Raw genomic sequence first — 144,179 nt, 5'->3', positions numbered from 1 at the left:
TTTAAGAAGTTTTATTTTTGTTTTTGGCAATAAATACATATTGGGAGAGTGAAAATATTTTGGATTATTGTTTAGGTCTGAATTATTACACAATATTACAATAAAAAGTTATTCAAATGATAATGCAGTCTTTTAACACAGCATATGTAGTAATATTTTATTGCAAAATACCAATTTTCATTCATAAGTTTTATTGTGAATAATGGAAATACACAGATCCAAATTATCCTTTTTGCAGTCAAAGAGAAAATATGATTTGCTAAATCCCGTGCGTGCGACATGCATGTGTGGTGGGTGCGTATGTGTGTTTTGGGAGGCTGTGGTATGTTCGTGTTAAGTCTCCTTGTGATAGGCCGGAACTTTTGCCGATTTAAAATGCTATCTCACTGAAGCATACTGCCGAAGACACCCAACAGCACACCCACCCGGTCACATTATACTGACAACGTGCAAACCAGTCGTCCCACTCCAAATATGCTGAGCGCTAAGCAGGAGTAGAGGTGAAAATGTATTGGTATGATCACCTGACTGACCTCATGTGTTTTTGCAAAGTATTCTGATATTCTCCTGAAATAAAATCTTTTGAATGACTCATATGATCCGAGGCAATAGAAGTACAATATTTAAATAATTTAAAAAAAAAAGAATCAGGAAAATATAGTTGCTAAAAATATTCATTTTAATCCCAAGGTTGTAACTCTGTTTTTAGAAGAGACAATTGACCATTTGCAATTAAGGAACAAGCCATCACAAATATTCAACTGTGATGAGACAGGGTTTGTTGATAAGCAGGGAACCTCTAGGAAAGTTATTGAACAAAAGGGTCGCCCATGCATTCAACAGCAAGTACGATGCCCTTACGTTATGTATATATATACAATACTGGTATAAAATGTGTTTCTTTTATAAAAGTGTACAATATGTAACCTAAATATTACAGAGTTTTTTGTCGGGTGTGTATTATCTATATTCATGATACATGTATGTTCACAGATTATAATCGCAATGATATAACACTAGATCATTATGGGAAACAAGAATTTAGACAGCATCGTTAGCAAATATCAAATTTATGTTATACATGAATGAAAGACAACAAAATATAAGAGAAGATTAAATTGCTGGACTGTTTTCAAAAACGAATTAGTCAATTATTTTTATTGATATGAACTGATGAACACAAATTAATACCGAGGAGTTGCTTCAGTTTGACCTTTTTTAAATTGTGTACAGATTCACACAATAGATCACGTGACAGCCCATATGTGTATATATGGTGATAGCTCTGTCATGCCAACCTTTATAATGTACCAGAAGGCTCTTCCACACAGACCCTATAGGGAGGATGTAGCTAGAACCTGGATGTTTGGCGTGTCCGATTCGGGTACTTAATTTAAAATTTGCACACCGATATATATATGCAGGTATAAGCATATTTTCTATGATATGCCTCTATGCTTTTCTCCATTATTTTGTAACTCGTATTATTGGACTTAGAATATTTTCATATACTTTAGGATACATGGATAGTGATTTGTTCCTCATGTGGTTCAACAATGTTTTTGTGAAGCATTGTGGGCAAGAGAGGCCAGTATTATTGCTTTTGGATAACCATGACAGCCATATTGGGATATCAATCATTGAAATGACTAGAGTAGAACAGGTTCGTATTTTAAGGAGATCTAGCACTTTCAGAAAATAATGGACAGATTGTCATGAAAATTGACACGAGTGATCTTTGAGTCACTATTTTTCTTGGACATGAAAGAATCTTAATATTTAGGGCATTTGACGAGCCATATAACCATTCTTGCAGTGTTAGATTATCGAAGAATAATGATATCAAATTAGACTGAAAATAAAAACAATACAACGCATTATTGTGGATTTTCATTAATCACATATAAATGGTAGTTATCTCCTCTTTATAATTAATCACGTTATTCTGTCTTTCCCCCAAGTAATCACAGACCAACATTGTCACCAGTAAAGGAAAATGATAATTGTGTCGGTGAAATGATGATAAAACTGTATTTAAAGTTTTAAACCAATTCCGTAAATGAAAGTTTTCCGGATGGCTTTGTTTTAGATTGAAATTTTAGCATTTCCTGCCCACACACCACACCTTTTTACAGCCTTTAGATGTGAATGTGTTTGGACCTCTTAATGTAAAATATTTATCTAATCCCCAGTTATAATCACATAATGAAAAACAATAAAAAATAGTTCCACTTCCATAAATTATCAACATGGTATCCTTTGTAAACTGCAAAAACACCATGATCATCGATCATTCTAATGCAAGCATCATGTATGTACAGGCTTAGAGTAATTCATAATAAAAGCATTCCAAGTTTAACGCTATCATCTCTTATTTTCTTAATCTTCGATACATGCTTTTAATTGATGACGTCATTGTATCACGGTTAACTCGACTGTTGTGTTACTCTTTAAGGAAAAAATGAGATACCTGGCCACGTCTATGGCACTGATAAACAGCCAGATGCGTGTTAGCAAGGCAAATCTGCCACGCCTAATTTCATATGCCATTGACCAGATTTGCTCACCAGGAATGATCAAATCTGCATTTCGGTATGGAATTTTCTTTACAGCAACCAATATTTCAACAAGAACGATTGGAATTAGTGAATAACTCCATGTCATACAACCCCCTTCATAAAACCCCTTTCGAGTATATTTCTTTTTCCATATCTGATTTTGAATTGTTAAAAATTGATATGAGAGAGAGAGAGAGAGAGTTGGTTTGGTTTGGTTTATTTTGTTTTACGTCCTATTAACAGCCAAGGTCATTTAAGGACGGCCCCCCGTGCGTGCGACATGCATTCGTGTGTTGAATGCGTATGTGTGTTTTGGGAGGCTGCGGTATGTTCGTGTTAAGTCTCCTTGTGATAGGCCGGAACTTTTGCCGATTTATAGTGCTACCTCACTGGAGCATTCTGCCGAAGACACCCAGCAGCACACCCCACCCGGTCACAGGATTCGCATCAGAAAATAACCAATCGGTTCAACATCACATTAAGTAGTGTCGCTAGTGTAAAAGCCCATGTTATCGACGCTGTCATGGCTTTGATGAAAGAATTCATCGTCTGCCAAACTGGTAATAACCCTTCCACTCGGACAGTTCCATATACCTGCCCTGCTAAAGGCATGCATGCGTGTAGTGAGTGCGTATGTGTGTTTTGGGAGGCTGCGGTATGTTCGTGTTAAGTCTCCTTGTGATAGGCCGGATCTTTTGCCGTTTTAGAGTGCTAACTCACTGAAGCATACTGCCGAAGACACCCAGCAGCACACCCCACCCGGTCACATTATACTGACAATGGGCGAACCAGTCGTTCCACTCCTTTTTTGCTGAGCGCTAAGCAGGAGCAGCAAGTACCATTTTTAAAGACCCTGGTATGTCCCGGCCAGGGGAACAGAACCCAAAGCCTTCCTCACAGGGGCGGACGCTCAACTAAAGGCAAAAAGTGAGGCATTGCAAGGGAGACATTAGGAAGAAGAAAGTTGATCAGAAAGAAGAGAAAAGAAAAGAAAAGAAAAGATCTCAAGTTAAGTCGCCTCTTACGATCATGCAATGGGGGCAGCAGGTACAATTCTTACGCCCTACCTGCAGGGCAAAACATTATACTGACAACGGGCGAACCAGTCGTCCCACTCCTTGTAAGCAGGAGCAGCAACAACCACTGGTATGTCTCGGCCAGGGGATAGAACCCAAAGCCTTCCTCTCAGGAGCGAACGCTCAACTAAAGGCCAAAAGTGAGGCAGTGTTAAGGGAGACTTTAGGAAGAAGAAAGCGGAGGAGAAGAGAAAGGATAAGATAGCAAATTTAGTCGCCTCTTACGATTATGCAATGGGGGCACCAGGTACAATTCTTACGCCCTACCTGCAGGTCCAATTCAAGTTGTTCTGCGAACGCGAAATCCAACATGGCGGACACCAACACCTTTGCTACAGCGTTGTTTTCCCTTTAATCTTTTTTTTTTCTTTTTTTTTAAATTTTGACGATGAGCTGCTAGAAACTGCACTAGCAGCTGCTTTGTGTTGTATGACACGGGAACGAATCCGCGTTCCGCATTATGTTGAGAATATGGTTACGAAATATGACGAGCTTGAGTTCCGTTCGCATTTCGGAATGACCCGAAGGTCATTCAACTTATTACCAATTTGATGTATGCCAAAGACATAGTGCGTTTGTATCACGAGCAAGGTCGTAAACCCATTAAAATAGAGAAACAGGCTTTGGTAACCGTGTGGTACATGGCAAATAAGGATTCGCATCAGAAAATAGCCAATCGGTTCAACATCACATTAAGTAGTGTCGCTAGTGTAAAAGCCCATGTTATCGACGCTGTCATGGCTTTGATGAAAGAATTCATCGTCTGCCAAACTGGTAATAACCGCACATGATTCCTTTATGTATTGATGCTGTTATATTTTCTTAAGGACCCTTCCACTCGGACAGTTCCATATACCTGCCCTGCTAAAGGCATGCATGCGTGAAGTGAGTGCGTATGTGTGTTTTGGGAGGCCGCTGTATGTTCGTGTTAAGTCTCCTTGTGATAGGACGGAACTTTTGCCGATTTATAGTGCTACCTCACTGAAGCATACTGCCAAAGACACCTAGCAGGACACCCCAACCGATCATATTATACTGACAATGGGCGAACCAGTCGTCCCACTCTTAATATGCTAAGCAGGAGTAGCAACTACCATTTTCAAAGATTCTGGTATGTCTCGGCTAGGGGACAGAACCCAAAGCCTTCCTCACAGGGGCTTACGCTCAAGCAAAGGCCAAAAGTGAGGCTGTGTCAAGGGTGACGTTAGGAAGAATAAGAGAAATGATAAGATCCCAAATTAAGTCGCCTCTCGCGATCATGTAATGGGGAGCAGGTACAATTCTTATGAGTTTTTGGAAAATGATCTTTTCTCTACTTTTCCCTTCCTCTAAGTCTTACTTATCTGTGTAAATTCAGAAACAGCCTTCTAGTACAAACAAGGGATACCATATATAAAATTTAAGATTTAGTGATAGTGGCTGTCTGTCGGCCATGTTGTTTTCGGATTGGTCCCAAAATGCAATACCAGGGACCAAGGGGAACCTTGATATAAAATTTGAGAAAGATCCCTTCAGTACCTTCTGTAAAATAGCGAGAACTGCCCGTCAACCCTCCGCAAGAATTTCTAGAAAGAACTCTGCTGTTGGGAAGTTCAATATTGAAAGGAATAAACCCGAGAGGCATAAACAATTGTGATGTTGATACAAACAGGGGAGCAAGAATTAAAGATCTAATAAACAGAATCAATACCACACCGTGTGACTATGGATATTACTCTAACGTAGTTCTGTTTGTTGGTGGAAACGATGCTGCTGACGGAGAAAATATTTCTAAATTTCAAGAAAACTATGAAGAGCTCATCAGTACAACAAGGCGTGTCTTATCAGAAAATGTGTCCGTGTGTGGTCTATGCCCTAAAAAAGATGTAGATACTGAATTCTATAACAGAATTATAAAAGAAATGGCCGTCCGTAAAGGATGTAATTTTGTGGACTGTTCTCCATCTTTCCACGACGGAAATGGAGAGATTGTGGCAATGTATCTACACAAGGATAAGGTTCATTTAACCAATGCAGGTACGTCACAACTTTTAAAATGCATTCATAAAGTGATACCGATCCTCAAACCCACTGTAAACAATGTTGGCGGATCCGCGAGAAAAAGAGACTCCACACCGAGTCACGGAAACAAAAACAGAGTGTTAATCACTCCTCGGAGAAAACACTCTGCTGGATCACCATGGAGACAAAATCATGAAAGGGCTGTGGAATCTGGACCTATGTACCGCCGACACCGAAATCACAACTATTAGGGAAGAGCAGACAGTAGCAACGAAACGCGAGGCGTTTTCAGAAACTCTGATATTTTAAATAACTCATTTTATAATTATTACCAAGTTTTAGAGAAACTGTGATTGTGGATGTAATAAAACTAGTAAACTATTAGCTTGTGGTAACCATCATTGTAACCACACTTTTAAAAATTATTCTTGTCCAGAAAATACGAACCTCTGTTTAACTCAAAGGAAGGATAATGTAATTTTTGAGAAGAAAAATAGCTATTCCGAACAATTAGAAAAAGAAAAATCGCAATATTTATATGATGATATTGTACACCTGAAAAAATTAACGGATTATATCAAAACCAAACTTGAAAAATCAAATATCACGTCTACTCCAACAATTAATTCTGATTTTTGTCTTCCAAGTAAAGGTCTTCATATTGGTAGCTGGAACATTCAACATCTGTTACCAAAAATAGACGAAGTAATTTTACTTTTAAATCAAGAAAATACTCTTAATATACTTGGCTTATGTGAAACTTTCTTAAATGAGCAAGTGAGCGATAGTTTGGTTGCAATTGATGGTTTTAATGTTGAAAGAAGAGACAGATTTAATCAAAATGGTGGTGGTGTATTGGTTTATATAATAATGTTTTATTATACGGGAGAAGGGCGGATTTAGAGGTAACAGATATAGAATGCATTTGGATTTTGGTGGATATACCTCATCAAAAGAAATTCCTTGTTTGTTTTGTATATCGACCGCCTAGTTTCAATGTTGCATGGATAGAGACATTTGAAAAAATGGTTGAACAAGCGATGAATGAAAGTCTTGACATTATGTTAATGGGTGATTTTAACATTGACATATCAAGAGGAAATACAAACTCAAAATGGTCTGATTTCATAGCCTCTCAGTGTTTAACTCAATCAGTTACTAAACCAACAAGAGTCACTAGTACGTCATCAACCATTATTGATCATGTTTATGTGAATAATACTGATCTCATTTCTACTATCCATGTACCATGTATTACCATAAGTGATCATTATCCTGTATGTATAACAGTACATCATAGTTCTAATGGTGGAGAAAGAAAATGTAAGTCTCAACATGATTTTATCAAATATAGATGTTTTAAAAAGTTTGTAGAAGAAGACTTCATATCGGATGTTAAAAACTCTTATTTAGTAAATATATTGAACAAAACTGATCCAGATGAGGCACTAGCCTGCCTTTATGAAATAATGTTACATCTGTTAGATAAACATGCCCCATTTAAATCAAAGAGGGTAAAAAGAAGTAAACAACCTGAATGGTACAATGAAGAGATATCAAAAGCTCGAAGGTTAAGAGATAGTTATCATAAAGCAAAGAACTGGGAGAGTTATAAATATTGGAGAAACCGCACTAGTGCGCTGATTTTAAAATCCAAAAAAGAACTGTTTAAAAATGCAATCACTAAAAATAAGCCTAGTGCATTATTGTGGAATCATCTGAAAGATATGTCTAAATGTCAGAAGCATAACCATATTCCAAATCAACTGAAGTGCGATAATGGTGTGATAATTTCTGATCACCAAGAGATCATTGACAAAATAAATGCCCAATTTGTAAATGTCTCAAATCTAGTTGAAAAGAAGGAATTTGATTCTAATGATCATATAAAAATGGAAGAACATGCATCAGGGCTGATATCCACTCAGAATCCGTTCTGTATTCCTTACATAAAATTGGAGGAAGTTGAAACGTATATTAGGAAACTTGATGAAACAAAATCAACGGGTATTGATGGAATAGGTCCAAGGGTTATACAATTATGTAACCGTGTTATTTCCCCCTATTTAAGTCACATCATAAATTTAAGCATATCAAAATCTTGTTTTCCATCGTTTCTTAAAGAAGCAAGAGTGACGCCATTGCATAAAGGTGGTGAAAAAGACAATCTTGACAATTATAGGCCTATATCTATATTACCAACTTTCTCAAAAATATTTGAAAAGCATGTTATAACTCATCTTTATAGATATCTGGTAAAATACAAACTTTTACATGCTGCACAGTCAGGGTTCAGGGCAAAACATTCATGTCAGACAGCCCTAGCCTATTTGATCGATAGATGGATTGACTGCATAGATAAAAATGAAATGGTAGGAGCAATCTTTATAGATTTTAGGAAGGCTTTTGACTTGGTAGATCATAACATACTTCTTCACAAGTTAAAAAGCTTAAATATTTCTTCATCAAGTATTAGTTGGCTTGCATCATACTTATGTGATAGAGTTCAAAAAGTTCAGTTTAGGAATATCTCCTCAACACCTGAATTCATAAAATCAGGAGTTCCACAAGGATCTATACTTGGTCCTTTATTGTTTATAATTTATGTTAATGATATGCCGCTATATGTGAACAATTGTCAAATAGATATGTATGCAGATGACAGTACCATGCATGTAAAGGGCAATGACTATACTAGTGTTACCTGTCAACTTCAAGAAAATTTGAACCAAATTGTGAAATGGTGTACAAATAATAACATGAAACTAAATCAACGAAAAACTAAATCTATTTTAATTGCCAGTAAACAAAAGTTGGGTGGTCATATTCCCATGGTATTGTATGCAGATGATGAAGAAATACATTCTACATCCTGTCAAAAGCTTTTGGGTGTATACATAAATGAAAACCTTACTTGGGTAGATCAGGTAAAACAAGTGTTATCAAAGCTAGCCTCGGCAGTTGCTTTGCTTCGTAGGATGTCTACATATTTAAATACCGATGCCAAAAAAGTGTACTACAGTGCATATATATTCTCCCAATAATGGACTATGCTGCTGTTGTTTGGGGGAATGGCCTAACTCGGGAACAAATCACTGCAATTACTAAAATTCAAAAACGGGCACTTAGGATTATTTTTAAAAAGTCAACAATGACTCCAAGCAAAGAGCTGTTTTATGATACCGATACTCTTCCCTTTGAATATAGAATTATGTACCACACATGTGTGCTAGTGTATAGGTCATTAAATAATATGGCACCAGAATACTTGAAAACTTGTTTTACTTCTTGCAATGAAATGTATCATTATGGGTTAAGATCAACAACACAAAATAACTTAATCTTACCTAGAGCACACTCTGAGCTGTTCAAAAAGTCCCTTCATTATAATGGAGTTAAGCTATGGAACAACTTACCAACTAGTTTAAAAACTGTGACATCACTATTTGTCTTCAAAAAGAACGTTAAAAAACACTTTTTAACAATGTATCTAACAAATTGATTTTTAATTTATTTACATGATCAAACTAGGTATATTTTCAACATTCCACATGCTACTGTCGCTCTAGTATTTTTGTAAATGATTAACAAATAATTGTTAATATGTTTTGATTTTTAATTAGACGTGTTTGTGTGAGTGAGTGAATGTGTGAAGGAAATATTGACAAAAAAGTTACGATGTTTGTATTGCTGTCAAAATGAATGTTTTTGTTTTCTTCATGTTTTATGTGAGGGCCATATGTCAGATTAGTACTGTACTAAATATGTAACCCTCGTGAAATAAAGTTTTATTATTATTATTATTATTACAAGCTAACCGGTAATAAGTATTTATATATTAAAGTATTTAAAATGTTGCCGTATCCATCCACCTAACGAATATATAAAAAAAGACCAGTTGCATTGGGTTCTAATAGTTTTTTATCTAGGGAAAGCATGGTCCTTGATTGACATGTGCAGTGTTGTTCTATCTATAGTTACATTATCTTTAACATTTGTCTTTCAAACACATGTACATGTAGTATTCCAACCAACTGGTTTTCGTTTGACAGAAATAGTGACATTGACCTTTGACATCCGAGTCTGAAAGAGTACTTAAGGCATTGTGCAGCAACCAAACAAGAGGCCATATGGGCCTGCATTAGTCACCTTCTTCTCTGGACCTCTTTTTGATATTGATAAAAAAAAAGGTTTAAACATTTAAACATGTTTGACTGCTGTGACCTTGAATGTACATCACTGATGCTCGTTTTTAAACAAATTTTGTATCACTTCACCAGCATAGTACAGGCCCAATACCAGGTATCTTGGCCTCAATGTTATTCAGTCGAAGATTTTCAAGGTTTTTGCACGTCTGGCTCCAGTGGTCTTCAATGAAGGTAAAGATCATTTATTAAAACAAACCTTGTAGCATTCAAGATTTGGGACCATCACTACAGAATGCAAGTCCAAGTTTGAAAAGATCATCAATCTAGCTATACAGAAGAAAAACAATTGAACAGGGATGTTATTTTGGACTACTGTGCTGAATATGTGCTGATCTGACAGATCCGTCATTTTAAAATGTCCCACAACATTATAGGAAGTTTTAACCAAACTAAAGATTCTATTAAAATTATTGTTTAAAAGGAAGAAGAGCATTTTTATATATATGTTACAGAGACATGAAAATATTGATGTACATGTATTGCCAAACAAAAAGCAAATTTTGAAAATCAACCAATTCTCAAAAGCCACTAAATATGACAATTTGTTAACCAAAAGGATATACTAGAAACAGAAAGAAATAAGCAGAAACTTTTGAAGATATTTAATAGAAGTAAATGAAAAGACTCATGTGAGAGACTATAACAACAGAGATATTATCAAAAGAAAGGAAACTTATTTTAAGTATACAAATATCTGATTTGTATGAATATGTCCTCTGCCCCCAACAATGGAAAGTAAAACAACCATAACAATAAAATGTTAAAATCTTACCTACACGGAAACTAAAATGAATTTGTAAAGTTTCCCCTCTTTTGTAACTTCCAGATTTCTTGAACTGGATGAATTGGAGAAATGAAGTCAATGTGACTCAATACAATAACCTATTCCATTTTTCACCCACTTTCAAATATCATTAGATGTATATAATGAGGTGTAGAACAATTGGAAATAAATATGAATGGCAATCTGCTAGAATAAGATTCATAGGAAAGAAAACAAAGGGGCACAACTCTTCAAGTTGGTGGAAATCCAACTCTTAACTTAGCAAATGATCATCTGACTGTCATTTGAGAATGTGTTCCTAAACTAAAGTCAACAACTGTATGAGAGCTTGTCAGTGTCTAACTTCCGGTGGTGGGGCAAGAGGAAATTCTAAATACTCATTAATTAGTCTCATCAAAGGTCTTTGACCTGTTATAGGTGAGGTTGCCAGATCTATTGATTAATAAAATCTGACATTCTGTGTATTCAAATCAGACCAAAGTAATGCAGTATATGTTAACAAGTATTTTTGGATTGATACACCAAATATGTTAATATGAATGTTAAAAAAATATTTTCTTATTACTGCAAACACATACATGTATATTCTACAACTATTTCAATTACAGATTTGGGAAATGAAGGAAAAATTTCTATATTCGAGTGGATTCAAGTAATATATAACACAGTATTCTAATAAAGTAATGTAATAATTGTGAAAATGACACAGAAATATTTCAACAAACAATATGATGTGGAGCGCAATGGATTTTGAAAGCTAAAGTCTTACTGTAGTCAAGTTGTCAAGAATCATATTCTTTTATATATCTACATGACTTAAAAAGTCGTTGCAAGGATTTATAAAACAAAACCAAACAAAAAAATAACAAAAACAAAAAAAACTATACACAGATGAACTTAATTAAAAAAGATAGACAATCGATGCCGGTAATTGTGTAAAATGAACTTAATTTTATATCTTCATAACGTGTTTACACAGGCCATCAGAACGGACTCAGAAAAACCCAATTCCATTCTTTTTAGATTTGTTGTTGACAGTTCTCTGATCTTCAATAACCAAAGTTTTTTTTTTTTTTTTTTTTTTTTATTAATTTCACATTTTCATGACTTAGGCCTAATATGCTAAATACAGTAAAACTTTGTCTCTACTAACCCGACTGACTCTTAAAAAAAACTTGCAGGCTTTTTTTCTCCAAAAATTCAGTGTTTTTTGTAAGGCAAATATTTGATAAGAATGTGTAGTCCATTCTCGTTTAAACATCAATCATGGTCAGTAATACAAGGTATGTGTAAAGCGATTACGCTTAATATTTGGGGAAATATTCTGTTTTTATATGATCAAATAAAAGAGATTAAATTGATAAATATCTTCTTAATCTAAATGACAACCAAGGGAAAGACAGGTTGCCAGTGCTGGAACAATCATAATTAAAAAAAAAAAAAGTTTTCCAAATTACCAGTAATACCACAAGGAGACAAACACGAACATACCGCAGACTCCTGAAACATGTATTAGTGCACCAGCAACCAGGTAGCTCAGTGATAAAGTGTATGTCTAGAGTTTGCAGGGTCTCAGGTTCGAACCCCTGTCTGGCTACTATCTTTCTCCAGTTACATATTTAGCGAGCATGCAAATTCTTGTTTAAAGCATTGGGAGGATGCTAAAGCAACAGGATCCGAACCTGTTGTCTTTGGGGGATGAAGATTTGATAAAAGGAGGGAGGAACTTTGCGGAACTGGACTGGGTTGATCATCGGCGACCAGGTAGCTCAGTGTTAGAGTGTCTGTCTAGTATTTGGAGGGTCCTGGGTTTTAACCCCGGTCTCTCGCTACTAAGTTTTCTCTTTCTCCTGTTACATGTCTGTTTACCTATGACTTATAACCTGTGACACACTTGATAAATGTACATGTATGTCTGTTTACCCTTTAACTCATAACTCCATTAAACCTGTGACAGGTTATGAGTCATAGAGTACAAAGACAGGTTACAATAAATTGTATGAGCTAGAGTCATAGCCCCCCCCCCCCCTCCCCCCTTCGAATTCTGACCACTGGGGATGTCATTTTTGCCAAATTTTAATCTAGCCCCCCAAAACGTCTCAAAATGTGATATACACAAGGGGAGGTCCAAATACATGTAGACTGTAACTAATTATCAAGTCCCTGTGGGTAAACAGAAGTATGAAGTCAATACAAGGGGGTACCCCGTTGGAGACACATGTACAACGTCCTAGAAGCAGAGACGTGTATATCATATACACGTCTCTGCCAGTATGTAGAAATTTGTAGTAATACAGACGAATCTGCCGTAGATTTACAAAGGGATACGATAGTAACGTGACCCTGGGTCTGCTGAGGGTAGTCAGATCAGACCTGCAGACCAGTCAATTTTAAACAAAGATGCACTGTACATGAGAAGTACAAATATTCTTAATAGAAAAATCCCGTGGATAAGCAATTAGATCGAGTATGGTTGAGAAGATGAATTATGTATACGACCATATCTGTAAACTGTAAAACGAAAGTAAATCTAGCCCCACTAGGTGAAGCAAATGCTGCTATTTTCGCAATAACTGTTCGTTTTACTTGATACGAGAGCTATGAACAAAATCAGTGTTACCTGCCGTTGTATTTTAGCACATTGGTGTCTCAAAAAATGCGAAAATAATCCGGTATAATGTTCAATGATCTTCTGTTTTTATTATCGTCATGCATGTTTTCCGGGTCACTTTCTAATAGCATGTGGGCTTCCGGTTACGTCATAAAATTAATTTCCCGCGAATTTATTTGGAAATCTAAATCAACACTTGAAATGAAATGAAATGAAATGGAAGAAATAAAAAAGGTCTTAAAAATATTGTAATCAGTATTTAGTGCAACATTAAAGTTTCATCATAAATAATTGCTACGATTTCGCTAACCTAAAGCATAAGTAATTGAAATCAAATTATTCTATTTTAAGATCGTTTAAAAGCTTTGCAGTACTGACTATTTCAAACGCCCAGATGCTTTGATTTGAGCAAAGATGGCGACCCGAAGCTGTGTGGCGGTTTGGATTGGAATTAAATTGCGTATATTTCGGCAAGTAAACATCGTACAAGGTTCCCGTGTGGTCAGATCATCTAATTTTGTCAATATGTATTCAGAACAGTTGTTGTTTAGTCGCTACCGTCATTAACATAAAAATTCGGATTATTATATAAATACTTATTTAATTATTGGTGAATGGTGCGTTGTAAATTACGAAGGAAAAGTCTTTCCTGGTATCATTTTAGATGTTGATGAAAACGACGTAGAAGTGAAAGTGATGCATAGAATCGGAGTAAATAGATTCTTTTGGCCTCTCCTTGACGACGTCCTTTGGTACGAACATTGTGATGTCATCACAATGATTCCAGAGCCTTCAGCTGTTACCAAACGGCATGTTCAAATATCGCCCGATATTTGGAAAGAACTTACTAAAAAGTTTGAATAGATGTGTAGACTAGTAGTAGTATGGGTTTTTCGCCCTAAGCATTTTCGTTCAAGGTCATATTGCGTTTTGATTTTGTAAGTTGAAGTTTATAGTGTTAATTGTTCAGAGTGAGTTTGATCAAGATGGAAATTATCCAAGTTTTGTATTGTGTGTATTACTGAAAGTTTATTCATGTTGCAAATGAAATGTCGGTATTAGATTCGCTTTATGTTGCTGCAGAAATCAGTACTAACAGAGGACTTCAATATGTAACATCTCGTACACACAGTATTATGTTTGTATGATTGAATCCATAAATGAATGATTGCAGAACAGAAAAACGCCCATGAAATGTACTGTTCAAGATTTTTCACCAAATAAATTTATTACTTAATTTTCAGAACATTTTTGTAATTTTATCTGTGTAGTTATGTCTGTAAGTCCTTACCGTTACACATTCGTCTATACCGTTACGCACAAGTCCCTATCGTTACGGCCCACACTTCTTGGATTTCGGAAAATAATTCAAATAACTTTTTACTAAAATGATGTCTAAAGCAAACGTAAGCATGAGCAAGGCAACATGAAATACCTAAGTCGGTTTGAATTATCAATACAGACACAATCCAAACAAAAACGTCTGTCGTAATGCATGGCATTTAAGTCAACACTACAAAAAGCGACACAATTTTAGAAAAAAGAAGTATTTAAATGATATTTCCATCTATTCATATCCTTGTGAATGTAAAAGATATTTCATTCCTGTATATCTCTGCCCTGCAGGTAGGGCGTAAGAATTGTACCTGCTGCCCCCATTGCATGATCGTAAGAGGCGACTAAATTTGGGATCTTATCTTTTCTCTTCTTTCTTAACAACTTTCTTCTTCCTAATGTCTCCCTTGACAATGCCTCACTTTTGGCCTTTAGTTGAGCGTTCGCTCCTGTGAGGAAGGCTTTGGGTTCTGTCCCCTGGCCGAGACATACCAGAGTCTTTAAAAATGGTAGTTGCTACTCCTGCTTAGCGCTCAGCATATTTGGAGTGGGACGACTGGTTCGCCCGTTGTCAGTATAATGTGACCGGGTGGGGTGTGCTGCTGGGTGTCTTCGGCAGTATGCTTCAGTGAGGTAGCACTATAAATCGGTAAAAGTTCCGGCCTATCACAAGGAGACTTGACACGAACATACCGCTGCCTCCAAAAACACACATACGCACTCACCACACGCATGCATGTCGCACGCACGGGAGGCCGTCCTTAAATGACCATAGCTGTTAATAGGACGTTAAACAAAATAAACCAAACCAAACCAAATCCTGTATATCTAATTATCTACACCAGTTTCGTATTTCATTAATTTACGGCCACATATAAAAAATGTCCGTAACGGATTGGACATTTATCCGTTACGGATAGTATAATGACGTCACCATTATGACGTCAAATGACGCTATTTAGCAAACCCATAATTATTTATGGCTTTTATAAACATTAAGCTTTCAAATGATGGTGTACTTAGAATTTTCTATAGTTGCTTTCTTTTGTCAGTCCCCTTCTGCTAAAATGTGCTGTAGTTGTAGAATTACCCACCTGCAGGGCACTGTAATGAAGATTCGGGTAAGATTTGTTTTTCTCATTTATAATAGACATCTCAAAGAAAGACTGACCATGTGCTGTCCATCAATGAAGAACTTGTAATGACCCTGATGCGATGTCGGAGAGGTCTTGATTTGCAGGTGTTGGGAAATTTGTTTGCTGTTTCCCAAACAAGTGTCCAGAGTTTTTTCCACATATATCAACTTTCTGTTTCATCACTGTCAGTTTTTGATCAAATGACCAACAAAGGATCGGGTATTATCAAACCTTCCAAAATCTTTCAGACATTTTAAGAAAACTAAGAGTGATCATCGATTGCACAGAAATTTGTGTTCAATGACCCAGTTTGCTATCATCTCAACGCATTACATGGTCCAACTATAAACAGCACAATGCATTAAGGCATTAATTGGAGTCGCCCATACTGGATCGTTCAGTTTTGTGTCTAGGCTTTATACTGGTAGCATGTCTGACAGGAGGATTGTGATAGAAAGTGGTTTTGTTGATAAACTGGAGCCTGTGGACGGCATGATTGACAGGCTTTTTTTTATACGAGACTTGGTCACAATGAAATATGCTACAGTCAGTGGTCATAAGTATTGTCGCACAATGGCGACGTCATTGTGCAAAATAAATGAGGTATTTACGTTTTCGGTTGTAACTTCGATCCAAGACCATCCTTTTGCATAAGATTAAGGCCGGAACAAATTATAATGTCATGTATTCAGGTAGTCACGTAACTAGAGTTATTCCCCTTCCACTGTGTTATTGTCGTCTGCTCTGTCAATGGCTACCAGAGGCGGCGAATTGTCAAGCGTACAAAAAGAAGATATCGTAAAATTATTCCCGAGTGGTGTTTCCGGGAGAAAAGTTGCTGATTTGTTAAGTTTAAATCGGAGAACAGTTCAGCATTTTTTAAAGCGATTCCGTGAGAGGGGTGACATTGAAAATCGTCCTCGAAGTGGGAGGCCCCGGAAAACGTGTGGACGTTGTGAACGTCATCTAATTCGTGTTGTTAAAGAGAACAGAAGAGGGACTTTAAATGATATTACAGCAATATATAACAATGGTGCAGTAGCAAATCTTTCTTCCAGAAGTGTTAGAAGATTGTTTGAAAATTACCATAGGACCAGTGAATCGTGAGCGACGACTCCGGTTTTGTAGGACAAAACTTCAATGGACCGTGTCAAATCAATGGTCAACTGTGATATTCAGTGATGAGACCAAAATAGAAATAGGTGAAGATAGAAAAGTGTTTGTTTGGCGTCAAAACAACGAGCGGTTACACCCCGATTGTGTGGGAGTAGTTAAAAACCCAGCTAGAAATGTTCGGTTTTCTGTTATGTTTTGGGGCTGTATTACCTACTTTGGTGTTGGTACAATAATTCCCGTTGATGGAAACATAAATAGTCGGAAGTACATTTCTATTTTTGATGAAAATCTTTGGCCTGTGATTGTCCGACATTTTCCAAATACTCCTTGGATTTTACAAGAAGACAACGCCCCCTCTCATGTGTCACGGGAAACCACTGAGTGGAAGAATAACAATAACTTCAGCCTTGTCAAGGTATTTTTAAGTAGCAGGCTGTATTGAAATAGTAGAAGGCCAATGGAAGGGCCGTAGGCCCTTCGTGGTGGTGGCCTGGCGGCATGGGGGAGAGCACGAGAGGGGGGCGAGCAGCCCCCCTCTCGTAAGGGGGGCACGGGGGGTCTCCCCCGGAAAAATTTTGAAATGCTGAATGCCTGGAGATGACCTTTGAGACATTTCATTCACAAAAGTGTACTTCTTTTCATTACAAAGACATTAGAAATTTTATGAATTTTTCAAGAGCTGACACTTCAAAGAAGACCAAGAGTTTTTCATTTTTCAATTAATTTCAGTTACTGAAAAGTTATAATCAAGAGCACTTTGAAATCCTTCTATACTTTGAAAGCAAAAAAGATCAATAAAAAAAACCAACACTTCTTAAAATCACACTTCAGGTATGCATCTGTTTTAGTTGTTTGGTTATAACTAATTATTTTAAAAAGTATTTCAGATAGAACATACACAAATTTAAACATCTGAATTGTCTTTTAATTGACTGGAACAAATGGGAACAATGAAGTGAACACAGAATATGATAGAATGGGACTCTTGACATATTTCAACAATGGTTCAATGATGAACAATAATGAACAATGAAAAATGTAAAAAAGAAAAAAACAACATCTTCAGTATATATCAACACAATGTCAAAATATACATGTAGAGAGCATGGTAATTCAAGTATAACTTATAAAATGATAAATTAATTAAAAACAAATTAGCTATTGCAAAAGCAAATAGAAAAAAGTAAAACAAAATTTGTAAAATGAAATGTTTCAAAAATAAAAAAAAAATGTCTAAACTTAACAAATCAAATGATACTAAATAAATATAGCTAACAAGAAATTATTTTCATAACTAAAAACAAGACTAACAAAGTACGAGAACATTGATAAATGAAATCAAATATGAAACTTGAGTAAATTGAATAAAATACAATGTGTAAAGCAAGAAAGTCATGTTACAATACAAATATCATTAAAATGAAACTCTATGAAAGTAAAATAAGATCACAAAAGATGTAAAAATATAGTTCTAAAAAATATCAACTTATAATACTGATAATCATGAAATTCTTATAAAAGTTTTTAACCCAATGTCAATATAGAAAAAAAATGTATTTATGTCACTGGTAAGAGCTGACTATGTAGTCATTTTAACATGACCACCAGATCATCTAGCATCTCTTCATTGAAACACACGCTTTGAACAAATAATGGAACGTTGCTGCGCGAAATAAGTTCGGAAACAAAACTATAGCCTCATGCCATCATGCAGTGGTCTCTTTGGAACTAGACTAGAAAAAGTCAGTGTCACTACTGTAGTCACTGTCGCTGTCACACTCGTTCTCATCAGTCACATTGGCAGCCAACGCTGCAGCAGCAATATCATACTTCTCAAGATTAACGAGACGTGACATTCTAGCCTCTTCAGACTCCTCTTGTTCTGCTGGCACTGTCTCGTAGGCTATTTCCAGTGCTTGAAGTCTGGTTTTGTTGTTGAGGATCCTTGATGGTCGTCGTTTCTTTTGGCTGAACCAGTTCTGTACTGCACTGGTCAGGATCTTGGTACATTCCGGATCTGTCACATCTGGCCCATTAATGGAAATTGACAGCAAACTGTCAAGCATAGAATTGGTTAGGCGGGTTCGCAATCTTGTTTTCACCAATTTAACACGACTGGCACCTCTCTCTGGCCACGCATTTGACAATGGTAGGACCAAGGCGACTCTTGCAATGGCTACCAGGAGTGGGTATACAGGACCATAGGTGCTTTCCATGCCCATCACCGTTTCAAGGCACCACTGTGTTGCAGTCAGGCTTTGCAGGTCAACAGATTCAAGTTCTGTTTTAAAGACCATCACAAGATCATACTTGAACTTTCTCCCACTCGGCCATCAACTGGTCATACTTTTCGTCATCATTTGCGAAGAAATGATCAGCCAGAATCTGAACTTGGGCGACACCATAGGTCTTGAAATGATCAATCTTTGGAGGGAACAGCTGATGGGTCAAAAATGGCAAATGAGCTAATAACACCAACACTATCCTGAAACCTCGCATCAATGTTCCTCTGCAATGCTGTGATGTAGCAGGTGGATAGCTTCTTTAGCCGTTCACCATCTTTCTCTGCGAACTTGATTCCCGTGTGTCTTAGACGTCCATCCTCAGGATTCAATTCCTTCTCAAGTTCTTCACAGGCAACATTCTCATCACATAGAGACTGTATTCTATCTTTAACATACTGAATCTGAGGCTGAATTCTTGAGAAGTTCAGAATGTTTGCTTGGAATACCTTTGATAGACCTGCAAGGTGGGGCAGAACATTTCTAAGCAACATTACGGTTCCAAGGAAGTGGGTATTCCGCATCTTCTTCAAGAGACCAGTAGCAACAGCACACTTTTCAAATGCTGACAGAGTCTGCAGGATTGCCCAGTAATCCTCAAAGACAGCCTTCACTGCAGCGTCAAAACTCAGCCATCTGGTGTGACAGGCCTTCTTAAGTTTTCTACAAACTGTTTTCTCTGCTGAAGTTGTGGCTGGTGCGGCCACACCTTTCAAGGTCAACTGGGCCTTGAGAAACGCTGCTGTGCGTTGAGGAGAATATTCCATCCATTTCCAAAGATGCACGAGTGTGTCTTCCACGGCCTTCAGCTCACCAAGATTCGCACTTGTGTCACAGCAGGCCAATGCCAATCTATGACACACACAGTGCACGGAGATCATCTGATCACAACCAGGCTGACTCTTTAATTTGGCTGCAAATCCATTCTTGCGCCCAAGCATCACACTCGCCCCATCAGAACAGAGACCCTTCACATCTTCCACCTTAAGATTTTTGTCCTGAAGCAGCTGGAGAAATGTGTCTAATAAGGCTTGAGCATTAGCCGATTCATGGGATTCCAACACATCACGGATACCTATGTAAGCAATCTGAGGTTTTCCACAGTTCAGATACTGCGCAAAAGTAATCATCTGCTCCATTGCAGCGGCATCTGTGACGTCATCAATGAGCACACCAAATCCTTGTGATCGTCGTATATCCGAGCAAATCTTATCTTGGATGGTATCTCCAATGGTCATGAATACATCTCTGATGGATCCTTGGCTTCTGTGTTCAAAGTATGTAATATCGTCTAAACCAAGGTGTTCAACAAGTTTTAGAAAAGGAACAAATTTTCTGTTTGCTATGTGTTCCCTTCCAAGGAAGTATGCGGTGGTGAAGGCTTTCAAAACTGCATTGAAGTGGCTGCTCTGCTTTTTCTCTAGCTCTTTTTGGATCACAGAGCCTCTTCGCTGCTGTGTTTCGGCCTCTAGACTACGCGTATGCACATTTGCATTGGCATGACTGGTCACCGCAGACCTCTTGAGGCGGACAGATGGTTCCGACACAAATTTTTCGCTTTTGTTGTAGCTGTTGCGCTGAAAATGCTTTTTGCAAACCAAACAGTACATTCCCTGACCTTCTATGTAAACTAACCACCAAAGGTTCTGTTTATCAGCGAACGACGACCTCATGAATAACCATTCATGTTTAAATCGATCCGTTTTGGTAGACAATCTTTCGCTCTCTTCCTTTCCTAAGGTGGTGCAATCACTTTTGCGGCAAGAATAGTAACTATGAATTGTACCGGTACATGCAGGAAACAACTGATTAACCAACATCAAACCTTCCTCCAAGTCACGGTTAGTTGTGCTTTTCTGAGACTGCGTGGGTGGAGCCTGCATACAGCTTGGAGACGGAGTTATAACTCCTGAAAAGTGTCGAAATGGTTGGACTAAGCAATTGTTTGTTTGCTTTTTTTTTAATTCAGTGCCTAGTTGTTCAAAACCTGTTTACCTAATGAATTGTTAATGCAAAATTTCTCTCATCATTTTTTTTCAATGTTTCTAAGATATTAAATATGTATAGTCTTCTGTGTGAATATTTTAAATATTATAACTTTGCATGAAGTTGTCATTAATCCAATCAGCCTTTGAACAACTGGGCAAAAAATTACAGTCAGTGAATTTACATTTGTATCTGACCACTGACTGATGTAACAAGTAGATGAATAATTTATTTTTGTATTTGATTTAGATTCTTATTGAATGCTTTTCACAGTGAAACTACTGCAAACCTTTTGAAACTCAAGCATTAAAAACAATAAACATTGGTAAGATCCATTATTCAATAGTACTTGTACATCAAAATCTGGTCTGTAAATTCTGACGGCTCATGAAACTTATCACAAACAAACTGCTTTATGTCCGCCACTAATAATTTATTTTATGTCCTCATTACAATTACTGTTATTCAAATTAACCACAAAATTAATTGTTTGTTTTCAACATGTTTTATTGCAAGAAAAAATACATCTAAGCCTTTGGAAATTTCATGTTGTGGAATCCTACCTATATCAGCTGTAGCTGGATAACATGTACTTTTTGGGTTGGCCGGTATACTAGATGTAGGCATGTCAATTTCTGCAAAATGAAATAAAAATATAATACAAATACTAGTATGCGGCTGTTAACATCAATAAAACGTACTCGCATGATTGTACACTGTAAGTGTGCAGTATCAATTCAAACAAATCATATATGAACAATAATAAAATTCTGACGGCTTTTTGAAACTTATTGATCACAAACAAACAGCTTTATATATATGTCCTACAGGTAAGGCTTTGAAAATCTTATGGTGTGGAATCCTATCTATTTTTCTATATACCTTTATCTTTATCTGTAGCTGGACAACATGTACTTATTGGACTGACTGCAGCTGGAACACTGGCCGGTATACATGTAGACATGTCATCTTCTGAAAAAATGAAATAAAAATATGTAATACAAATACTAATATGGGCTGTCAACATCGATAAAACGTACTCGCAACATCGTACTGCAGTATCTATTTAAACAAATCCCATACATATGAACACTGAAGCACATACATGACATTGTAACGTCGGTTCATACGGATTATATCTAACCAAATTCAAGGCTTTTTCAAGGCCACAACTAAATTTTCAAGGTCATTTCTACCGCCAAAAATTTGAGCATAATAAACCCTACGGGCGTAAGCCCAGTGTTATTTCACCCTGTTTCCCAGATACCACAGGTCATAAAAAGTGTTGGGTTTAAATTATAAGAAAGAGAATGCATTTGAAGGGGGCAGGGTTTCACTTATCCTAATGAAACCTTCCTCCAAATGCTCTAGACAGATAAAAAATATGACAAAATTCAAGGACTTTTGAAGGCCATACGCCAATTTTCAAGGCTTCTCACGGCCCACTGCAAGTGAAATTCGAATCCAATGCCTTTCAAGGCCAGCAGTGAAATTCAAGGCTTTTCAAGGCCCCGTGCGAACCCTGAACGATGAATTACTGAAATCGAAATTTAGCCATTTTATAACGGCTCATGATAAGAATAACAAAGATAATTCATACTAAGTTATACCGATTGTTCCAAAAATCAATGTGCTAACAAGATCGCCATGCGAGATCTATCAGTATGGGTCATAATAACGGACCGATAACAACATTATAATCAACCGAATAAAACGGCGATATTGTAAGATTGCAACTGTTTATATCAATGACAGTGTTATTCATAAGTCCTTATTATCAGCATGGGCATTCGTTCAAGTTTGAGTACTAGTTTCATTCATGTTTGTTTACCATTTTGTCGCAGTCTCTTCGTGAAATACGTCTGAAGTGTTTGCTGCCGTCTCTTCTCCGCCATGTTGTTTCAATGAAGAGTTCCGATCCAAGGGCAATAATCAGAACGACAATAACGAGACCGTGCGATGCAAACTTCTTTTTGACCCGACTCAAGATCGAAAAACGCTTCATTTTCACCGAGAACTCGATGTCAATAAATCGTAGCAAGTATGGTTTACTATATATGGCAAAAGACAGCTTCTTATTGGAATTTTAGCGACACAAAACACGAAGACTTGTAGAATGTTTAAAACAAAAAAATTATTGATGTAAGCAGGAAAGTAGCCGCCTGAAAAACGAAAGTAGACGGCGATTTTGGCCGGCTGCCGGCTTGTTTTGACAAGCCTGCCAGTTACATCAGAACACTTCCTTGGCCATCTCAAAGTCCAGATTTAAATATAATAGAAAAGGTATGGAAAACTATTAAAACCCAGCTTTCAAGACGTTTAAATGAAATCCAAAACCGAGGGGACTTAATCCGCATCGTAAATGAGATTTGGGCCGGCTTGCCAGTTTACTATATTCAGACCCTTTACAACTCGTTACCACAGAGATTACGAAGTGTAATGAGAGTAAGAGGACAGATAACAAAATATTGAAAATTTCAGGTATGTACCTCTTTTAATTTTTGAGATGTACAGATTTCTAAATGTTCATAATTCACAAAATGTCACAATGACGTCGCCATTATGCGACAATACTTATGGCCACTGACTGTACATTGAACATTCCTCCTTTTGCTATAGGAAAGCAGTTGTCAAGTGCTGCTGTGACTAAAACCATGCGGATAGCAAGTGTGCGGATAGATCTATAGGACGGCTGAAAGATTTTAAAATATTGCACGGTGTTATACCCATGAACTTGAGACCAGTTTTGGATCAAGTGCTGTTTGTTTGTGCTGCCCTTTGTAATCTTAATACAGAGGTTGTGAAAATGTAGTAACTTTTCAGTGCAAATAGTAAATAGTATCCCTCTGGGATTATTTCACGAACAGTTGGTTTGGTTTGATTTATTTTGTTTAACGTCCTATTAACACCTAAGGTAATTTAAGGACGGCCTCCCGTATGTGCGACATGCATGCGTGTGGTGAGTGCTTATGTGTGTTTTGGGAGGCTGCGATATGTCGGACCTTTTGCCGATTTAAAGTGCTACCTCACCCGATCACATTATACTAGACAACGGGCGAACCAGTCGTCCCACTCGAAATATGCTGAGCGGTAAGCAGGAGTAGCAACTACCATTTTTAAAGACTCTGGTATGTCTCGGCTAGGGAACCCAAAGCCTTCCTCACAACGGTGAACGCTCAACTAAAGGCTAAAAGTGAGGCATTGTCAAGAGAGACATTAGGAAGAAGAAAGTTGTTGGAGAAAAGATAAGATCCCAAATTTAGTCGCCTCTTACGATGATGCAATGGGGAAGCAGATACAATTCTTACGCCCTACCTGCAGGGCAGATGCTATTGAGATAAATGTATTTATTACACTGACATGCATCACACAAAATGATATCAGGAATATTTTTCCTTTATTGTGAGACAGTCATACTGTACTTGATCATTGAAAAGCTTGTAGTCATCATATGATTTGGAAGCCTTTAATTTCTTCCTGTCATAATCAGCTCGTTTATAAATTAGAAAATTAAACAAATCGTACAAGGAGGAAAAGCTGGGGAGTCATCTGAGTATCCAGGTACGACGAATGGGTCTGTAGTTTAAACTAGTAGTGCACTACACCCTAAGAGGCGATGAACAGCAAAACCCCCATACATGTAATGGGCAGTACCCAAGGCTACCTGTGATTTTTACCTGTACTGTATATATAAGGCTATCTAGCAGTATATTCACAGAGTTATTAAAAACGTTTTGGAAGTTCAGTTTGATATTATATTTCAACCTTTCTATTCTTGTTAATTATACACTGTAACTAAGTTAAGACAAAATTACTTTATAAATCCTTTAACTCAGTTAAATTGTTGTAGCCAGGTTTCATTTATCTTTGGGTTCTTTTTATTGATGAAAAGATGCACAACAACAACAGCATATATTTGAATATTTATTATACTTAGTTTTGGATGTTTTGGACACGGCTTTTGTTTTTAAATTTGTTTTAAAAATAGTTCCCATATTTGGGCGCCAACAGGGCATGCCCAATTGAACATATTATCATATAACATTCATCATTATGTTCATCATGCAACATATTCATCATTATCATTTCCTACAGCATTCATCATTATGTTCATCATAGCATTCATCATTAAGTTCATCATAACATTCATTATTATGTTCATCATAACATTCATTATATTCATCATTGCATTCATCATAATATTCATCATTGCATACATCATTTATGAATTCCTCAGTTCATATTGCAGATATTACTATTGCCTGAAGAGGCAAAAGTAAAGATTGCCGCGCACCGCTTTAGGGAATACAAGTTCAAGTTATAACGAGCCGTGCCGAGAAAGGATAAAATGAAATTACTGTAACCTGAAGAGGAAACAGCAACCCATATTCACTTTAGTATTGTCCATGTATGTGTACGAGTTACCAAACATAGTGCACTATAATGATACAAGAATCCATCAGCATCAAATGGAATTACTGCCTGAACAGAGTTGATATTCATACAGCCCAACTGTACAAGGAATGTGTGCCTGCAAAATAACAACAAGACAAAGCAGCAAAGAACTGATTGTTTGATACATATACATAAATAACCTGGGATGGGAGGGAGGGAAAAAAATGCTTTGAAATAACTACAAAATGTTGATAGAACAACCTTTCAAATTGCAAGCGACCTTACCGTAAGCAGTGATTCTTTGAAAAGGATTATCGATAGCACTGTCCCTCTATATTTAGCGGTTCCTAAATAGTAAAGGTGCATAACTCTTACGATACAGATTTCTACTTAATCCTTGTCACTGATTTAAACAGCAACAATAAAGGTGACCTTTCCCAATGAAGGGCGTCTATTACACATTATAATAGCCGCTATTATTGATGAAAAGATGCACAACAACAACAGCATATATTTGAATATTTATTATACTTAGTTTTGGATGTTTTGGACACGGCTTTTGTTTTTAAATTTGTTTTAAAAATAGTTCCCATATTTGGGCGCCAACAGGGCATGCCCAATTGAACATATTTATCATATATAACATTCATCATTATGTTCATCATGCAACATATTCATCATTATCATTTCCTACAACATTCATCATTATGTTCATCATAGCATTCATCATTAAGTCCATCATAACATTTATTATTATGTTCATCATAACATTCATTATATTCATCATGGCATTCATCATAATATATTGCAGATATTACTATTGCCTGAATCGGCAAAAGTAAAGATTGCCGCGCACCGCCACTACCCCATACCTGGGGACCCCAAGCGGCAACTGCCCTGCAGGTAGGGCGTAAGAATTGTAGCCGCTGCCCCCATTGCATGATCGTAAGAGGCGACTAAACTTGGGATCTTATCTTTTCTCTTCTTTCTTGATAACTTTCTTCTTCCTAATGTATCCCTTGACAAATGCCTCACTTTTGGCCTTTAGTTGAACGTTCGCCCCTGTGAGGAAGGCTTTGGGTTCTGTCCCCCTTGCCGGGACATACCAGAGTCTTTAAAAATGGTAGTTGCCACTCCTGCTTAGCGCTCAGCATATTAGGAGTGGGACGACTGGTTCGCCCGTTGTCAGTATAATGTGACCGGGTGGGGTGTGCTGCTGGGTGTCTTCGGCAGTAGTGCTTCAGTGAGGATAGCACTATAAATCGGTAAAAGATTCCGGCCTATCACAAGGAGACTTAACACCGAACATACCGCTGCCTCCAAAAACACACATACGCACTCATCACACGCATACATGTCGCACGCACGGGAGGCCGTCCTTAAATGACCCTAGCTGTTAATAGGACGTTAAACAAAATAAACCAAACCAAACCAAACCAAGCGGCAACCACCCCCTCCCTATTTTATAAGCCGTGCCCAAACTAGCCTGCTTAATTTTGTTATCTATGTACTAGGTGGGAAAACAGACCACCCTGACCCCCAAGAATGTGTTCTAAACCCCCTTGCAGCGAGTTCAAAAATATTGAATTGCCTACTTGTGAAAGATGAACCCCATCTGGCTCAAACAAAGTATTGTTGTCATTCTTGATATCGATATGTTTAATATATACTCCATTGAGAGCAAGAACAGCCTTTGAACAAACCCTGTTCAAATTTCTCCGACACTCATTCATGGCTTTACTGTTTGTAGAATGACGCCATTTAATACGCACTCATCACACGCATGCATGTCGCACGCACGGGAGGCCGTCCTTAAATGACCTTAGCTGTTAATAGGACGTTAAACAAAATAAACCAAACCAAACCAAACCATTTTAATCTTGGTAATATCTGGGAAAAAATCAGTGTGGTAGTGGGAAATAACTCCTGTAGGGCTTTTATCTGCTCCACGGCCAATAAACATAGGGTCCCTGCTGTGACTTCCCCAAGATCATTTCCACCTAAATGAAACACGATTGCCTGTGGGCGTGGACCAACTTACAGCAGTGTTCTTGCCTTTTTAGTCATTTGAGCTAACTTCAATCCTCCGTAACCTTGCCACCATATATCAAACCAATCAATATTAAGGCCAAAGCCCCCAGGGCGATCATAAATGGCTGCTATCTGTGCTCGTTTGATAATAGAGGATCCAGAAATCCATACAACTGCATCTGAAATTCTTAAAAGCTTTGTTACTAAAGCTGTATATATCCAAATGCAATGTGAACTCGCATAAGGTTGAACTTTTTAAGATATGGGCAACTGAGGGACTCTTATGTAAGATTTGTATGCTTGTGAAGACCACCTACCCATTACCTTCAACTCATCCTCCGGTATTCAAAAAGCGCAGTAGCACACCCAATTCTGAATGAATGAGTGTTGTAGTTTTCCGCCTCTAATCCAATGTACTTAAGTGCTTTACGGAGCACTGCTGTAAATTGATACCTGGTTAGAGGAGCACCACCAAAATGACAGAGTAATGGGCCCTGATGTGTCCCACGAATTCCTTGAAAAAGAATGAAATGCTTTACAGGACAGATACGTCCTCCTATTTTGGGAATGGTGATTCTTACCCCTTTGCCAGTCTGATCGGTCTTCAGAGTAGCGAATATATAACTTAAGGTTTTTTACAGGATTATCTACAGTTATATCCCCATATTGTATAATGTGGTCTGTGGACTTTTTGTATGTCACTGTCAGCTCACCCACCCGAAGTAAACCACAAAATGCTATGACATATGCAAAACTGAAGAGCTTTGCTTCATATGTAGATGAGCAGATAATAGGGAGAGAGTTAACAATTTTTTGTAGGAGACTGACTGATATAGGTAAACGGCTATCCTTACGGGATTTTGATCTACGGATCCCTTCTACCATCTTAATTACCAAAAAAGAATGTGTATGGTCGTCGCCCCCTAACAACTTGCATTTAAAACCAACCCCTGATAAATAGGACCTAACTGTTGATGGTGCCTTATTTTGCAGAGAAAGGTATGATACGAAGTGAAAAATATGGTTCAACGGTGGTGGCCAAATAGTATCAAGTTGGCTTGAAATCCTGAAACGATCAAACTCCCTCACTGCCGTTTCATAAGTTGAGGCTGTATTTGGGGCCACCGATATTTCTAGCAATCTGTCGCGCTCAGCTCGGATATCAACAAGTGAAATTCTTGAGGAATGGCCTCTGGATACTTTGAAGCCCTTGGTGCTAGGCTTCGGAAACGTTTCCACTGTTTACGAGAAATAGGAATCAGCTATCTCATTGGAAATACCCCTTATGTGTTGGGCCTTGAACTGAATGTTATGAGTCATAATAAGTGTAACAAAATATCTCACCAAAAGCATAATAATCGGAGAGCGAGATGACTGAGTGTTGATAATTGACACCAATGCTAAGTTATCAACCCTAAACTTTACCCTTTTATTTGCTAGACGAGGTCCCCATAATAACAGAGAAAGAACTATGGGAATGAATTCCAAAATACTAAGGCTTCCTTAAATTGATTTCTCTTCCCAATCTACGGGCCATTGGTAAAATACCCAGTTGCCTGAAAAATATGCCCCACATCCTAAACCACTAGCCCCAGCACTATCAGTGTATAGATTAATGGTTGAGTTATCCTCCCATACTGAAGAGTGAATGTATGCCCGACCATTGAAATATGCCAGAAATGTCAACCACATCTTAATATCCTCCTTTGTTGATTGTGAAATTCGTATATGATGAAACTTTGCCTTCAGTGAGGTTATGAGATCATAAAACCTTCTCAGGAAAGCTCTACCTGGCACAACAGCTTTACAGAAGAAACTAAGGCGCCCAACTAAAGATTCCAAATTTGACTTAGTTGCTTTTTCGGAATGTAGCAACAAAGAAAGACTTTTTTAAGCTCTGTCAGCTTATCCTGAGGTATTTTGATCAACATTTCAACTGTATTGATTTCTTATCCAAGAAAAATTAGGCATGTTACTGGACCAGTTGTTTTCTCATGTGCTAAAGGGACCCCTAATTTTGAACATATATCCTGAAAAGCCAACCATTAACTGAAAGCATTTATCTGTTCCGCTCTCCCCGCAGAAAAGAAAGTCATCCAAATAATGGTCCAACGTGGATAAACCTACCCTGTGCTCCACTAGCCAGTGCAAAAATGAAGAAAATTTTTCAAATAGATTACAGGAGACTGAACAACCCATTGGGAGACACTTATCAATGAAGTAATTATCCTCAAACTTGAAACCAAGTAGGTCAAAATCACCTGGATGTATGGGTAATAATCTGAATGCAAACTTTATATCTATCTTCCCTAGAAGTGTACCTTTACCAAGCCTGGCAATCATTTCAATGATGTCATCAAATCTAGAATACTGTACTGTACTGTAGTTTTCTTCGATGAAATAATGAACACTGTTATTGTATGGGAAAGACAGGTGAGTGATAAGCCTCCAGGAATTATCAGGTTTGGGAACGATACCAATAGGGGATGGCCTAAGTGTTGAGATTGGCCTCTTTTTAAAGGGACCAGAGATCCTACCAAGCTTGATTTCTTTAAAAATCTTCTCTTTTGTAGCAGTTGGATTGTCAATGACCGAAGCTAAGTTAGAACACTCAGTTGGCTGCCTAGGGCCTAAATAATGTAAAGGGAAACCATGAGAAAAACCTCTCAGCAACTCATTTGTCTCTGATACCCTCGGATAATTACTAAGACAATCTGTAAGGTTGCTAAGTTTAATTGGGGTTTGCGCCAGGGCCCATATATCTGTGTCCACGTCCCCGCCCCCTTGTTAGGTTGATTAGGTATTTTTGACAAAAATCATAGCAGATTCGTCGTTTGACAGTAGGGCAGCCGGATAATATTGAGCATCAATCAAACACGGCAAGTTTATGAGATTAACGGATTACTGATGTGTATAAATGAAATAGCGTAGAATTCCGTGGGTATCATCATATTTCCGATAGTATGTTAAAATGTCATGTATCACTATAAAACATACCCCGGCCATGTCTTCACGCCCTTCGGGTAGATACTCCCCGTCGGATTTGTATATACTCCCCGTCGGATTCGTAACTTCCGGTATCACCCGGTGTTCTTTCTGAACAATTTTCTTATTCCTTATGTCTCCCTTGACAATGCCTCACTTTTGGCCTTTGGTTGAGCATTCGCCCCTGTTTTTGGATTCTGTCCCCTAGCCGAGACTTACCAGCGTCATTAAAAATGGTAGTTGCTACTCCTGCTTAGCGCTCACCATATTAGGAGTGGGACGACTGGTTTGCCCGTTTTCAGTATTATGTGACCGGGTGGGTTGTCCTGCTGGGCGTCTTCGGCAGTATGCTTTAGTGAGGTAGCACTATAAATCGGCAAAAGTCCCGGCCTATCACGAGGAGACTTAACACGAACATACCGCAGCCTCCCAAAATTCACATACGCACTCACCACACGCATGCCTACTGGTTCAACCGTTGTCAGTATAATGTGACCGGGTGGGATGAGCTGCTGGGTGTCTTCGGCAGTATGCTTCAGTGAGGTAGCACTTTAAATCGGCAAAAAATCCGGCCTATCACAAGGAGACTTAACACGAACATACCCAGCCTCCCAAAACACACATACGCACCCACCACACGCATGCATGTCACACCCACGGGAGGCCTTCCTTAAATGACCTTAGCTATTAATAGGACGTTAAACAAAATAAACCAAACCAAACCAAAAGATTCCAGGAGGAAGGCCTAGTCAAAATAATACGTTCAAATTGAGCGAATTGAAATGAGGTAATAAAACTAAAGAAAACATTGATTTGTGTGTTAATTTTGTTGCCACTCACAAGTGTTAATTAACATTTATATATCAATTAAACAAAACGTCATAATATACTGGGTTTTTTTGTCGTCCTTAAATGACCTTAGCTGTTAATAGGACGTTAAACAAAATAAACCAAACCAAACAAGTACCGACATACATGTGTACATGGTATGTATATCTTTGTTATACTGTAAAAGTGGATATTTTCGCGCGTTGAAATTTTCGCTTAGTCAGCTTTCAAACTGTTTGCGGTGTGGATATTTTCGCGCTGTCAGTCATGATGAAAATACATGATGAAAATATATTTTCGCGCTGCAATGTCATAGGCCATGTACATAAAGTAAGATCATCTTCGGCAAACCGCATTGAAAGCTCGCGACGATCAGTCCAGTAAATATACCAAACATTGATCAACAGACACGTTTAGGTCAATTGGTTGTAAGTGTGATCATCGCATCACGCCTGCGTGACAGAAAAAGTATTAATATACATCAGATATTTTAGAGGTGAAAAAATACACAATGTATAAATAACATCCGTTATCAGTATTCGTACTGTATGGTAAATTAAGAAATCACCCATGTATTGTTGAACACAGTGTTAACTAAGTATTTTGATCAATAAAACCTGTAAACCTGACCCCTCAAGCTAGGCCACACAACGCGTCACTCGCCGTCAAGTTGAAAGGATCGGACGTCCGGTCATGCAGAGTGACGTGATATGCATTCACGTCTAGTCTCAATTAGCGATAGTTAATTTTTCAGGTATCAAATAAGTTTGGTAGTAATTAAATACGAATTGGCCATTTAAAAGCAGACCAATTGATATTCTGGCCTAGTTTTACCTTTATATATTTAAAATATATAGACTTTTTTCTACTGTAGCCGTTTCGTATTTTCAATATATTAAACGGACCATTCATTACATTTAAGTATCGATAGTGTCTGATTTAAATAAAACATATAACCAAGCGGAGACTCAACATTAACATTTCTAATACAAACGAGTTTATTTATTTTGTTACAAATGAAACGTGTGCTGTTTAGGGGACTATAGCTACAAAATGGCCGACCAGCTTTGCGATTGATATGAACAGTAACGTAGAAGCGATCAAATTATCATGAAATGAAGAAAGTTTAATGATCAATCAATATCAAATTAGATGAAATACTATCATTTTACTATTTACTCAAATTAGTATAGCCATGTCTCGGACAAATGACCGACCATGACAACGGTTACACATCACGGGACGACATGGTTTAATACCAGGAACTTGCGTCTTGGATATTAGTGTATTTAGTTTATTCGGTGGAAATATTCGCGTGTCAATATTTTCACGTGTTATTATATTCGCGTGTGGATTTTTTCGCGGAGATTTAATGATCGCGAAATAAGCGAAAATTTCCACGCCGCGAACATTTCCACTTTTATAGTAATTGTTTAACAATAAATGTTATCAAAATGAATAGAGCTATAGTGTTTCAGTTGTATTTGTACTGTACAAAGCTGATTCTTCTAGAAAAAAAAGCAAGTTGCAATTAGAAAAAAAAACATCGGTAGACATGAAAAATGGTTTGACCTGAAATCTATCTTGCAATTTGGTATGATTTGCATATGCAACAATTAATCTATAAATATAAAAAAAAAGTTCTAGTAAGGAATTCAATTTTTTATATGTCAAAATACGTCTTAATATATACATGTACTGTAGAGCTCTATTATGGAATAAAATAAACTGCAATGTGTGTATTAAAAAGTAATACCGTCAACTGTATCTGGATTTTTTGCTCGTATAGTTACAATGCATAACGTTATACTTACAAGCGTATATAAGGCAAGAATATTCTCTAGTATGTTTACAGCAAGGATTTAAAAATCCGACAAGTTTGTATAGCGAGACCGGACATTAGCTATAGTATTGCCCATATTTTCTTTTTCGGTTTTTAGTATGACCCACAATCCATGTTTTTAGTATGGTTCTTTGCATATGGCGTCTTGGAAAAGCTGTTGAAAACATAATTTTGAACTTACCTGCCACGTCAAAGAAGCCATGTTTGGTTTGTGATGCTGCCTATCCGACTGGTATTTTGATAAACTGGTTGGCCAGCCGACACAAAGCAGATGACACGTTGGTAACACATCGTGAAACAGTGGCCACCGAAACTCCAAATGTGTCGCCCAATACACGATAAAATGACCCAGATGCAAAAAAAACCCCAAAAAACCCCCAAAAAAAACCGAAGTGAACCAAGATTGCATTTCTGCAGAAAAAGACAGTCTCCGCCTTGTCAAAGGTAACTGTTACAATGTACTGTTAGGTTACATAGGCAAATTGAAATCGAACGAACATTTGTTCGTTGTCCAAATTTTCCATTGGATTCCCCAATCTCCGAAATGTTCTCTGTTTTCTTTTCTTCTCATTTAGCGTCGCCTTGCTCGATGAATATGAACCAACGCCATATATACTTACTTAAGTAGCTCCTTAGTGATTTAAGGCTGGGAAAATGCGGTCTTAATTTTTTAAGGAATTCTTTAAGTTTAATGAAACGCAATTTATTTCAGTTAAGTAGTTTTCCTTAGATTTAAGGAAAATGTTGATTTAAGGATCTCCTTAAAGTTAAGGTGCGTTGATGAAACCGAGCCCTGGCATATGGAATCTAAATGGCAGTTACTTGTCCTAACCCTTGCAGAAGCGGGAAAGGAAACGTCTGTTGTATCTCGCTGCATGTCAAAAGAGGCGACAAATTGCCTCTCCCCGGACTGGTTTTGTTTGATTTGGGTTAATTTGTTTAACGTCATATCAACAGCTAAGGTCATTTAAGTGCGTATGTGTGTTTTGGGAAGCTGTGGTATGTTTGTGTTAAGTCTCCTTGTGATAGGCCGGAACTTATGCCAATTTATTCTACTATATCACGACCCATGATGCAACAGCTCTGATAAGGAGAGACAATTGACGGTATCACTTTTTTCAATCTACCGGACATTATCCTAGCTAAAATTTTATAATCAACGTTTCAAAAAATGATAGGTCTCAAGTTTTTTAGGTGATATTTGCCCCATTTTTTTTATAAATTACACCCAGTTTCGTCGATCTAGAAAGCTCTCCCCTTTTCTTGGATTCCTCTTGTTAATCGCAATAGGATACCTTTTTAGTCCGGAAAGAACTTTCTATAAAACTCCACAGTTTACTCGTCCTGGTCCGAGCTTTTATTACTAGCCATGCCTATTAAGGCTACCTCAATATCATCACCTGACACAAAAGCCTCTAAGGACGCATCTATTTCATCTTCAACTATGTGCACCAAATCACCATTAACTGTTTCTAGTAATTTGATAGTATTAATGTTTTGTCCTTTTTTCCAAGTGGAGAAAATAAGACTTGCCTCCGTCATTTTCTATTGCCCCCTTACATTTTTCTTTCTCCAAGACCTCTTATTCAGTCTTGACATTATGTATTTTTTCTACAAGCACAGGGTTGATCGGAGCCGGCTAACTTGGCAGAAAGGTCAGTAAGCTTGTTTTTATGATACTGATCATTTAAAAGATGTTTTTGCGGTTTTTACCATATATCTGTGTGGTCCTTTTAATACGGTACTTGTCCCACCGCACTAAGATATCCTGCTCCGTTAACTTTTCTTGTGCACCAGATATAATATTTTTAATTTTATGAATAAAATCTTCTTCTGACAAAAATGATTAACTACCCACATACCAGGGCCTTTATCAATATCTTAATAAAGGGTAACAAAGCTATGATCACTGAATGATGTGTCATTATAAATATATTTTGTACTTCGTTTGTGTCGTCTTCATAAATCAACAACATTATATCAGTGTCTTTTATATGCTGTGTAGCATTCGACCTGTCTGTTTTTGCTAGTGTAGTGTTAAAATCCTCAGCCATGATAATGCTATCATAACCACCATCTTGAAGGTAATTATTAATTAATTGAAAAAAAAACTTTGTCAGCAAGTGAGTTTGGTGCATATATGTTAAATATATTGAATGCTTTATCATCCATATCTAATTTAACATGAAGGAAACGGCCATGGTGCCCATAGCTTGAAGTGATATACCCTTTAACATTAATTCTCAATAAAATTGCCACATCTTGCCGTCCATTCATGATTGTTACCTATCGAGTATATTGCACTACTATTCCATGTATTTTTTACTTGATTAATAGAATTTCACGATCCAAAATGTTTCTTGTAAGAAAACGATGTCAATATTCTTTTCATCCAAAATAGAAAAAATACATTTTGCAATTTGACAAGATAGCTTAAACCATTACAGTTTAATGACACCAAATTAAACATCACAGAGACAAAAACAAAAATCCAACAAGGAAAAAACCCTATGTTGTTTTGCTTTTTTCGAAAAATCGGTCTCACGTGACAATCTCATCAACTGTTTGTTTGTTTTCTCTTTCTATTTATACCTTGATGAATTCACTGTTGTCAACGTCGGACCCATTTTCGGACCCTTCGCTCCTCCCAAAACTGCCCTGCAGGTAGGGCGTAAGAAGTGTACCTGCTTATCTTTTCTCTTCTTTCTTAACAACTTTCTTCTTCCTAATGTCTCCCTTGACAATGCCTCACTTTTGGCTTTTAGTTGAGCGTTCGCCGCTGTGAGGAAGGCTTTGGGTTCTGTCCCCTAGCCGAGACATACCAGAGTATTTAAAAATGGTAGTTGCTGTTCCTGCTTAGCGCTCAGCATATTAGGAGTGGGACGACTGGTTCGCCCGTTGTCAGTATAATGAGACCGGGTGGGGTGTGCTGCTGGGTGTCTTCGGTAGTATGCTTCAGTGAGGTAGCACTATAAATCGGCAAAAGTTCTGGCCTATCACAAGGAGACTTAACACGAACATACTGCACCCTCCCTAAACACACATACGCACTCACCACACGCATGCATGTCGAACGCACGGGAGGCCGTCCTTAAATGACCTTAGCTGTTAATAGGACGTTAAACAAAATAAACCAAACCAAACCTCTCCCAAAACACACCTGCTGTCAGGGGCGTTACATAGATAATTCGAGGAGAAGGGCTTGCCTCATCCGGCACGAAACACATCATGCCTGGTGATCTCTGTTACTATCCATGACCTCTATAGGCTACGTCTCTCGATCACACAGGCACTCAGCACGGGCTGTCCCACACTTAATACATGGTGGCGAATTGCAATATCTCGCAAAATGCCCCTGTCCCTTGCACTTATAGCATTTGAAATCTACGATGGTCGACAAGAGCCTGGCAAAATGAAATAAAAAACTAACACTTTTTTTCATGGTACAGTTTTTTCACCACTTTTTGTACCGTGGTACGGTACAGAAATATGTGAAAGCAGAGTTGAGATGAGTCGGTCGCTTTTGTATCTTTTTGTACCAAAAAGCGGCCGAAAATAGCCATGGTACAAAAACATATGAAACGGCCAGACATAACGCTTACTGAGTTTGACAAATGACTCCAAGATAAAGTTGTCTTCACATTGCCTGCCAATTGATATCCCGAAATGTCTGACTACTGGATGATCCAATCGTCATGTATTCCCCTGCAGGTAGGGCGTAAGAATTGTACCTGCTGACTCCATTGCATGATCGTAAGATGCGACTAAATTTGGGATCTTATATTTTCTCTTCTTTTTTAACAACTTTCTTCTTACAATTCTTACGCCCTACCTTCATTTTCAAAATAACGTCTTTAATAATTTATACAGTGAGGAAGTATCTGTACTTATGTTGTCAATATATCCAATCTGCCTCAACGTCTCGAGTAAAAGAAACTAAACATCGATAGGGGTTCGTTTTGGGGAAATAGGACAATCAAATTTTTACGCATTTTTTTTTTTTTGGAATGAAATTTCGAAAATTAATCATTCTATGAAACTTATTTTTCACTAGTAACAAAATTTACTTTTTGTGATTAAAAAGTCAAAATAATCAAAACCCTGCATAAAAACGACAATGGAAAAAAGTTAAAAGCTGATCCGGTAAAATTTGCTATAAAATGTAATACACAGAATATCTAACTGCATATTCCAAATGTATTTCACTCGTGTGGCTAATATTTTAATATTTTTCACGAGTGCGCAAATATCGAAATATAGACGGTAATCACTATTAGATATTCTCTATGGATATATAGAGCAATTATATGCATGTGTATATACATTTAATAAGACCATTAGAGAGATGCTGTAATTTTATTTGTATCAATATATACAAGAGGATAGGGCACAAGTTTTCAAACTTATATGAAGCCCTTTCCCAAGTATCATGATTGTTTTACAATTTTTATACACGATGACATGACATTTGAAACATTAACCATTATATTTGGAGAGACAGAGAGAGAGGTATTACGATTCGAATTTATTCAAATATTATATTGATAAATTTAGTTTAATTATTCACTAAACAAACAAATAATTCCGATTCCGATAGCAGAAGATTAAACTGTTCGCTGCACAAAAACACACTGCTATTTCTAATGCTCGTTATATCCTGTTCCATGGTAAGCTTTCTTCGTTCGATCCATTGCCTTCAGGGGAAAAAATATTCGTTTCTCTTGCGCTATCAGAATCAGAAGAGACTTTATTAACACATTTTTTAACTGTCAATATATATATATATATATAGCTTAGAAACACAAATGACGAAGGAAGACAACTTTTTGACTCGTGCCCTAACCGGGCCTCGAACTCACGATCTCCGGCACCCAATCACCTAGCCAGAAATATCCGCAGCCTATACCGCTGCGCCACATCGGCGTTCTAAAAAGAACGTTTCAATGGCGGAGTGATGGTCGGCCCGATACCCTGACATGATCATTGTGGAAGTCGTCTATAAGGTGTTATAGAATACCTGGATCGCAATGTATTTACATACATGGATACGAATTGTACATGTATTATATATATTTCTCTCGGTACAACTACGACAGGAAATTAAAATCTTTATCTTCGGATCACCAACACAGAGTGTATATGATACATTGTGCTAATAAATAGATATATAGCTTAGAAACACAAATGACACAAATGACTCGTGCCCTAACCGGGCCTCGAACTCACGATCTACGGCACCCAATCGCCTAGCCAGAAATATCCGCAGCCTATACCGCTGCGCCACATCGGCGTTCTAAAAAGAAAGTGTTTATCTTGAAAAGACAACTTAATGACGTCATAAATAATGTGACGTCACAATGGTATACATGTACAACGTTTCAAAGCAAGCTAAAATTGTGGCGCCATTTTACACATTTATAACAATTTTTCTATGGCTTGTTGAGGCTTGGTTTTAATATTTTTATAATTTGGTCCCCTTTCTTTTCTAATAAAACCGTGCCAGTCGAATGTAATTGGTATAAAGATATCACATTAAAATGATCACCGGCACAATCATGAATATGCTTATTAACATGTAAATTTCGCAACGAGTCGGTCTTAGTTTGTTGCCTATGTACAGTCATTCTTGTTCTATGGTTCATTACTAGTTTGACCAATATAAAAATCACCACAATTGGAACAGATAACGGCATATATAACACATTTTGATTTACAATTCATATTAGCTTTTACTGTAAAATCTAAGCCATTTTTGAAATTATACGTATCACATTCAATAATAATAGGGCAAGTAGCACATCGAGGTGTCTTACATTTTGATACCCCGGGACTTAAACCAGAATTATCAAACCTAGAACGTGTTAACATTGGCTTCAAATTTGTAGGTTGCCGTCTACTATGTAAAATAGTGTTGTTATCAAAAATCTTTTTCATACGGCTGCTACTTTGCTTTAACTCCTCACATTTGTTTTTTATCAATGAATACACATTGAAATTCCGTGGATTAACAGTTGAAACAAAAGGAATCAATCTTGTGTTACATTTTTCTGTGCGTACACGGGATGTAAACGGTCCCTTTTCAATAGCCTTTCTTATACCATGTTCTATCACCTCAACTGGGTAGCATTGAGCTTTAAGATATTGTTTCAACTGACTAAGTCTAATATCTTGTACCTGTTTCTCGCTGACAATTGTTATAATCCTTGAGGCAAGATTAAAAGGAATATTCACCTTGGTATGTTTACTATGATTTGAATTAAAACTAAGATAATTATATGCATCAGTAGTTTGGTTTGGTTTATTTTGTTTAACGTCCTATTAACAGCTAAGGTCATTTAAAGACGGCCTCCCGTGCGTGCATCAGTAGCTTTGCAATACAAATCAGTAGAAATTTTTCCATAAGTATCTATCTGAATTAAAACATCTAAAAATGGTAACGAAGTATCGCTACACTCCATGGTATAACGAATTGATGGGTGAAGAGTATTCAACATTTGACGAAATTCATCTACGTCCTTACCAGGAGGCCATATTATAAAACAATCATCAAGAAACCTTAAAAAGTTATTCTTGACATATTCAGTAAAAGTTTCTCCAAACGTAGTTTCAATTTTAGAATAAAGAGTTTCCTCTAGATATCCTAAAACTAAAGTAGCATATGTAGGGGCAACTTTAGTACCCATAGCAGTACATTTGATCTGCTGGAAAAATCCTTTGTCAAAGTAAAAGGCATTACGTTTCAAAACAATCTCCAAAGCTTTAAGTATGAAATCATTACTAAAGCGGGAATCAATCTTTTCCCCTTATCTTATTTAGCCAATATTTAACAGCCTCTATACCAAGTTCATGTGGAATATTAGTGTATAGACTTACCACATCAAAAGAAACCAGTTTACATCTATGCTGAACCTGCCTAGGTAAACGACTAAGAAAATCAAAATCGTCTTTTATATAGCTATTTACATATTTACATAATGGTTTCAGTACCAAGTCCAAAAAATGACTCAAGCGTTGGGTTGTACTATTAGGTCCACCAACTATAGGTCTAAATTTCATATCTGTAGGATTTTTCACCTCGATATAAGTACTATTCTGCTCTTCTATAGCTTTACCTATAATTGAACTTTTGTGAATTTTGGGGAGACCATAGAAAAAACTAGTTTTATGCATAAAATTAACATACTTTTGTATAAGGCTACTGATAATTTTACGAGTTTCAGTATCAAAATCGTCGCTGCTTGTTGTGTAAAAATTAACATCATTCAGCATACTATGTATATGTTCACTGTAGAAATCTGTATTCATCACAACTACTGCGCTAACTTTATCTGCTTCTTTAATAATAATGGAAGAGTCATTTTTTAAAGTTCCAATGGCACATTTCTGTTTATAAGATAAATTACTTTTAATATGTTTCGGATTGTTGTTTTCCAAAGGAAATCTCTTTAGAGTATCAATAGTATCTTCTAAATATTTATCTGAACTTTTTGGTGGCTTATATTTTGATTTGTTATAAATCAAATTATCGTTCTCAATGATACAACTTTCTCCTTCTTCATTGCAAATTTTTCACAAAGTCTAAGATTTCTACAGAATTTAAAATATCTGTAGTAAGTTCCTTATTATTGCATTTAGATGGAGTTGGACAAAATTTCAGACCTTTAGATAATACATCAATTTCATCTATAGATAATTTTCTTTTAGATAAATTGATAACTTTAGGAAGACCTTTTTCTATCTTACCTGTTGTAGCATCGTCCGTCTTTTTTCGCCTTCCTTTGGCTTCAATCCTCCTCCTTTGTTTGGAATTTGAGAGTGTCCTAAAAAATGATTAGATCTATTTATACTTTGTCCAATGAAAGTAGTTCTTGGTTCTTTACGACATGGAGTTTCCGGGACTTTGTCTTTTTGAGTTTTCTTTGCGGCACGGTTGAGTTTTGTTCGTAAAATATTCTTCTTCGGTGTTGTAGTTATATTCAAAGATCGAGGAGGAGTCCGTACAATGTTTGCGTAAGATGGAGTAGACTAATTCTGCTGAAGGCCTAGCTGTTGCAAAAGGCGTGCTACTCTTGGTTGGAGTTATATTTTGACTCTGGAAAGATCTCTTCACGGTATTTTTATATGTTCCGCTTTGAATAAAGAGTTTGTTTCCATATGTTTCTTCATATCTGCTCAACCATGGTTCTTTCTCTTTATACCAAAGCCCTAAGGATTTTTCCTCTTCAGTTTGGCATGCCATCCTCCATTGCTGTTGAAGTACATCAATGATTTCAGAACTTGAGGTTTTGTTGTGTATTATTCCATCCATAAATTCATCTGCAGTTTGAAATTTACATTTAGCTCTTTCGGCCTTGTTGCACATAATTCTTATTTCTGACTCAAAATTCCGAATAGCTGTTCCTTTTCTGATTATACGATCTTCTTCCATTTCTCCTTCTATTTCTTTCGGTCGAAATTTTATATAGTATTGTGAAATAATATATATGTATATTATTTCACAATACTGATTAAGAAAAGAGAAAACGGGAAATTAAAAATCTTCTTGAGTCAAGAATGTATTTCTGAGCGATTTAAATCATTGTTTCCATATAATAATAGTTACAGGTCTAGTGTTGTTTACATTGCGGAACAATTCGAGTCTCTGTTCAAAGTAATTTTGACAAATGAAGAAGTAGTGATATGCATCCTAAATAGGATGTCCACACTGACAATGGCGATATTCAATAAGATATGATTGGAAAAGATCATTTTTCGTAGAATACTAATTTGTTTCTTAATCTCGCATGCAATATATTAGATTTTCTATTTCCAACTGAGTTATGGGTAGGTACTTGTGTTCTATTTGAGATAGATTTTTTAAATACTGAATATGACATACTATGTCTAATCTTTAGATGAAGTTGATTCCAAAGTCGAATAGTTGATGGGAAAAACGATTTGTTTGTTAGTTGAAGTCTGAAATTCGGTAGAGAGTAACTATTTGCATCACGTAGGTTATAATGCGAGTTTTCAGATACCAAGGAAGGTAATAAAGTGGATAAGTAACTAGAAGTGAGTTGGTTAGTAATTTTAAAGAATAGTTGTAGTTTTTTTCTAGAAAGACGATTTACAAGAGGTTATATTCCATTTTCAGAGTATAATGAGAGCCTGCAAGCAAAGGAAGGTAATCCGGTAATAATCTTGCAATTTCTAAATTTAATTTTTCCAAATTATCCGCATCACTGAGAGACCAGAACATAATAAAGAGGTATCATCAGCAAATAATTTTGAAAGACTCGAAATTATCAGATATGTCATTTATGTAAGAATAAAAAGTAGTGGGCCCAATACAGATCCTTGCGGCACGCCAGCATTAGTCAGCATTAGTAGTCCTAACGGACGATTTACTGTTTCCTGTTACTTACATAATTTTTAAACCAAATTAGAAGTTTCCCATTAATTCCATAATTCGCTAACTTTACATACAGTCACTTATGCCACACACGATCGAACGCGTTGGAGATATCACAACATACTAGACAGGTTGGTTGTTATGTATAAATAAGTGAGTTATCAAGCAAATAGTTATTCAAATATTTAACTACTAAACGATCAAAAACTTTACCGATAGTGCTAAGTAATGAAATAGGCCTATAATTAGAAAAATACGTGTTTATCCCCTTTTTTGAATAATGGCATAACTATTGCTAATTTCGAGAGGTCCGGGAAAATACCAGTATCAAGAGAGTATCTTAATATTAATGATAATTGGTAGGCTATAGACAATGCTGTATTTTTTTTTTATATATTGTGGCTAATTCCGTCGTGACCTACAGATTTGTAAAGAGATAAAGATTTAAGTATGTCGGTAATGTCGCGGAGTTCAATTGGTTTGGTTTGGTTTATTTTGTTTAACGTCCTATTAACAGCTAAGGTCATTTAAGGACGGCCTCCCGTGCTTGCGACATGCATGTGTGTGGTGAGTGCGTATGTGTGCTTTGGGAGGCTGCGGTATGTTCGTGTTAAGTCTCCTTGTGATAGGCCGGAACTTTTGCCGATTTCTAGTGCTACCTCACTGCCGAGACACCCAGCAGCATACCCCACCCGGTCACATTATACTGACAACGGGCGAACCAGTCGTCCCACTCCAAATATGCTGAGCGCTAAGCAGGAGTAGCAACTACCATTTTTAAAGACTCTGGTATGTCTCGACAAGGGGACAGAACCCAAAGCCTTGCTCACAGGGGCGAACGCTATAACTAAAGGCCAAAAGTGAGGCAGTGTCAAGGGAGACGTTAGGAAGAAGAAAGTTGTTAAGAAAGAAGAGAAAAGATAAGATCCCAAATTTAGTCGCCTCTTACGATCATGCAATGGTGCAGCAGGTACAATTCTTACGCCCTACCTGCAGGGCAGAATGTCGGATATCGTAGTGTCAGTCCTGAGTTCGACCTCTGGCTCGTCAATGTCTGTATCGTCAATAGTAGAAATGGAAACAAAGGAATCATTTTGTATATTAGCTTTATCGACGTCTGTCATTACAAGACTTCCGTTTGTATGTACAAGCGGTGGTATAATATTAGCAGTGTCAGAAGTTTTTATTAATCTCCGAACAATTTACCAAAAATTTCGTGGATTTGAAGAATAGCGATCTAGAATACCATTTATATTCGCATAGAAACGTTCTATGCGAATATAAATGGTATGTGTTTGTTAAGATTGTTGACATGATTACGTTGTTTCCGAAAATTCGTCAATTTTTTTACAGAGCGATTTGATATAAAAACTTTAAAGTCTGTCTCTTTTCCTGATTTCTCGGCGAAGGTCAGAATTAAACCAAGGCCTGTCGTTATCTCTAATTATAACCGTTTTAGTAGGTATGCACTCCCTGGCTATGTCCAAATATTTATCAGTAAATGTTTTACACATTTCGTCTGGGGAGTGCGTCGTAGAGAACAAGTCAACCCAGTCCGTAGCGTCTAGTTTGTTATTACAAAGTTCATAATTTGCTTCATTATAACTTCTTATAATTCATTTATACGCCCTTATATTTTTGTCCCTACTGTTAGTTCTATTGTCGTCGCTTTATGGTCAGACAGGTCATCGTCAATGTCGATTACTTCAGAAAAGTTATACGTACACGTGTCTGAGATTAAGATGGGGTCTAGTAGGGTGGAACTCGTGCGCGTAGGTTTGTCGATCGTGTTTGTCATGTTGAAAATGTGGATGATGTGTTTTCTACAGTTGACATATCAACATTTATATCTCCAACTAATATAATATGAAAGTTAGGAGGCAGACGGCAACATCTATCAAAATTAGCATACATGTATAAAAAGAAAAGCAGCCAAAACACTCAGATACATTTAAGGAAAGAAGAGAAGAGAGAAGACATGAAGGATATATTAAATACATATAGAAAATAACTCAGAAATTGGTGTGATAATTCAGTTTGACAGCAAATAAGAAAACACAAATAGGTAATTTTAATTGATCCTTGTAATAAAAAAAGGTCAGATAATAGTATTCAACACACCACTTGGTATAGTTAATTTTTGTTAAACTTTGAAAAATTTGACACATCATGTGCGAAACTTAAAAACAAAACAAGAAAAACAGAAATAGAAAAAAAAAACTACAAAAAAATGCCGCTTAAGCAGTAGATAATAGTTACAAGCTTCTTGAAACTTTAAATGCTGTAATGTTGGTTCAATTGTAATCTCTAAAATGGAAATGACGACAATATACAGATTGTATTTGATTATTTTACATGTAGTCTCAAGGTACACCCCAATACTTTCGACTCGATTAGTGTCCTCAGAAGTGATTAATATATTTTGCGGCTTGTTGTGACGGTGTTATCAAACCTTTGCTATTCGGGGTCAGCCCTGGTCATGGTGTTGGATAACGATATTCTAATGTTCTATTGGTGAAGTTTTTTCACACCTTTTTGTACCACAGATGGTACAGAAAGATATGAAAAAAATGTAACTTTTTTTTCATGGTACACTTTTTTCACTTCTTTTTGGTTTAAACAGTATTTTATTCAAAATATGGCAGTGACAAAATAATACAAAAATCAACAAAAACAAAATCGAAAACAAGTACATCAGTACCTATATCAATTCGTCTCCTTATTAATAAATCTGGCAGTAGGACGGCACTGTTACATATATTTTGATAGTATAGTAGACAAAAAAGAAGAAGAAATCAGGGAGGGGAGGGCAGAAGGGGTGCATCAGGAAAAGAAAGAAAGTGGTTACGAAGAGAATAACAAGAAGAACTTGATTATTACTTGATTGAATCTGGTTGGAATGTGATTCATGAAAAGGTAACCCTAATAAGCTCTCTATATAAGGATGCATTTAATACATTGGAAATCTTTAAATTACCTTATGTTGATTCCAATCAAAAAGTATACTGATATCCTGTAAAATGCAAGAGTGTTGAAGTCTATATTAATTTCAGTAGCAACAAGACTCATTAAGTCTAAATGTCACAAGTGTTGTCGAACAACATAGGTTTCAAAGGTAATGTGCATTGTTTAAACAAACGCAATACTTACATAATAATATAATAAAGTAAATCAATCTTGCCCTAAAATCGTTTCGACTTACTAGATAAATTGTTGGACTAAGTTTAAAAAATATTTAAGTTATATTGATCTGGCATATCAGGATTTCCATACAGCAGCAGATTTATATTATTCCCAGGTGGAAGATTAGTAAAACATTGTAGTCTGAATTGTTCGAAGTTAGGACAAAAGGGGAGAAAGTGTTCAGTAGTTTCATCAGAACGGTTACAAGAACCCATGGGACATTCAGCTAAGTTACGTAAAAATAAGTGGCTATTAAGGGAACTACAGTTCATCCTTAGCCGAGTGTGGTGAATTTGGCCAAATCTACTTTTGCAGTAATAGTAATAGGATGGAACAAGATTACTGTGATTATAGTTGACATACACATAGTTCTTAAGGTTAGTAAGTGATAAGTTATGATTAACGTCGACCGTGTGAGCGTTCCATACGTCAACAGAGGAAGGTAAAAAAGAGTAGTACGACATCTTATTTGACAGAATTTATTTGCGTTTCTATTATCGTGAGAATGAATGTCAGAATGACAAGCGGGGAGTATGTTGATTAAATAGGAGGGACACTGACCATGAACAGGGACACTGACCATGAACAATCTTATGAAGTTGTGTTATTTAATGTGTTCGTCTTCTTTCAATAAGAGGGTCCCAACCAGTTTCAAAATACAATCTCATACTAGTTAATTTAGTAGCCCCAGTTACAATCCTGGCTGATTCGAGTTAATTATTTTCTAACAGATGGCTTTGGCCTGTCGTTATATTATCCCATACCACGTCCCCATATTCTAACAAAGGTCGAATAAAAGTAAAGTTAATAGTTTGAAGCGTTTTTTCTTTCAATGGAAAATTTCAGTTTTTCTAAAATGCCTATTTGTTTAAGCTTTGTTTATTATATATTGAACATGATCAGTCCACCCTCCATTAGACGAGATAAAGACACCAAGGTGTTTGTGACATGTTACCTCTGTTAGTGGGTTGTTGTTCATAGACAAAAGGGGATGAAGTTGTTTGTCATTGTTTTCTACTTACTGTCATTGACACCGTCTTACTAGGACTGAAATCGACAAGCCATGTTTTTGACCATTCATGAATTTTGTTTTGATTATCGTTCAAGAGATTAGCGCTCAAATCCGAGAAATCTACTATAACGTATAGAGACGTATCGTCAGCAAACAACTTTACGATACAATAAATATCTTGGACAATGTCATTTAAAAAAAATAGAAATAATAATGGACATAGAATTGACCCCTGAGGCACTCCAACAGAAATGTAAGTTAAGTTTGATTGTTTAAGGCGAGAGAGTAAGAACTTAACAGTTAAATAGTTATAAACATATTTATATATATACCTTTTCATCAATTTACCTATTATAGACAAAAGAGAGATTGGACGGTAATTTTCGAGTACAGAAGGATCATCTTTTTTGTGCATGGGAGTAACATTCACCCTCTTCCATTGCGACGGGAACTTATAAGTAGTAAGAGAGTGATTAAATAATGTTTGAAGTGGATAGCTAAGAACTTCAGCTGCTTCTTTGATTAGGCGTGGGTTTATGAGGTCCGGGCCAACAGCTTTTTTGCAGTCAAGAGAATGTATTACGTCAAGAACATCTTGTCGTGATATGACAATGTCAGGAAAGAGTATGATTGAGGGATTTTTGTAGATCAGGAGGGTCAACATTAGTGTCGTTTATATTAGAATGTGAGCTGAAGAAAGTGTTAAAGGCATTGGCTTTGTCTAAGTCGTCGTGTATAAAGTTACCGTTATAGGAAATAGGAAGAATATGGATTTATTTGCTTGAGTTAGACATGAAACGATTAACAATTTTCCACCATTCTTTGCTGCTAGTAGTAGTATGGTTAACCTTTGTACATAAGTTGTTAGAATAATGACGTTTATATTTACGAATTGCATTTAAACACATATTACGAGCTTTCCTAGAATTCGACCAGTCGTCAGCATTCTGTGACTGTTTGGCATTGCGGTGTATATACTTATGTCTACGAATCAATTTTCTAATTGCACCATTCATCCAAACAGCATCATTCGCTCTGACTATTATATCTTTATTAGGCATACACTCATTTGCAAATGTAAGTAAACAACGTGTAAATTGCTATGTACTTATGTCTATGTCATTACTGTCGAGAGTGCTGTCCTAATCAACGTTAGAAAGTCTGTCACGATATTCGTCGTAGTTGCCTAGGTCGTATAGCCATACTTTACGTTTAAAACTGGATTTTAGGGGTTTTGAAATGTTAAGAGTGCCATACACGGGACAATGATATCTAATAGCCTGATCGAGGTCAACGTTTGAATATAAGCCAAAAAACCCGAAAGTTCGGAGCAGTCAAGAAATAAATGCTGCAAAGTTTCCGAATAAGACGTACAGACTAGACATTGATCACTAACAACAGTGCCAATTTTCTTTAACTTCTCCATCGTAAATATGGTGTTGTGTACAATATTAAAGTGAATTTCAATAATATCACGGTAAAAAGGCAAGTACATAATTGCAAAAACTTTTTGAAGACAAACATCATGAAAAATATCTGACCAATATCCAGATGATTTCGTCTTTCGAAAACAGTAACTGATAAAACAAGCATAATTATCTCATGTAGTTTTGGGATAGAGTTGTACAGTTGTTAGAATGTACATAGCTCAAAACAATTTGTTTATATTTTGCTGGAATGCAACTCAAAATATTTTCATAATCGGATAAAATAGCGTCCCTAGAAATATCTGTGTTACTCTCTTTAATAATATCAGCTATAGCATTTGAATTGAGAAACTTCAAACAACCTCAAGCGTCAAATGCTTGACTTTGACAATACAAGCCCGTTTGAAATGACCTTGACCTCCACACGTATAACATACAAACTGCGGACAGTCACGAAACAAATGTTGGTTCCAGTAGCATAGCGAGCATACCTTCATCTGGTTATCGTGAATAACCCGGTAGTATTCACTAGGGCGTAAGAATTGTACCTGCTGCCCCCATTGCATGATCGTAAGAGGCGACTAAATTAGGGATCTTATATTTTCTCTTCTTTTAAAACAACTTCTTCCTATTGTCTCCCTTGACAATGCCTCACTTTTGGCCTCAAGTTGAGCGTTCGCCACTGTGAGGAAGGCTTTGGGTTCTTTCCCCTAGCCGAGACATACCAGAGTCTTTACAAATGGTAGTTGCTACTCCTGCTTAGTCTCGGCATATTTGGAATGGGACGACTGGTTCGCCCGTTGTCAGTATAATGTGACCGGGTGGGGTGTGCTGCTGGGTGTCTTCGGCAGTATGCTTCAGTGAGATAGCACTATAAATCGGCAAAAGTTCCCGTCTATCACAAGGAGACTTAACACGAACATACTGCAGCCTCCCAAAACACACATACGAACTCACCACACGCATACATTTCGCACGCACTGGAGGCCGTCCTTAAATGACCTTAGCTGTTAGTAGGACGTTAAACAATATAAACTAATCCAAACCAAACCTGCCTTGTCGCCATTTTCCCCCTAAATGGTCCCGTGTTCATTACTTTATACCACTATCGCCCTCAAACTCTGACTCTGACTCAGAAAAGTTATAATCCATGTTTGCACTGTATATACCTTAGAATAACAACTTGTGTTGGCTGGATGACAATTCTAAAACAAGAAAATGGAAGAGACGTTATTAGACAAGTACCCTCACTGGTTAAGAAATGGAAATTAAGTGATTTTTGTACTAATTATTTGTTGTTAACCTTTCTAAGTATCTACACAACCGGGATCCTGGTCACGGCACCAAACTGTAGCAGGCGGGGAGGCCTGGCGAATGGGTGGTGGTTCCGTACAGTGGTATTTGACTTGGCGTTGTGTCTTTGTTGTTATGTATGCTGTTTCGCACCAATTCCTCGTTACTCCCCACTGCCATGTTCTTTTCCAATCCCGGCGGGACACGTTGGAAAGTACAACCAGAAGATTGCAATATATTTAATCATTTATTATAACAAAGGGAAAAGTTTCATATCAAAAGGTAAGGGGCTCTGGAGGTTTATTAACATAAATAGAAGTAAAATGAGTCTTTCCCTTTAACTAAGCAATGGGGAAGTAAACCCTTAAAGCACTGAATCGATAACAAAATAGCAATAACAAATATAGTGTAAATTAACTGAACAAAGTAAACCCCCAATTCTACTTGAGTAACCCTAAATTACAATTAAGATAACAGAATGAACTTTAATTAAAGCAAGATGGGGAAAATAAGGAACATAGCCCAAAGACGTAATCAACAAAAACAAAGGAAGTAACTATCATATTAAATCTGTCCAAAAATAGAGTAATTATAAGTAACAATTTAACAGCGAGTATAATGGACCAAAAAAATCGATTCCTTAAAGAGACAAAACCATAAAGAGATGATCAACATAGGGAAGTAACCCTTATTAAATCTGTATAAAAATAGAGTAACTATAAGTAATGATGAAACGGCGGGTACAATGTAACAATAATATAAATCCTAAAACTTAACAATTCTTCTTTGTTTGGCCTATAAATTCTCTACGGAGAATAGTTCTAGTTGTATATTTGTAAGTATTACGTCTCCCCATGTTCCCTTCATAAAGCTAAAAGCAAGTATCCGGGCCGTAACTAATGCCTATACGTGCAGTCATATTATGACTACAATATATATATAATTTGAGATAAATACCACCTAAAGCTAAGTATAATAGCTGGGAAATGTGAGGTAAAACCAATCGCACCCTCTACGTCTGGGGGATAGCCTAGCCCTACTTGCCACCCTCAGCTGCCCTGCAGGTAGGGCGTAAGAATTGTACATGCTGCCCCTATAGCATGATCGTAAGAGGTGACTCAATTTGGGATCTTATCTTTTCTCTTTCTTAACAACTTCTTCCTAATGTCTCCCTTGACAATGCCTCACTTTTGGCCTTTAGTTGAACGGTCGTCGCTTTGAGGAAGGTTTTGGGTTCTGTCCCCTAGCCGAGACATACCAGAGTCTTTAAAAATGGTAGTTGCTACTCTTGCTTAGCGCTCAGCAATATAATGAGTGGGACGACTGGTTCGCCCGTTGTCAGTATAATGTGACCGGGTGGGGTGTGCTGCTGGGTGTCTTCGGCAGTATGCATCAGTGAGATAGCACTATAAATCGGCAAAAGTACCGGCCTATCACTAGGAGACTTAACACAAACATACCGCAGCCTCCCAAAACACACATACATACTCACCACACGCATGCATGTTGCACGCACGAGAGGCTGTCCTTAAATGACCTTAGCTGTTAACTCTTTCCGTACTCTGTATTCCGTCCGGTTTCCGTACCGGAAGGAGTTATTAGTCTCGCCCCAGAAGTTTTAACAAAATGGTAGACTATGTGTGCATTTTTGGTGTGTTTTTTTTTCATATAGAAACAGATAGATTAGTGTTATCTTTGTACATGATTAAGAAATATTTAAGGGTCATCTAAACAGCAAATCCAGACATTTGCATTGATATTTTACAGGCCTATACATTCCTACTTTGGTGCAATTTCACAGAAGTAACATGATGAACTTTTATTATGTTTCATGGCAAACCGTGGGACTTGCTGTTGACATGTAATTTGTTAAGCTGTTTGTAAATTTCAACAAAACGTAAGAAAAATGCATGTTTCAGGGTGACATAATTAACTCATTTGTATCCCGTATATTACACAAACTTGCCATGTCGTTTTGCTCACAAGTGTATAAAGCACAAAATAGGAGCATTGGTTTGACCAGATTTGACGTTATTATATGTATAAATGCTGTTTTTATTGAATTGCAAATGGCGTTGGTGAATGCTATCACACAAATATGGCATTTAAAATGCAAATCTTTAGATATTTATCCGTGTTTGAAATTCAACATTACTCTGCTATATAGATGACCCTTCACCAAATATGATCTAGATGTCGGATTGAACAATCTGAAACGTCCTAGACTCTGATATCTAAAATGCAAATGTAGCAAGCCGCCATATTGAGGAAATATCACCTATTTCTCAAACGGAAAAAACACGTTACACAAACGAAATAAAAACGAACTTACTAATCAAAATGTATGTTACAAAAGTGTTGAACGCATTTTATATGTCATTGAATTGGATAATTGTATATGTCGGTTGACGTTTTTAACAAATCAACACTTTAGTAACTATAGTCGACACCGGGGAAGAGGGAGCTTAAAATTATGTCGACTATAGTCGACAACGGTACTGAAAGAGTTAATACGACGTTAAACAAAATAAACCAAACCCAATTGCCACCCTCAGATCGCGTCACCCGTTCATATTAGACGCTGTCACCGCTCCCACACCCCTACTATATTCTAACTAATGACAATACACGTTAGTCTGTACATCCCCCAGCATCACGTGACAAAGTGCTTGCCTCTTGGCGTCCAGACTTCGCTATTGTCTAGCTGCCTTTATTATTTACTCGAGCAATGGACGGTATAATACCCATCCTTTACCGGTTAGGAAATACCAAACAGTATCTAAATCCTCACTGAACTAGCATTGTTACCCATATATTCGCTGTAATATACATCATATTTCGCGCGTTGAATGGAATGAATTAGCACGAAATTACTTTCTCCCACGGGTATTCCGCTGGGTTGTGTGACACACGTGGTTGTACCCGTGTACGCCGCAGAGTATCAGTTCAGGCAGCGCACTGGGCGACGACAGAGGGAAACAAATCGTGCTACGTTTCTATATACTGTACTGTAGGTGTGATGAGTGACGGCGAAGGTGGGAGTAATTGCAGACAAAATGACATTTGTGAAAAACAGCCGTCCATGTCTGAATTATTAAATGCAATTACTTCCAGTAAAGAAACTTTTCAAAGCCAAATTTGTGAGTTGAAAAGAGAAATTTCTGCTAAAGGTTTGGAAAAGGATATAGATTTTAAGAGACTCAAAGAAGACACCGAGTTTCAGTGGAAGAGAAACGGTAATAAAGACCAGTATAAATTCAATTCAGAGGTAGAGGATAATGTGAAGCAAGCCGTGTGGGGGTTACAAAACGGAAACATTGGCTATTGTGAGGAAACTTTAAACAAAGTGATAGAAGACATAGCAGAGAGAAACCGGCATATCAGGTTGGCGGATAGGTCAGACTACGGTTGGGACACAGTTAAACATTATATTTCCGACCAAATAGCTAAAGACTCGGATGACCTGAAGAAAATTTATAAGGCGGAATCAGACGCTAAGAAGGAGAAGAGCAAAAAAGAGTTACAGTCAAAACGATATCAGCGTCGTTCCAGATATGTTCGTTCGGCACCCTATCCCTCGTTTGCTGTGGGTACACATACTTCCGGTTTGGGGAATCATCCTACTGTTGCTGTTGGGAATCCTGTTTTCAACGCTGGACACCAGCTTTTTCGTGGCCCAAGGAAGGGATGGGGTCCTGCAGGACCAATCTGTTTCGGTTGTGGACAGTACGGGCACATTAGACGGGAATGTGGAGTCAGCGGAGGTTCTAGAGTGGACGGCAAGGCGACAGGCACATCAAAATAAGACAAGTCGTCCGCCATCGAACTAAGGGACCACCATGGTGAAACAGACCAAGGCACAGAGTCTGATTTTAGATAAGTATTTTAAACCATGCGATTCTACAAAAACACTAATTCTAGATGAGCCCACTGATGATTATTGTGAGTATGAACAAGGGGAACGAGAAATAATTGTGAAGAGCAGATTGAAAAGTTCTATTGAATTCTGGAAATCCTTCTGTAGAAATCAATTTGTGCTGGATGTAATCCAGTATGGATATAAGATCCCACTTTTCTCATCTCCTCCCAAAATGTATCTACCAAATAATAAATCTGCTCTGAGTAACGCTAATTTTGTTAAGGAAGCAATAACACAGCTAGTTAGGAAGGTGCTGGTTGAACGGTGTGAAGATGTACCCTTGGTAGTAAATCCCCTTACAGTTTCAACACAATCGAATGGTCAGAAGAGGTTAATTTTGGACCTAAGGTGTGTTAACGCACATTTACGGAAGGAGAAAGTTAAATTTGACGATATAAGAACTGTTCAAAAATATTACTATGGATTTAATAAGTGGGCAAACTGGGCAAAAGCGAATAATTTAGCCATATTTCCAGTGAAAACTTTACATCTTTGTCTGTTTTGCAATTTTTTGTTATCTGTGGGAACAAGTCAAAGTGTGTCGACAGACATTTTTTATAGCATTCGATGGGCACATAATATGGTTGGAGAGAGTTCTGCAACTGAAAGCTGTTTAGTAAAAAAATGTATTTGAAGGTGCAAAAAGGAAAGTTTCAAAACCAGTGGTAAAGAAAAATATTATTACAGTTGACATTTTGGAAAAATTGTATGAAAAATATTATTATGAGAGCAATTTGTTTGTCGCAAAGGACTATAACAATATCTTTGTTGTCTTATGCAGGGTTTTTGAGAAGTGCAGAGGTGCTCGCCCTCATGAGATGTGATATAAAAGTGTCCTCCACCCACATGGAGATCTTCATTGAGAAATCAAAGACGGATATTTATCGGGATGGAGCCTGGTTAGTTATCGCGAGGACAGGTAACAAGTTGTGTCCAGTGAATCACTTGGAGTTGGATTGTAAATTAGCATCAATTAGTGCTGGAAGCGGTGAATTTCTATTTCGTAATCTTACAAAATGCGGTGAAGGATATGTGTTGCGAAAAGTGAATGCACCAATGAATTATTCTCGACTTCGCGAGCAAATTAATTGCTTTCTATAAGTCTGTAGTTCCGGACATTTCTAGTTTTGGTCTACACAGTTTCCAGACTGGCGATGCCAGTGCAGCGGCAAATCATGGGATTCCGGACAGGTTGTTTAAAAAGCACGGTCTGAAACTGCCAAGGACGGATATGTCAAAGATGGTTTGTTGGAGAGACTGACAGTTTCTAAAAATCTTGGTTTATAGGGCATATGATCATTAAGGAACATTACAAATACTTGACAGTTATGCATATATACTGCTTTTTATTTCAGGATGGATAAGGTTGATCATTGTGGGTAGAGGATGCGGCTAGGTTTCTATTGATATAAACTGTACATATAAGTGTTTAATTTTTTCAGTTTGATTGGTGGCAGAGTTCGGCATTAGCCCGTTCTTTATATTCATCGTGCAGTGCGTTGTGAATATGCTGTGATGTGTTTATTGTTCATTGCCACCTGGTGGGTGGCCTGTTTGAGAAATCATATTTCGCGCGTTTGAATGGAAGTGAATTAGCACGAAATTACTTTCTCCCACAGGGTATTCCGCTCGGTGGTGTGACACGGGGTTGTACACGTGTACACCGCAGAGTATCAGATGTTCAGGCAGCGCGCTGGGCGAGGACAGAGGGAAAAAAATTGTTGTTTTTTTGGGGCTGATAAAATGTAAATTTTATATTTAAATGGCAATCGTGCAGTGCGTTGTGAATATGCTGTGATGTGTTTGTTGTTCGTTGCCACCTGGTGGGTGGCCTGTGGGAGAAACGTGCCTAGGTTCTAACGTTACTTATGTAGCGCTGTATTTGAACCACCAAGATGTAAACTGCCTCAGTACACTTAAAACGGTCCCCAAATCACCGTAAAATAATAGCGATACAAGTAAGTTTCACAGACATTAATCCTAACCCTGACAGGTCCCAGATTTGTACCTATTACATATAATTATCCAACACTGTAGCATGTGTTTTACAACAAACTTTGATTGAGCAATTAAATCCTCAGATTGAAGAAAAAAATGACAAACTTTATGAACAACGACGAGAAAATGAAATCATTGCTAAACACCTGTGTAGAGAAGAAAGCTGGAGATTTTATTCAGAAGGAAGTCAGTCACCAATTTCGAAACAATGTTGTAGCTCTTGAACAAAATAATTTACTTCAAGATAATGCAATTAAAGATTTATACACAAAAATCGAAGAACCAGAAAATAAGGTCCAAGTCCAAGGATCCATTCTTGATGAGAACGGGCAATATTCTCGCAAGACGTGTCTTAAGTTTCTAAATGTACCAGTCCCTAAAAGTGAAACTGCCATAACTTTCGACCCTCTTGCAGCTATTCTACGTATTCGCCAAAATTCCCTACGTGTGAGGATTTCCGACAGCGACATATCCGATGCCGTATACTCGGGCCTATCAAGGATAATAAAACCACTGTCATTGCCCGGTTTGTGAGGTATTTGGACCGTCAAAAAATATTTGAGTGCAAGAAACAGCTAAAAGGAAACAAAAATGGAACAATGATTGTTGAAGTACTTACCCCGAATCGTCAGAAGGTTATTAATGAACTTAACAAACTCCGCTATGAAGGAAAAAAATCAGAAACTTAAAACAAAGTCCAAATCCAGTCAATCTGTGACATCTCCACATATGTGTCCGATTATACCTATCAACCAAACAAACAAAAGTAACATAAGTCGTTGTTTGAAATTACTTACTGTACCTGTCGTATGAAGTTGTCTTTGAATCTCAGTGTTAGATTAATTTTCACTTTTTTTTTCTTTGTTCTTCCTTTCATCATGGCAAATTTGTACCTGATAAAACATGATACTTATCTTACATCACACAGAATCAAATTGGTATGTAATCCAATGGTAAAAAAGTATAACATCTTCTTGTTAAGTTATACTTACCTTGTTACTCGTTTTGTAAACATTTGCATTAGATGTCGATGTTTTATTGAAAATTCCTAATTATAGTATAAACCCTTTTTACGTCCCTTTTACTTCAATTTCATACTAGCTGAGGTATTAGATAGTAACGAAATATATGTAAATATTTTGATGGTATCGACTTTTTGCGAACAGGGGCCTGGTTGTTGTTGAGAGGTATATACGCTTTTGAACCTGTCCTATTATTTGTAACGCATGTTGTGGCTTGTATAGTCCTCGGTTGAAATTTGAAAATATAATTGGTATATAAGAGGTTTATATTCTATCAGATTTCGTTTTCCTATGTGTCTCGGGGAGATGTTCGAGTTTGGACGGTTCTGGACAGTACAGTAGCTATTGGCTGTGACGGATTTGCCTGGTCCCTGTGCCTAAATGTTGTGCCTATATTTGTACTATATACCTGTCGCCCGGACCGTGCTTTGGGTTGATTTGCATGCCTGTCGCACGGTCCGTGAAACAGGTGAACATCTCGTACAATCTGTGTTTAGATTGTTTGGTAAATACCTGTAGCCCGACCCGTGTTACAAGGGTCATGTGCACTTTATCGTTCGTTCTTGCATAGCATGTACATCGTCATGTCTTATGGTTTGTACGGTAAAATAGACTAATTTAAAAGCGTTAATGTCCTTTTCTTAATTATATTTACAATATGCTAACAATTTATCTGATCTGCAAAAACAGATGAATTGGCCAATCAGGAAATATCATTTTTATTCATTTTTTTGTCTGAAGTACCTGCTCATATTTGTTGTGAATACACTTATAATTCTGATATGTAAAATTATTTATTTTCATTAGTTTTTTTTTTTTTTTAGGTCATCTGACCCGAAGGGTCAGGATGACCTATAGCCATCGTGCTTCGTTCGTCGTCGTGCGCCGTCCGTAAACTTTTCACATTTCAATCTAAGTTCCAGCAGTGGGATTGAGCTGAAACTTGCCTGAAATGATCCTGATATGATCCCGAGCAAGTGTTGTTATTTTTCGGGTCGGTCCGAAATCCAAGATGGCCGCCGTGGCCACCATCTTGAAAAACACATTTTAAACTTCTTCTCAAGTTCCACCAGTGCTATTGAGCTGAAACTTGCCTGAAATGATCCTGATATGATCCCGACTAAGTGTTGTTATTTTTCGGATGGGTCCGAAATCCAAGATGGCCTCCATTTTGAAAAACACATTTTAAACTTCTCAAGTTCAACCAGTGCTATTGAACTGAAACTTGCCTGAAATGATCCTGATATGATCCCAACCAAATGTTATTTTTCGGGTCGGTCCAAAATCCAAGATGGCCGCCGTGGCCGCCATCTTGAAAAACACATTTTAAACTAATCAAGGTCCACCAGTGGGAGGCCGTCCTTAAATGACCTTAGCTGTTAATAGGACGTTAAACAAAATAAACCAAACCAAACCAAATCCACCAGTGCTATTGAGCTGAAACTTGCCTGAAATGATCCTGATATGATCCCAACCAAGTGTTGTTATTTTTCGGGTCGGTCTGAAATCCAACATGGCCGCCGTGGCCGCCATCTTGAAAAACACATTTTAAACTTCTTCTCAAGTTCCACCAGTGTTATTGAGCTGAAACTTGCCTGAAATGATCCTAATATGATCCCGACCAAGTGTTGTTATTTTTCGGGTCGGTCCGAAATCCAAGATGGCCGCCATCTTGATAAACACATTTAAAATTTCTTCTCAAGTTCCACCAGTGCTGTTGGGCTGAAACTTGCCAGAAATGATCCTGAGATGATCCCCACCAAGTGTTGTTATTTTTTGGATAGGTCTGAAATCAAAGATGGCCGCCATATCCGCCATCTTGAAAAACACATTTTAAACTAATCAAGTTCCACCAGTGGGAGGCCGTCCTTAAATGACCTTAGCTGTTAATAGGACGTTAAACAAAATAAACCAAACCAAAGCAAATCCACCAGTGCTATTGAGCTGAAACTTGCCAGGATTGATACTGATATGATCCCAACCAAGTGTTGTTATTTTTCGGGTCGGTCTGAAATCCAACATGGCCGCCGTGGCCGCCATCTTGAAAAACACATTTTAAACTTCTTAAGTTCCACCAGTGTTATTGAGCTGAAACTTGCCTGAAATGATCCTGATATGATCCCGACCAAGTGTTGTTATTTTTCGGGTCGGTCCGAAATCCAAGATGGCCGCCATCTTGATAAACACATTTTAAATTTCTTCTCAAGTTCCACCAGTGCTGTTGGGCTGAAACTTGCCAGAAATGATCCTGAGATGATCCCCACCAAGTGTTGTTATTTTTTGGATTGGTCTGAAATCAAAGATGGCCGCCATATCCGCCATCTTGAAAAACACATTTTAAACTAATCAAGTTCCACCAGTGGGAGGCCGTCCTTAAATGACCTTAGCTGTTAATAGGACGTTAAACAAAATAAACCAAACCAAAGCAAATCCACCAGTGCTATTGAGCTGAAACTTGCCAGGATTGATCCTGATATGATCCCAACCAAGTGTTGTTATTTTTCGGGTCGGTCTGAAATCCAACATGGCCGCCGTGGCCGCCATCTTGAAAAACACATTTTAAACTTCTTAAGTTCCACCAGTGTTATTGAGCTGAAACTTGCCTGAAATGATCCTGATATGATCCCAACCAAGTGTTGTTATTTTTCGGGTCGGTCCGAAATCCAAGATGGCCGCTATAGCCGCCATCTTGAAAAACACATTTTAAACTTCTTCTCGAGTTCCACAAGTGCTGTTGGGCTGAAACTTGCCTGAAATGTTCCTGAGATGATCCCGACCAAGTGTTGTTATTTTTTAGATTGGTCGCAAATCCAAGATGGCCCCCATATCCCCAATCTTAAAAAACACATTTTAAACTTCTTCTCCGGTTCCACTGGTGCCATTGAGCTGGAAATTGGTGAGGATGTTAAGGAAGGAGGGCCAACAAAGTGTTGTTGTTTTTTTCGGCCTCGTAAAAACTTTGACATGGCAGCAATGACAGCCATTTTGTAACATGATTGCGCAATCATGGTTTTCATGAACAACACCTATTTCAAACTTCTTCTCAAATTCCACCGGTAGGATTCAGCTCTTACTTACCAGAAATTATCCTTAGATGGTCCAGACCAAGTGTTATTATTTATTGGGTCGGTCAGAAATCCAAGATGGCCACCATGGCCAACAATGCCACTATATACTTGCTACAAAGAATTCATACTACAATAATATAAGGGTTTTAATTTAGAGTCAGATGACCGTTAAGGCCCCTGGGCCTCTTGTTATTTTTTTCTGTTTAAAACTGAAATTCAAATTTCCCGCGCTCCCGTTCTGGTGAGCGCTAATCATGGAACAGCCAACAGCCACATCTTGAGGACTACAAAAATAGTCCATGGAAATATATTTAAAAAAAACAACGATCAATCGTAATCTACTGCTTAATTTGTATTTAATGTTAAAATAACAATATTCTATTACATATAATCGTGAAAATACATATAAATTTACGCTTTGTAAGACTTAGTTTCTTTTTAATTTTCCTGCATTCGCGGACTGGTTACGCACCACTTGACGAGCCACGCTTCATTTCAAATGGCGATAAACACGTGAGACTATGAAGACTGAAAATTGAACACGCAGTCTTTGAATGAGGAGCTCGTGAAAAAACCTGGTGTTGACATTATGGATTGGACCTTTACTTCACTGTTGGAAACCACAGATGGGGCTACCGACTGAAGGCATAGTATATTATCTTCATCAGACTGGCGTGTCTGTGACATGTTCGACCCTGACGCGGCCGCAATTTTCAACGATGATGGATGGTTTTCATGCGATGGAGCAGGGGCGTTGTTAACCATGGCTGATAGTGATGTGCTCAATGCTTTCTTCTGGTTTGAAGACAGATCGGTTGTATGCACGAAGGGATGACTCGCAGCGATGGTCAGTATTGAATAGTGGTCGCCCGGAGGCAGTGAGGCGTGTATGGCTTCTCAATTTCGAACGATTTACAAATATGTGTGAGAAAATGAGCAAAGCTACGTTTAGCCAGTGGTTTTGTGCTATACCACACTGTTGTTGTCTGGGGAGAACTGCAGGCTTCCTTGTTATACTGATTAAATAACATTGTTGCGTTCGGATCAGTATTTTTCTAAGAAAAATCTCAACATTTCAACCGGACATGTCCGAGATTCAGGACAACCGTACATTCGTTTATCCTGGTTAGATTCTGTGGAATTTACACCCCCTTGATGATTTTTTTGTGCTGTGTGCAAGTGTTACGTAATCACCAGATTCGTCGCTGTGAAATTCAGAAGAATTCCGGGTTAACTTGTAGTGAAACTCCATGCCTCGGGAGACGAAATGAACTGACAGGTTAAACCATACACATTGTCTGAGGATTACAGGATTTGGTTTGGTTTATTTTGTTTAACGTCCTATTAACATCTAAGGTCATTTAAGGACGGCCTCCCGTGCGTGCGACATGTATGCTTGTGGTGAGTGCGTATGTGTGTTTTGGGAGGCTGCGGTTTGTCCGTGTTAAGTCTCCTTGTGATAGGCCGGAACTTTTGCCGATTTAAAGTGCTATCTCACTGAAGCATACTGCCGAAGACACCCAGCAGCACACCCCACCCGGTCACATTATACTGACAACGGGCCAACCAGTCGTCCCACTCCAAATATGCTGAGCGCTAAGCAGGAGTAGCAACTACCATTTTTAAAGACTCTGGTATGTCTCGGCTAGGGGACAGAACCCAAAACCTCCCTCACAGCGGCGAACGCTCAACTAAAGGCCAAAAGTGAGGCATTGTCAAGGGAGACATTTGGAAGAAGAAAGTTGTTAAGAAAGAAGAAAAAAGATAAGATCCCAAATTTAGTCGCCTCTTACGATCATGCAATGGGGCCAGCAGGTACAATTCTTACACCCTACCTGCAGGGCAGATTACAGGAGAGTCCTTTGCTCCGGACAGGTAAGATGATATTTTGTCTAAATGTGCTGGCTCTATTATGTCTTTGTGTTTGGTTGGTTTGCTTTGACCTGATTTTTCCCTATGTTTCAGTAGCCCGTCCAAAATTCCGCTCGTCTGACGAAATTCCTTATCGCGAACGATATCTATGTTTCTGTTGAGGTCAACGAGATGCCGGTTTATTGCCCCCCTGATGTTTTTTAAGGTATTTTTGTGGTAAAGCTTATCGGATCCCATTTTGTTTGGTCTTGCTTCCACATAAAACGTTTGTAGCAGTTTGGACAATTGATCGGAAGTTATTGTTTTAAAATCCTTCCCGGATTCCCTTGTTTCCATGTTCCAGTCTGGAAAAAAATAGAATCTAGACAGCTGAGGAAGTGACATAGTCATCTGTGTAACATTTAAACCCGTTTTTTGATTGCGTTGAAGAAATTGCAACATTTAACGTGTTTTATTTCATTTTGTACAAAATGACATTATCAACAAACTTCCATCATCGCATGATGTTACAAAGGCCTGTGCATATTTTGTTAATCTTACCCTGAAATAACTTGACTCCCCATGCCGTGTTTTTCTTTGTTGACTTTTCCTGTCGTGAATCAAACATCTCCGCTAGTTCTTCTTCGGAGGTAGGGCGTAAGAATTGTACCTGCTGCCCCCATTGCATGATCGTAAGAGGCGACTAAACTTGGGATCTTATCTTTTCTCTTCTTTCTTAACAACTTTCTTCTTCCTAATGTCTCCCTTGACAATGCCTCACTTTTGGCCTTTAGTTGAGCGTTCGCCGCTGTGAGGAAGGTTTTGGGTTCTGTCCCCTGGCCGAGACATACCAGAGTCTTTAAAAATGGTAGTTGCTACTCCTGCTTAGCGCTCAGCATATTTGGAGTGGGACGACTGGTTCGCCCGTTGTCAGTATAATGTGACCGGGTGGGGTGTCCTGCTGGGTGTCTTCGGCAGTATGCTTCAGTGAGGTAGCACTATAAATCGGCAAAAGTTTCGGCCTATCACAAGGAGACTTAACACGAACATACGGCAGCCTCCCAAAACACACATACGCACTCACCACACGCATGCATGTCGCACGCACGGGACGCCGTCCTTAAATGACCTTGGCTGTTAATAGGACGTTAAACAAAATAAACCAAACCAAACCAATCTTCTTCGGATGTTGAAACAAATCTTTTTTGTTTATGATCTGATGTATGTGTTTCAGCTACGATGCCAGGAATTTTGGGTTCAAGCTTAGTAGATGAGGGTAGGCCTAGCGGAGATTATGGTGGAGGGAGGTCGTCCATGGCTGGACGTTTGAGCTCCTCATCCATGGCGACATCAACTCCTATGGAGCTGGCAAGAGCCTCTAGGGTTTCCAAATCAAGTGTTGCGAAGAATTCATCCCCCGATTCAACTTTTTCACCTTCTGATGAATCGTTTAGTTCCTCTGGTAACGTCAAGTTCCAATTTCCGAAGTTTTCATTCATGTTACGTTTTTAGTAGTACCTTGTACTGTAGCGAGCAGACGACGGAAAGTATAAGGCAGGTGGCGTTCTTTTTATATCAAAAATAAATTTTGTTAAAATTGTTGAGACATTTTAAAATACTATTTTATAGATTTTTTAAACAATTTAGAAAAAAATTAACTTAAAAAAAATATCTAGTGTATTTCATTGAGTAATTAAGGGGAGGCAACCTCTATTGTTTACTTGTCTAGTCTACTATATATTCATACGCTTTGGAAGTTATGTGGAAATGAACAACGTTTTTTTTTTCCTACATTCATATAGTGTCATTATCATTCATAGGATGGTAAATATATCCCAATTCTTTTTCTGATACTGGTAATATTAAGGCTGGAGTACCACAGGGCTCTATCCTTGGTCCCCTACTATTCTTGATTTATATAAATGATATTGCTGAAGTTATGCTTTCTGCATCACGTCTTTTTGCAGATGATACTTCACTTATGAGTCCATCTGCCTCTTGTAATGAAATTGAAATAAATATTAACCAGGACTTCTTGGGCAAAGAGATGGTTGGTAGATTTAATCCACGTAAAACAGAAGCAATTTTTATTTCGAACTCTAATAGTTTAGAAGTCATTGAATTGGAATTTGAAAACGAGTTCTTAAACTTTAGTAATAACCATAGACATTTTGTTTAACGTCCTATTAACATCTAAGGTCAAATTGAGTGACCATATTAAAAATAATTATACGCCTGTTCTTAAAAAGCTCAATGCTCTGAGAAAATTGAAATACATGCTTAAACGTGATACATTAATAAGAATATATAAAACATTTATCTTACCGGTTTTGGAACATGCGTGTGAATTATGGGATGGGTGTAATGTGTTAGAATCAAATTTATTAGAAAAGGCCCAACGTGAAGCGGCACGTATTATAACTGGTTTAGCTTCATATGCTAGTATCAAATCTTCATACATTGAAACGGGTCTAGAGGCACTTTCGGATAGACGTAATAGAAGAAAACTACGATTACTGTATCAGATGAAAAATAATATAACTCCAGATTTTTTTAAATATTCTAGTGCCTCAATCTGTTGATCAAACCACCCCTTATGCATTGAGAAATAGAAGTAATTTTGTTATTCCTAACTATAGGCTTTCCAATACAAATTCATCCTTTTTACCTTCAACTCTTCGTCTATGGAACGAATTAGATCATAATATTAGATCTTCTCCTAGCTTGAGCATTTTCAAAAATGCTATTACACCAGATATAAATACATTAAAACCTCCCAGTTATTATGGTTTTGGTGAAAGGAAAATTAATGTAATTCACACTAAATTAAGGTATCAAAATAGTTCTCTCAAATATGGCTTATTTCGTTTTAACCTGGTAGAAAATGCTGAATGTATTCGTGGTAACCCCTGTGAAAATGCCTTTCATTTTTTCTTTGAGTGTCCAAATTATGATATACAGGGGCAATTACTTTTTCTTAGTCTTCGAAATCTAGATATAGATGCAGCTATAAACTTACAGTTACTCCTATGTGGAAATGTTCATCTGCCTGTAGACACTAATTTAAAGAGGCTTACCCGCAGACGGACCGGTAAACGGCACATCTCCGATCACTAAATAAACTTCAGTACACGTTTCTATGTGACAAAATTAGAGGCTTTCCGACTTTATTTCTTGAAAACAATTACAGAATATGTATTTAAAAGACGTTTTAAAACTCAACCTGAGAGGGAAATGTATGGAATGTAACGGCAAATCTTCTTTGTAAATCGCCGCTGCCTTTGAAGTTATCACTGTGCGGCACTGTGCACGTGCTTGTTTCTTTGATGTGTCAATCAAATTAGACTCCACTTTATAGCGGGGACTTATTGCGGGTTGCGATTAAATAAATAATATTTAAAAAATGAGGTTTTAATATCACTTTTCAGCGTTTTATAAGGAAAATAAAATAAAAAACTCAACAATTCCAACAATCTGTCATATGTAAAAAAAATCTTTTTCTATTAGCCAATTTTTCTGATCTCTCTGCGGGCAAGCCTCTTTAATCATATTCAGAAATGTGCACAAGTTTATAAAAACAAGTAATAGATTTTAAAATGCATGATATTTGTTTGTTCTGTACTTCCTGCCTTTTGACAAATCGGAGAGCAATGTAACAAAGATATTACAAAAATATTGAATTGGTGACCTTAAGTCTTTATTTTGTCAAATATTGTAATTTTGTATTTGTTTTGGGAAAGGGCGTTGGTCAGTTGCAAAAACTTGTGCCCAATCCCTTTGTACGTTTTGACAATAAAATATGTTTGAATCATATAATTATCTTTAGCTGTACTTGACTAGGCTGGTTCCGTTACATATAGACAAGCGTCCATTCGTATGGAAATCAGTAAAGTTTACAAGATTATAAACAACTTCACCTTTGGAATTTCACGTTTTTATAAAAGACTGAGAAAATAAGCACCGAAATCGTTATCAATAATTTATTCACATACATGTATTTTTTGTACTAGGACACGTGTCAATCAATGAGTGTATCGTGCAAACACGCGTAACACACATATCACGAGAATTTAGCAGTTTTACAATTAATACCGGAGTTCCAACTAGAAATTGGCCGTGTATAAATTAAAGTGACATAACATTTTGAAGTTAGGGAATCCTATCCGAGAAGCCCTCAATTACAATAGATAACCTAGTATGTACATGTATTATATATAGAGAGAATCTTACATGAGTGGCTATTTCATATGGAATTTATTAAACTCGTTCAATAATTTGATATGCAATGGGCCTTTAGGCGTTTCTAATAGAAAAATTAAGTCGATTGATAGTAAAATTGAAATGTGTCAACAACTCACAACGTTTAAAAGCGTTAAACAATTGGTCTTTTGAACAAATAAAAAATATTCCTTAAATAAAGTAAGAAAATTCCACGTAACTGAGAATGATACAGAAATTGATTGCGATGATTGATGAGAATGTGAGAGTGATGCCTGAAAGTGTAAAAGATGAATGGGTGACAAGAATGAAAGTTGAGAAAGTTAAAACAGCTAGCAAAAAAATATTACTGCAATTTTTGACCAGTGTTCGGGAACTAGTAAATGAACAAACAATTCCCGATTTTTCCTGAATACATTGTAAATTGACTGAATTTGGATACCAATTTGTGTGTCTTTGTTAACATCTAAGTAACAAATTCCAAAGGTAGAATATTGAATTTATGTATATAGTTAACATTTCGACAATTTTTACCGGTTGATAAGCCATATTCTTTTACCCACTGCACTTTTTGCAACATTATTGACAAATCATTATCTAATGAATGGAACAGGTGACTGATGCTTAGTAACTGTGTAGTAAAAGAGATCATGTGATCACATTTCATTTAGACGATTGGCTGAACCTCGCATTGCATTATGGATAACAGGCCCGTGACGTAAATCTATGTTTATGTCCTTATATAGCGATCGAGTCGACCTGTAATGTGACCAGGTCGGGTGTGCTGCTGGGTGTCTTCGGCACTATGCTTCAGTGAGGTAGCGCTCAACACATGCATGCATGTCGCACGCACGGGAGGCCGTTCTTAAATGTTTGGTTTGGTTTGGTTTATTTTGTTTAACGTCCTATTAACATCTAAGGTCTTAAATGACCTTAGATGTTAATAGGATGTTAAACAAATAAACCCAAACCAAATCATTATCTTATTCCATTTCACTTATATTATTAATCGGGAAGGGGATGTTATCTTTATTTCATGAAATAGATAAAAGTTATATTCAGGTTCCGACGAGTTTCGAACTCGGGACCTACGTGTGAAGCAGACGTGATAACCACTACAACACGAAACCTCTGCACACTCGCGAAACGGTTTATCTTTATTATTATACAAGTAATCCGATTTGACATAATAATAGTCTTGTCACTTTCCTAATACCTATAATGAAACATGATCCGACGGTACGACCTAGATCACTTATAAGGAGTCGTGCCTCGGGATATTTTTTTTTTATTCTGGGTCATAGGAAAGTGTCGAACCCTCATGACATAAATCTGTAATCTGTGCCACTCTTCTTTCCAGGTACATGTAACAGAAATTTGTATCCACCACATATATTGTTTGCTACAAAATTATGTTGAGTTCTTTTGTATATCTGTTTATATATTGATCAATAATTCATCGTTATAATCAAAATGAGTCGCACGATATAACTACCTAGGTAAGGGATATAAGCCGAAAACTGTCTATTTATATATCCTACACTAATAAAGCGAGCATGGCGGTAAACGAGTGACGATATAATATAAATATTGACAACGAAGAGTTCTTTGAATTAATAAAACTTTTGTTAAGTCTGGTAAGTATCAGAGATATTGTGATGCAGTGTCAAAAAGGTACGAACATGTCTGTGGACTAAATGTGCTGATCAAAAATTAAGGTTGATATGTTAAAAATAAGTAGGTTTCGGCGAGGTTCGAACTCGCGACCTTCTGCGTGTGAAGCAGACGTGATAACCACTACACCACGAAACCGATATGAGCCTGAGATATGAGTTGTCACTAGATTAGCGAAATATAGTATCATTATAAGAAATATACGCAATAAATGTCTTCATTTAACATTTTAATGAAAATAAATATCCGTCATACTAAAATAAGTTTTTTTTTTTATTACATACATATTTTATTTCATAAAATAAAATAAAAAGTATTCCAACAGGTTCCGACGAGTTTCGAACTCGTGACCTTCTGCGTGTTAAGCAGACGTGATAACCACTACACCACGGAACCTCGATACTAACAGATCAGTACTCTCGATTCTCGAGTAGTTATATGTGATTGCACAAGAAAAAATATAAGAATGATAACTAGATGCAATGTGGGGGAAGGGTGGAGTAAATATATCTCACAAGCAGGATATATGGTTGAAAAGAAAAGAGATTAAGAAGGCACAGAGAGAGGATAGGGTACTGTAACAGAGTCGAAAAAGTGTCTATTTGGTAGCACTTGATAGGATATTTATTTTCACACTGTTGTGCCTTGCCAGCCTTAATTAGTGTATAGTATTTTTGAGCAGTCTGCAAAAGATGTGTAAATCCTCTGTTTGTTAAAGTTAAAGATTGTTTTTTATATATGAAAGTTATTGCATCAATGCTATAATATGGCCTTGTTTGTAAAGTTTATAAAGTTAAAAGTTGTTTTGTTTGGTTTGGTTTATTTTGTTTAAAGTCCTATAAACAGCTAAGGTCATTTAAGGACGGCCTCCGTGCGTGCGACATGCATGCGTGTGGTGAGTGCGTATGTGTGTTTTGGGAGGCTGCGGTATGTTCGTGTTAAGTCTCCTAGTGATAGGCTTTTGCCGATTTATAGTGCTACCTCACTGAAGTATACTTCCGAAGACATCCAGCAGCACACCTCACCCAGTCACATTATACTGACAATGACTTCATCAAACAAAACTCAAATAACTGTCCTTGCATGCTGTAGTGCAAGTGCAACATTACATTCCCCCATTAATTGTGTATCCAGGTTGCCGGTTCAATTATAACCCACCTGAGGGTTTCACAGAGGCTGTCATGGGTCGGACAGAGAATGGTTGAACGGACAATGAGCTGTTCTATGTTTGGCTTTCGACCACTTTCCATAACACGCTTACTCAAAGGCAGGTGAAACGTCCAGTTTTGCTCGTTGTTGATGGTCACAGCACCCATGTGAATCCTCAAACGAGTGAGTTTTGCAGATTTAACCCGATCATTCTGTATTGCCTCCTGGAACACGCCAGTCATGTTATGCAGCCATTGGATCTTTGTCTGTTCAGTGCCCTGAAGTCGAACTGGACTTAAGCTGTGAGGAACTTTCAAATGGAGCTCTTAGGTGAGAGTGTCACAAAGGTGACATTTGCGTCAGTTTTTAAGCAGGCTTGGCTCAAGTCAGCGAATGTGCGGAATGCCGTCCAGGGATTTCTGGAAAGCGGACTCTTCCCGTTGGATGCAGCAAAGGTGGCCAATAGCAGTAAACTGGCTCCAGGGAACCTGTTTGCCCACACGACTCAAGATGTCAATGCATCAGGGGACGCGACGGCTTCATTACCATCTAGCACTGTCTCTCAACAAACTAGCACTGTCCCAACTCTGGCACCCGTCCCTATCCAGGGACCTGTCCCTGCTGCGGCACCCCTCCCTGCTTCGGCAAATATCCCTGGTCCGGCGCCTGTCCCTACTCAGGGATCCGTCTCTGCTGTGATACCAATCCCTTCTCTGGGACCTGTCCCTACTGCAGCACCCGTCCCTATTCAGAGACCCGTCCCTCAGGAGGCACCCGTTCCTGCTGTGGCACCCGTCCCTGTTGTGACACCCGTCCCTGCTGTGGCACCCGTCCCTGATGTGACACCCGTCCCTGCTTTGGCACCCGTCCCTGCTGTGACACCCGTCCCTGCTTTGGCACCCGTTCCTGCTGTGACACCAGTTCCTGCTTTGGCGCCCGTCCCTGCTGTGGCATCTGTTCCTGTTGCAGTAACAATCCCTAATCAGGGACCCGTTCTTGCTGCGGTACCAGTCCCTGCTCTAGCCTTTGTCCCTGTTCCTGCTTTCACACCTGCAACAGCTTCTGCCAAAGTCCCCAATGACCCATTTGATACTTTCTTAAAGCTGCCATCTGTGAAGATAAAGCATAAAACAAAGAGTAGCAAACGTGCACTTCTAAAAGGCCTTAGTGGTGATGAAATGTTTGAAATACTAAAAACAAAACAGGAGAAAAAAGAGCAGGAGGCAAGGGGAAAAGAGCAGAGAAAGATAGAAAGAGAAAGAAAAAGGAAAGAGAGGTTGAAAAGGTGAAAAACAAGCTGAAAGAGAAGAGAATAAAAGAAAAAGAGAGGATGAGAAGCAAAAGAAAGCTAGTGAGAAAAGAAAAGGCAGAAAGGAGAAAGTAGCTATGACAGTCAGATTCAGATGATGGAGAGGTGGTTTTTGATGATGAAAGTGATGATTGTGGAGAGCATGATATTTGTAATGTGTGTGGTCAAGGTGGTCCTGAGGAGAATAGCTTATGGATAGGGTGTGATTTGTGTGAAGGATGGATGCATAGGTTGGTTGGTTGGTTTATTTTGTTTAACGTCCTATTAACAGCGAAGGTCATTTAAGGATGCATAGGACATGTTGTAATGATGTGAACTTTGAGAGCATGTCAGATGAGCAGATTGAAGCAACTGAATGTGTTTGCAGTGTTTGCAAAAGCACAATTCAGTAATGAAAATACAAAATGCCTTTCAACTATAAGGAAAATAAGATTGAAAACAGTGCATGTATAGGGTTCATATTTACCATATTGTATTTATTAAACTAAAAAAGCTTATATGTAAATCAATTTATATTCATTATACAGTAGCATTTTTCAGTGCAAAGTTCACATTAATAACTTGCAACTGGATAGTTTAATTTATACACTATCATTTATATAAAATGAATCATTTATCTGTAATGTATATCAATTAAATGTTTTGGTAGATTTTGCGAGATTTCACTATGTTAATTTTTTTTTTTTTAATTTGATGTAAACAATGCCTGTACAAAATTATGCTGTCTATTTGCTAATTTATTCAATGAAATAATCAGCACTGTATTGTACTACATTCAGGCCTAATTAAAATTAATTAAAAGTGACAATAATTGAACTGACTTAACTTGCATATGTTTAAATATAATATGTATGGCATGCATAGTGACGTTAAATAAATTTATAACACACCCATGTTTCATCTTGTGCCTTGACACATGTATCTTCAATGACATTAAATATAGATATACCCAACATGACCAATCACCAACCACGCACCTGTTTAATTTTCATAAGGTTATAATTGTAATAAGGTAATGAATATTTGGAGTGAAATATACGTCGGATACCTAGGTAAAAAGTAAAATACAGATTCATGTAGAAAAATATATACTGCAGTATACCCTTATATAAAAACAACAGGCGTACAGGGAATAGTTTTTACTTAGAATCGGCTCTGCAAGCAAGTCGGGGTAAATCTTACCAGAAAGGCTCCCTGTTCCTGAGAATACAGAACACACGTGCTGACATCACTCTTTGACACAGCTACAGAAAATCAAAGAAAAGCCTAACTAATCCGTCTGAATTCCTTTGATAAATGTTGCTTTTCAAAATATCATAACCTTAGATGATTACTAAATTATTTCAAAAATATTAAAGGTGGCCGAAAACTTCAGATTGGGGCCAAAATTAGCAGACGACAGGCATGCCTTTACAAAATCGGAAATCGACAGCAGCACGAGCGGCCTTGACCTTCAACACCAATGATGACAGACGCGCTCAAGATCACCTAAGTGTTGGACTGTTTGCTTTTCACGAAAAGTTGATTCACGATATGGAAAGTCGTAAAAACGGTTTTTGTGTATGGGGGCCGAAAATACCCGAATGCGCTCTATAATCAAAATTGTATGAATGATGTGTGAACGTTTATGTTTGAGTTATCTCCCTTAAATGTTAGTTATACCTGTATTTTTTTCATTTCATAGTAAATATATTAATTTTATATTTATACAATCCAATTGCCACATAGGAGAAAATTTATATAGGCTTGGCCTGTTATTTAATCCTTTTGACTAATACCATCAAATGCCAATAAAATTTGTTGAAATGAAAAGGATCTTTTATTTCCTCAACATTTAGCAGTAGACTTGGTGCAGGGGAGCATTCATCATCACCTGAGGGGATCAGCCACGAGTACAAAATCTCAGGAGGACTTAACCCTTCCAACTCAGTTGGGAGAAGGAAATGTTGACCGAAAGACTGGTTTGATTTGTTTCTTTGTTAAACGTCCTATCAACAGCTAAGGTCATTTAAGGACGGTCTTCCGTGCGTGCAACATGCATGTGTGTGATGAGTGCGTATGTGTGTTTTGGGAGGCTGCGGTATGTTCGTGTTAAGTCTCCTTGTGATAGGCCGGAACTTTTGCCGATTTATAGTGCTACCTCACTGGAGCATACTGCCGAAGACACCCAGCGGCACACCCCACCCGGTCACATTATACTGACAACGGGCGAACCAGTCGTCCCACTCCTTTTATGCTGAGCGCTAAGCAGGAGTAGCAACTACCATTTTTAAAGACTCTGGTATGTCTCGGCCAGGGGACAGAACCCAAAGCCTTCCTCACAGGGGCGAACGCTCAACTAAAGGCCAAAAGTGAGGCATTGTCAAAGGAGACATAGTTCATATTTCTGAAAGTTTTGTTGATATTCAGTTACGACTCGGCCAGTCTTACCAGAAAATAAAAGTGCATGAAAATATTCACAAAGCAGCAAATTTAGCGGCGATTTTTCGTTGTTCTATGTTAGGGTTCACACACAGTAATAATATTTGGAATAGCATTCGATCTACATTAACCCCAAGCGGGGGCATCTACGAAGCACCCACCCCCCTTCAAGTTACATCTAGTTTTATTTGTTTTTGTTTTTAATTGTGATCAATCTTGATCCAAATAATGGGCCTATCAATTATAGAACTTCAATGATTACAGAAGCTTTAAATGACATCAGGGTTCTCATTAAAATCCGGTTGCCGGAGCCCCCCATTTCCAAGTTTCTGCCGGCTCTTGTACATATTACATATATCACAATGCTGCAAACCTGCTATTTGCCAGCTATATATTAATATCAGCCACTTATGGTAAAAATTAGTGAGAACCCTGGTCATTGACCTGTGTGCCTTTGGTAATGCTTTTTCGACATAGCCGTCTAATTTTCTTTTGGCCCCGGATATGACGCGACAGGTGGCGTTCTGGTCAAGATGAAGTATGTGATTGGTCAATGTAGCGGCCATGCAAAATGCAGATATACAGTTAAAAACGAAACAAAGTTAAAGGGACCTCACGGTAAACCAACATCTATTTTGTATTTTTTATCATATTATTGGGTATATCTTTAAAAAAAATAACCTTCTGAACAATGACCATTCGAATTTGATGATGTATATACATAAAAACATCAATTATTAAAAGGTTATCACTCTGAATATGCAAATGTTGTGACATATACGGAAACAAAAATGGCTTCCAATGTGAATCGACTGCGGTTGAAAACTATAACAGCTTCCGCAATGAAGAGAATAATAGGAAAATGGGTCAAACACAATCCTAGAATTAAACTTGGGAAGCAGTACAATAGATTGTAACAGTTCAAACATAAAAACAGCAGTAATACGGACGCCGCTCGTATTCTGCTTGATTGTTTGATAGTAGGTCATGATAATCTCGGTAATATTTACACAAATACAGTCTGTACCAGTACATCACTACTGTCACTATACTATATGAACAGTGTTTACACTTAATTACACATAAATAATATTTACAGAACGTGTTATTTAACATTTAAACCACTGTGTATAATATCGTTATCCAACTAATCCAGATGGAATATAGATATCGCCTTGTAAACTATCGTGTGTTTGTGTTGCCACGATTTCAAAACAGTCACGTAATGATCTAAAAATAATTTCCGCGCTAAATTTAGAGGGGGATTCCCAACTAAATCGAGTGGTCAAGCTGGACATAGGGATTGACTGTGAACATTGGAACAGCACAGAAACATAAATGGAAAGGAACAAAACGCGTACATTCAGTGAAAATTGCAACGTTTTTACCGTGATGTCCCTTTTAAATTGAATGCAAGCTGAATAAGTGAATGCATCTATTCAAATGACACATTTGCAGTCTGATTATCACCAAAAATGATTCAAACTGATATAATTTTGTTATCCGTGCTGAAACTGCGCATTTATTAATTACATCGTAGTTCGTTAATTTATTTCACCAGTAGTTTTACATTATAACCACCAGCATTAAAACTATGCCGTTTATCTTTTTTAAAGATATTTCTTGTTTCATTTAGATTAGTTCTGGCCTCAGTGTCAGGCCTAGGGTCATGAAACTTCATATGTTTGCATCTTACTTAGGCATGTTGGTTCTAAACGTTTTGATGACCTTCATCTTTAGGACTGTAGGTTAATTTCTTGGTTTATTTCTTCAGTTATGTACTATATGTTAGTATAATATGTTCTTTCTTTGAAGTTATTATTCATTCATACAAATATATGTTATGTTTCAGAAACCCAATGAACTAAAGGCTACTTACTTAGTAACATGCGGAGTAAAAGAGGAGAGGAAAGAAAGTTTTGTCCAGATTTATAGATCAACACTATATCCATTAGCATCTGCTATCAAGAAGACATTTCCAAATAACTATGACTATGACCAAGTGTTAATGGAATTGCAAGTAGAATTTGGCAAGGGAAATTATGAGGCAGTTTTAGATGACATCAATAATAAGGAAATTATTGATAAAGAAAATTTCACTATCGCCTGTTATGTGAGGGAATACAAAAAATATGTTGGGGCAACAAGATTATATCTCGGACTAAAACAAAGGAGATCAGTTGAAGTCGCTCAGCCAGCTACCTCCATTGTAGCAACCCATGTTGATCCTGCTGTACCAGCTACCTCAGCTGTACCAACTACCTCAGCTGTAGCAACCCATGTTGATCCTGCTGTGCCAGCTACCTCAGCTGTAGCAACCCTTGTTGATCCTGCTGTACCAACTACCTCAGCTGTAGCAACCCATGTTGATCCTGCTGTACCAACTACCTCAGTTGTAGCAACCCTTGTTGATCCTGCTGTACCAACTACCTCAGTTGTAGCAACCCTTGTTGATCCTGCTGTACCAACTACCTCAGTTGTAGCAACCCCTGTTGATCCTGCTGTACCAACTACCTCAGTTGTAGCAACCCATGTTGATCCTGCTGTGCCAACTACCTCAGTTGTAGCAACCCATGTTGATCTTGTTGTGCAAACTACATGTACCTCCTTTATCGGCCACCTTCGCCACAGAGGTACCTTCGAAACCAATCACAATGGAAGAGGTAGAAAAATATTTTCTAGAAGAAGTTCTAGAGGATTTGAGCGATAAATATGGTCCAGCTTTTGCTGGGGATCTTGAGAGGGTATCTGCTGGAATAACTCCGGTGCATATAAGGTGTCCCTGTGTTATATACTTTATTGACACTGTGGAAAATCAAGGAAAAACCTTTGAAAAGGTGATGACAGGGTGGGGGGAATTTGTCTTGTTATCAGTTGAAGACTTCAATGGATTTTTAGACTTTAAAGCAAGTTTAGACGAGAAGGGAAAGTTAACTATAGAAATTTTGTCGCCAGTGTTATATTATTTTATGGTAAGTTATGGCAAAGAAATCACAGTTGCTCCTTTGAGCAAACACGTTGTGATGCTAAACAAGGATTTCCTTGATGCTTTCAGGGAATGGTCAGCAGATTTCAAGAAAAACCTGCGATCATCCCTGTGATAAATTACTCATATAAATGTTTTCTTATCTTGGCAGCTGATCATGGCCAACTTGGTATGACTTAAAACTTTTTAAGGTTTTCTTTGGTTTTAATGGTCAAATTACAATTATTCCATCTTGATTTTTTTTTGTATGCAAAAAAACTGGCAAAGTTGTCATCTATTATAAGTTGTAAGGTTTCAATTTTTTCATTATATGTTTGTGTAATAAATTTCTTACTTTTTATTATTACATGTTCTCGTCTAATTTTGTTTTGTGTTACGACTAGCAGGGGATGCTACAAAGCGATGTTTAAGTTAAAAGTAAAATGATAAGATATTACAAGAATAAGTGACTGTTGCAATGCCTTTTGTTTTTATGTTTACTTTAAAATTGTTTCACCATATAAACCATGCAAGGAAATAGCCGAAAATAGATCAGACTTCCTGATAATAGCAGGCTGCAGGGAATAATGATATGCTTTAAATTTGTGATGGGTTGTCACTTTAGTATCAGATTATGATAATTTTACATTTTATCATATTGCAATTTTGCAACAATTTGGACAATCTGACACAAAAAAAGAAACTTCTATGAAAATATAGTTTATCATCAATGTTACCCAGATAGCAATAGCAACATTTGCATGCATGCAAAACGTTTATAAAGTTAAAATGTAATGCATATGCTGATTTGCTAAATACATTGTTTAAAAAGTTATTTCTAACCGAATTGTTACTTTTGTTTTATGTACCGGTATACATATTTTAAAAGTTCCAACAAAACTGGAGACATGCATGATACATATTATTCTTAACTGCTATAGGTTATATAACTAATGTGAGTGTGACTAACCTGCGGAAATCAACTTTCTCACCAAAAAATAATCGACTGTTTAAGGTTTGTGATCGTAGGTGGTACTTATGTACAAATTAAGTTTGGGTTTTTGTTTGTGACATCCACATCTAACCAAAGTACTTTACGACTCCATCCGTCGATTGCTTCACTTATACAAAACCCATAGGGCTTTAATTAGTCATTTCCATCAACATGCCAGATGTAGTTTGGTCCATTTACTCTGTAAGTTCTTCTGTGGAGCCGGCCTTTCTTCATCTTTAGACTCCTATCAGGCTCTAGCTGGTTTATAATTTCTCTCACTGTGCTCCTGCAATATACATGAAACCGAAACATTCAAAAATGCTTTTTATCTACGATTAATTAAAATATCACAATGTTAATGAAAAGATTGTAACCATTTAATATCATGTTTGGCTGCAGGACAGCAAAGCAGAATACATGCACCTTAGTATAGAATTCAGTGCCTATTAAGAAAATAGTACCATAAGTTTATTAGTGCAGCTGTGAGAATATTTTACATACATAGCTCATTTAAACTGTATTTTTTCACAAAATGGACATATATACTTGAATTCTTGTTGTGAGGCAATATTTTTAGCACTAGAATACATTGGAAGGAGGCTAGGGCATTGTGTGATCAGGTCTGTTTGTACCGAGTTGGGCACATGCTGTGTACGGGAATGGATTTTATAAGAAATGCAGACGGACTTCCCTTTCCAAGATTTTGACCAGATATAGCCCAGAAAATGTCCTACGTTTCCATATATAACACTAATATATACCAACGAGCGATAGCAAATTCTCAGGATGACGTTAGGCTACAATGGCCAACAGTAAGGGAAAATATATGAACCTTGACCTAGATTGAAAACACCGTCGTCGATTGATACTTTTGACGTCAACATTTTGGTTGTTTTTTGTTATACCAAAGTCGAAGTAAGTAAACGAACTTGGCAAGTGGATGTATAATGAGGTCCGCATTGCCATTGGATAATCACAGTGACCATGGTGACATGTGGTATTTCGGTTAGTAAACACCTATGTCAGTCATTTTTTGTTTTTAAACGATCAGAAAAAATCGCATTTGTACCATTACATATTCGTACCACAAAGCATTCTCTGCATGTTTCATGTGCAATTTGAGAATTATTAGTCTCATAATGTAGATCTACATGCCTTTTCACCATAAGTCCATATTTCCTACGTATGGTTTTCCATATCTGTGCCCCTCCCAGATTTCTGCCGCATTCATGTAATTCCTTTTGCACTGCAAATCTAATTTCATCTTCGTTATCTTCATTGCACTTTTTCTGCAGATTCAACTAGTTAAGGTAATGTTGTGTTGTTCGGACACTGAAAAATAACCCAGAGTGAACAGTGTTATATCATGTACAACTACACTTTTGAAGAAGAGCTGAATATAGCCATGGACGAAAAATCAGTTTGGGCGAAAAGGGATGAACCACACGCAAAATCTGAACTTCCTTGTACAAATATGCACTGATTGGCAAGGCTCTTCATAACTTGCACCGAAATTTATTTAATTAATGTTGTATCTACATGTACAGAAAGACGCATACATACTGATTTTATTATAACGCCACCACATCCATTTCATTGCATGGGGATACATAATAAATATGGGAAAAGAGTATAATCATATTATGATGATACGCCCGTCAATATTCATGTCATCGCTTCTTTGACAACTTTTCTCATTGGTCGAGAACTGAAGCTTGCATTCCAAATATATTTTGATAAAAATACTAACTTCACCTGAGTACATGGTGTAACCTAGAATTAGACATCTGGTTATTTCAACCTGAGTACAGAACTGCGAGTAAAATGTTGACTGTCAAAGACAAAGAATAGTAGAACTTAATAGACCTAATTATACAGGTAGACATTCCTCCTCCAAATCCCATAATCTTTTCCAATAGCAGCTGTTATTTCTGATGATTTGAATCCTTTAATAAAATACTTTTTTACCAAATCTGAAACTAAAAAATGATCAAAAAGTTTTTTTGAATAACATTCTGTGTGTAACCAGCTTAAGTGTGCTGCTTCTTAAATACTGGTTACTGAAACAGTGTCGCCTTTTTTTCCGTTTTATAGCTTAAAGCCAGTAGGCCTATATGAATCACAACGCCAAGTACACATTCAGGCCACTGCCTGACGGCTTTCAGTGCATTTGTTTTTGTGAATTCAGAATAAACCCTTTGTCCTTCCTATTACAGCAAAAGCTATAGAATCGGTTGATCACAGGGTCGACAATTGGAGATTGTAGGCTTAAAGCTTACTTACAAGGAACGTTCGGCATCAAATCGTTTGCCATAGTTGTTGTTCTGTCGTATTGGCCCAATTCGGATATCAGCAATTCACATTGGATATATAAGCTTTTATATATATATATATATAAGTAATTCGCAATCAGCATTGCGCATCGGCTTTCCATACAAAGCTACCCTGCATGATATCGTAAGAGGCAACTAAATTTGGGAGCTTATCTTTTCTCTTCTTTCTGAACAACTTTCTTCTTCCTACTGTCTCCCTTCGCCCCTGTGAGGAAGACTTTGGGTTCTGTTCCATGGCCGTTGTCAGCATAATCTGACCGGGTGGTGTGTCCTGCTTGGTGTCTGCGGCAGTATGCTTCATTGATATAGCACTATAAATCGGCAAAAGATCCGGCCGATCACAGGGAGACATAACACGTACATACCGCATCCTCCAAAGGCACACATACGTACTCACAAACACGCATGTATATCACCAACACGGGAGGTCGTCCTTTAATGACCTTAGCTGTTAATAGGACGTTAAACAAATAAAACCAAACGAAACCAATCCAGAACCCAAAGCCTTCCTCACAGGGGCGAACGTTCAACTAAAGGCCAAAAGTGAGGCATTGTCAGGGGACACATTAGGAAGAAAGATTAGGAGAAATAACGGAAAAGATAAGATTCCAAATTTAGTCGCCTCTTACGATATCATCCAATGGTATGGCGCGGGAAGGATGTCATAATTAAATATTTTTATTTTTGCCTAGGCAGAGTACAATTATTATGCTCTACCTACAGGGCAGAACGAAAGACTGGAAGTAGGCTGATGGGGACAGGCGCCTCCTACTCTGGGAAAATTGGCTTCTATGGTCCAGCAAGTCTTGGTCATTACTGCTGGACAGCAGAACTGTTTAATGCTGCCGGGTAGTGAAAGGGGCCTTTCGCGTGGGAAAGGGTAAGTTTGTACCATGAAGTACGGTAAGTAATTTTGTCGGGAAAGATGAAGAAGGACTGGTTCCCACACGCAAGTCTGCGGGACGGCAAACGTCGCCGGATGGCGTTTTGGAAAAGAATGTAGATGTGCTACCCTTTCTTAAAAAAAATGAAAATAAAAAGGAGAACCATCTTTATAAATTGTAAATACATCAAGAAATCTGTAATGTTCCAAGGAAAGGTAGTTTTTAATATATATTTAATACCATTTGTATATAATAATGTGGTATATCAAATTAACTAGGTATTTATTAGATGTAAATTTATTTTTATAAGTAAATTAACAATTCTCGTTTATATATTCATATACAGCAAGATAACTAGTCCAACAATAACAAATGAGAACGAATGATTGATCTTTCATGTGAACTCATCATAATTGGGGTGGGTTTTTTCGCAGGATTATCCAATATCGTAACGAATTAATACCTGTGGCCACGTTTTGATTTTGTATGGTCACCGACCACATCTGTTCCAGCAGAGAAAGCGTTCTCATACTGGCTTTTCCTGGTCTCACTTAGGCTACATTCTATGGCAGCTAATGCCAGTTCATAGGGAGGCAAGCATCTGACGTGGACGCGATCGGCAGAGGGTCCTGTGACACGTGGATGCGATCGGCAGAGTGTCCTGTGACACGCTGTCCCTGATGCTGTCACTAATGTCCGCCAAATCTATACCAACATCAAAGGGAGCAGATGATGTAACGATACCACTGTCTGATATAGCTAAAATGCCTTGTGTCTGGTCCCCGAACTCATTAAGCTGAGGCAGGTCAAAGATGTTAACGGGCACAGTTTGAGAAGTTTGAGATAGACCGCTACATACATGTTGTGGGCTGCCCTGCAGGTAGGGCGTAAGAATTGTACCTGCTGCCCCCATTGCATGATCGTAAGAGGCGACTAAATTTGGGATCTTATCTTTTCTGTTCTTTCTTAACAACTTTCTTCTTCCTAATGTCTCCCTTGACACTGCCTCACTTTTGGCCTTTAGTTGAGTGTTCGCCGCTGTCAGGAAGGCTTTGGGTTCTGTCCCCTGACCGAGACATACCAGAGTCTTTAAAAATGGTAGTTGCTGCTTCCTGCTTAGCGCTCAGCATACAAGGAGTGGGACGACTGGTTCGCCCGTTGTCAGTATAATGTGACCGGGTGGGGTGTCCTGCTTGGTGTCTTCAGCAGTATGCTTCAGTGAGGTAGCACTATAAATCGGCAAAAGTTCCGGCCTATCACAAGGAGACTTAATACGAACATACCGCAGACTCCCAAAACACACATACGCACTCACCGCACGCATGCATGTCGCACTCACGGGAGGCCGTCATTAAATGACCTTAGATGTTAATAGGACGTTAAACAAAATAAACCAAACCAAATCGCCCGTTGTCAGTATAATGTGACCGGGTGGGGTGTCCTGCTTGGTGTCCTCGGTAGTATGCTTCAGTGAGGTAGCACTATAAATCGGCAAAAGTTCCGGCCTATCACAAGGAGACTTAAGACGAACATACCCGCAGCCTCCCAAAACACACATACGCACTCACCACAGGCATGCATATCGCACGCACGGGAGGCCGTCCTTAAATGACCTTAGATGTTAAGGGGCATCTAAACAGCAAATCCAGTCAAAACATTGATATTTTACAGGCCTATAAGTCCCTATTATGGTGTAATGTCACAGAAGTAACATGATGAACTTTTAGTATGTATCATGGCAAACCCTGGGTCTTGCTGTTGACATGTAATTTGTGAAGCTGTTTGTAAATTTCAACAAAACGTAAGAAAAATGCATGTTTCAGGGGGACATAATTAACTCATTTGTATCCCATATATTACACAAACTTGCCATGTCGTTTTGCTCACAAGTGTCTAAAGCACAAAATAGGAGCATTGGTTTGACCAGCTTTGACGTTATTATATGTATAAACGCTGTTTTTAATTTGACCTTGAATTGCAAATGGCGGTCGTGAACGATATCACACAAATATGGCATATAAGGAGGTATTTAAAACATCAAAAATGCTCTTATTAGACAATATAAAGTATTCTTGAAGTGGCAAGAAGACTGCTTTTATGAAAAAATGTTCAACCGTTGAGTTTGGGGTAAAATATGCGTATTTCTGAAAAAGGCTGCAAACTCACCATTTTAACAAATTGACATTCAAATGTTCATGTTACTATGATGAGATGTCTTAAAAGTACGATATAGGAGTTTTGTTATTAACTGAAATGCCTCCTTTAAGCCATATTTGTGTAATATTGTGTATAAAGTGTTTATACGTACATACAGTAAAATCCAGTCAAACAAATGCTCCTACCCTGTGCTATAGACACTTATGAACATAACAGCATGGCTATTTTTCAGGGTTGATCATTTGCGTGACTTAGAATTATTTCATGCCAAATCTTACCACAAAGTTACTCTACAAAAGAAACTGGTAGCATCTATAGCATATTATTGGTGATTGTAAGAAGCTACATGTCCAAACAAACGTTTTGGTATATTATATGACATTTTTTGTGCAAATCTTAAGGTATTTATTCGTGTTTGAAATTCAACACTATTCTGCTATATAGATGACCCTTAAGACGTTAAACAAAATAAAACAAACCAAACTAAAATAAATCGATTGCCAGTCGCTAATTCACATTACTTAATATAAGGGATATAACCATCACACTGTAAAATACAACTAAATTCAAAATGCACTGACCTGACGTAGAAAAACCGGCAATCGTTGGTTCGTAATTTGGCTGGCTACAACGACACATGACCTGTCAGTATCATCGCAGCGTTTGATTCAGATACTTTCTGTATAATGAAAACTCAACACGGTAAAACGCTTCAGTGTATGTTTAATATTCGAGCAAAACTGTCCGACCCATGGTATGTGTCCGTTGCCTGGTGAACTCGCCCTATATATACTACGATAATAAAGCGACCACGGACAAGTGACGACACAATATAAATATTGACAACGAAGTGTTCTTTCAGTTAATAAAACTTTTGTAAAGATTCCTAAGTATCAGAAATATTGTGATGCCGTTTCAGAAAAGTATGAACATGCCTGTGGACTAAAAGTGCTGACTAAAAATTAAGGTTGATATGTAAATGTAAAAAATCAGTAGGTTTCGGCGAGGTTCGAACTCGCGACCTTCTGCGTGTGAAGCAGACGTGATAACCACTACACCACGAAACCGATATGAGAATGAGGTGTCTCAAAATCTAAACGCTAAAACTAGATTAGCGAAATATAGTATCAATATAAGAAATATACCCAATAAATATGTCTTCATTTAACATTTTAATGAAAATAAATATCCACCATAGTACAATTAAATAAGAAAATCCTTATTTTTTTCATAAAATAAAAAGTATACCACCAGGTTCCGACGAGTTTCGAACAAAATATGTCTTAATTAAACATTCTAATGAAAATCAATATCCATCATACTACACTTATACATATGTCTATTTCATAAAATAAAATAAAAATAATAATATCACTAGGTTCCGACGAGTTTCGAACTCGTGACCTTCTGCGTGTTAAGCAGACGTGATAACCACTACACCACGGAACCTCGATAATCACGCTAGTACATAATCGATTACTGTATATGTGATTGCACATAATACATGTAGTAGCTGCAGCTGCCAATAATAAAAATTGCTACACCTTTGTGTATAGGTTGAAAGTGTTTTTACTGAAGGTTCAACAAGTTCCTAATCTATGGTTATATGTACAATACAAAGTTATAAAATATGATTTCCGAAAATGTATCCATTGTAAGCCACACTCATATAGCATCATTTAATATATACCCTTCTCAAAACCGATCACCTCTTCATTAAGAAAAAAATGGCTAAAAAACGTTCAAGTCAATACCGACCCCTCTGAATTCCGAATACTGATTCTGGGCCTGGAATATGTATGTAGATATAGACAAATTCGTTGGTTCGTATATGTTTTTGTTTTGTAATACAATGTATGAAAATATGTTGAGTTTGTCTTTACTAAAATTAATTATTTTCAAACAAAAACACGTCAATCAAAATAAAAATAAAAAGATATTGAACTTATAAACTCTTATTCCATTCCACTTATATCTATCACATTGTCTATAAAAATCTATCAATATGCCTAAACAGACGTATTCCGTGTTTTTCCTAGCTTGCCGGAAAGGCCCGAGGTTATCCGATTGATTCCGTATGTGTAGTATCAGTTTAGATACAAAATATACAGAGGTTCTGGAAGCTCGAACTTGAGAACCTTGAACTCACCATCTTGTTCGTGTAAGGCAGATAAGATAACAACGGACCGATACATTTAAATACATTTCGCTTGTTGAGCAGAAAATCATTCAAACAATTATCACGGTCATATTCGGTAACTACACTTAGATTCGCGTGATATGATTAATAATAGTAAGATAACGTCTTGACGTTTTTAAAGCCGACTGGATCGGAACAATCACTTGACTTTCCGTTATATATACTACACAAATAACGCCATCATGGCGGTAAATGAGTGACGACTAATGAGGGAATCTAAATATTGACAACGAAGGTGTTCTGACTCGAAAGTATCAAACCGTTGACCAAAAATTAAGGTTGATAAAAATTATGTACATGTAAAAATAATATCTAGGTTTCGGCGAGGTTCGAACTCGCGACCTTCTGCGTGTGAAGCAGACGTGATAACCACTACACCACGAAACCGATATGATCAACATGCCTCAAAATCTGAACATGCTCACTAGATTAGCGAATATAGTATAAATGTAAGAAATGTACGCAATAATTATGTCTTCATTTAACATTCTAATGAAAATCACTGTCTGTTGTACTAAAATTAAACATATATTTCTATTTTATAAAATGAAATAAAAAATACTGTCACCAGGTTCCGACGAGTTTCGAACTCGTGACCTTCTGCGTGTTAAGCAGACGTGATAACCACTACACCACGGAACCTTGATATCAGCTACGTGTAGTTAGTACTGTACATAATCGAATTTCCCATAATAACTAATGTATGTAGTATATGCCACTTAAAAACTTGCTAGACAGACCTTCATGTATAGATTGAAAGTGTTATTACTGAATGTTCAACAAGTTCCTAATTAAGCTATGGCTACATGTACAATACAAGGTTATATGTTTTCCGATTAAACAGTTGACAATAAAGACAGTATACATCTGTATGTATCCATTTAATATGGTTTTGAGGGACTACGTGTAGCCATGCTCGTATAGCTTCATACAACGTACAGTACGTCTCCCCAAAACTGGCTCTTCTCAAAACCGACCACCTCTTCATTAGGAACAAAATGGCTAAAAACGTTCAAGCTAATACCGACCCCTATGAATCATTTGTTACAAGGGAAAAGACGGATTATAAGTATCATATAGTAATCCCATTAGTGTTTTGACAAATAGAATACGTTTAGACCAATGATTTTTTTTTTTTTCAAAACTCAGACTGTAAGCTCATGTGCCTTTGATTTGTAACTTTAAAATATATTAATATGTTTGCCTTTACTAAAAATACATTATTTTCAGAGACAAAAAAAAATACGTCGATGGAAAAGATATTATTACCCAGATGCAAGAAAAATATTGAGAGGTTCTGGCGAGGTTCGAACTCGCGACCTTCTGCGTGTAAAGCAGACGTGATAACCACTACACCACAGAACCAGCTCATACCAAGTGCTCTATAGAAATTGTCCTGTTGACTCGCCTTGAATATTGTAACTCTAACAATTCACGCCTATAGTTAATGTTGTTACTTACTGCTTTGAAGATGATAACGACAATAGTAATGAGGTTAATATTACACATAATGTGATGACGTCCTACGCAAGAACACCTAGCTACAATGTCAACAACATGGCTGACGAACTGCAATAAATCTAGTATTCCAATGATTTCTGAATCACATAAGGCATAACACAATGGGAGCAGGTTGCAGTTCGGATTCAGATAACCCATTCGCCTATTCAGGTTATTTTCTAATTTATCAAAATTACGATTTGATTATGATTTATCGATTGTCATGCTACGATATGTGACATTATGCAGTCCGTTTTCCTTTTGCATCGAAGAGTTTTTGACGGACAGATTCGTGAAGTACAATGTAAAAATGCCCCCGTATGCCACGGTGACTTTCACATTAAATACGGAGTAATTTTATATTAATTATTACGTATTCTTGTGGTCCGAATATAAAAAAAAATGATTTGGAAATTGGGATATTTTTCATTGAAGAAGATGCAACGGAACTGAAACACTGTCAAAACCTCAATTAGATATATTCTTATACAATTGTCTTTTACATTTCCATGCCCTGGTTTAGTTATGGGTTTGTAGAATTTCCATGCCCTGGTTTAGTTATGGGTTTGTCGAGTTACATTTCAATGCCCTGGTTTAGTTATGGGTTTGTCGAGTTACATTTCCATGCCCTGGTTTAGTTACGGGTTTGTCGAGTTACATTTCCATGCCAATTGAAAGTAACGGACTGTCCAGTAATGGTCAAATTCATACATGTCTGTTAATGGGTCAAAGCAGGAAACACGATTCGGTTGAACATACCGTGCGTATATGTAACCAGAGGTCTATATTCTAGTTAGTATATAATCTCTGATATAACGTTATACATGTCTCGTCACTTACTATTCACAATAAACATGTAGATCTATATTATACCTTTCTTCGTTTTTAATTGATCCGTTTCGGTGATTCGTCGTACCGGGAAACACGGGTCGAGATCTCCTGTCTTTCAAAACTTGATTAAGATTCCTGATTGTACAATTTACATAGACATTAATCAATTTGTCACAAAAGTATAAATATTAAGATTTGGAATGATACAAACCAATATATTGATAATGAATTTTATTTACTTTCATAAGGTCAGTAACACATTGATTCCAGTACAGTAAATTGAAGTGTTTTAGTTGGAGTCTATATATAAACAGATGGTCCAGAGAAAAGTTAATGATTTCAAGGGTTAATATGTGATGTAATTTTTTTGTCAATATAAAAGTGTATAAAATTGTCAAAAGGGTATTGGTCACTATTATTGTTTACACTGTTTACTATTTCCACGAAGGGTATTCTGTTGTTTATCCTTTAAAATTTTGCTTAACTGTTCAAATTACATTGTACATGTACATTTGTATGTTAATAGTTCAAGTCTTGTCTAAGGTTCAAGTAAAATTAAAGTATTTTTAAGTTGGAAGTTTTATGCTGCACTAATCAAGGTTAACATTAGTTTACCTATTTTTAAAAAGAATTGTTTCCATTATTACAATACATGTACATTTATTGTACTTTATACAGTACATGCATAGTGAATTAAACTGTGATAAGTACATTATATTTCTTTCCATTCAGGCACAGGACACCATGTCCCTCCACTGAAGATTGCTTTAGTAGGTAAGATACACAGGTTGTTTTATAGGGGAATCACATTTTCTTGCACTGTTTATTTTATACTGAAAACTATTTTTTGTGGACATGATAACCAGTAAAGCATTCATTCCTGACAAACTTTATCCAATTGACTGCCACAATATGCAGTACATTGTAGATACCATAAAAACTTCACCTTTCTGTCAGTCATAATGTATCAAGAATGTTTCAAATCATTCAACCTCTTAAGTGTTATGGTAGACATTGTATTTATTCACGACTTATTTTAATGGTATTTATAATCATAGAAATTATCACTGGAACCAAACAATGTTTTCCCTATTTATTTGATTCTTATTAGAATCGTTCTAACCTCAGATAAAACTGTGTGCTTATGAATATTAATGAGTTTTGTTTTTGCCACTTCAGTATGTAGTTTTACAGCTTAAATTACAAATAGAGGACATGTATATTGCATATACAGTCTCTTACCCTGAACTGCATCTTTGCTAGCCAAGGCTCCTGATTATGTTACACTCCACAAGTTTACTCCACAAACTTGTGGAGTGTAACATAATCAGAAGCCTCGACTAGTGAAGATCTCTGAATTGATGTCATGTAAACTTTTTTGTTGTTTTGGCCAGGTGATCCTGAAGTAGGTAAAACATGTGTGGCACTAAGGTTTCTGAAGAATCAGTTCAGTCCAATGTATATTCCCACCAAGAAAGCAGTCATAGGTACGTAGAATATTTTTGGAGTTTACAGTTAAAATGTAACATATACAGTTAAAATGGCATTACCATGCAAGAAATTTTAAACATTTGATCAATGTTAGTATATATAGCAGATCTGATAATTGTGCTGTTTGTGTAAAATTACAGCAAATGCCTTTCAAAATTCTGAATGTTCAGTTGTAACTCGAATCTACTATCTATTTAAAGATTTGAAAATCAAAATATCAAGAAATATTTTAGATTTCAGGGATTGGGATGGAAGGCTGATCCTAGGTATGGGCCATTTACCACCGTTTTAAAAATTCCTCGGGGCCAATTTTACTTTTTGTCTAAAGTAGACTTTTAAATGTCTATGGGCTATTGCTAATCTTTATGTGACTATATATACCAGTATCAATATGGCTCTGTCCTTCCCAACCGCTGAGACTTAATCTTTGGGCTTTCTCGTAATTATTTCTCAATATTGTAACAATTTAGATCTATAATGAGATTGGTATGTCACAAGCTCAAGCATAATGAACATGTACTTAATTTAATAAACCAAATTAAAACAGATTAGTGGAAGAATGAATTACACGCCAATGATTGCCATAGAAACCAACTGCAATTAGCATAGTCATAATTCAGTGGAATGCTTCCAGAATAAAAAAAATGCTAGAACAAGATTACCAGTAAAATATGTACATTTATTGTAATCTATCTGTCTATGGTATATTCAACCCAAATTGGAAAACAACATTATGTACATTTATGTTTGTCTATTCATTATTGTTAAATCAATATTGTACATGGTTTGTTGTTCTGTTATTATCCTTTGGTTGTTCATTGTGTGCATGGAATATTTAATGTCTATCAAAAGGTCCTCATTTTATGTTCTTTTGAAGTTAAATCTTAGACAATGCTAGATATGATTTCATATTTAGACACCAGATTTTGTGAGTTTTAGAAATAATTATGGTTTATGTGTAAAAATTCCAGAGAGCACTGTTCGGAAGTTGAATGTTCCGGGTCACACTGTTGTGTCCTTGACCTTGTGGGATATTCCAGGACGAGAGGACATAGATCTCCATAAATCTTACTTCAGGAACCTTGATGCTGCTATAGGTCAGTCAGTTAGGGAGTATAATTCGAGTCTATTACTCTATCTGATGCATTGACAGACATTATTAGGTCAGTCATTTAGGGAGTATATATCAGTCTATCACAACAGATAGTGTAACACTATATCATTGGCAGACATTTGTGTATGTTTATACCTGTATATCAGTTTGTGCATAATGTAAAACCAGAGATAGATCTCTGGTAAAACTAATTGTAGAAACATCACAAAGCTTTGGTAATATAACCCCAACTTGACTTTAAAGACATGGAAAATATAATTAAAAAAATGAATTTCACAAAAAAAATCAGTTTTAAAAGAAAGTTCACAAAGTTAGGGAATGTAATTGTGAATATATTATAGGTTATAGTAGTAACTATGATACATTATTTTCATTAATTTATACCAAATCATTTCATCTATATCTTTGTTCAAGAATGAAATCAAGACTGGGGAAATTAATGTCTAAATTCTCCTGTGTTACAGTCGTAGTTGATATGACCGAGCAGACCAGTATAGAGATGGCACCTGTGTGGCGCCAAACTGTCCTAAACAACACCTTCTTGACACGTCCAGTAGAGGATAAGGCAGGCCAGGTCCACACGACCACCATGGAAGAAACTCCGGTTGACAAGGGAACATTCCCCATACTTTTACTTGGCAACAAGTTTGATGTGGTGGGTAACTCAATAATTTCTTTCTGTCTGTGGTAGGAATGCATTAAAAACACCTTTTTATTATGAGGAAAACTTGTATTTTATAAATATACACCACATGTAACATCCTATCCAATTTTTCAACTTATGTACATCCCATATCAAATTAAAACTCAGGAACTTGGCACAAATACCCAACCCCCACTTAGGAGAACAGAGTCTGATGTATTAAGAGCTCAGTCAAATTCGTGATAGGGTTTGGTAATGGCAGATGAGAAGGGAAGTCTTACTTTATCTTGTAACACATGTTCAATAAAACTTCTAACCTGTATAAGGCTTTACTTTTTTCTTCAAGTTTTAAGCAATGTATTATGGCTCAACAGAGTTTGTGATTCTGTCAAGCTAAAGTGTGACACATTTATTCCTAACCTCAAAAATGTTTACTTACAATACGTCGGGAAATCAGGGGATATAAATTCCATATGTAATTCTGGGTTTATCACCCCATGAACAGCCAGGGTCATTTTGAAATAGGTTCTGCTTGTAGTAGTTTGTGACTACCTCACTAAACAACATACAATAGTCACTCTTTGTAGCATGCCATCGAGAGGAAGAACAGCCACAAAGCTTCCTGACAAACACAAAACTGTAAGGAGAGTCAAACTAAACAACTTAGATCTTCATCTGATGTTAAGTCAAGGCCGGCGCTCTAACAGACTGAGCTATCGCAGCCTCAGTTTCATTGGGAGTTTGTGTCAAGGCTCCGTGGTCTTTAATATGCACTATACACATCAACCCTGATGGATGTACTGACTTTTCATGGCCATATACTTAGTATTTACATGTTATACATTGGCAAGTACAAAAACAATTTATATGAACATCATATGAAAATCTTTTTAATTTCAGATTGAACAGAGGATACAGGCCGAACGTTTGAAAAAAATGATGGCAGAGCGAGCAAAGGAGGAGAAGAAAAGTTCAGAAGAAGAAGGTAGAATGATATACTTTATATAAATAAATCATTCGACAGCTACAGTATAAAATAAAGGGTAGAAAATGCTTTGTACCGACACATGCTTAATGTGATATGAAACACTCATGAAATGCTAGCCTACCTCATGAGAAAAAAAGATTTCCAGATGAAGATCAGACCTACATTTGAGAAAAGTTCATAAAGAGTTATCGCCCCATGTGAGCACTGATGCATATATGCTTATGCAGTCAGGAGCTATGTCAGTCTGTGACACCAGGAAAACGACAGAATAAAATATATACCAAGGGGAGATGATTCTTCCTAAATTATGTGATAAAAAGAAAATTGACAATAATTTGTTGTATTATTTTTATTTTTATAGTAAGGTTAATGTTTTTATTCTTCCATATTGTAGTATTTATCATAATCTTTCACTGCAGGAAAGGTTAAATATGATTTCATTTATGACAAAATATTGAAAAAAAATGTTCAAATTTACTATTTTGGTGAAATAAAAATGTGACCAAAAATAGCATTCTTACTTGTAGGTAACATTTCTCAGCTATAATAGCATTCTCCCTTGAAAAACTAAACATTTAAGAGAATTGTAGCATTTTTTCATATATACTTCAAATGAAATAATTACTGTTTTGAAAACTTGCATGTTTTCTCAAAAGAGTCTAGATATGGAGAATATAAGCATGGAAATTTAAGGCATGTTTATGTTTTTCAACAAAGCATATGGTGGCAAAAAGTTAACTCACATCAATTTTTAAAAACAATGGGTTGACTATTTCAGGACTGTGTCATATCCCCTTAAGTTTATATAATATTTTATTCATTATTTAAATTAATGAACTTTGAAGTCTCAATAACCAAACCACTTTAATGCATTGTTCTCAGTAAACCTAATTGAAAGCTGATTCAGTTGTCGAGATTCAACATCAGATCTCACCTATATATGTTTTTCCTCATCTAAAACTCCGTCAGAATATGCTGGCTGTTTCTTATCAATACATGGCTGTTATATGTTGTAGATAAGGAGAAACAGGAAATTGAGGAAAATTCCCGTAAGATATGGTCAATTAACGGTCCAATTACAGAGGAGGAAAAACCTGAATGTGTTAAGTTTTTGGAGAAGACTGCAGTAGACCATAACTTTCATGGAAGGTAAATGATTGATAAAACATCTGTAAAACAAGAAGAAGAGAAAGAAAAAGGGATATAAAAGAAAAAACAAGAAATACATAAAACTGTAAATTAGAGCACAGGTGCCCAGCTCATTATGAAACGAGTCAGGCACCTGTGATCAAAGGCAAACTGTGAACTTACATGTATCTTAGCTCTTACAAGTAATTATAAAGTGTACATACTAGTAGGGATGAAGAATGATGGGAGGATTAGAAACAAAATGATATAATAAATAGAGGGTGTATATTGAATGTTCTAATACAAAATGATTTGATCTGTAGTCTAATGGCGTCTGCTCGGGATGGAGATGGGTCGGTGAGAGAGGCAGTACAGTACCTTGTACGCCATGTACTGGAGGCGAAGTTTGCTGTAAATAAATATAAACCCAAGGACAAAGCTTCAGAGCAGAAGAAAGCAAAAGAGCTGGAGTATGAAGGACTACAGCTGACACATGTGAAGGAGGTGAGTGATTTTAGATATAAAAAAATGCTTCAGTATCAACCCCTTGCTTTTGAAAAATATTTTTTATTCATGATGCAGGTTTCATGCTCAAATAAAATCTGTTCTGGTTACTGGTTAATCTCTTTGTAATCTTTTTTCTATTGTTTACGCATGCATGCGAATAATGAATTACTTCCCTTGGTATTGTCCAACCGTATACAATATCTTGCATGCTTTTGAAACATTGGCAAACAATGACTTTCATTGTTAGAGTATTCAATTATCATAAGAGTTATAGTGTATTGAAAGAATGTTAATACTTTAGTTTATATTTGATTGTGTAGTATTTAAAAGATATAATGAAATATTTACAATTACTTCACAAATCAATCTGTATAATAATACATGTTATTTGCATTCATTGCCTCATTATTAAAACTCAAGTCATTTTATAATAAAATTATAATAGCCTTTTGATTTTGGTATCGTTATCAAATTCGAAATGTGTCCTCGGTTAATATTTTTTTTGAGGTTAATAAAACCATGTATTGACCTCATCAAAAGGCTATATATACTTGTATAGTATTGTTTTGCGGCCCCTTGACAATTTGAATTGTTATTTCAGTCAAAACAACAACAAAAGAGGACATTTACAAAAACAAAACACATAGAACTCCATCTAAAATGTTAAAATGTAAAATTCAAAAATCACTTGTATAGTTCTATTGCACGAAATAATCAAATACATATAAGCATTGCTGAGTATTGTGAGGACATACATATGCATGCTTTGGTGTTTTAGTGATGTAAAATGGTTGTATTTATAGTTTGACCATGTCTTTGAGATGGCTGATGTTGCTGTGAAGAAGGTTGCCATGTTGCGTGACTATCATCATAAGTCTTTCACCAAACTCAAGGAGATGTGTATGCAAGCTCAAATTCTGGAATCAGGGGAGACAAGTCTGGAAGACTGTATCATTGCTCTCAAACGCAACATAGGGGAAGGAGCTGAACTCAAGGTAAATATAATCACCCAAAAATTGAACTTAAGTGGGCAAGACAAAAATATAAAATAAAAAATGATATCACCATCTTGAAACAATAGAACTGATTCAAAGGAAATAATTCCCGACAATGAAACTGGATAAAAAATAGCAACATCCTTGTTTATTGTATCATGAGTAAATTTACTCCTCAGCAGTAGGAGTAACTTAGATAACTTTGTTTTACCCTAAATTTTCTGCAAATGTAAATTTTTGACCTGTCTCTACAGGTAAAGAAAGATGAAGATTTCTGTAAGCTGGAGATTGTATCAAAAGATGAAGATTTCAAACCAGTGAAGAAAATGAGAGTTCTCATGAAACTCTTCCACAATGAGGTATGTTACTGGTATAAGTTATTTCTGTTAGCTCATTGGTTAATACATTTGATAGTACAGCTATCTAGTAATATTTTTTTTGTTGGTCTGTGATATTACATTCAGGCATTAAATGTCAATTATACAAAAAAAGTACAACCAATGCTTCAGCTGTGAACCAAGTATTCTTGGCAGTAGTGTTTTATATAAATATGAAATCTATGTACATGTATATGCATATTTATTAGAAAATATTTTGTTGATATATGATAAACAGAATTTTATATTCTTTGTGATCCACTATTTTTTAGATCATCTGACCCAAATAAAGGGTCAGGATGACCTACAGCCATCGTGTTTCGTCCGTCATCATGCGTCTTGTGCCATATCTAAAGTCTTTTTTATTTCAAAATGCTACCCCTTCTTAACCCCAAGGCGGATTGCTACCAAATTTTATTTGAAACATCGTTGGGAGGGGGCAATCATATTTTATGAAATTGAGGCTGTCAAACTCCTGTGGACAGAGAGGCGGGGCCCTAAAAGATGAACTTTGGTGAAATTTTGCTTTAAAACCCTACACCTTAACCCTTTGGTGGATTACATCCAACGATGGTGTGAAACATCAGTGGGGAAGGTATATCATATTTTGTATAAATCAGGCTGGTCCGACCACTAGGGACAGAGGGGCAGGGTCCTAAAAGGGGAACTTTGGTGATTTTTTTTCTATAAAAACCTACTCCTTAGCCATTGGGTGGATTATGTTATATCCAAATTTTGTGTGAAACATCATTGGGGGAGGTATATCACATTCTATATAAATGAGGCTGGTCCGACCCCTGGGGCATGAGTGATGGTGTCCCAAATAGGAAACTTTAGTGAATTTTTGCTTTAAAACCCTTCTCCTCCTTAATCCTTGGGTGGAATACATCCCATTTTGTTGTTAAACATCATTGGGGAAGGGCTATCATGTTTTATATAGATGAGGCTGATCTGTAAGCTGACCGTTAAGGCCCTTGGGCCTTTTTTTTTTTTTTTTTTTCCAGTATTTAGTTTCTATACCAAACCATTATTTTGTTTAAACTGTTATTGTAGAAATTAATAAAACTTTTTACATGACTTCCTGATGCTTGAAAGTTGTCCGTTGCACTGGGTAATGGTTAGAGCAGGAATGAAGAGGGGTGGTCAACATAGAGCAGGAATGAAGAGGGGTGGTCAACATGGAAATTTACCGATAAAAGTAACTTTCTATTTTATCCATTTTCTGGGACTGACTGACATATCTGTCTAAAAGATCTTTATACATTATGTAATGACACACTGTTAGAGATGAGCTTAAGTTAACATTATTTTCTTGCCTTCCATAGTTTGCAAATGTATGTAAGGCCATACAGAAGGAATGTCCTGTAATTGACACCAACCTTCAGACAATGGACGCCCGCCTCAGTACCATGTGTGAGGAATGCTGGGATGCTGTTGCTATGGTAGACAATGTTCCTCGGAGTCAAGCAGAAATCAAAGAAATATCATCAACTATTGAACAAAATCGTGCAAAAATGCAACATGCTTGTCTGGAATCTAGGTCTGCCATTCAAATTGTTGAGGACTCCAAGAAGAAAATAAAAGCAGCCTTCCTATGGTAATATCGTAAATCAAAAACCCTTTCACGATGTCGTTGGGGACCCGTTGATCGTTGTCTCTGCCCATTCTTTCCATGGAGTTTTGTTCATCACAGATTCCGTACTTAAACAATAATTCTATGCAAATTACATGTTAACACTATTGAAACATTAGTCTCTGTTGTAGCACGTAACTGTTCATCTTAATTTTCGTGAACTTGAAATGAGGAGAATTGTGTCATCAGTGTGCCGTCATTTGATTGGTTCACATTGCAGAATGTACAAATTGTTAGTTGTTATTGGTAAAATTTGTTTGGTCTATTGTTACCTACATAGTACAAAGGAAATTTTTATGATGTGTAAAGAAGCCATTTATTTTGTCAAAACTTTTATTTGGTAACATGATTTTATTATTGTCTTGACGAAGCTGGCCTTCCCTCTCAAGCTTTGTGCAATAGAAATCTTTTCTGCAAAAAGTATAACTAAGAATATTAATCTAAAACAACTAGGAAATAGTTTACTGTTTGAATGTGAACACATTTTCAGACAAAAACACTCCGGTGCCTGGATAGAAGGAATCTCATTTCATCATGGTGTTCAGATATAGCATTAACTGCCACTCTGGCCGACTCTTATATTCTCAGTGATTAATAATTACATCAGAAATCAATGATAATAATGAATTGATATAACTGAAGTCTAACACCATGAAATAAATGTTAAAGAAGAAATTGACAATTCTGTCAATCAATTCTTTCTCTCAAAAACTTAAAATTTTGACAAAGGTATTGCTATACGGTATTAAATGTAGAATGACAAATTTGTTAAAATAGGTTTAAGTTAAATCAAATAAAGATATTACAGTTTGTTATTTTTCATGACAATAGTGTCTACAAAAATTTACATAAGTAAACATTTTACATATAATATATAAGTATGTGTTCAAAGGTATTGCCTCTTCTATTTAAATTTTCAAAGGTTGAAACATCTTTTGTAGATCTTTGAAAGTATATAGCTTATGATGAACTGAACAGATTAAGAATATATCGTTTCATGATAACAGTGTGATGTGATACATTTATAATTTAATCTTGCTTGTTATGTCATCGGACAGCCCATAACGTAAAAATTACATCTCTGTTTGTATAGTGTCATTTTTGACTGTCTCATACTGTACGTGGCTTAAAAATCTAAATAAGATAAAAGATTTCATCGTTTTTTTTCCCTTGACACATGATGAATTGTCAAATCTATATTTGTGTAGTATTGCTTTTACATCAAAACTGCTGTTTATATGTTTCCAAAATTCTAGTTATGAATAATGTTAAAAAAGACAAATACCCATATTTTTTTTAAGTTAAACAGTAATTTGTGACTTATATTTGGTTTATTGCTATGTTTATCTATACAGATAGTCATTTCTTCTTTAAACTATATTTGTGTACTAGGTACATTGATGATTTTCATATTATTTTCATCTCGACCAAAGTCAATAACAGATCATGTTAATCTTTCAAAGATATTTGAAAATTCATTTACTCTTCTTTGTCCACTTATTTTTCTCATTTTTCAATGCCGTTTTTAATGAAAATATTCAGATTTGGCATTCTTATTCAATTTGTTTATTCTTTAATAATAGTTATTAATATATCATCTGTTATATTAACATGCATCAAAATAAAAGAAGCTGGTCTTCGTGTATCTATAGAATGCATGCTGTATTTATTTATTTAGTTAAAGATGCAGTGTATAGGCCTGGGTGTCTGCAATTTAGCATCTTTAGCTTGTTCCTGGGCACGCACGTTTCTAATTTAAAGAGCTGCACACTGCCTTTTCTGCAATATGGTATCTAAACGATTCTATGAAAAATTAATCAAGAAGTTCCTCTAAAACTTGGTCCGATTTATCTAGATCTTTTGGAAGGACATATCTTGATGAAGAAGTTACATGATCCAGTCGATATTCTGTCGTATAGGTACTGTTTAAGATTTATCTTTTGTGTAATTGTACAAAATATGTTATTCAAATACACCAAATTAATGTACGTAATATCAAGATTATGACTTGGATACCTAAACAAATCACTCGCTTCCTTTTTAGCTCACCGGTTACGAGTAAGTATTTGGAAAGCATGCAAGTCAAAATGTATATGCCTCGTAACCTTGTAATTTGGTTTATACATTCATTAGAGGTCTAGGAGTGATGTTATAGCAAAATCATGCAGAAAAAAAAAAATGTGATTTTTTTCGCATTTTACCATTTTGTAGACTTATCTTTTTTAGCACCAAAACCAAACTAAAAGTTTTTTTTAGGTAAATTATTGTAAAACTTGCAAGTCCAAAAGTATACACCTCACACCCTTCAAATTTCTTCATACATTCAGTAGAGGTCTAGGGGTGATGTTATTGCAAAATCGTGCATACAAAAATTAGGATTGTTTTTGCATTTTACCTTTTAGTGGACTTAACTTTAAAGTTTTTGGAGAAGTTTTTGGAAAGCTTGTAAGTTCAAAAGTATACACCTCTCACCCTTCTAATTTGGTCTATACATTCAGTAGAGGTCAAGGAGTGATGTTATAGCAAAATCATGCAGAAAAAAATGGGTTTTTTTTTCGAATTATACCATTTTGTGGACTTTTTTGGGTACCAAAGATTTTGGAAAGTCTACACCCGTCTAATTTGGTTGATACATCCATTAGAAGTCAATTTCAAAATGACATACTTTTAATATACATTCATAAAAATGAGTGAATGGTGAGTGCATAGTGTGATTGCTGCTGTCGGTGAGCTTGTTGACAATCATTGATTGCACTTGTTAATGATGCATGTTTCTTGTGATAGCCCGGTCTCCTTATAGTTTGCTTCAGTTCTAAGTCTCTATCATGTCGTTGTACTTAAACTAGCAGTGTAATTCCCCCCATCTTCGCTAGCCAAGGTTACGATCCGCTTGTAATCCTTGGCTAGCGAAGATGTTTTAAAATTCCGGGACTTTGTATATATACATACTTGTGTTTATCAACTTCAAGTTTGGTTTAAAATTCGACATTATTGTTTTACATAGTCAAATGTCATCACGGTAGGAAAAGAACCTTATCGACAAGACAAAATGACACTTAGCCGTATTTTCCTCTGGCCCTGACACCATGTCTGGTGTAGGGGCCCTACACCAGACATGGTGTCAGGGCCAGAGGAAACTCGGGCTAAATGACACTGAGAAAAATAGGGAAGGGGTCTAACTACAGAAGGCGTACCTTAAAGGACAAGTAATCAATAAATACAAGAAAACGTATTTTTATTGTCGAAACATAAGCACATTCAAAGATTTAAGTTATAAGTAGTAACATCCCAGAAGTTCCACCTTCATACAAGGTTTGTAGGAGCGGTTCCACTGGGTAGGCACAAATCGGACGTACCGTGCGTCAACAGGGCGGGCCAACGATGACTTGTACACGTTGGCATTCCCATACCCAGGGAAGGCCTACGAATTAGAAATAAGTAAATTACTACCTTACATGGAATTTCATTTCTATACATTAACAAATCTCACTAGTATAAACCGTATTTTATCTCATTAACTTAAAGCTTCACTATACAATCCATTTGATATCAGAAATAATGAGACATGAATCAAGAAAAGAAAGGTTATATGAATCCAATTCCGCAAAATCTCTTTTTTATTCCTACGCTCATTTTAAAGTTATAAAGGGAAAAAAGAGGTATAACATTTCAACGTACTTCCGAAGATAATGATTATATGAGTTTAAAATTTGGTGGTAATTATCGCGTAAATGATATGTTGTGAATAATTATCAGTTTTGACCTTAGGACCGCTGCTGGTTTTGTCATAATTCTTGAAGACGTCTTAAAACTTTTTGGCCAGACGAACGATTAAAAAGGTGCTTACTTCAATGAAGTTGGCTCTGTGCAGGTAAGACGTACGCATTTTACTTGCTACTCCATCGCGTGATGATTGGAAAGAGGCGACTAAATTTGGGATATTAACCTTTTCTGATTCTGATTCTTTATTTTGCCGAGAGCCTTACGGCTCATAGGCGCATCGATAATACATGTACAAAGAATACAATTATTCACGTCCAATAAATACTCACACACTTTCACACACTCTCACACACACCAACATAAGTAAATATTTACATTTGTTCCGCTTTCCCCCCATTGACACAATGCTAAGAGGCAGTTGCCACTATATGCCTATGTTATTTAAGCAATGAACAGTGGTTTTAATGTTGTTATAGTCGATATGGCAGCAAGATGTATTGTGGGCAAATGACATGGGAACCCGTTGGGCCAACGGGTACGTTCCCATGCTACATTTGCCCACCATACATCTTGCTGCCATATCGACTATAAAATTAAAATCACTGTTCAATACTTATATTTATATTGTCTTACCATTTTCGTCAACTTTGAAAAAAAACTGAACCAACAAAAAAGAATCCCGCCTTTTTTAATGTCACATGACCCACTGGGTGTTATAGCCTGAGGCACTGGGTGTTATAACTACTATCTCCTAGCAACTTCATTCTTCCTAATAACGCCTCCCGTAAGTGGGGCTTTCGACCATTGTGAGTGAGGCTCAATATCTAAAAATGGTAGTTACTCCTCCAGATACCGATAGATACCTAAATTTGGACATTTTGTGGTTTATAATGTTTGGCTAGGGCATATCTTGATGACCCTGAGGGTTCATTCCTTTATGAACACTTACCTTGGGACTGACGCCATCTGTGGTATAATTAGTGAAAGAATTACCATCTACGCTGAATTGCAGATTAAACCTTGATGTGTAATAATAGCTGGTGCAGCCCTGCATCTGTACACCATGGATTTGTGTCACGTTTCCTATTAGAGAAAACAGTTTATAATGCTGCTCAAAATATCAGTAATGATAGACAGACAATCTTGACCAACATTTAACACATTTACCTATCGAAGACGTTTTGATTTATGACGGATGTGTTCAACAGTAACGTTTTTACGGACTTCACCACTAAATTATTCCCTGTGTGGACAGCAATGCTATTTCCTATAGTGGTACGGATAACTGGTTACTGGACGTAAAACTATGAAGATGTTAAGCTTACTTCGCACACACGTGGACACTAGACTGGCCCACTGTCTCTAGAATATTAAAATTATAAATAAAATTGACCTTTATGATTTTGATCCCTAGGATATGTCTGATTCTAAGTTTCCAACTAGGGGCAGATAATCTAGTATTACAAAAGCTTGGTAATCCTTAACATAGTTACTTAGGGTCTGGTGGCCAGTCTAACGTGGACACATGCAATGCTTCTTATACAGTACCACCTATACAATACTTACCCAAATCGACCTGAAGCCATGATTGACTATCTATTCCATACCATCCAGACCCATACAGACGGCCATTGTAGGCTAAGTAGCTACTGTATACTTTGTATGCCGACATGTGGGCGTCTGGCACAACTTTGTGTCGGCTGTCCACTCCTAGACCATGGCTTCGGCAATCTAGGACATAATTAAACATCTATTCTTTACGCCATGTCTGGAGTCAGACAAAGCTAATATTACATAGATATCGATACATTAGCCTTATATTGTTAGCGTTCAAGAATTGAAACTTAAAGTTTTAACTGATTTTCTCAATAATTGCTTTGGTTTGTCCATGCATTGTTAAACGTCATGTCAACAGCTATGGCCATATAAACGTAGTGAGTGTATGTATCTAATTGGGAGGCTGCGGTATGTCCTTCTTTGTATTCTTGTGTAGCACAGAACTCTCGATGTCTCATCCAAATTGCTGAGCTCTAGTCAGTAAATTCAGTTAAATATGTAAATACAGAAAAAGCAAAACACCTACCTTGTTGGCACGTTTTGCCTCCGTACGGGTGAATACAGGTACAATAGAAATCGCCCACGTGGTCCTGACATATTCCTTCGTGTCGACATGTGGAACTGGTACACGAATTACTACCTAAAATTACAAACGTAACCAGTTAAAATTACTCTATATAAAAAGATGTATGTTGATCTTTGTAGATATGTTTACCGATTTAAAACCACGTCAATCGAGAAGTTTGGAAAAAGTAAGAACTGTACAGAGGATTGTCCAAGACATGGATTTGATAAATACAAAATGATTTTGAAACTATAGAATACATCTGTTTCGCCCTTCTATGACTTGCTAGTGATATTTGTGGACATCAAACAGCTGTTTCATCCTTCTAGGACTCGCCAGTGACGTTAGGGACATTATACATCTGCTAAGCCCTTCTATGACTCGCCAGTGATGTTAAGGACACCATGCAATTGTTTCGTCCTTCTAGGACTCGATAGTGATGTAAGGGATATCATACAACTGTTTCGTCCTTCTATATGACTCGCCAGTGATGTAAGGACATCATACAACTGTTTCGTCCTTCGAGGACTCACCAGAGTGATGCCAATAGCAAAAGTGTGCAAACAAAAGAAGGATTTCAGGAAAAATCAAATTATATTCCAGTGTAATAATGAAGGCTTTTAACACAGATTCAATTCGAAAAAAACTTATAAAAATACGAATTTTCATCAGATTAATTAATAACATGACTTGTCCGCCTTGATAAGAAGGAAAATGTTTTGTTGTGAAACAGCGCCGTGTATCAACTACGAACGCTACATTGATTGCATGTATTGTATTGAAATGAACATTGAAATGAAAGAAATTTGCAATAGTCTCTAACTTATTATATTTTGATAGTTTATTCTGCCATATTCAGTAGTTTGAAATATACTCTCTTTAGTAAGGGAAACAGTTGATAATGATAACTTTCTGGAAAGGCTTTGTTATGTAATGATAACCGATATTATGTTTCAAATATGGTGCGTGTCGTGGCCTTCCATGTCCAATAGAATAGGAAGACCTTTTGAGTTGGTGAATTTTTCCTCCCCATTAGTAGGTTTAAAGTATCGTCAACCTTTTGTTGACGATACTGGTAGCTGCAAATAGTCACCTAGATATTAAAATACAGTAATTGGTAAGATACAGAGAAATGGCCACCTAGAAATTAAAAAAAAATCAATGATAAAATTATAGATCTGAATTCATTAAACCAACTGCACTGAATTCTTGTTGTATTGGGAAGTCATATTGTATGTTATATACTTAAAACCCGGATTTGACCTTTATTTCCATGTCGAATATCGTCGATGGAGCGAGAGACTCCCCCCCCCCCCCATCCGAAACGCAAGGTCCTATTCTCCCTCCGCTTTTTCAAGGGTGTCAATGCATATATATATGTTTTCGTTCGTATTTTCATCTCGTTTTGTAATGGAACTACGGTTTCGTTTCCATGTCGGAAACCTCTGTTTTTGCTCACCTCTAACCTTCATCTGCAGTACGTTATCGGAGTATTTGCCATGTGAATCAGTAGCGCGCACGGTGAAGGTGTATGTCGTGTCAGCATCTGGAGCCAAACCTTTTACTTCACCTAAAGACGGATCAAGTGTTATCCCCGGAGGAAGATCACCAGCTACCACAGAATACGTCACATGACCTCCTTCTGGATCCTAAACACATTGATGATATAAGGACAATTAACATACATATCAAATAAATCAAGAGATACATATATAAAAAAGCGAGTATTCCGCGGAAAGGTAAAAATCAAGGTGTAAAGTGTACAGGATCACCATCAAATCGACAGGTTGTTCCGCCTACATTTCAAGCAGATATCACTTATGTGTTTACAATGCTAGGGGGAAGGGGGGGGGGGGGGGGGGGGGGGGGGGGGGGGGTTCTCTTGTCATTTTTATCGAGTACCTAGGAACTGAATAAAGGGTTTCTATGGTTACATGTGACTCACATATCGTTGATTATTTTGTAGGTGGAAGTGAATGCATCATGGACGAATAGACTTGTCGATTTCTTGGTATTCTTGTTATCATGACATATTAATGAACATTTACTTGTCGTTTGTAGCGATGAAATAACAATATGAAGCATTACATGTAAACTGTTGACTGCGTGTTGTCTACATCAAACTCCATCTTCGTATACTCTTACCAACCTTGAGAAAATGGTTCATAATTTGTGATACGTATTTGGGAGGTGGCCCTGCAGGTAGGGCGTAAGAATTGTACCTGCTGCCCCCATTGCATGATCGTAAGAGGCGACTCAACTTGGGATCTTATCTTTTCTCTTCTTTCTTAACAACTTTCTTCTTCCTAATGTCTCCCTTGACACTCCCTCACTTTTGGCCTTTAGTTGAGCGTTCGCCCCTGTGAGGAAGGCTTTGGGTTCTGTCCCCTGGCCGAGACATACCAGAGTCTTTAAAAATGGTAGTTGCTGCTCCTGCTTAGCTCTTAGCAAATTAGGAGTGGGACGACTGGTTCGCCCGTTGTCAGTATAATGTGACCGGGTGGGGTGTGATGCTGGGTGTCTTCGGCAGTATGCTTCAGTGAGGTAGCACTCTAAATCGGCAAAAGATCCGGCCTATCACAAGGAGACTTAACACAAACATACCACAGCCTCCCAAATAAAAAACCTTGAGATAATGGTTCATAATTTGTGATTCGTATTTGGGAAGATTGAATTATGACATACATTGACCATGGACGTAAGTAAATATTAATAAAATAATGAAATATCATGAGTTAGGAAATACATGTACCAGTGCTTCCAATTGGACGTACACCCTCTCGCCTCCATGGAAATCTCCGAGGTGTCCGAACGGTGAATATTCTGACCATACAGGGGGCTGGCTCAGTATGACCTGCATAGAAAATGGATAGATATTGGTGAATGGGAGAAAGAGAGAATGAGAGCGAGCATAGAGTCCATTACAAAAAATGAACTATTCACCCTAATTACCATGGAAATGTAATTCAAATTATTGCTACATAATATAATATATCACATTTTTGTAAGGTCTTACTTCGATGAGATAAAGTAAATCCTCTCCCTCAAAGTACACCTTTCCGGAGTTGTTGACGCCGGGCAACAGTTTTATGTCGCCATTGATTCCAGACTTAAACAGACAAAAACAAGCGGGATGGAATAAGCATGAATACGAATAAAATAGGGATACTATGACTTTATAAATGTTTAAGAATAACAAAATGTTGAATGAAAAATTCCTGCATGACGATACATAAATATGTTATTCAAAACACAAATGGAATGGATTAAATTTTCTTTTATTGCTTACCATTGTAATGTAGTGAGAAGTTAGAACTGATCCATTGAAAATACTAGTGTATAATAATGCATTACAAAAGTATATTCAAATCAGAAACAGATGCATGAATAGCATGGGAATTCATTTTACAGATAGAGCTGAGTTTTAAAACACACTGTATGTTAGAACCTTGCTTACCATCATAGTGAAGTTTCCATTGTCTTTAGCGTGGACAATGACACTTGGATAATCCACTTGTAAAGGACTGTAAAATGATATCACTTTTTAGACATATGCTTATGTTTATGTTATCATTTTGGATTGAAGTAAATGAAAATCATTTTACGAATAAAAACAACAACAAAAAGCTTAAACTGCTTTTGATGATGCATTGCAGCTGATCAATATCCATTTTGCATCACCATGTTTCCCATATCTTTATCATTGTGACAGCTGTACCAAATACATAACAATTAACAAATATTCAGCGTTTGACAGCCTGCACACTGCCCGTGACAAAAATGCGTAAAATATCACCAATGGCATAGAAATGAATAAAAGGAAAAGAACATAAGAAATGAAGGAATAAAAAAGTGATCGCTTAGACGAACGAAAGCGATGATGCATATACCAAATATAGAAGCGGAACACAATCTACCATATTTTGAGGATGCAATAAATGAAATAATACAAAATAAGGAAAAAAATTGAAATTTTGGAGGACGGTATGAATATATTATACAGCTTATATAGCTTTTGGCACTGCATGAATCTCATAATTATTTTTTTGTCAAAGATGTGGCATCTTTGAATTATTTCCTTAAGATTAATAACCTCACTTCGCGTTCACATAATTACATGAACTGACATATTTTGCGTATATTCTGGCCATTTTACTGTAAAAACTTACATACTCTTCAGTAGCGGCCGAAACAGTCTGTGGCATCAGAAGGATCGCCAGCATCAAAGCCGAAAACAGGTTGTACACGTTCGCCATCTTGTTTTACACTCGCATCTAGTTTAGTGATCCCCCGAGGATGGACTGAGATACCACAATCACTAGGGAGCTCTCGTTTGGCCTCCCATACACAACTACTTCCTATTTCTTCTATTACAGCCTGATTGTAGATAAATATGTCTGATATATTATGCTTGTTTTTCCATCTTTTTTAATCAAATATCTCAAAAATTGAAAAAAATCAATGAAAAGAAATACTAGTAGCTCACTTCTGTGAAGCTATATCGTTAAGCTTCGTTTTTTATAAAAACTGCTTTTGTAGTTCTATTTTAGATGGTAATGGAAAGCTGATGTCATTGACAGACGGTTCTTTCGTTTGTATTATTTTATTTAATGGTTCCGATTCTGTTTAATTGACAAATGAATAACCATCCAGGCAGCTATTGTTATTATCTTTTGTCATTTGTTGTTATCTCTGTTCCAGTAGTATTTTAACTAATTGGCCTGACGAGGTGAATTATTAGTGTCGATACAGAACATTTAGTCATTCGATAAAAGTTTTCAGACAAAGCAATACATTTGTAAATTGTCCAATGATTTTGACCCGTAATTATATATATCGTAGAAACAAAACAACATAAATGTATAATACTAAATGTTATTTTCTTTAAAAAGTTTCCTTGCTTCAAATTTCAAATTTCATGTTCCATATCTGAAAACATCTGTACTTTCAAAAACATCCTATGACATTGTTGTATTGGATGGGGAGAACCACTAAAGGACATGAGGTTTTTCTAATTAGTAAAATTTATTGAAATTAAATAAATTTTTCAAAAATATTATATATACATTATATTTTTCCTATTTATATATTGGGAGGGAGATGAAATGCCATATAAGCCCAAGACTGTGTTAAAATGACAATTTTATCTTATCTAGAAGAATGACATCACGCATGTTCCAGTTGCAGTGGTTGCACGTTAATTGACAAGTCATCCTTTGACATATTCCGAATGACCTGACCCAATTTCTTATAGTGTCTGGAAACGGGGATATTCACCCATTAAAGGGTTTAATTATAATCTGTCACGTCTACGAGTCAGTATCAGTGTTGTTTACCGTCGGGATTTCTCCAGATACGCAAAAACACACATCTGTGGAATCTGACTGCGCGAAATTAGAAGCATTAATCTAGACATGAACACATGTAGAAATACTAGTATCTCTGTGAAAAGTAACCCCGGCTGCACGTGTTACATATATATATATATACATACAAGGTCATTGTTTGGGTGGAAAAGTTGAGTTGATAAAAAACAAAATGAATTCGACTACAAAACAGCCATGGTAGCTTCATCTGAATCCTACACAAAATAAAGAAACAAAACAATTATACATTGATTGATATTGTGTAAAAATTATGCATGAAGTAAAAATAGATATCTGATACAAACCTGCTGTAAGTTGCGCTGCCGGTTTTAACAAAGAAATACTGTTTGAGGAAATAATATATTGAAAAAGTTTGAAAATCCTTATTTGCTTTTTAAAAGTTTTTTTCCTTTTTTGTGGTTGTTGCAAATACATGCTTAAAAGATTATAAGTTATTTTATTACAAAACTATATTTGAAGGCAATAAAATGTTTTGTCGTACGGTATCTACTAAGGTATTGACGAGATATTTCTCATTGTACCCGGTAATCACAAAAGTCACGTGGCATAACCTAATGTCTGTGTCAACGAAACATTTCAGCAGGTGTTAGCCGGGAACCTCATTCTAGGCTTCCAGCGCAACTCATCATCTCTAAACAAAATGGCGGCCATCAAAACAACGTACCTTCTCCTGTTCTTCCTGCCTTACTCGTTAGCAAGGTAATTCATTATTTTTGTTTTGTTTATTTATCAGGATATCTGTGTAATGAATTGTTCAACAAAAATATCATTGGGTATCCATGAAAGGTATATTTAAGCGAAATTAATTAAATTCTGCTGAAGAAAATATATTATCGTTGACTATATATGCGCTCTTGTATATTGATATAGCATTCCATGCCACCTATAACTGGTATAGTTGGACATACTTTTACCAGTATTTCTGCTCTCAATTGTCAGGTTTACCATTGTCCCATATTAATATAAAATGGCGATACTCATGTATGACTGAAAAATGGACTTTTTATTTTCTATTTGATTTTTTTTTATATTGACATAAATGACAACTTTTGAAAAGATGTTAGTTTCTGTTTACATTACAAATTAAACTAGTTATGACTTATTATTGATGGATGGAGCGAAAACAGGTGTTTTTATTTGGACTTTCATGGATTTCCCGAAGTTAGAAATACAGAACTATCTATAAATCCCTAGTAGGTATATATAGAATGAATATACTAGGTATACGCATTTGGTATTTCGCAATTTTGTTTTTTGTTGTTGTTTTTGTACTGTTTTGTTTGGTTGTTTTATGTTTATATATTTGCATACTCACTCTTGTTTTGAAGTTTTTTCGAGATACAGTACCCAAATGTATTGGTTACGGCTGAGACCGGTGGTAACCTAACTGTGGAGGTAGGTGTACACCTCACCATTACTATAGTTGTCAATATAAACAATATGTACAAGTAAACGAGCATCAATTTTCTCTTCAATTACATACTGTTTTTTAAAACAAAATCTTCCATTATTATTTTAATGATTCGCGAGATTTTGCTTATTAACTGACAATGTCTTTCTTACTTGAATATTTAATTACGTTCTTTCAACCGAAAGTCTACATCCTTTTACATATATACCGGAAGTGACGTCTTTGTTTACCGATAACTGTTTTTAAAAGTTTTAATCATAGCATATTAAAGGAAGGCATTAATAATAACGTTATAAACAGTAAGTGAAGCAGTACTCTAGCACACATGCATGACTATGTTTAATATGTTTTGTAACAAATTGATATTCAGCTGGACAATTTATTCCTTTTTGTTTATAATCATGTAGGCAGGTCCACAGGGCGGAAATATCATTATGAAACCTACCGGTAACGGCACTGTCTACATTGGTAAAACGGATATACTGAAGCTCTTTGAGGTAATATACATATCTGACCGATAATGAACGATAATTGTACACATTTTAAAATAGGATGTAGGTATTTTTGTAAGTATGATATACATTGCCAATGGACTGAATGATCGAATGGTAAAATGTTACGGCTTAAACTTACTTAAAAACAATAACCATTGTCAATACCGATCTTTACTTCAAATCATACCAAACAACACATAGCGAGACTCAGAGGAACATAACATCATGGAACTACAAAATGACTACATGTATAACAGGTAGACTGCTTTCTTTCAGATTGTCAACAGCATGCCTCCCGTCTGGGAATTGAAATCCGTTCACGGTTCACTGGGCACGTTCCTCGGAGGAGCTTCGATTGCACTGAATCTTGAAGCTGTGGTATGTCGTTAATAACCAAGAAGTATTTTGCATTTGAAAATAAGTCAAGTGTAAAGAGTTGAATTAAAATAACGAAACAATAGGAAACAATAAATAAATAATCGCAATAAACAAACTACAGAATATATAATTATGAACTGTAATATTAATTCAAAAGTTTTAGTTTTTTTGTTAGTCTGGTTTTAAATACATGTACGTGTTTTTTGTTTGTTGTTTTTTATTCTTTTTGTGTGTTTCTTTTCGTATATGAAAACTCAAGTAAACTTTTTATTACATTCACAAAGAGCATTAAACGGTTTATTTAGGACCCCGAAGGAGGAGCCTTGAAGTATGAGAAGGTTTCTGGTGCATTGCCGCCTGGTGTCGTGCTAAACAAAGCCACCGGGCAGATATCCGGCACAGCACCAGATGTGGATGCTACATATCAGTTCGGTATCCGGGTAACAGACAAGCACGGGAAATATGCCGACCAAATCTTCTCGATCGACACAAGAGGTGTGCTTTCTGTAAACGTACACTTTTTAGCGGTATCTTATCGTAACGCCAATTCGTTATTGCATTTGTTTTTTTTAGTTTGGTAATACGCTAAATTTTGAGTCCACCAAATAAAAACGTCTACAGTTGTCATCATTTTTATACAGAAGTTTAAATTCTTATTCTAGTACGAGTAATTGACTGTCATGTGTAGGAGGAAGATATTCTCTAATGACCTTATAGCTTGAATATATGTTTATTTGGCATGAATAGTGTTTATATTAAAACATATTCAACATATTACACTGAATATGGCAGCTAGTAGTCGTCACTCTATGAATGAAAGTTAATATTTATACAGAATGTACTTAAATAAGCCATACCTTATCATAATAACCATTTAGAAATCATTTCATCCGAAATGGAAAATGACTTGTATTCATGATTCAACGAAGAGGTGACATTTCAATGAAATATGATTACGTTCTTATAAGAAACATACCCATACTATCGACCGAATTCCTCCAATACGCCTTTTCAGTTGACGAGTTACCAACATAATGACAAAACAATATCTGCTGATAAAGGACATGCTATTGTTTACAATGTGTTTTCATTCAGAGAAGAACCAGTGCCTGAGTAACCCGTGCAGTCACGGAGGGACGTGCGTAGACGATATCGACAGTTTTGTCTGTACTTGTCGCCAACCGTACGGTGGAACGACATGTGCTACCAGTAAGAATATTACGGGAAACTTATCTGTAAATTTGCTATACTCACGACTTCGGAACAAATACTAGAATTAGTCAATTTTTGGATATGATACTTGTTTTTTATTTGAATTGGAGAGGTAAATGAAGACTTAAAGTTTTATATGTCAGTTCTAGAGTCAGGCGTGTTTCGTTTCGAGAAGTGAGAACAGTTATTTATTGTAAATCAGACAATGCATATACCTATGTAAACAGCGAGAACCAGACGAGTATTGTTGACTAAGAGAACATGAAAAAAACAATAATATAACCTATCTGATTCTCCGTTAGACTGCGAGTCTCATGCATTTGGGGTAGATCAGAGGACGAAGACGATATCTGATGCCCAGATGTCTGCTCACTACTCCTATGGGGACCATCCCGGCCTCTGACGGACGTCTGAATGCTCCTCAAGGCTGGATCGGACAGAATACAGCCTCTTGGTTGCAGGTATTATATTTATATTATTGAGATATTAATTTGTTCAAGTATAGATATTTTAATATTGTACCAATATAAAATTATTTGAACTGTTCTTCGTCGCAACAAGAAGATGTCGCTATCCATAACCTTGTCTCATAATGTTGTTCAGTGAAAATTCAAATGTTTTCATTGATTTCCGGTATTCAAATAAGTGAAAACATGTGAGAATTTGGATGGTTGTATATAATGATAAAAGTCACCCCTAACTGTGAGCATCCAAGACTTGCTGTCTGAATTTAAGATCCAAAAGATTTGCTGCGGTTATATAAGATAAAGACACTGAGTGCATTATTCAGGTTGATCTCGGGGACATCATGGATGTTCACGCAATTGCTACACAGGGGTACACGTCCTCAACGTATTATACATCAGAATACCAGCTTCAGTACAGTTCTGACGGGAATGCCTTCGTAAACACAAAGAACGGAACAGCAAACATGGTAGGTCGATTACGGCATTAAATATTGATATTACCGTAGGTAAGAAGAATACAAAACATAATCTTATAACCATAAAACCTGTTTAATACAAAAACCAATATAAGCCATTCAACTCACCCGCGTTTGAGTGAATTTAAAAACTATCTGTGCGGTCTTATTGAAGATAGTAGACATCTAAAGGCGATCGGAATTGATGACTTTTAAAAATTACTAAATGTTTTACATGATGCATTTTTCTTATTACAGGTGTATAGCGGAAGCACAAGTGTCAACACCGTTACCAAGCACGTGCTAACTCCTCCCCTTCATGCACGCTTTATCAGATTCAAGCCAGTCACATATAGCAGCCACCCGGGCATGCGCGTGGAAGATTTACGGATGCGAGATTAATTCGTAAATAACGGATATCAGTGTTGATCAATGCATGCAACATTAGTTTTAATTTAATTATGAAATCAGAATAAAAAGTCGTAGACTTAAATGTTTTTCTCGTCGTATTTATTGAACGTTCAATATACATCTACAGACAGAATGGGCAACGCCCAACTCTTAATTCTGAATAATTCAAATAGATTGGTATATTTCCCGTAAGACTCCTTGACGGAGAAATTGATCCTACTGACTATTTATTGTAACTTCATTATGTATAGAAACCACAATATAAATAAACTCTACAGCAAAACAAATTGTACATTTATCAAGGAAATGGAAAACGGTATCCTGAATATTTCATCGGCCCATATATCTTTTAGTCGTACACATTCTTAAAAGAGCAATCTCATTTCCCATATACTCTATATTAGTTGATATCAATTAATCTAATTAAATAACTGTTTTATGTCACGCCACTACATCACTGTATATAAAATACAACTAAAAACTCCCTCAGTAAAAACAAAAGGAACCCGTAATATCAAATTAAAAACATAAAACGAGTGTAAGTACGAGCATCAAACATGAATTTGCACACAGGTCTTACAAGGAACAGACCAGGTGATTTGACTGGAAAACGTCTTCCACTTCATCATCGACACATGGAACGCTAATCTAGGTCAAATATGGGTCAAGTTACAAAGTGAGAGCTAGTGTATAGTGACAATGGAACTGCTAAGTATGTCAACAAGAACCAAACACGTCTACCATCAAATTTAACATTTACAACACTGGTAAGAGGCGCAGCTAGTTAGGCGGACATCAATGTAATTTATTCTCTTGTTTGATATGTACTTCAACGTGTTCTATGCTCGTTGATACGTCTGTTGGTCACCACCATGGCCTTTATTTTGACAGCGTGACATAAACTGGATGAAATGTCCTTGATCGCTAACATACTAGGGTAATCAATTAAGCAGATTGTCATTACTTTTCCGAGACACCGGATTTTATTCTCCTCATCTTACCTTTGTAATGCTCCATAAAATCTATATTTTGGCGAATCTTTGTTGAACCAGTTTTGAGTGTTACACTTACTTTATTTATGCATCGATATTATATTGTTCAGGTTTAATAAGCAATTTCATTTTTCGTTGAACCGACCTCAGTTAGATTTTAAGGTTACTTATTTCCACCAAAGCAGAAATGGGGCATATTTGGTTAACGATTAAGTTATAGTTCATATAGCTTTTAACGGAAATCAAAACTGAAACAGAGTGTGTTTCGTACAGAAACTATTTTTCACTTCTGATGTAATGGCAAAGCCGTGGTGGAATAACACCCTAATGTAAGAGAGAAATTAATATCAACGTCATCTTGTCATTTCTAGGCATATAATGTACATCACACAAGATTCAGAGATTTTTTGATGTTGAGAAAGATTTATTTTTGTAATAAAAGATGCATCATGTAATTCAAACAATAGTCAATCGAATTTCAATGAGATGCTTACAATAGACAAGCTGGACAAAAGAAAAGGAAGCAATTTTGACATCGTGAAATCATTTGTTATATTATCAGACTGTTGCGAAAGCTAGATCCAGTAGTTACGTATCCGACTTGAAAGAGGAAGGAATCCATCAAAGACAACATCCATACATTTCAACTTGAAAGCAGGGGTAGTACCCGCTCTTGTAGGTTTTCGGGTGGATCCGGACAAACCGTGCTTCTATAGGTTCAGGCAGGGACTGGTACTCTGCACTAATTGAACCCTGAAACGTCTGTAATCAATAAAACCGTACATGGTTTTAACATAACTTATGCTAATCAATGGATAATAATATTATTTAATACGTTTGCAGCATTGGGGGATATGTTCTATTTGGTTATTCCGATTTCATCAAGGTAATTAAGATGATAATGCATCCATTCAACTTATTTTGCTGTCGTCCTGTACCATACACAATTTTATGCCAGTTAGTGTAGATTACGGGGGAGAGGGGGTGAAAATATCATTATTAAACGGGATGAAAGCTTTGTTTTTCTTTTGTACTTAAAATGTTGTTTTTAGTAGATACTTTGTTTTCTCGTATGATATTGCTATGGTTGCTGATGAATATGTAACTTGTTAGTGAATATTGATATCAGGAGATGTTGAGTTATAAGTGATATTATTACGATATTCCAATACTTACATGTACACTGGTACTATTGAGATCGTTTACGATATCGAAGGTGGTTCCGTCAGTACTGTATGATAGTGTATACGTCTTCACATAGAACGTTGAGTTTGCCCCAGCTGTTTCTATCAGGAATATCTGTGCTTGACTACCTAGTGATGATATAAGTATTCCTTGTGTAAGGCTGCAGTACTCATACACGTATATATGGTATAACAATGCAGCACAAGTATACAAACAGCTATGTAACTATTCTCATACAGAAATAATACATGTGCTGAAGTTTGCAATACAATCACATGTAAACGCACATATTCAGCGATTATATAATTTAAGCGTTTCTCGCTCTGCAAGTATTGTGGGTGCCTCAATCCATGAAGGTGTGAAGGTGTGAATGTGTTTAATTTCGTTTTGGTCAATAATTTGAGTGGGCATAATTACAAGCAGACGACGTACGTTTATAGCCAATATTAAGTTTATACAAACCCTGCATGACATGCTCAAGCTATGGAGCTATGCATTTAAGGGCAAATAAGATGGTGAAACTAATTTACCCAGATCCACTTGTAACCATGAGTTGGCGTTTTCACCACACCAATGGTTTCCGGTTCTTGACAACCGACCGTCTAATGCCTTTGATAAATACCGAGAGAGGTAGGCGCTCAGCTGTGCGTCTGGGATCACTGATGCGTTCGCTACACCAAGAGCAGTCCTGTTACAGCCTTGACAAATAAAATATAGCCAAATAGTCATGTGTATAATTATTTATATTTTGTTTTATGTTGACAGAAATTAATATCAGGGAAATCACATAACAAAGTGCAATTGAAATTGAGTTATGTATATATAGACGTTACGCAACGAGTGATTGTTGGATATGGAATTTATTTCACACGGGTAAGTTATTTTTTAAAAGTTACAAAAGACACGAGCTTTAGCGAGTGTTTTTTGCAACTTTTAAAAAATAACTTACCCGTGTGAAATAAATTCCATATCCAACAATTTTCGAGTCGTGTGACCTGTTTCTACCACAATAATATCGGCTTGAATCAAAGGGAAACGTGGCCAAGTATAATTTCGCGTATGCAAATAAAGTGTACCGGTGACGTCCGGGACCCGGTGATGTGACGTCATTAGATTATTGATGACGTCAATAACAATTGCAGCTTGGGTCAAAGTTCACCCTGTTAGCCAATCAAAATGCGTACAGAGTTTATACCACGTGTGGTATAAACAGATTGTTAATCAACAGCTGTAATGATTAACTGATGGTCTGAGAGTTAAATAACACACCGTATTGTGGTAGAAATATTTTTGTTTGATAGACCAGAGAGAAGAAAGCGATACACTTACTGACATCACAAGTTGGTCCCCCGTACCCCGTCGGGCATGTACAGGTAAACCCACGAAGAGTGTTGGTATTATTACATTGTCCATTGTTGTGGCACATTTCACGGACACACTGGTCTACCTCTGTATCAACATCATCAACATATTAAGAACACATGTTAAGAAATAGTTGAACAACAAATATATTAATCTATATCTCAAAGTAATAGGCATCATAATTCTCATATATGTACAAATATTGGCGTGCATTTTTCCTCCTTGTAGGTTTTTTTTTTATAAATACGCCATTATGTAAATAAAACAGTTATGATCACGTCTAAATACCTAGTGTTTCTATCTTGAAAACTGCATCGGCGTACTTATCACTTGTGTCAAGTGCCCGGATGGTGAACGTGAAAATGGCGTCTTCATCCGGGACAATACCTTGAATTCTCCAGGGATTTTTCACTATACTTAGACCGGTAGGAAAATCTCCAGCAACAAGTTCAAAGCGAACGTCCTGACTTTCGGGGTCCTGTAAAATTATAAAAAGTTTAAAGCAGTGCCAATGTTTTAAGAAATCCACAATAAAACGCTCTCTCCATTGTTCGAAGAATTTATCACAACTGAACCCAAACCCCAAACCTAACCCAAAAGAAGAGAGCCTACATGAAGGAAAGATAAACTGAGTTATTAAGATTCCCTTTTTAATTTTCACGATAGGGTAATGGTTTCTGTTGAAGTGAAAATCAATGATTACCAACACTTCCAGAGGAATCGCTATGCCCGAGCCACCCTCAAACGTCCCCGAGTAGCCGACATGTCCATGTAGACGCCATATTGGAGGCATATTGTTGATGATCTATAACAAGCAATGGATAGTTTCATCTATAAACACCTAGTAAACTTTTACTGTTTTCGAATCAATTTATATAAGTTTGTACTCATTTGATTCAAGTGAATTTAACAGCCGATTTGAATGACATTCTAGCATGCGTTTTCTGGTCTTCCGATGCCGCCGTAAAGTCACCAAAACCTCACACATAATTTTTTACTAATTGTTACATACGCATGAAGTTCTATTTTACTACGACTACTTTTGGTTTTGTTTATTTTGTTTAACGTCCTTTTTTGGTTTCAAGTTGGTAGTAGATGGTATGTAGACGTAGGTTGACATATATGTCTATATTCAGTATCAATATTTTATACACTTTATAGTGAAGCTATTTAAATGTGTTACGTATTCGCAATTAGTACGGTATATATGACGTCAAATCAATGGTTACAGAACATCACAAAATAGAGCTGTGGTTATGAATATCTTTATACTAAAGGGATATGACCGAGTTGATAAGATAATTTGGGTGGGATGAGTTTTGATGAACTAATACACGTACGTCAATAATTTCCTGGAGATCATAGCCATCAAACATTACTGTTCCTGAGCCGTTTCGTTTTGGCTGGATGTAGATGTCGCCGTTCTGTCCCGACTAATAAATATAGGTATACTGTACTGTACATAAATAATTGTACAAAATAAATCTCAATAATTATTTATTTGCATTGCTTTGTCATTGTTTACCTTTGTATTAAAACACCGAAATGTCTTTATATTTCATTGTTCGTATTGATTTTGATGAAAACTGTATAGTGCATAATATAGTGTTAACCTAAGCATGAAAAACAACATATGTCATAATAACTGATGATGAATGCTTTAATATTGATAATTGTTTTTATGCATAAATATATGAGAAACTCGTCTCTTAACGATTTTTATATAGATTTAATAGCAGCCCTAAACGAAAGCAGAACGGAAAATGAAGGGTGGATACCTAAATGCTTCCACTCTTCTCAACTGTACATATTACATATAGTCGATACTCTCACTACTTCAAATCTGATCATACCTGTCCCAAAAATGTTCCATTCTTCTGGGCAGCTATTTTCACATTTGGATAGTCCAGCTGGAGAACGCTAAATAAAAGTAACACGTTTATTCAAAAAGGATGAACTATATATGTATACAGCAGTTTTCATAAGAGATTTTTTTATTGAGTTTTAATTTTGTTTTTCTGTAATGAATGTTTTTGCATATATTCATTGTTCAATTATTTTCTGCAACAGATTTTTAGTCAATATGAGAAAAAATTATATCTCTTTGTGACGTCACCACGTCATAATGAATCTGTAATCTCATATTTGTGAGGTTTGGGATAAGCAGTCACGTGTTATCAAACACGTTGTAGTATAATAGAAATATTATATTGAAAAGGTGAAAGAGACTTACAGACGGAGTAACAATAAAAATAATATGGACCCTTAAATTAATTCATTATCCTATGATATATCTAACAAGCATGCTCATTGGCTTGAGAACTTATGATATCAGCCAATAACGTAAACGTTGTGAACGTCGCCTTTGGTTGACTGATACAGCTGTAGAACCATTTCTAAAGAAACGAGTCCAACAATTAAAGTAAATTTTTACCTGAATTAGGTTAAGTAAATCAAAAATAAGAAAATTGATAGTACATACAATACAATAAAGAAATATATTATCTAAGAATTAACGTGAAAATATTGTTTGTGTTATACGGAGCTATAACCCAAAAGCAAAGTACATGTACTCTAAGTAACCCGCAAAGCGCTTTATGATGTGAGTTCACTCCGTTTTTGTGTGTTATAACTCCATAATAAAAATATATATTCAAGTTGAATCTTTATTATTATATTGCAACTACATATAAGGAAATCTTTGATATATATAAACTATCTAATTAAACGAATTTCTGTGTTGTCAACAATTTGTCACCAGTTTAAATGTGTTCTTTATTTTGAATTTCACAAAATTAGAATTGTGTTTTAAATGTGATGTACCTGTACATAAAAGCAAAACAGACTGTGACGTCACTTCCGCCGAGACAACATTTAAATTATGCTCATCAATGAGTGTAATGTAAGTGAAAATAGATAAACAAATACTTACTCGCCAGGAGAACCGGCAATGGCTGATGTAATTAAACATAAAGATATGGATGTAATTCCAATAATCAAAGCCATTTCTGCTTTTTTGTTCTTCGAAGCAAGTTTATGTCAGTAATTACTATTACACTGGCATGTTTGTGTAGGCAGAGTATCAGCCGGGACAGGAGAAGTGTGAGTGTTTAACCTGGAATGTCAATAAATCCAGTACCGCCGAATTTACCTGGATAAAATATCCTGTATGTGTCTACTGCGTTTAGCGGTATAGCGACTCATCAGTTCCTTGAAACATTTTACATTTTTTTTACTAAGGTGGTTTTCAGAACGAAACAAAATAGACAAAATAAACCCAGACTGTTACACACAATTACAAAATAAAAACTGTTAAAGGAATAACAGGATGGCAATTAAAATTCCACTGAACAAAGGTGGTGAAGTAAGGATGTTCCTGGAACGGGCGGTTTTCTCTGTCTACGTGTTTTAGCCATAATGAGAGATTAAGTAGAAATATGTGGAATATGTGGAAGCATAATCAACTATACTAGCCGAAACGCACGGTATTTCCACGACTATACATTGTTGCGGCATAAAAGTGAAAGGGAAAAAGGCTAAAAAAATAACACAAAACAGCAAAGAAAATTTCAATCCTATAAAAGTTCATGTATAGAAATAAATATATAGCTACTTTTCCTACTTTAATATGTCAACATTACTGGTAAAATTTGAGATAAACATAATGAATTCAAATATTAATGAATAGACCTTGCTCAATTCGTATTAAAGACATCTGCAAAGTAAATTATGTGGAAATTCTTTTTTTTTAACAAATGCATGATGGTGCCGTTAACTCGGTCATGATATGATCCACGAGGACATCCAGTGAACAGCCTAATAGTTTTGTATCAGTATGACCTAATTAGGATCGCTTGAGATCGAAGTAGGGAAGTTTCGTAAGTTTCGTATTTCATGGGCGGCAGAAAGGACCGATGGTAAACTGATATTAAATTATGGCAAAGTTTCTTATACAAATCAAGGGCGGGAGCAAGAACCGATGGCGAAATGATATTCAACTATGATTGAGTAAATATAGAAACTTCTCACGAATTACATCTAAATTAGATGCAAGCAGTTATCAGGTATTCTTTAGACAAAACAAGCGTCATATTTACATCATCTTAACGTTTGGCAAGAATAGCTATGGCTAAAGGTAGCGTAGACCTTGCAAAGTCATTCAGTTTCACTTTTGTGTATGCTGTCGATGTGTTGTTTTTGATAGCAAACACTTTATTGACCTAGCTGAGGATATGCTCTTTAGGACTTGAAACCAAAGACATTACATTTTCTTTATCATCAGCCGGTTTCCTTGACCTTTACTTACAACATAATCATCAGGGACAACTTTCTAAATTTTTCTATTCTTCGTTCATATTTTTCCATCAGTTAATGTTTTTGAGTTATAATTAGTGTTTGGTTTTACGATATATTCACTATTGTTTTTTTCTTTGTTTTTTGGGGTTTCTTAAAAATAAAAAAATAAAAAAAGGCCTAACTCTGTAAAGGCTTTTTCACACGTTACCTACGTTTAAACGTAACTAATAGAAACAAAAGATAAAACATACAAATATCACAACCTATTAAAGCAGACCCAATGGGCAAAGGATCATTTAAAGCACAGTAGACGTCGAGTTAATATGCGTCATTAATAATAGTTAAGACTAGCAAATTAATTCACAGTAGACAATAGATAGCTTTACGTAAACAGAGATAAGGAAATCACATTTAAACTGTGCATTTTATCATATTAATTACTGTGCAATGGTGGCATTAATCGGGATGAATACCAACGTAACACTATTATGAACACAACGAATACAAGTGACACACACGACATTGTAAGGTTCTAGGGAGAATTTGACATTCGCAATCCGCCTAGTCACACTATTCTTACCTATCGCCTGTTGCTGGGTTACTGTCTGAGATTTAGGACAAGAGAGATCAATTAGAACGAAAAATATAGAACAAGGAAGTTCTGTGGAAGGTACTCGTGTCTTTTAGCTTTGTCATTGCTCCATGCCTCGTTGTTAGGTTACGTAGATTCGGAAACATTGCGTAGACGTAAACTACGCCCGAGGATTAGCCTGGTTTTAGAACAACAAATAACAGTACGGATCCAACCTTGGCCCCAACCTGTGTCACCCATTTATGTTGGCATGGTGATACTGAAATGGGTTGATTAACGTATCCGACACAATCTGAGCCGGGATAGCGGTCTAAAGGAACAGTTTCCGGTAACTAAAAAGATAGAAATCCATCATGGCGGCAATGTACGCGATTTTCGTAATATTGCCAACACTCGTTACATCCAGGTAAGGGAATAATATACTTTAAATATCGAAAATACTAATTTGTCCCTGATATTTGTATTCTATACCGACTTTCATATAATTTTTTTTACAGTTTTTTCCAGATAGATTATCCAAATGTAAACATATCTTCAGAACCAAACGGGGACCTGATATTTGAGGTAGGCTAAAGTCTTTATCCTTTTTTTCTTTGTTCAATTCCTGTTTGTATATGGTCCGTTTTAACTACAGCATCATCATGATTTAATGTATTTCTGTTTAACGTCAGTTTATTTCTAAATCCTGCAAGTAAGCAATTTCAAAATACATATGTATTTGACAGTATATAATAATTTGTAATTCACACTTATTCATGACCAATATTTTCGGAGTTTGGGGCACTATGGGTATCGATGTGAATATGCAGGTTATGTACGAGTTAATATGTACGGGGCTATTTTTCGCACCTATACCAAATTGTATTCTTCAGATGCACACATGTTAATGTCAGTTTTACCACTTTAACATCAGACAACTGCGATCTATTTTTCACGAACAATAATTTACTGAAATGGCAACAACACAGAAAGCATGATTGACTTGTGCCTCACAAACGCATATGTTTGCGTTTTGCATACTGTTACTTGTTTATTTAGAGTAGTTCCCAATGAAAACAATACTATTCTTCAGGCTGGCCAGAGTGGAGATGTTATCCTGAAGCCTGGGGCTGGTGGAACCGTCTACATAGCCGGTGTGGACCTGCGAAAAATCATCGAGGTTGGTCAATAAAGCATACTGATATGACTACCAATTCTATTATAGTATTATATGCATGATTTGTTGTGTAATCAGGGAGGGATTGCCATGAAGGAAAATGGATTGTTTTGTTTTTAAACTTAAAGTCTAGAATTTCTTTTCAGAGATTTCAAGCTTGATATTAAAGATGACGTCAAATAACGACCGAGGTATGATTTAAAACAACTAAACTTTCAGATGAAGTTTCATTGACATTCCCATGAAAGAATACCATATTTTATTTTAGAGATTGCATTAACTCCGATTCCTATGATGGCGAAGCAACTTTTGCCTAATGATAATTAAATAGACTAAATACCTTCCCACGTTTGATTAAGGATGTTCGTGTTTCAGAAAGTGAAGAGCCTACCCCCTATTTGGACAAAGCAGTCTGTTCATGGGTCACTGGGTACATTCAACGCAGGGAAATCACTCTCGGTATCCGCAGAAGCGAGGGTAAGTAACCCTTCATTATCTACTTCTATATCCTGTAGAAATATCACGTAAATCGATGCAGTATGAACTCCTTGCATTATGTCACGTGACATTTCAAACCAAGAGCAAAACAACTGCTATGAAAGACAATTGTTACGTGACCGTTATTTATAACATCTTCTGATTTTTAATATGTAACCTTTATAATCGTACAGGATCCTGACGGTCAAAGTATTGTGTACGAAGTAGTATCCGGTCACCTCCCTCCCGGCACTACACTCAATAATGCAACCGGGGTGATATCCGGAACTGCTCCCGACGTGGATGCTACCTACCACTTTGAAATTCGCGCCACCGATATTCACGGAAAATATGCTGACGGATCCTTCAGCATCAACATCCGGGGTCTGTTCCATAGAATTGTTTGATCTTCTCGTTTAATTGATTCTAATATCCCAGAGACAGGATGCATAGAATTAAACCTTATTAATTCAGAAGTTGAAAGTTCTGCCATCATTACAATCTATAGTTATTTATATATAACTGTTTAATTATTTAACTTTATATCTTGTTATTTATTATTGATTAAGATTCATATACTTCAAAAATTTTACCCAGAATAAAAACAGTATAAAATGTTCTTTCAGAACAGGACCAGTGTAAAAACAACCCATGTGAGCATGGTGGAACATGCACGGATGACCTGAATAAATTCACCTGTAGTTGTCCCAAGGGATATGGCGGGGACAGATGTGAATCAAGTGAGTTATCTCCCGTTTTTTGACGGACCTTGTATAAATAATGATATTACTTCATTTATTTGCGGATTATTCCCTGTACGCCTTTTACTGATATTAACCTTATATTCAGTTTAATGTGTTAATAATGATATCTACTTGGTTAGTTTGTTCTCTGCGCGCATTCGGAGTGGATCAGAACGTTAAAAACATCCCCGACGCCCAGTTGTCAGCTCACTTGACCTATAGCACCTACAACGCCCACGATGGTCGCCTGAACTCAAAGACGGGATGGATAGGGAATGGATCTGGGTCATACTTACAGGTATGTTGTATACTGTATCACATGTAGTATGGGCGTATCAAATATATATTAATAAAAATCATGTATGTTACCTTCAATGCGAAATCTAATACATTTATCTAGGATTCATCTGTAGAGCAAATATATTGATAGTTCACAGGCATATAAATCATTATATACTCCGTTGCAATAGAACAGATGTAACCATTGTTCGTAAGCATTATGGTTAACCATGGGTTCTGCTGTTGACATAAATACCGCGGGATTTGCTACTTACATTAACCTTGAATAAGGGATATTGTGAACCTACTTATCCAGATTTAAGCATTTTATTCGATCTACTGCTCGCCTCCTATATATGATCAACACTTTAGGCCCCTTATCATCACTAACTAGTCCTAGACACAACGATATATGTGTATGTTGTGGTTTAATTCATTTCGGTTCTAGCTATCATTTTGTTCTGAGAGGTGCTAACAGTGTGTGTCTTTAGTACATGTCGAATCTGCAACACTCTTTTTTAACATACAATTGCCATAGTGTTCAATAATTAGATACATAGAATAGAAACACAAATGATGAAGGGAGAAAAACACAATGATGAAGAGAGATAATGTTCGGTTTGCACTCTGACTGGGATTCGAACTCACCAACTCACCTAAGGAAAAAAGGCTGTTATCACTGAGGCAAGTCGACACCCTAGGGATCATAGGTCTTGAGTTTGACGCTCCTGAGTATCTTCGTCTTATATAATAGGTACACGCGGTCATTCAAACATATAAATTGTGGAAAATTTAGAAATAGCATCATCACAACATTATCAAGCAATTGGAAAATATATGTTGATTAACGTGCATTTTCACCCTCTTTGAAGAATGTTTGGGGAAAAATATAAGACTTTTTTATAAGGTATTTACGTTTCGGAGGAAAATATGATATAACGTCATGAGAACATGTAACAAATCTCTTTCCTCGGAGGAATTACTACGCAGCTCTTGTAGCCAGTCAAAAGCGACTTTACAAATGGTGACGTTATTTCAAATGTTATGAGGTAATGCGATTTTAAGGGAAACAAGATTGGAAAACTTTTAAGATATTAGTTAAACCATCCATGCTGATCGTTTAACTATATAAACTCTTGTATAATGGATAGCATTACTTGTATGTTTAGGTGGATCTTGGTAACGTATCGACAGTGTACAGCGTGGCAACACAGAGTTACCGTTCTTCCTCTTACTACACACTTACCTATACTGTAACCTACAGCCAGGACGGCAACACCTTCCTCGGACGCCGCCGGAGTTGTCGGAAATGTAAGTTATAACTATTCAGCCTAAAAGGATTTCTAGTTCCTTTTCAGTAAATTTCACACAAATAGAAAAATTCACGGAGCAATTGAGAAAATGTGGTATTATCTTTGTGTTTTATGACAGTTGGTAATGAGGATCTGAAGATACGAAACTAAACTTAACATTTCATTATCTTCACGAGCATACGATGTCATGTTTCCATTAAAAAGTTTGCGTTAAATAAAAGTAACGTTGTAAGAATTTTCAAAATAGCGTATAGAATTGGTGTAAATCTTCAAAAGTACTCAGTGCAATATTTTTGTTTGTAGACCTTTTCCGCCAGTGCAAGTTACGACCTTGTGATTAAGCACGACTTTAGGGCACCAGTACAGGCCAGATTCGTCCGCTTTCACCCAAAACTGTGGCATACAGGAGGCCAGCCTGGGCTGAGAGTGGAAGTATATGGTTGCAACTGAACATTCCTTCATTTTATCAATAAAACAATCTTCGAAACAATTGATTTGTTTGATATATCAATCATATACACATTCTGTACAAGAACGTCGATGAAGCAGATGACGCTTTCTCTTCCGAAACACCTCGTCTTGGTATTCATGTGGTTTTTACAGTTCGTGCTGAAGTTATATATTATCAATATTTGCCTTTATTTGATCTTTCTGAGTTAATACGTCGGTAATCCCTTATTGTTTTAGTAAATGTGATGGTATCTAATTAGTGTGTTTTGTAGTACTTATACTTCTTGTTTTTGTTTGTGTTCAAGCAGCTTATACAAACACTACTCATTTAATAGGAATGAAGTTGATTAACGTTTAACTACCTATGCCTCGGACTAATTTGTTTACTGGATGCATAAGATTTTGAGTCTTTGCAATAACATATATCAGATTGATAATTTCATCAATAATTAGTTTGGTTAAATATTAACGTTTAATCAATACCAACGGTCATTTAGGGACTTCATATGCGTTTGCCAAAAGAGAGTCGTGTTGAATTCATGGGTCTAGAGGAGGCTGGGGTACATTCGTTTGTTCCTAATAGAAACCTGATGCCGATTCTACAGTGCCATCTCACTGAGGTATACGGCCAAAGCTTTCAAACGATGGACACAAAGTGAAGAAATATTTAGGGAAGAAGAAAAAGATAATGTCACAATTATAGTCGCCTCTTACGAATCCTTACGGCCTATCTGAAGGAGTAGTCAATCAACGCTTTCTAAAGTGCTACCACACTGAAATATCATAAACTAGACACCATTCGATCCGATCACCACATTATCCTGACAATGAGGAAACTAGTTCTTTTTAAAGATGAACGTAAGACAGCAAGTACCAATTTTACAGATTTTGAAAGACATCGGTAAATGAAAAGGCAGTTACAAGTGGAAAATTATAAATGTAATATAAATATTTCTCAAAACTGGTCAATCATACATTGAATATTTCAGTAATTCATGAGATCATACTATAAAGGAATGTTAAAACTTGTGTCATTTTCCTCTCAAACACTTAAAGAAATAAAGGGACAAAATGTCAGTACTCAATATTTGATAACGACATTTATTAGATTGAGATAATACAACGCACTAATTTGCAAAAAAAATAAGTGGGGAACTAGTGGGAAATCCATATGGAGCCTATCTTTACACCCCACCAACGCCATACAATTAGTAAGGATTCCAGCAACCTATACCGTCATACACGCAATACCTCAATGCCATATTATATATAGAGATTCACGAATAAAAAAGTAAAAAATTCTAAGAAGAAATTAGCTGATCCACTTTTATTTCAATTTACATTCAATCAGATACCATACACACGACAACCGTACAGTTCCACTTTAAAGCAAGGTCTTGAACTATATGTCTTGGGATGGAAACGAACAAACCTGGCATCAATTGGTGTTGGTAGATAGCTGGAACGCGTACTTGTTGACGCCGGGAACGTCTACAATGTAAAATGGAGGACAATCCATTAGTATTAATGCATGTTTTAGGAATAATTTCTGTTTATATTCCCTAATGTTTTTTTTATCTCTCAAATAGCTATATTCAAAATATCCTGCTTTACCTATTGCGCTAATTGTTCTGTATTTTCGTCTAGTCTCTCTGGTCAGTGTTCAATGATTTTTTTTATTACATTGAAGTTGAATCTAACACTCAAGTAATTCCACACATCATTCTTTGGTGGCAATATAAACATTTCTCTGTTCAATCAATTTCAGCTAGGTCTCAAAATTTCAGTTGAAATAATTATTTTAAAAACGTTCTGCCAACCGTGGTTTAAGCCATGGATAAAAATACTATTTTACTAAAGGTTATTATGCCAATTTTAATTATCTAGTCGGCTTCCGGCTACATCACGTGACCTGATTCTATACATACATGTGTGTTACCATTGGTGTCGGTAACTTCCTGGAAGTTGTTTCCGTCTGTACTGTAGGACAGTGTGTAACCCGTTGTGTACTGAGGACTAGAATAGCCTTGTTGTGTCACTTTGTAGATCCGGGTTATATTTCCTGAGAACACAATAACAGAAAACATATCAAATCTCTATACATGGTGTAGAAAACATTGTCTTCCTGTGTAGGTTGTGCTGATTATTATGTGTAATAAGCACAACAAAAAGGATGTATAACACTTTTGAACTATGAAATATACGTATTATTGTATTATGATCTCGTGCTATTAAAAGTCATTAAAAGCGTAAAGGAAACACTCTTGATATATGAACACATATATTATTTATAATGACCGCAAAAATGGCACCAATAGAAACGTAAAAGATGAAGAAGAAGAATACTATTTTCTATTTGTTAGTTACCTAAGTCGACTTGCAGCCATGAATTGGTACCTTGGCCACACCAACCGTAGCTACTAGCGCCGTATCGGCCATTGGAGGCAAGATAGCTACTGTAGGTTAGATAGGCGGTCATCTGGGCATTAGGTATGGTGCTTCGACTATGTATACTGACAGCGTGACTGGAACATGCTTAGATAAAAGATAAATACATTATAAAAATAACCTCTCTGTAGTAGGTCTACTCGTATTCAACATTCAATATTGATAGTTGGTATTTGTAATACATATTGACTGTGTCATTGTGTAATTTTCCTGCATAGCGATGACTTATTGAAATGTTTTGCCGTTCATGTCTATCAGGCACTGTGTATATTATTCAATGTTACATAATATCAGGAAGAAAAAACATAAATAAATCACTTAACAATGTGGAAGACCAAAATCAAGGTATTATATGCTCGATGTGCAATTACTGATTTACTGTCAGTATATTCTGAACGATTACACTAACACCTGGGGTATATTCGGCACCAGATCTCCGTTATTGCAAGGAGACAAACATTAACAACCTATAGTATACATACCACAGCCTCTCAAAACACATGCACTCGCCACACGCATGCATGTCGCACGCACGGGAGGCCGTCCTTAAATGCCCTTAGCTGTTGATTGGACGTTAAACAATAAGAAACCAAACCAAAACAAAATATAGACATGTCAATCATATATTGAGGTCATAGCCGTATTCTTATGACTCTATAAATTGAAAAAAAATAAACCAACGCTATGTTTCCATACCGAATTCACATTTAGCCCCGCCGTAAGTAGTGGTACAGTTACATAGGAATCCTCCCGTCGTGTCTGTACATTGACCGTTGTGTAGACAAGGGTTGGATGAACAGTGATCAAACTCTGAAATATATATTGATGTCCTTATATTTGGAAAACGGCACATATAATCAACACTACTTCCAGGAAAAAGGAAATACATTTCTTGAAATAATAGACATTTCAACTAAAGATAACATAAATGGAAGTAAAACTCACGTTAAAAAGATTTTTTGTGGAGAGAAGATCTTCTATTATCTGTTACATATGCTACTTAACGACAAAGTTATTGATTCGAATAAACAGGGAGGTCTTCGATTTCTTAATAAAAACCGAAGTTTTACTTTCTTTTCACGTATATTATTGTCAAATTAAGTCTGAACATCACGCATGAAGTTTGCACGAAGTGAGGAAATAGCAACAACTTTGGCAATGCAAAGTGACAGAGGTCAGGGTCATAGAGCATTCCCGAAAAGGCAAGTCGTGCTCTTTCATTCGAGGAAGTATTTTGAACTACATTGGAAAAGAACAATTTGAAGAAAAAAAAATCCGCAAGTGTGATGTTTTGAAGTTTGAAGAACAAAACTGTAAATTTTGAAGTTTGGTGCAAAAGCCTACAAATATCATTACAATCTGTATCTATATTTAAATACGTGAAATTAAGAATTGATAAGATTGATTATTATTCGCGGAATTGTAATGCGGACAACCGTGGTTAAGTACTACTCCATAATACACATACACTTCACCAGTTCAGACCTAAAATTGGATTTACTTTTTATCTTTGGTCACAACTTTTCACATGTTTCACCTAATCAAGGATAAAGTCACCAACGCGATGACAAGGATAGTTAGTGGACAGAGAGACGGTAAATGGACAGTAGTCACACAGTGTGACATAAAATGATTCAAAGACAGAGTAAGTCGTACCTAATGTTTCCATCTTGAAAACTGCATCAGCGAATTGGTTATGCATATCGATTGCCCGGATGGTGAACGAGTAGCTAGTGGTTACATCAGGAACCACGCCCATCACGTGACCGGTAGTACCGTTCAGCGTAAAACCTGGTGGGAGATTTCCAGCAACGAGTGCAAACGTCAAGGTTCCGCCTTCAGGGTCCTAAAACAGTTAACCAATGCTATTGTGATATAGTACTCTAAAAGGCATACTTATTTGCTCTAAATTGCCACATATACAAATGTAGCAATGTCGACCGGTGTATTTTCTAATGCATGAGTAGGGTTCAGATGAATTATATATTTCATAAATGTAAGCCTTTCCTTTTGCAATTAATAAAAAGCATGCATTCGTTAGCTCTATCAAGTTTACCTCCGCTTCTAACTTCAAGTCGACTTTTTCTTCCCCTTTAAAGGTGCCGAAAAATCCAACATGGGCATGAGGAGACCAAACGGGAGGGAGGCTTGTAGCAATCTTGTATATGAAAGAAAACACACTTAATCAGACCAAAGCATTCAGACATAGTACGTATCCAAATGTATGTCATTCCTGGTCAGAAAATATTATCATTTACCATCAATTGAATGTACAGATGTCAGAGACCAAACAAACAAGATGTTATCGCCTTTCAAAACAAACTGACAGTAACAGTGGTGTCAAAATGAATAAGACTGCGCCATACAGCTACTTCGACTAGGACTTGTCAGTAAAGCTAATGGCATATCAAAAGTGTCGGAGAAGGAGGCGACCAAAAATAAAACTCGAAATAGAAAAAAACCAAAGTCTGGATAGTGAGATGTAAAATTAGCTAACTTCAGTGTATAAAGGGTATTGATGAAGCGAGTTATCATGAAGGGGGGATGTAAAAATAGCTAACTTCAGTATATAAAGGATATTGATGGAAGTGAGTTATCATGAAGGGGGGATGTAAAAGTAGCTAACTTTAGTATATAAAAGATATTGATGGAAGCGAGTTATCATGGAGGGGAGATGCAAAAGTAGCTAACTATAGTATATAAAGGGTGTTTATGAAGCGAGCTATCATGAAGGTTAAGTAAAATAGAGATCAGCAGACGTTCCGGACCATTTACTTCACCCGAAGAAGTATGTTGTAGAGCTGGAGAAGGTAGAATACGTTACCTGTATGATATGAAGGAGGTCTACGTCATCCAAGTATACAGAGCCTCCGTTCGGTCCGGGTAGTATGTACAAATCGCCGGTGGTACGGCCAGACTAACGGCAAGAACATTAATATAATTCAAAGCAATGTATTTTCTCAATAATATGGCAAAATTCAAGTGATCTTCATGACAACGGAAAATATTAAAACACTTATGTCATGCGTAAATTATGAACATTCATGCAGATCATTACAAATTTTAAAAAAGTGATGTTCAGAATCGATGCAAAAAATAAAGTTACACAATTTCAAATCTACTCACTTAAGTCCTTCTAGTCATAGAAAAGATATATGTATATTACAGGCAGTATCTACTTTCTTTGTAGCTTAACATTCTTTATAACCTAGAACTTTGGTTTGTTTATTTTGTTTAACGTCCTATTAACAGCCAAGGTCATTTAAGGACGGCATCCCGTGCGTGAGACATGCATGCGTGTGGTGAGTGCGTATGTGTGTTTTGGGAGACTGCGGTATGTTTGTGTTTAGTCTCATTGTGATAGGCCGGACCTTTTGCAGGTTTATAGTGCTACCTCACTGAAGCATACTGCCGAAGACACCCGTTCATTGGACCAGTGTGAAACTATGAAGAACGTAGGCTGAATATGCAGTCGGTACATAAATAAGGGTAATGTGAGAACAGTACAACTGATATAAAAGTTTCTGAACAATGAACTTGGTGTGATTATCAAATTGTACCTGTAGAGACACATTGCCGTCGTCCTGGGCCGCTATAATGACGTTCGGGTATCTGATGTCAAACACCCTGTAACAATAAATGTTAGAGTAGAGAATGGAACCAGCTGTCTATTCTCTATCGTTATAATCATTGAAAGGTGCTGATATCTGGGCCCAGTTGTTCAAAAGGTGATTAGGCTAATCAGAGTTTAACAACAGTATTATTAAAATCCTGATAATTTATAGTAAAACTTGTTTGACAAAATTTTCTTAAACTATAACATCTACCAGTCTCTTTATACATGCTGATTTTGAAGGGTATACACATATATTATTGAAAGTAAAGGAGAAATGCGATTTTTACTATTCAAGCGACTAAGCCTTTTAAAGGACTGGGCCCTGATGTGACTTTTGCTTAATACTTAATATATAAATAATGATATAATATTGTAGTACAGTGGAGCCAAGGTGTTTTAAACTGTAACATACAACTGTTACGTCCTTCTAGAATTCGTGAGTGATATGGAGGGACCATTAGAATCGAAATAAGCCGAATGAAATGTTCAAATCCTGATTAGGGTTACACAAGACCTATAATTCGTAAAGGGCTTCAATATCGGATCTCAAAAGAACGTTAGATAAGTGTACCGTTCTGGACCGTGTCACTAGAAACGTAACTAGAACGTTACAATAACCTCGACATTATGCAATGCCCTTGCCGTTATGATTGCCCTATCAGCTGTCTCTTCAAACTGTCTCATGGCATTTTCGTTTCCAACATTCTCGTTGAGTCAAGCAATTAAATACTGGAATTCAGACTGTGACCTTTGTCTCTATTTGTTTTGACTTATTTTTTGTTGTAACAATCGTAATCTTAAGATTCTTAAGTATTCTGCTTTGTAATTGAGTGAATACTTCTGTGAATATTTCTTTGTTTTCCTGGCTATGTCATGTTATTCAGTGATTGTCGAGTGACGGGGTTTAACGTCTTATGACTAGCCAGGGTTACATGAGGTTTGTTGGCAAGGGGACACCAACAGCAAGGATCTTATGAGGCTGGATTCAGGGGGACACCAATAGACAGGATTGTGCGAGGTCGGATTTCAAGGCGACACCATCAACCAGGGTCATATGAGGTTGGTTTTCAAGGGGACCGACACCACCAGCAAGGGTCGTATGTGGACGGTTGTCAAGTGAACACCAAGAAAAGGAAACAAAGCACGGAAAGAAGTCACGGAAAAAAGACAAACAGGTAGACAAGAAAAGTAAGGAAAGAACAAATAAGGCAAGGATCTGGACTATAGAAATGGTGGCAGCATATACATTTTAAACAATTTAATATCCCTAAAGCCGCGTCCATATCATACGATCGTGCACGTACATGTAGCTGACCGTAGTCGGGAATGACTGCATTGGGTCGTAGTTGGACTAAGTTAAGGGTAACAAATACTGGATAGATATTGATCGCTTAGTAAATGACAACTTGGTCTGCCGTATTCAACTGCCAGTGTGAAAAACTTACAATACATGATACCCAAACAAGACGTTATTTTAAATCAAATAGTGGATAGATATTGTTCCCTCAGTAAATAACAACTTCGTATGTCGTATTAAACTGTCAGCGTGCAAAATAATACAACCATTGCATTTGATTGAACATGTCAACTAAGCAAACACAGAAGTATGTAAAATTATTTATCTTTAGCTACGTATACTAATAATTCAGAAGACATGCTTATCTTTAGGTTAATAAATTGTGAAATTGCTACAAATGTTTCTGCACAAGTATCATTAAAACTTACCCATCATCTGCTGCAGCTGCTGAAGCCAATACCAGCAGTACCAAAGCAAACATTCTTCTTGATATTCAAAACAAGTCCTTTCTTAAAATGACAAACTTCCGGCCCTTCAAAACTCCTCGGTAATACCACAATGCTATGTCGCTACCCGTGTGATTTAGACACCGATTGCTCTGTTGCATAGCGGAGTAAGAATTCCTGTCCCATGTCGGGGCTAGATGCTTCATAAAGTATTGCGGACTATTCACAAGTCTTACTAACTCATCGTCACCTTGGTCAGCATTAAATATAAAAAAAAATTCACACAAGCAAATTTTATTTTTTATGCGACATGATGTCAAAAATTACAGCGATTTGATGGCAAACTGTCACGATAACAGTAAGCTATTAATAGTATAATTGAATGTAACCCATTGTGATTTGTTGTTACCCATTGTGATTTGTTGCTACCCATTGTGATTTGTTGTTACCCATTGTGATTTGTTGCTACCTATTGTGATTTGTTGTTACCCATTGTGATTTGTTGTTACCCATTGTTATTTGTTGTTACCCATTGTGATTTGTTGTTACCCATTGTGATTTGTTGTTACCCATTGTGATTTGTTGTTACCCATTGTAATTTGTTGTTAGGTTAAATTGTTTCGGTATCAAAAACACACATAGATTTGATTTAGGTTCACCAATCAATCCAATTCTTTATTAGTCTTGAGAGTATACATCTCATCAACATCTTACAATTATAATATTTTCCCTGCAGGTAGGGCGTAAGAATTGTACCTGCTGCCCCCATTGCATGATCGTAAGAGGCGACTAAATTTGGGATCTTATCTTTTCTCTTCTTTCTGAACAACTTTCTTCTTCCTAATGTCTCCCTTGACAATGCCTCACTTTTGGCCTTTAGTTGAGCGTTCGCCCCTATGATGAAGGCTTTGGGCCCTGTCCCCTAGCCGAGACATACCAGAGTCTTTAAAAATGGTAGTTATTGCTCCTTGCTTAGCGCTCAGCATATTAGGAGTTGGACGACTGGTTCGCCCGTTGTCAGTATAATGTGACCGGGTGGGGTGTGCTGCTGGTTGTCTTCGGCAGTATGCTTCAGTGAGATAGCACTATAAATCGGCAAAAGTTCCGGCCTATCACAAGGAGACTTAACACGAACATACCGCAGCCTCCCGGGACACACATACGCACTCACCACACGCATGCATGTCGCACGCACGGGAGGCCGTCCTTAAATGACCTTAGATGTTAATAGGACGTTAAACAAAATAAACCAAACCAAACCAAACATAGAATATAATTCAAGTCAGCTCGGGTAGAGCAATGCACTGGCATATGACACTATATCATGCATATATATATATGATTCAAAAAGGTAAATGAATAATATGGGTCAAACCACTAGAAGCCATCAGAGTAGAACGTAGTAAAGATGCTTGGTATAAAAACTTGCCCAGATTACTTAATTCTTTAACATTACCGGTTGATAGTAAATTGATTAACTTATTGACAGAGGAATTAACCAGATAGTGAGGCTTTATATATTTTATTCTGGGGCCGTTAAAGGAGGGACATTTTAAAATGAAATGGTATTCATCTTCTACGTCATTTTTACAGAAAGGACAAACTCTTAAATAGTGAGGAACTTTTCTATGCTGTCCAGTTTCTATTAATAGGCTATGACTCCTCAGTGGACGGTATCGTACACTACCCATTAATAAACGTGATGTGTGTGTCGGACGGGACGAGATAAAAGTGTAATACCCGACTATTTGCTGGCGATTGACTATGTTTCATTCGTTTGTGAACTATAATAGAAAACTTACACTACAATGTATATTAAAAATCAAGCTGGATTCGGAAACAAACCTTACTGCTTACATATAAAATCCGTTTCCAGGATGCTGGTAATTCAATGTTTATTTTAGGCCGGAAACATAAAAAGCGGATTATCTAATATTTTACGATATTTATATTGGAAAACTCAGATCACTAGTTTCCAATTTCTTACGGTTTAACGTTCTTTATATAGAGAGATAACCAATGTTTTAAAGTTTCAAATACCTCCAACTTATCTGGATGATTTACTATCATTCTTTTTTTAATTCCGTCGGTTGATGCATTCCTCAGCACTGCGCAACCGGATAACCGTGAATATAAAACGCGGATAACCGTGAATACAAAACGCGCAGGTATTTGCCGACACCAGCTCTAAACATTGACGTCGAAGAACGTGTGAGTATATTTTCGACACGACAGTTTTGTGGCGTGAAATATATGATGTGATATGATACGATATGATATTATATATGATAAATAATGAATGCAGGCGTTATGCCTCTATATCCATATCTCAATTATTGAATTAAAATGTCAGTGTTTCTTCCGGATGTTGTGTTATAACCCGCCAAATGGTTGTATTTCAAATCAAGGTCCTTCCAGTGGATATCAAGGTTTATTTCAAAGTCTTTTATTGCTGCAGAAACAACAACACGTTCGGGAAGACTGGTCCAGATGTCCACGATTCTAAAACTGAATGAATGTTTTCTGATCTCGCGCTTGCAGTATTTCTTCTTAATCTTCATGCAAATGTATGTCCTCTTGTTCGGTTTGATATTTTCAATCTCAAAAAATCCATTTGTGACCCTGTGGTCGTGCTCCTTGATATAATTTTTAAAAACATGTATGATGTCATCTCCTCTTATTCGCCGATAGGGAGTCCTAGCTTTTTTAGTCTCTCGCTGTATGGTAGCCCGAGTTTTCTCTGGCCCTGTCACCATGTCTGGTGTAGGGCCAGAGCGCACTACTATATTAAAACGTGGAATTATCCGACACCGTTTGGTGTCGCTAAGAATTTGATGCAAAAACAATAAAATCGGGTGTGACATAACACCTACCTTACATATATGGATAAATGAGATATTTATGTACCCCAAAACACCCATTTAGTCTCATATAGGTGTTTTATTCCGTCCGTATAGACCCTCGCTTTACGCTAGTCAAAATTTCATACTTGACTCGACGCCATATTGCTAACTATGTAGGTCGCGGTCCGCCTAATTACCCTAATCTGTGCGCGATGGAGCGAAAAGAAAAAAAAATACAACATTTACTTTTATATATTTTACCGCTTATAATTTATAAATAATGATTTTTTTAATGGAATATAACATCTTTTGGGAAATAATCAACTTAGTTTTCATAATTTAAACTTTGTAAGAAGAAAAACACAATAAATGATATGTGGTCTTTTCGGTCCATTGCGTTCCGATTTGGGTGGTTAGTCGTACTGTCACTTACAAAATGGCGGGTCAACAGTATGAAATTTTGACTAGCGTAAAGCGAGGGCCTGTACGGACGAAATAAAACACCTAGATGAGACTAAATGGGTGTTTTGGGGTACATAAATATCTCATTTATCCATATATGTAAGGTAGGTGTTATGTCACACCCGATTTTATTGTTTTTGCATCAAATTCTTAGCGACACCAAACGGTGTCGGATAATTCCACGTTTTCATATAGTAGTGCGCTCTGGCCCTACACCAGACATGGTGACAGGGCCAGAGAAAACTCGGGCTAGCTGTATGGTAGCCCCTTAAATCCTGGAATTAACTTAGTCGCTCTTCTTTGCACATGTTCCAATGTTTCAATATCTTTAATTTTATAGGGGCACCATACATTAGCACCGTATTCGATATATGGTCTAACCAAAGCCCTGAATAAATGCTTGAATGTTGCCTGATCTAAGTCCACGAACGATCTGCGAATAAGCCCAAGTATACCATTTGTTTTATTTACTGCTTGTTGAATGTGAGCGGCGAAAGTAAGATCTCCGGTCTACTAGCACAACCGATGTCTTTTTCCTGTGTTATATTTTCCAGGTCGATCTTCTCCTCACCAGATCCTTCCATGTAGTAAGTCCTCGTGTTTTTGCCATTGACTGAAAGTACTTTGCATTTTTGTGGATGAAACTTTACAACCATATATCAGACCAAGATTTTAATGTATTTAAATCTTTTTGAAGTAACTCCTTATCATTTTCACATTTGATATTCCTGTATATCTTAGTAACGTCCGCAAATAAGAATGTTGTAGATGTTGTGTGTTCTGGTAAATCATTAATATAAATAACAAACAATACTGGGCCTAAAACACTTCCTTGTGGTATTCCGCTGGTTACGTGGTGTTCTTCTGACTATTGCTCCATTTACCACTACCCATTGTTTTCTATTACTTAAAAAGCTTTCTATCCATATGATATGACCCGTTCGCTAATACCGTAGCTTCTAACTTTTCCTATTAGTCGTCCATGTTGGACCTTATCGAAGGCCTTCATGAAGTACATGTAGATATTAACCTCCCCTCCTTGATCTAAAATTTTAGTCCAATCCCCCAGAACCATTAAAAGTTGTAGCGCCGTTGACCGTTTTGACATGAATCCAAATTGCCTATAACTAAACATATTATTTATATCCACATGCTTAACAATTGCAGCCCGTATCATCCTTTACATTGTTTTACCTACGATGTTTCCAGGTTCTGTTTTCGATTCCTTTTTAAATATTGCCGTGATGTTAGCTTCTTTCCACGCTAATGGTATTTTACCTGATTCCAGTGATTTGTTGAAAATAATACTTAGAGGTTTGCATAAGACTTATTGAAGTTCTTTCAATACTCTTGGGTGCATTTGGTCAGGGGCCTGAGATTTGCTTTCGTCCAACTTTCCTAGAATTTTCCTGGCGAGTTCTTCACTCACTACGTATCGGATCCTTAAACATATACGAAGAGATACTAATGGGAGAATCCAAGCGAGTGGGTCCGATTGTTTTTGCAATCAGTGCAAATTTCAGCAAATGAGGACAATTCCTCAGATACATTACACGGATCTCTGATATACAAGTCTCTGGCGGAACCTAAACAATATGTTTTTACTATTGAAATAATAGATGAACACCTGATGGCCATTATTCTCTGCTCCAAAATGAGCATTAATAGAAAACCAAACGAAGCATTAAGACACGTGATAGATATATATCCAGAATTTTTGAGAGTTACAATAAGCATTGGCGACACCATTGACTGTTTCCAGCAGGTTTTAATTGTGCCTTCAATGTCCGACGTCCTTTTCCTTATTCATCTCCGGAATCTACAGGCTGAATACCGTTAACTTGTCGGGATTTCCGGTTTTGGAGATGAACCTGCTTATCATTTTAACGGATTTGATCCTTACAGCCCCGATACAGCGTCATTTATTTCTCACAAAGTTGATAGCCTTGCGCTCCTGTCTATACACTATACTGGCCTAATATCTATACACAAGACCTCATCCTACATGAGAAGCAGTCCTTTACGTCTTAGCGTCTCTCTGTTTTGTCTCCCTATGTATCCATAACTTCAAATAAACAAACTACTTGGCAGGCATCTAAATATTTTTCTGCAGATTACCAAATAAGAAACTTCTGTGATTCCCCCCCCCCCCCCCCCCCCCCGAGCACCAATAATGCGATTGTTTTTTCTAGATGGAAAAAATATATATCAAAGATCAAATTTAGAACTCTTTATTTTTTAGGAGTATTAGTCAATTCAAATGACAATTCCAATGTTTAACTCAACTTACAGACACTACGAAATGTTTTGAAATCAAACGATCCTGAAATATCTGTACGTAGTTCTCCACCTATCCATTATATATGTGAACATAAATGTAACCTCCTAAAACTGCCATCACATGAGCTCACAGAGGAACTTGTACTGTGTGATCTGAAGCTCAATGGTAGCATATATATTCAATCATGCAGTATATTGGTCGACTATTTCAAATCACAAGAAAGAGGAATTTTTGTTTTTATTGATTTATTAATACATACACAAATATCGAAAAAAGTGCAAAATAAGCAAATATTGCATTTTGATTTCAGCAATCTCTGTTAGCAGTTCAACTGTTAAATGCAATGTTTGTACAATTGGCGTTGTCAATATTTTTTAATTCTGCATTGTTAATCTAAAAAATCTTAAAAACGAATTGGACTAAAGTCCCGTCAATAGGCCATAAAATATGCCAGGAAAAAATGTTCCATTACAAAAAATAAATATATTTTCTTTTTTTGAAATGAATTGAAAGACATTCTATTGGTCCTACTACGTTTGTGATTTCAAAAATAAATTGATATCACAACCTATTGACTCTTATTGCTATTACGCTAAACATAAGTCAAATTTGATCAGCAGACATCATTTAGCATTTAACCTGTGGGTACATTGGATATATTGCTGTATGATGAAACAAGTGGACATCTGTGATATATCAGTTTTACCTATGTTATTTTATACATAAATATTAAACGTCGCCGTCACTAACCAACAATAGCCTGCTTTGTGTCTTTTTAGTTACTACATAGGGTGGTCGGGTGGCACATTGGTTCATTTCCCCGATCGGACGTGAAAAGGTATGGGGTCACCTGCCCGACCACGTGGGTTTTCCCCGGGCACTTCAGTTTCCTCCCACAGTAAGACCCCTCGCGCGCTTCCAACCGGGCCACCAAGTGTGATTAATATAAGTTAATATAACTTTGTTTCGTAATTGTTGTAAAATCAATAAAGTTTACATATATATAAGCGACAGTACAATCAAAAGTGTGTTAGCAATAATAATGCAACATATCATGACATTCAGGTTTATCACAGATAATATTAATAGTTCAAACAAACACGCTGTAAGCTACGTTTTATTTGCCTACCTTAATAACCGTCATAGGAAGTTAAATTTCTTCCTTATTTTCACTGTTACAATCACAAAATGCGCTATATCATGATGATTGTAAACACCTTCTATGTCACAGTCAAGATCTGCCAAGAAATTCACCTGCATAACTTTGAAAGTCACATAACAAAATAGCAATAAGCATTACATCTATGTCTGATCTATCAGAATTTACTGAAAGTCCTTCAACCGTTTTAACAGTCTGACAGTTATCAATTTAATAAAAGGTCCTGAAGTAAATTTCATTTATCTGAATACACTAAATAGCCCATTCACCCTTCTTGTAACTGAAGACAATGGTAAAATGTCTTTGTAATTCCATCAGAGAATATTTAAAAAAAATTGTTGTAGTGTTAAAATAATCTTATCTCTGCAATATCTGATGCACTATCGGGCTTGTTGAATGAAAAGTGTTGGGGTTCACACAAGCTAGGCATGAAGATGCGCTTCCAAGCCAGTTCTACCATACAAACTAGCTGTAGATTTACATCAGGGGTTGTTATAATAACTTCGTGATGAAGTCAAGAATTGATTGTTACAGCAACAATTGTCTTAAAATTTTGAAACATTGTCTTCTATCACAAAGGATCATGATGATTTACATTTATTCCAATGCCTCAAACTTACTATAATCTTACACATCAACCATTGAGCTAAAGAAAAGACTAATCTCTCTAGTGAGGTGGTATATCGCTGCTAGTATTTACCAGGGTTTATAATTGAGCCGCCGGCTGGCATTTAGGTCCTTAAGTTCTATCCAATGAAAACGGAGAAAAAAGGGAATTCCGTCAGAGTTATTATTTCCATTCTATTTCCGTTTCGCGCGAAAACGGGAATCCCACTTGCGTTGCAAAAACACAAAATGCAGCTGATATACTTTGTTATAGATGAACTTTAAATACCTGTCCTTAAACTTTAGATATGTCGGTTAATTTTCCATTCAATAACATTAACGGTAAATGTAAATAAAAGTGTTTATTCAACAAAAATATCGACACGAATGGGGTTTCCCCGTTTTCTGCCGAACACACTTCCGGTATTTACGTAGTTGTTTACATTCGCTACGAAGATGGCAGATGGGAGTGTTTAGGTCTAACGCATCAAGAAATCTTATATGATGTCTCTTCCGCCAAATTTTAACGTAGTCGGATGTGATAGCGATTTAGCAAGTGAGATAGACGATGATTTTAGCCATTTCTTTCCGTGTACAAGTCGGGTAAACAGTGGTACAGCTGAAGAGGTGGGTTCTGTCTCCGGTAATCAGGATGAAGATGTTGATTTTGACTATGACATCGAGAGTGATAATGATGATGATGATGTGAGTAACGGCATTAGCGTTATTAATTCGCCGATTCTACATACTCGGATGAGAGTTTTTATCAGAAATGACGTTGAAAGGGACACAGAAAATGATTCTGATCAAGACACACTACGTAGTGATGACAACGAGGTTGATGATGATGATGATGACGACGAAAATAACTCGGACGAACGTGACGCACAGCGTAAATGTAAGAAGGGGTGTCTGTCCAAATTTCCCAATATGGATATCAAAGATAACAGATTGAATGTGCAGGGAATGGAGAGAGATGGCAGGGACATGTTAATTATTGGACAGCTCCAGGCATGTGGCATGACAAGGGGAATGCATGGTCAAACTAACGTCAGACGGCATCGCTTTGACTACCAATTCCAGAACACAAGTGTTTGCAAGGCTTGTTTCCTTTATGTTAATAACATAAATGCACATTACTTGAAAAACATCAGGGCCCATTTCGTCAAGAATGGTGCTGTTCCACGGATACATGGAAATACAGGGAAAAAACCCAAAAATGCAGTGACCTATGATAATGTTCAACAAGTTGTCCAGTTTATTTCAAGGTAAGTGCTGTGCCGTATGTGTACTTATACACAGGTATTTAACATTAAAAAAAAAATAAAAATGAAACCCATAGTTCTGTATGTAGAATATTCATACTTGTCGTGCATGTCATGATTAACATCAAACTATCTGTGCAGTCTGTATTTTGTTCTCTTTTGCTGGGGAAAAATAAATAAATAATACAACTGTTAGTAATTTAACTTAACATGTGCAAAACTTAATTTAAAAAAATCATCTCAAGTCACCTTGATTAAATATAAACATACCGGGTACATGTATTTTGAAATATATAATAGCTATATTATTTATTTACATACATTCAATTGTAATAGGTCACAGTTTGATACAGACCTTGTCTGTTTCGAAATTTCCATTATACATATTTTACTATCAGCACAATGAGATACATGTATTTGGAAATGAATTTTGATGTTAATTATTTTTTAATGCAGTTACATTTATATGTTAGGTATGCAGATGAGATGGGATTGCCCCAACCTGCTGCACCACGTGGACGGGACAGCTTTCCACCAATATATTTACCTGGAAGTGAAACCTATCTATCTGTCCATAAGAAATACAGCCAAGTATGTATGTAAGTATTATCCTCATAATGAAAAAAGTACTTGGTAATCAATTCATACAGCAATCCATGATAAACCAGTGTCAATTTTCACTGTTATGAATTAAATATTGTCTACAGATACATTTAATTTATAATCATAAAACATTTGAAATAATGCCTTTATAAATTGGTTTAGCTATAAGAATATTTTTTTTAACTATGTATGCTTTAATTATAAACACAAACAAGCTGCTAATAAATTATCTTCCATCACTAGATATCTTAGAATTTGTCCAAATTATTTGTTAAAATGAAAATAATATATTTCAAACTTTGGAAATGACATTGAATTATTTGGTTTTAGTATTGTTTATAATCGTCACCCTCCAATTTTATGATCTAGTGACATATCTATTTTCAACAGTGAAACAGAAAACCGATGCCTATCTGAGACCACTTTCAGAAGAATATGGCACCAGTGTCTCCCACACATCCAGTTCATGTCCTGCAAGACAGATGTATGTCACAAATGTGAATCCTTTAGGAATCGGATACAGAAGGTAAGAACCTAATCAAAACAAGTCTAATTTAATATCCATGGACATTAAAACCAAAATATCTTAATATATTTGAGTTCTAATTTTAGATAAACAGATAGTGATATTGTAATAATTCTACATTCATATTCATTCATAACAATAATGGTATGAATTTATTAGTAAAATAACAAAGAAAACTTTTATTGCTTTAAACATCTTGTTATACATTTTTATCGGTTCATTATATACATTTTGTATGTACGATGTATATAGAACATTTTGATGACATGTTAAGATAAGATTTTTGTACATATATTGTATCTAGGCCATCACTGAGGCAGATAAAATGGAGGCTAGCACAGACTTTGCAGAACACATTTCATCAGCCCAAAAGGAGAGAGACCATTATCGACAAAAATGTCATGCTGCTATTGCAGGTCTTCATGGTCATCCGAAGTCTACTGTTCCTGTTCCTCCAACATCCATGGACCTAAAAGATGTCCACTACACATTTGATTATGCTCAAAGTGTACTTCTGCCCAGTCATTGCAGACAGGAAGGAGCTTTGTACTTCAGGTAAAAAACAATTTAAGTCTGTTAAAAGGGAGAAGCAGTAGGTAAAACAGGTTACATTTAAAACCATTAAATCTCTGTAGTATTGGATCATATTTCATAAAATGTAATTCATGTATTAAAGATGTAAAGTTTCAATCTTGAATATCAGAATAAAAAAATATCGGATTGAAATTAAAAGAAATGATCTTGAACACTGCTTCTCTGATATTGTACAGCTTTTTCTTTCAGGTCACCATATAAAGCTAATCTATTTGGTATTTGCAATGATGGTCGGTCCCTGCAAACAAATTATTTGTTTGGCGAGGATCAGTCCATTGGTCTGGATGGTGCCCAGAGCCACTCGGCCAATGCTGTTGTATCTATGTTGCACCACTTCTTCGAATACCATGGGGAAGGAGAAAAAACTGTGTACTTGAATGCAGACAATTGTGGTGGCCAAAATAAGAATCAGGTATGGAATATTTGTTGTTGAGTTAAGAAAACACCTTAAAGGAGTGTGGCACATCAGTTAAGATCATTTGCCAAGTTGAACTGAATTCATTCAAAAAAGTCAGCAGTGTAAGTTTCTGTTTATCACAAAACTGGTAGTTATGCAAATATAAGGAGCAGGCTGTATGTTTCTTTGTACTGAAACAATTATTCAGCATTACATAATCATTATGACATTATAAGTTACATATTTTTGAAGCTGTTGAATGTTGATACCCACTCATCTCCGATTTCTCCAAAATTTTGTAATTGTGAAGTCACAATAGTGTTATTATATACAGGTGTCTTATTTTTGACATGCTAGTAGAAAGCAGGCCAGTAATATAATAAACTTAATAATACAGGTTCTTACACTGCTTTATACAATGAACCTAATTTTATTTTTTTATGATTCAGGTTGTCACAAGCTATCTGGCTTGGAGAGTGGCAAATGGATATCATGATGACATCCATCTACATTTCATGAAGCCATATCATGCCCGTTGTCTTGTGGATGGGATGTTTGGTATTGCCCGAAGGAAAATCAGACGCAATGATGTGGATAGTTTGTCTGACCTGAAGATGACAATTCATGCTTCATCCACACATAACCAGGCAGATTTATACAGTGAGATGTCACCAAATTCGTGGATCTGGAGAGACTGGAAACAATTCTTCAAGCCTGTATTTAGAGCGGTTCCTGGTATTGGGAAATACCATCACTTTCACTTTGCTTCCACCACTTCAGGTACATGTACTGCTATATTTACATATTTCAATCCATTTAATTTATATAATGTACTGCGCTTTCATTATCAATTACCTCCATGGGTAATTCCGCTAGATTTATGAGTCTGATTCTAATGATGTATTTGGTATGTGGGGCATGCAGAATTTTTATCCGATTTAAAAATAAAATGGTTTTGTACAGGTTTTTTGATTTTTATGTGTACATGTATCCCTTTCAAAACTAAGTTCAATTACAACATGCCATTCCTGTTTCTTTCTTTCAGGAATGGTTACTGTTAAAAAAGGTGTTGACGGGGAGACAACGCCAGTGAGGCTTGTGAAGAGGGGAAAGATTATTCCACAGGGTTTGCCAGTGAGACTGGAGGCAAAAGGTTTTTCCGCAGAACGTGCATGGTACCTGTACAAAAATATCAGGCCTTTTGTAAAGGATCCGTCTAAGGACCTTCTATGTCCCCTGCCCACTGTCCCACAGCCCACCTCTAGACCCACCCACACAGAAGAATGAACTGAAAGTTGAGATCAAAATTGTTATTGATGAAAACTTAAATACTGTACTCATGCTTTTATTTTATATTATGAAATGAGCATTGCTTGTTAGGATACAGTTAAATACAATTTCAAAATAAATGTTTTATCTTCTTACACTACATGTAATTAATTGTAACAATATAATCCTGATGGAGTCCTGGAGTTCACTTTGCAATCTGTTTCTACCAAATAAAATATAAAATGATTGTTATTTGTATTAGGTAAGGGATGTGACTGATTGTTTTTGTATTAGGTAAGGGATGTGACTGATTGTTTTTGTATTAGGTAAGGGATGTGACTGATTGTTTTTGTATTAGGTAAGGGATGTGACTGATTGTTTTTGTATTAGGTAAGGGATGTGACTGATTGTTTTTGTATGTAAGGGATGTGACTGATTGTTTTTGTATGTAAGGGATGTGACTGATTGTTTTTGTGTGTAAGGGATGTGACTGATTGTTTTTGTATTAGGTAAGGGATGTGACTGATTGTTTTTGTATGTAAGGGATGTGACTGATTGTTTTTGTGTGTAAGGGATGTGACTGATTGTTTTTGTGTGTAATTACAAGGGATG

The 144,179-nt window shown here is 36.6% G+C and overlaps 7 protein-coding genes, 7 non-coding genes and 1 pseudogene across 15 annotated transcripts; 4 read left to right on the top strand and 11 right to left on the bottom strand.

The window, feature by feature from the left end:
- Positions 1-19,244: 19,244 nt before the first annotated feature.
- Positions 19,245-22,988, bottom strand: LOC117328318 (zinc finger protein 862-like). Its single transcript, XM_033885841.1, has 4 exons — positions 22,925-22,988; positions 21,976-22,065; positions 21,657-21,728; positions 19,245-21,016 (listed from the first exon to the last, which is right to left on the bottom strand). The coding sequence occupies exons 1-4, from the start codon at positions 22,986-22,988 to the stop codon at positions 19,245-19,247; spliced, it is 1,998 nt and encodes a 665-aa protein (XP_033741732.1).
- A 44,308-nt stretch (positions 22,989-67,296) lies between these two features.
- Positions 67,297-67,369, bottom strand: Trnav-cac. The gene has a single exon. It is a non-coding gene; the product is annotated as a tRNA-Val (tRNA).
- A 185-nt stretch (positions 67,370-67,554) lies between these two features.
- Positions 67,555-67,627, bottom strand: Trnav-aac. Its single transcript has one exon. It is a non-coding gene; the product is annotated as a tRNA-Val (tRNA).
- A 14,810-nt stretch (positions 67,628-82,437) lies between these two features.
- Positions 82,438-82,510, bottom strand: Trnav-cac. Its single transcript has one exon. It is a non-coding gene; the product is annotated as a tRNA-Val (tRNA).
- A 309-nt stretch (positions 82,511-82,819) lies between these two features.
- Positions 82,820-82,892, bottom strand: Trnav-aac. Its single transcript has one exon. It is a non-coding gene; the product is annotated as a tRNA-Val (tRNA).
- Positions 82,893-83,957: 1,065 nt separating this feature from the next.
- Positions 83,958-84,030, bottom strand: Trnav-cac. The gene has a single exon. It is a non-coding gene; the product is annotated as a tRNA-Val (tRNA).
- A 182-nt stretch (positions 84,031-84,212) lies between these two features.
- Positions 84,213-84,285, bottom strand: Trnav-aac. Its single transcript has one exon. It is a non-coding gene; the product is annotated as a tRNA-Val (tRNA).
- Positions 84,286-84,935: 650 nt separating this feature from the next.
- On the bottom strand, positions 84,936-85,008 carry Trnav-uac. The gene has a single exon. It is a non-coding gene; the product is annotated as a tRNA-Val (tRNA).
- Positions 85,009-85,164: 156 nt separating this feature from the next.
- Positions 85,165-96,504, top strand: LOC117327253. 2 transcript variants are annotated; one of them, XM_033884158.1, is made up of 11 exons: positions 85,165-85,314; positions 86,707-86,748; positions 87,369-87,461; positions 88,437-88,562; positions 89,044-89,234; positions 90,123-90,207; positions 91,227-91,359; positions 91,662-91,842; positions 92,649-92,840; positions 93,095-93,199; positions 94,543-96,504. In XM_033884158.1, the coding sequence occupies exons 1-11, from the start codon at positions 85,266-85,268 to the stop codon at positions 94,816-94,818; spliced, it is 1,473 nt and encodes a 490-aa protein (XP_033740049.1). In that variant the 5' UTR covers positions 85,165-85,265; the 3' UTR covers positions 94,819-96,504. The 2 variants fall into 2 exon arrangements, with proteins under 2 accessions (XP_033740049.1, XP_033740048.1); XM_033884157.1 differs by having other exon boundaries at positions 91,224-91,359.
- Positions 96,505-98,068: 1,564 nt separating this feature from the next.
- Positions 98,069-105,024, bottom strand: LOC117328546. The gene is made up of 9 exons (XM_033886078.1): positions 104,869-105,024; positions 104,153-104,219; positions 103,712-103,804; positions 103,448-103,549; positions 102,155-102,344; positions 100,657-100,770; positions 100,140-100,304; positions 99,523-99,656; positions 98,069-98,271 (listed from the first exon to the last, which is right to left on the bottom strand). The coding sequence occupies exons 1-9, from the start codon at positions 104,949-104,951 to the stop codon at positions 98,122-98,124; spliced, it is 1,098 nt and encodes a 365-aa protein (XP_033741969.1). The 5' UTR covers positions 104,952-105,024; the 3' UTR covers positions 98,069-98,121.
- A 1,655-nt stretch (positions 105,025-106,679) lies between these two features.
- Positions 106,680-110,992, top strand: LOC117328545 (annotated as a pseudogene).
- A 1,313-nt stretch (positions 110,993-112,305) lies between these two features.
- Positions 112,306-117,482, bottom strand: LOC117328544. The gene is made up of 9 exons (XM_033886076.1): positions 117,382-117,482; positions 116,303-116,369; positions 115,790-115,882; positions 115,153-115,254; positions 114,738-114,927; positions 114,417-114,536; positions 113,618-113,785; positions 113,079-113,215; positions 112,306-112,664 (listed from the first exon to the last, which is right to left on the bottom strand). The coding sequence occupies exons 1-9, from the start codon at positions 117,453-117,455 to the stop codon at positions 112,524-112,526; spliced, it is 1,092 nt and encodes a 363-aa protein (XP_033741967.1). The 5' UTR covers positions 117,456-117,482; the 3' UTR covers positions 112,306-112,523.
- A 2,093-nt stretch (positions 117,483-119,575) lies between these two features.
- On the top strand, positions 119,576-123,796 carry LOC117327252 (lactadherin-like). The gene is made up of 9 exons (XM_033884156.1): positions 119,576-119,743; positions 119,835-119,901; positions 120,410-120,496; positions 120,869-120,970; positions 121,165-121,354; positions 121,597-121,710; positions 121,854-122,011; positions 123,162-123,301; positions 123,611-123,796. Exons 1-9 carry the CDS (start codon positions 119,691-119,693, stop codon positions 123,753-123,755), a joined length of 1,056 nt encoding a protein of 351 aa, XP_033740047.1. The 5' UTR covers positions 119,576-119,690; the 3' UTR covers positions 123,756-123,796.
- A 1,273-nt stretch (positions 123,797-125,069) lies between these two features.
- Positions 125,070-131,681, bottom strand: LOC117328543 (EGF-like repeat and discoidin I-like domain-containing protein 3). Its single transcript, XM_033886075.1, has 9 exons — positions 131,545-131,681; positions 129,764-129,830; positions 129,028-129,120; positions 128,260-128,361; positions 127,860-128,049; positions 126,900-127,013; positions 126,123-126,290; positions 125,684-125,817; positions 125,070-125,246 (listed from the first exon to the last, which is right to left on the bottom strand). The coding sequence occupies exons 1-9, from the start codon at positions 131,595-131,597 to the stop codon at positions 125,103-125,105; spliced, it is 1,065 nt and encodes a 354-aa protein (XP_033741966.1). The 5' UTR covers positions 131,598-131,681; the 3' UTR covers positions 125,070-125,102.
- A 7,341-nt stretch (positions 131,682-139,022) lies between these two features.
- Positions 139,023-143,896, top strand: LOC117327250. Its single transcript, XM_033884155.1, has 7 exons — positions 139,023-140,181; positions 140,652-140,777; positions 141,172-141,307; positions 141,612-141,862; positions 142,091-142,313; positions 142,748-143,078; positions 143,344-143,896. Exons 1-7 carry the CDS (start codon positions 139,415-139,417, stop codon positions 143,583-143,585), a joined length of 2,076 nt encoding a protein of 691 aa, XP_033740046.1. The 5' UTR covers positions 139,023-139,414; the 3' UTR covers positions 143,586-143,896.
- The last annotated feature ends 283 nt before the right edge of the window (positions 143,897-144,179 follow it).

Source organism: Pecten maximus, chromosome 5 (genome assembly GCF_902652985.1).
Source record: "Pecten maximus chromosome 5, xPecMax1.1, whole genome shotgun sequence".
NCBI lineage: Eukaryota > Metazoa > Mollusca > Bivalvia > Pectinida > Pectinidae > Pecten > Pecten maximus.
The sequence above is the reverse complement of the archived record's forward strand: the minus strand, read 5'-3'. Positions and strand labels throughout refer to the sequence as shown.

What these genes read in the sequence shown, in the direction of transcription:
- LOC117327250 (XM_033884155.1), top strand. Translation starts at nt 139,415, where the DNA reads ATGATGTCTCTTCCGCCAAATTTTAACGTAGTCGGATGTGATAGCGAT. An exon ending in TTAGGAATCGGATACAGAAG is followed by an intron (nt 141,308 to 141,611) that starts GTAAGAACCTAA and finishes TATTGTATCTAG; the next exon opens with GCCATCACTGAGGCAGATAA. An exon ending in GTGGCCAAAATAAGAATCAG is followed by an intron (nt 142,314 to 142,747) that starts GTATGGAATATT and finishes TTTATGATTCAG; the next exon opens with GTTGTCACAAGCTATCTGGC.
- LOC117327252 (XM_033884156.1), top strand. Translation starts at nt 119,691, where the DNA reads ATGGCGGCAATGTACGCGATTTTCGTAATATTGCCAACACTCGTTACA. An exon ending in CCAACACTCGTTACATCCAG is followed by an intron (nt 119,744 to 119,834) that starts GTAAGGGAATAA and finishes TTTTTTTTACAG; the next exon opens with TTTTTTCCAGATAGATTATC. An exon ending in ACCTGCGAAAAATCATCGAG is followed by an intron (nt 120,497 to 120,868) that starts GTTGGTCAATAA and finishes TTCGTGTTTCAG; the next exon opens with AAAGTGAAGAGCCTACCCCC.
- LOC117328318 (XM_033885841.1), bottom strand. Translation starts at nt 22,988, where the DNA reads ATGGCGGAGAAGAGACGGCAGCAAACACTTCAGACGTATTTCACGAAG. An exon ending in GAAGAGACTGCGACAAAATG is followed by an intron (nt 22,066 to 22,924) that starts GTAAACAAACAT and finishes TCATTTTTTCAG; the next exon opens with AAGATGACATGTCTACATGT. An exon ending in TCCAGCTACAGCTGATATAG is followed by an intron (nt 21,017 to 21,656) that starts GTAGGATTCCAC and finishes GACACTTTTCAG; the next exon opens with GAGTTATAACTCCGTCTCCA.
- LOC117327253 (XM_033884157.1), top strand. Translation starts at nt 85,266, where the DNA reads ATGGGAGCAGGTTGCAGTTCGGATTCAGATAACCCATTCGCCTATTCA. An exon ending in TAACCCATTCGCCTATTCAG is followed by an intron (nt 85,315 to 86,706) that starts GTTATTTTCTAA and finishes CTTTCCATTCAG; the next exon opens with GCACAGGACACCATGTCCCT. An exon ending in GACCATAACTTTCATGGAAG is followed by an intron (nt 91,360 to 91,661) that starts GTAAATGATTGA and finishes TTTGATCTGTAG; the next exon opens with TCTAATGGCGTCTGCTCGGG.
- LOC117328546 (XM_033886078.1), bottom strand. Translation starts at nt 104,951, where the DNA reads ATGGCGAACGTGTACAACCTGTTTTCGGCTTTGATGCTGGCGATCCTT. An exon ending in GTTTCGGCCGCTACTGAAGA is followed by an intron (nt 104,220 to 104,868) that starts GTATGTAAGTTT and finishes ATCATTTTACAG; the next exon opens with TCCTTTACAAGTGGATTATC. An exon ending in CAGATGGCGTCAGTCCCAAG is followed by an intron (nt 98,272 to 99,522) that starts GTAAGTGTTCAT and finishes TCTAATTCGTAG; the next exon opens with GCCTTCCCTGGGTATGGGAA.
- LOC117328543 (XM_033886075.1), bottom strand. Translation starts at nt 131,597, where the DNA reads ATGTTTGCTTTGGTACTGCTGGTATTGGCTTCAGCAGCTGCAGCAGAT. An exon ending in GCAGCTGCAGCAGATGATGG is followed by an intron (nt 129,831 to 131,544) that starts GTAAGTTTTAAT and finishes TTATTGTTACAG; the next exon opens with GGTGTTTGACATCAGATACC. An exon ending in ACACCAATGGTAACACACAT is followed by an intron (nt 125,247 to 125,683) that starts GTATGTATAGAA and finishes TTTACATTGTAG; the next exon opens with ACGTTCCCGGCGTCAACAAG.
- LOC117328544 (XM_033886076.1), bottom strand. Translation starts at nt 117,455, where the DNA reads ATGGCTTTGATTATTGGAATTACATCCATATCTTTATGTTTAATTACA. An exon ending in TTTCAAGATAGAAACACTAG is followed by an intron (nt 114,537 to 114,737) that starts GTATTTAGACGT and finishes ATGTTGATACAG; the next exon opens with AGGTAGACCAGTGTGTCCGT. An exon ending in ATGGTTACAAGTGGATCTGG is followed by an intron (nt 113,216 to 113,617) that starts GTAAATTAGTTT and finishes TATCATCACTAG; the next exon opens with GTAGTCAAGCACAGATATTC.